Genomic DNA, 141016 nt, shown 5'->3' with positions numbered 1-141016 from the left:
CTGACCCTTGTTGTCTGTACCTGGCCCTCTGGTGATTAAGTCAGGTAGATTGTGGCTGAGGTGAGACCTTATTGAGAAGGTGGTTGTGGCAGGGGCTCTGGATTGGTTGGTTTGCACAGGAAAGACTTTTTTTTTTTTTTTTACAAGTCAGCCATTTCATATCTCCAGGAATTAGCTATCCTGGGGAGGAATGGTCCTCCAGGGCCACGATGTCAAAGCATCAGGAACACAGAATGAAATGATTTAATTAATACAGGAGGGCTTTCTTTATTTCTGTAGAACTGACTGATGAGATGAAGAATGGTTTCTGTAACCTTCTGGAAGGCAAGGAAACAGAAGGCCGCAAGGAAACTACTGAGCCCAAGAGAGTGAAGAAACCAAGAGTTGGATGCTCAACCGACTGAGCCACCCAGGTGCCCCCCAAAAGACAGACTCTTAAATACTGAGAACAAATTGGTGGCTGACAGAGGCGAGGTGGGTGAGGGGGTGGGTGAAATAGGTGAAGAGATCAAGAGTACATTTGTCATCATGAGCACTGAGTAATGTATAGAATCATATTTACGCCTGAAAGTATAATAGTGCATGCTAATTATACCTGAATAAAAAAATAAAAGTAAAGGGAAGATACACGAATAGACAAAAATTAAGGCCTATATTTTAAAAACCACATAAGGGAGGGGCACCTGGGTGGCTCAGTCGGTTAAGCGTCTGACTTCGGCTCAGGTCATGATCTCCTGCTTTGTGAGTTCGAGCCCCACGTCGGGGTCTGTGCTGACAGCTCGGATCCTGGAGCCTGCTTCGGATTCTGTGTCTCCTTCTTTCTCTGCCCCTCCCCGACTTGTGCTCTGTCTCTCTCTATCAAAAATAAATAAATGTAATAAAAATTTAAAAATCACATAAGGGAAAGAAATCAGAGTCTGATCCCATATACGTGATCACTCAGCAGTCTGACCCATATGCATGCAGTTTCTGTAAACAGAAACTTCTTATATAGATAGTTTCATGTTATAGGGTTTTAACCTGTTTTTCTTCACTCAGCAACATGCTGTAAACATTTTTCTAGGTCAAAAAAGACTTTATTACATTTTATGATATCTGCATGTAAATCCGTTATGTAGATGAACTACAATTTATTTAAACACTCCACATTCTCAGACATCATCTTAATTTGTGTTAGTATAAATACACTGTGATAAACATCACATGTTCTTAGAGTAAATTTTTAAGTTTTTTTTAACGTTTTCATTTTATTTTTGAGAGCGAGAGAGACAGAGTACGAGTTGGGGGAGGGGCAGAGAGAGAGAGGGAGACACAGAATCCGAAGCAGGCTCCAGGTTCCGAGCTGTCAGCAGAGAGCCCGATGCGGGGCTCGAACCCACGGATGGTGAGATCATGACCTGAGCGGAAGTCGGATGCCCAACCCACTGAGCCACCCAGGCACCCCTAGAGTAAATTTTTAATGACAATAAAATAACGAATATTTGTTGAGTGGTTAGTAAGAGCCAGTGACTGAGTCCTTCACAAACGTCTGGATTCAGGAACTCTCAGAGAACCCCAGAAGGCAAGTCCTATAATTAGTCTCATTTTACAGGTAAAGCAACTGGTGTTGGATATAGGAAACGACTTGCCTGGTAAACAGCTAGTAAATGATCGAGGCTGCCTAGGTTTATCTGATTCTCGTTAATAATTTCTGATGCCTAAACATACCAAATCAGTTCCTGTGTCTTTAATCCTTTCCATCCCTTTTGTTAAAGAGCCCTCAAGAAAATTCATGCTAATCTATACTCCCCACTAAAAATGCAGGAAAGTGCTCACAACCCCCATCCACACCTTGTGTTACAGCCCTTTGCAGTATGTGCGTTAATCTGATAGGCCAACAAATGGGCTCTTGTTTCAATTTGTAATTGTTTAAAGTTTATTTATTTACTTATTTATTTTTTGGGGGGGGGGTGGGGGACAGAGAGAGAGGGAGAGAGAGAGAATCCCAAGCAGGCTCCACACTCAGCACGGAGCCTGACACCAGGTTCTATCTCCCAATGGCAAGATCACGACCTGAGCTGAAATCAAGAGTCAGACGCTTAACCGACTGAGCCACCCAGGCGCCCTTCGAGTTGTCATTTGTAAGTTACTTGAGAGATTGTCTATTTTGATACTTATTGGCTGTATGTGTTTATTTTCTCAAGAATCGATTTTTCATGTGCCTTTGTTCTCTTTCAATGGGCCATTTATCTTCTTTGCATTGATTTGCTTAGCCATATCCCAGCTGTCATGTACTTTCCAAATGTTTTTCACACTGCATGCTTTTTTATTGACAATTCCATTGACAATTTCCATTATTTGTTCATTGAAATTCTAGGGTTGGACTTTGAAAGCAACCCCTTACTAACTCCTCTAGGCACGAGACGGGGGCAATAGCCCCACAGACCAGAAAGCCCACCCAGCCTCAGAGGCGCCTCCTGAAATGCTTTAAAATCCATCCCTGCTTTTACTTTCTCTGAGATCAAATCCAGAGTAAATATCCATATTCTCTGCCCTCTGTCACAGAAGGTCGGAAAACATGTCAGATGTAGAAGGCCAGTAACAAAAGTGCAATTTGGAGCTCAAATTTGGTGTAGAGAAAATAAATACTCTCTCTGCCTCTACCCCGCTAGTGTTCTCTCTCTCTCTCTCTCTCTCTCTCTCTCTCTCTCTCTCAAAAATGAAATTTGGAGCAGAATACAGCACACATCACAGCAGAGTCCTCCTCATTTATTTGCTAGCTGGTTTTTTTTCATTAAGATATTTCACATACTATAAAATTCACCATTTAGAAGTCTCAATTTCAGTGGTTTTCATTATATTCCCAAGGCTGTACCACCCTCCCCACTTTCTAGTTTCAGAAACTTCTCATGGCTCCAGAAACTCCATACCCATTCGTGGCCATTCCCCAAACCCCCCAGTCCAGCCCTGGCAACCACTAATCGACTATCTGTATGGATTAACCCATGCTGGACATTTCCTAGAAATGCAATCCTACATTATGTGGTCTTTGGATTTTGCTTCTTTCACTTAGCCTAATGTTTTTCAGGTTCATCCACCTGTGCCTGGCACATGTCAGTACATCATTTCTTTTTTGTGGCTGAATAATATTCCATCCTATGCAATGCTGTCTATCCATTTAATATGGATGGACATTTGGTAGTTTCCAAATTTTGGCTGTTATGGAGAATGCTGCTATGAAAATCCATGTACAAGTTTTATTTTTTTAATTTTTTTTTTTTTGAGAGAGAGAGACAAAGTGTGCGTGGGGGAGGGCCAGAGAGAGAGGGAGCCACAGAATCTGGAGCAGGCTCCAGGCTCTGAGCTGTCAGCACAGAGCCTGACGTGGGGCTTGAACTCACAGACTATGAGATCATGACCTGAACCGAAGTCAGACGCTTTAAACGACTGAACCACCCAGACACCCCAAAACAGATCTTTATTTCTCAGTGTCTTATCTGTTTATTTATTTTTGAGAGAGAGAGAGAGAGAGAGAGGGGCAGATGAGCAGAGGGAGAGAGAGACAGAGAGACAGAGAGACAGAGAGAGAGGGAATTGTAAGCAGTCTCCACACGTGGAGCCTGACATGGGGCTCAGTCTTATGACCTGAGCTGAAATCAAGAGTTTGACACTCGAACCAACTGAGCCATGCAGGTGCCCCTATTATTATTATTTTTTAATGTTCATTTATTTTTTTTGAGAGAGAGAGAGAGACAGAGCACGAGTAGGGGAGGGGGAGAGAGAGAGGGAGACACAGAATCCGAAGCAGGCTCCAGGCTCTGAGTTGTCAGCACAGAGCCCGACAAGGGGCTCGAACTCACGGACTATGAGATCATGACCCGAGCCGAAGTTGGAGGCTTCACTGACTAACCCACCCAGGTTTTCCCATGTACAAGTTTTTATGCAGACCCATGTTTTCATTTCTCTTGTGTAGACGGCCAGTAGAGTTGCTGCACCATTGGGTAACTCCGTGTTTCATGTTCTGGGCACCTGTTAGACTGTTTTCCCCAACACCTGCACTATTTTTCGTTCGCACCAGCAACGTGCGAGGGGTCCGATTTCCCCACATCTCTGCCAACACTTACTCCTAAGGTTTATTTATTTTTGTAACAGCCATCCTCGAGGGAGAGACTTCTCTACTGGATGAACTCGGAGTCAGTTTAAATAAAGACAATCCTTTTGAGTGGGTTTTCAAGGGAACCAGCAGTCAGGTCAAACAATGACACGCTTTTGGGAATGACATTTTGGGAGAATTCCAGCTCCCTTCTGCTCCATCCAATACGGGGAACATGGACTTACTTTTCAAGGCTACTGTTGAGCTGGAGAGTGGAGGATGGGACTGGAGGAAGTTAAAAACCAGAAACCACATGTTTAGGCAAAATTTTTGGATTTTTCAAACACCTTTTGACAGCTGCAACTGAAAACACTTGTAGATGAAAGCCAACTGTGGGCCCCAGTTAGAACCTTGGGCGTAGGCGGAGATGGGTTGGTGGAATAGAAACGTTTTCAATTGTTTCAAGGCAGTAGAAACGTTTTGTTAGATAGAGTTGCCTTCAGTACTGGGGCGCCTGGGTGGCTCAGTCCATTAAGTGTCCGATTTAGGCTCAGGTCATGGATCTCGTGTTTTGTGAGTTCGAGCCCTGCATGGGGCTCTGTGCTGACAGCTCAGAGCCTGGAGCCTGCTTTGGATTCTGTGTCTCCCTCTCTCTCTGCCCCTCCCCCTCTTGTGCTCTGTCTCTTCTGTCAAAAATAAATCAACATTAAAAATTTTTTTTAATATGGAATTTATTGTCAACTTGTTTTCCATACAACACCCGGTGCTCATTCCAACAGGTGCCCTTCTCAACACCCATCACCCACCCTCCCCTCCCTCCCACCCTTCCCCCCCCCCATCAACCCTCAGTTTATTCTCAGTTTTTAAGAGTCTCTTATGGTTTGGCTTGCTCCCTCTCTCTTTTTTTTTCCTTCCTCTCCCCCATGGTCTTCTGTTAAGTTTCTCAGGATCCACATAAGAGTGAAAACATATGGTATCTGTCTTTCTCTGTATGACTTATTTCACTTAGCATAACACCCTCCAGTTCCATCTATGTTGCTACAAAGGGCCAGATTTCATTCTTTCTCATTGCCACGTAGTATTCCATCATGTATATAAACCACAATGTCTTTATCCATTCATCAGTTGATGGACATTAGGCTCTTTCCATAATTTGGCTGTTGTTGGAAGTGCTGCTATAAACATTGGGGTACAAGTGCCCCTATGCATCAGTACTCCTGTATCCCTTGGGTAAATTCCTAGCAGTGCTACTGCTGGGTCATCGGGTAGATCTATCTTTAATTTTTTGAGGAACCTCCACAGTGTTTTCCAGAGCGGCTGCAACAGTTTGCATTCCCACCAACAATGCAAAAGAGGTCGTCTTTCTCCACATCTTCGCCAGCATCTATAGTCTCCTGATTTGCTCATTTTAGCCACTCTGACTGGCGTGAGGTGGTATCTGAGTGTGGTTTTGATTTGTATTTCCCTGATGAGGAGCGACGTTGAGCATCTTTTCGTGTGCCTGTTGGCCGTCTGGATGTCTTCTTTGGAGAAGTGTCTATTCATGTTTTCTGCCCATTTCTTCACTGGATTATTTGTTTTTCAGGTGCGGAGTTTGGTGAGTTCTTTATAGATTTTTGGACACTAGCCCTTTGTCCAATAGGTCATTTGCAAATATCTTTTCCCATTCCGTCGGTTGCCTTTTAGTGTTGTTGATTGTTTCCTTTGCAGTGCAGAAGCTTTTTATCTTCATGAGGTCCTGATAGTTCATTTTTGCTTTTAATTCCCTTGCCTTTGGAGATGTGTTGAGTAAGAAATTGCTTCGGCTGAGATCAGAGAGGTAAAAAAAAATTTATTTTAAAGAATTTCAATCAGTACCAAGGGTGATATGTGAAATATTTCACAAACCAAAGGCACGGGCACCCACTCATCAGAACAGACTCAGGCCTTAGCTGCGCCAGGTGCTGCTGCCCTTGAGTGGCTGGACTGCGGGGACGTGACAGGGGGTCCAGGAGGGGTCCCTCCAGGAGCAGCCCCCAGGGGAGATCTGCCTGCCACAGATTCTCAGATGAGACTCTTGTGCCTGGACGTCCTGCACCACCCTCACTTCCTACAGGGGAAGGGGGGACCCAGAGCTCTGGAGAAGAGTTTAAAACATCCTGCTAGAGGATAAAGAATTGCCACCAGCTCCTGGGTCTCCCTTGCTTTGATCTTTTGGGGATGTCCCTCTCACCCAATGGAGGGTGGGAAGGGAATTACTAGGGTGTCCCGGGGCGCGGGGGCTCGGCTCTGGCACAGGGGTGGGGGATCTCTGGGGACCCTCCCATTCCCCTCCGCAAGGGTGGCTACCCCTTCTCGGGAACCTGTAGACCTGCTGTCCCCACTACTCCTCTGGGAAGGTCGCGGGGTGCCCCAGGCAGGCTGCTGGGACAGAGGTGGGAACTGCCACCTGCCACCTTTGTTCCCGCATCCCCACCGCTTCCGTACCTCATGAGGGGGTGCTTCTGGGGAGGGGTGTCTCTGACATCACCACCTCTTCCAGCACTCCAGCCCCACCGGCAACTCCGCCCTCTTTGCGTGGGAGACGCTTTCTCCCCCCACCCCCCCCATTGTGTGGTCTATAGCCTGGTTTTGCTGGGTGCCCAGGTCTCCCGGGTGGGTCCCTCTGAACCAGGTTCAGTCTCCCTGCGGGACAGAGCTGGCCGAGTTCCACGCTTCTGCCCCGGAAGGAAACATGGTCAACGTGAGCATCGATCTTTCTTGAAAACAGCCACATCTCGCCTCCCTTAAGGAAGGCGTATCCGTCCACTGTGTGTGTTGGACCCCGAGCCTGGAGAAGCAAAAGCCTTGGCATTATTGAAGTTTTACTCAGGAACCTCTGACTCCTGGCTGAGCCCCGTTTATACTGGGAGTCTCCTCAGCTGGCGACAGGCTCCTTAACTGTCGTTCATGATCAGCACCAGGCCTGGCAGGATTGTTTTCTCTGCTGCCGTTTTTCATTCAGCCTCAAAGGCATGGTCTTCGGTGTCAGCCAAGGTGGTTTGACATTTCCACAGCTGCTGAGTGATCCTAGGGGCTCACGGGGTCTCTGTGGACCACAGACTCCTCAGTTATAAACCTGAGATAAGTCTTTCCTCTTTGCTGTGAGGCTCCAGACGGTGTGGGGCAAGTGCTCCGCCCTCTTGCAGGCCAACGCCTGCAAGAGTAGGTCATCAACAGAAGCGGGTTTCATTCTCTGCCCCCTTGGCTCCCTGTGCTCAACCAACTGATGTCCCTGCCATCTGGAGGGGCCCCTAGGAGGGTACGATGCTCTGACCGTCCGCTGCTCTGCTGGCCCTGTCTGCGCCGTGGACAGGACCGTGATCCAGCCGGCAAATATGGGCCCGGTGTGCGGAGATGCTACAGTTAGAGCCGAGTGGCACTGTGGGTCCCAGTGGGGTCTGGAGGCAGACTGCCCGGGTTCGAATCCTGCTTCTGCCTGCCCCTTACTGTGCTCCTTTGAACTTGCGTCTTCTCTGTAAGTCTGAGTCTCACCTGCTGGGACTAGGCTGCAACGGTAGCCAGTCAAAAAAATATGTGCAGCGTGAACGTCCCAGGGCTCTACTTTAGTAGATGTCCAGATGTGGTACAAAGCACCCACGAACCCAAACTGGCACTATAGGGCATAACCTCTCAGGGCTGCCCTGAACATCCCACGAGATAATGGCATGTGGGCTCCTGGGGAATTGTAAATGGCTATTTAAAAATAAAAGCTTGTTGCCTTTTGGTCAGAACAGGAGAAGAGGGAAAATGGCCAACTCCAGGATGAAACCCAGGGCTTGGGAGTCTGCCTTGCGAGTCTGGACCGAGTTCGTGAGTGCACAGAGAGAAGATTCTAATTCCCAGTTGGGATACTGTTTCCACACGGAGATGCAGCCTCGGCTTTTTGAATCGGGTCAGCAGCTTGCTAGGGGGGATGATCCTGCTGCCTAATTAAATAGTTGGAAGTAAAAGGACATGTGCAAAGTGGAGGAAAGTCTACTTCACTATCGGGTCATCTATGTTAAAGTGACAGCTAATTAATGCCATTTTAATTAGGGACTGACAGGAATTTAATTTGTAGTGGCAGTAGGGTGCTCTCTGCAGTGTTGTAGAGGGACGCAGGTCAGAGCTGCAGGTCAGAGACCTAATTTGGGTGGATCTTGTCTCCATCACCAGCCACATCTGAGCACCCAGGTCAGGCTCTCCAACCTTTGCTGGTCTTCTTTTTCCTACGCTGAAAAATGAGTACAATTAAACCTATTTAACCAATTAAACCATTAAACCAGGTAATTGATGGGAACCCACCGCAGAAAGTATTAAGTCCATCCCGTTGCCACCATTTCTCTCGTCACCAGTCCAGGGGAGCCCAGCGTTACCAGAGAGGGGTGACGTTTGTCTCTGTGTTCCTTCATTCTTTGTTGACCACCATTTTCCAACAAGGACTTGAAGCGGCACATAGAAACGGGGAGTACACACAGCATCATTCCAACAAATGCCCGAGTGGGTTTCAGGAGGCTGTTTCTTACAGGTGAGACAGTGCAGAAAAAGTGATTATTTGGGAATCTTCTTCCCACTTGCTGTGCTGAAGGAATGAATGAATGAATGAATGGAAAACAATGAGTTGAGATTAGCTTTCAGTAAGATTCCTTTGTACAGGGATATAGACATATTTCATAAAGACTGTGGGTTTCGTTCCAGACCGCTGCAGTAAAGTGAGTATCACAATAAAGCAAGTCAAACTATTATTATTTTTTTGGTTTCCCAATGCACACGAAAGTTCTATTTGCACTATACTGTAGTTTATTAGGCGTGCAATTGCATTACATCTAAAAAGTGTATATACCTTAATTCAAAAATATTTTATGGCTAAAAAATGCTAATATCCTCTGAGCTTTCAGTTAAGTCATAATCACATCACCATATCAAATACAGTCATGACGAAAACGTTTGAAATAGTGCAAGGACTACCAAAATGTGACACAGAGACACGAAGCGAGCAAACACTGTTGGAAGAATGGCGCTGATAGGCTTGCTCCAGGCAGAATTGCCACGAACCTGCAATTTGCAAAAAGACACAGTATCCGTGAAGCAAAGTGCAGTCGAGCGAGGTACGTCTGCTCATACTTTTGCAGTCCGTGATAACCAGTCGGATAACCTCTGCCTCCTAAGCGTAAGCCAGTCACAGAGGCATCATGGGAATGGCATCCCTTTTCTGTCTGCCATCATTGGCCATCACCTATATGATGAAGAAACTGACACTCCAAACGGACAGGAGCCAGGACTCTCAGGGTGAGTATCAGATCAAAGATCTGGTGAAGCCTTAGTCCAACAGAATGGGAAAGAATCACTGGTGAAAACAAAGATGCTTTATTTCTGAACACGAAGAAAACTGAGCAAAGCCCTTTCGGGGGGAAGGGAATTTGGTATCCAGTCTAGACAGCATGGGGATCACTTCGTACCCAGTTGCTGGGTCCTCGGCCCGCCGGGGCAACAACAGTGAGGGGCAGTGAGAGAGCGCTGAGCGCCACGTCCCAGAGGCCGGTGTGGTTCATCAGACGCTCTGGGCGCCGTGGCTCCCAGTGCTGCGGGTCCCATCGCGGGTGACACATGTTCTGGACGACACGGGGTTGTCCAAAGCCACTTGGGGAAACAGCCAGATGATGAGTTTAAAGAGGACTTCGGGGGAGCCTTTGTAATGACTGTACACTTGAAAAGACATTAAGAAAATGTATTTCACGTGAAAAAAATAACTCACCAAATGAGTTCCAACCTGAGTGCACCTGGAGAGCAGCCCTGAGCGGGGTCAGCCTGTTGTTAAAAGAAACGAGTCCTGGGAAGAAGGGCCGCCGGGCATCTGAGCATCCCTGCCCAGGGATAACCCTCTCTGTTATGGCCTGAATGTGTTCCTCTATCCCAAATTCATATGTCAAAATCCTACCCCCGAAGGTGGGGCCTTGGGGAGGTGATTAGATCATGAGGGTAGAGCCCCATGAACGGGATTAGTGCCTGGCTTCGTCGGGGTTCTCCAGAAAAAGAGAACCAGTAGGAGATACATAGTTACCGGAAGAGGAGGCCTACTCTGGGCTTTGGCTCACCTGGTAATGGAGGCCAGGAAGCCCCACAGTCTGGTCTGCGAGCTGGACAACCTGGGGAGCCGAGGGTATCATTCGGTCTGAGGCTGAGGCCGGAGGACTGAAGAAGTTGCTGGTTTTAAGTCCCCGAGGCTGAGGGCCCAAAAGAACCACGAGCTCCGGGCTCTGAGGGTGAGAGAAAACGGACACCGAAGCTCAAGGACAGAGAATTCACAGAGAATTCACCCTTCCTTCACTGTTTTGTCCCAGTTGGGTCCTGCGTGGATTAGGTGATGCCCATCCACATCTGTCCTCGGCCCACTGAATCAAACACTGATGGCTTCCAGAAAGGCCCTCACAGACACGCCAGAAATAATGTTTTCCCAGCTACCTGGGTCCCGGAGCCCAGCCAGGCTGACGAGTGAAATGGACCATCACAGTTCCCTTATCAGCAGGCAGCAGAGAACTTGCTTTCTCTCCCTCTGCACTCCACCATGCCAGGACACGAGAAGCCGGCCATCTGCAAACCAGGAAGAGGGTGCTCACCAGTTATCGGGCCTGCCTTGCTTGCTTGCGGCCTCCTGAACTCCAGTCTGTGGTGTTGATTATGGCGCCCGCACTAAGTCACTCCCTCAAGAGGCTCTCCTGGAGCCTGGCAGCCAAGGTCCTCTGTGGCAGGCAGGGCTCAACCAACTTTCCCAGCGAGCCTCCTTCCACACATCCCAGAGCTCAGCTGGCGTGGTGCCGGGCACACGCACGCTTTCCCTGCTCCGACCTCCTCTCTCTCACCGGGGCTCTCCCAGTCTTCACCTGCCTACACCCGGCCCACCTTTTAAGGTCTGAGGGTGACTGTTACATGTCTGCTTGATGTCTACCTCCCTCTTATCCTTTGCTAATAAGACCCTGACTTTGTTCAGGGCCAATATGTTCAGGCAGCTGAAGCTGTTGGGTCTAAGCCAGTGTTTTTCAAACTATGGGACACAATCTATGGCAAGATTATGGACTCAATTTAATATGTAATGACTAGCGTTTAAAAAATATAAATAGAACTACCCTACGACCCAGCAATTGCACTACTAGGCATTTATCCAAGGGATACAGGTGTGCTATTTTGAAGGGGCACATGCACCCCCATGTTTATAGCAGCACTTTCAACAATAGCGAAAGTATGGAAAGAGCCCTAATGTCCATCAACTAGTGAATGGATAAAGAAAATGTGATATATATATATATATATATATATATATACACAATGGAATACGATTCAGTGATCAAAAAGAATGAAATCTTGCCCTTTGCAGCAATGGAAGTAGGGTGTATTCTGCTAAATGAAATAAGTCAGTCAGAGAAAGACAGATATCATACGATTTCACTCATATGTGGAATTTAAGAAACACAACAGATGAACACAGAGGAAGGGAAGGAAAAATAAGATAAAAACAGAGAGGGAGGCAAACCATAAGAGACTTTTAAATATGGAGAACTGAGGGTTGCTAGAGGGGAGGCGGGTGGGGGGTGGGCTAAATGGGGGATGGGCGTTAAGGAGGGCGCTTGTTGGGATGAGCACTGGGTGTCATATCTAAGTGGGGAATCACTAAATTCTACTCTTGAAACTATTACTACATTGTATGTTAACTAACTTGAATTTAAATAAGTTAAAAAATAGATATAGAGAGACAATATTTGAAAAAATCAGAGTAAAGGTAGGCATTGTTTGGTAAAAGTTTACTTTTCAGGTATATATGTGTGTGTCCACTGGGTTTTGATGTAAAATATATTATGGGTCTCCTTCCTATTTGGGTCTTCCTACTATGGGTCTCTATCCAAAAGGTTGAAAAACGCGGGTCTAGGGCAATCAATAGGTTCTCAGGTCCCCATTTCTTTGTCCTATTTCCAGCTACCACTGAGAAGAAATATTAAAGATACAAATACGCACGTCACTAAAATGAAAAATATTTCATGAATATATTAAAAATATCTAATCAGACTCATAAAACTAGGTCCCCTTTTTAAGCCACTTGTCAAATTGGCCAGGGTGAGGACAGTCACCCGGCCCAGGGCTGGTGAGAGCATTCATACACTCTGTGCCTCTGGAAGGTGATTTTGGAGCAACACATCAAAGGTGGTTTGGAGCCTTTGCCCAATTCCAGCTCTAGGAATGTATCCCAAAGAAATAACCAGACAAATGTACAACAAGAAGGAATTGATCAGATCAACTGTCATATGGCCGTACGTGGAATTCTATGCACGCATTGAAAGTATTGCACGCTGTTGACACGGAAAAATTCCCACCACGTGTAAAGGAAATGAAGCGTGCCAAAAATCAGCACATAGAATGTCACTGACACATATTTACGTGTACAAACCCGTACCTGTGTGTATAGTCGCAGGAACAGTTGGAAAGAATATGCATCAAATTAAATGCTGAAATTCCTCCTTTCACCCCCACCTTTTTCTTAGCGGCTTTCTGATTTTCCAACAATGAACACGTATTACTTGAGGATCAAAACTAATAAAAGCTTCAAATGTGTGGCATTCGCCACTGTCCCAGCCAGGAAGGATATGCTCTCCCAATGCTCCCTCCTTAGTCTGGGGCCTGCAGTGCTAGGCGTGTTATGACCATGTGTTGAGTGACCTTGTGCCCTGTGTTGGGTGGGGAGTCCTCCAGTCTGGACCAGGCACTACATCCAAGCAGCTGGAAACTCAGGGCCCTGGTTTCCTGGTCGGCACATGGACATCTCGATCTCTGTTGTACCCACCTTGCGGGGGTGAATAAGAAGCCAAGGAGAGACTATTTGAAAAGTGCCAGGCGTCACATAAATCCGCGTTGTTATGCCTCGTCGATTCAGCAGGGAGAAAAAAGGTGATTCGCCAACAAACAGAACCAGAACAGTCCGTTCAGAATCCAAATTCTAAAAATAACACTCAGCCGTGCCAATCTGTGGAGCACTAGAATCATATGAGAGTCTGGGAAAGGTGAACCAAAGGAGGTCAGAGGGGGTGGAAAGTTCGTTAACTACGCATGCTTTTGTTAGAGAACTCCTGGATGCAAGGAAAAAAGATCGTGTGTGTGTTGGGCTCCGTGCCTTGGTGACAAGCTGACATTCTGCCGTCACAGGGGCCGGGCTTTAAATCTCGGTCCCGTTCCTCTCCAGCTGGGTGACTTGAGAAAAGAGCCTCGTAGCCTCGGTTTCCACATCTGCAGAATGGGAGACTTACTATAGGTATTTCCCATCCCAGCTAGATGACAACCTATCAGGGGTGCAGGAGAAACCCATTATACTCACAAGGGAAAGTCATGTTCTTTCCTGCTGTGTTTTGCAATTAAAGATGGACAGAATCTGAAAGTGCATGGCTTTATTTCACTTGCCAACGGCTTCTTCCCTGCCTGGGTCCAAGGCGGGAGGGCTGAGCCCAGTTCCCTGCTACTCAGCATGGGCCCTCGCTGCTTCCTTCCACTATCTTCAGGAAACGTGGTTTCTGTCGCGGGCCAGGGAGCAGCCCGGCCTGCCCCGGGGAATTATTTCTACAGAGCAGCACCTCCGGAGGCTGCTCGTCACCACGCCCATCCAACGAGAAAGTCAGACAAAAGCGGATTTTGTGTCCGCGTGGAAGAAACGAGGGGATCAGGTCTAGGTGGAGCCCTCTGTTCTGTGACTGCATTGCCAGTGGAGGTTTAGAGGTTCCTGCAGAGGCACCAATGGTTTGCCTTTCCCGGGTGCAGACGGGGCCAGGTCAGTCTGGGGGACTCCGGGCCCGGCCCTGGTGTGATTCCAGGCCGGCCTGAGCCCAGTGAAGTCCCTTCAAAACAGTCCCGTCACCGGTCTCCCTGATTCCGCTTGTTAGCTGCTCTGCGACCCAGTCTCCACAAAGTCAGAGAAAAGCAACATCCTAACTCCTTCCCTGGCCCTCGGACCAGCAATACCCTAACTCCTGTCCCTGGGCTTGGACGGCATGGACCCCACCCCCCCCGTGGCCTCCGACTCTGCCCAACTTCCTTCTGCTGGTAGAATACACGCTGCTTGCTCTGATGCCAGCAGCCTTGAACTTGTGGCTGTCTGCCTCCATGACATTCCTTCTCGCTCAGGCTGCAGCTGACACAGAGGTCTTCCCGGCCTGTCCAATTTCAAGAAAGCAAACCCACCTTTTCTTTTATTAAAAACATTTTTTTTAATGTTTATTTAGTTTTGAGAGAGAAAGGGAGACAGAGAACAAGCGGGGGAGGGGCAGAGAGAGAGGGAGACACAGAATCGGAAGCAGGCTCCGGGCTCTGAGCTGTCAGCACAGGACCCGACACCAGGCTCGAACTCACGAACCGTGAGATCATGACCTGAGCCGAAGCTTAACCGACTGAGCCACCCAGACGCCCCAAGAATCTGCATTTCTAACATGTCCCCAGGTGATGGATGCTGCAGGTTGGGGACCACACCTTGAGGGCCAATAATCTAGGCTACGAGGACTTGGGCGATGACAGTGAACAGCTTCGATTTGCACAGTGCTGCATCATTTACAAACCGAGTGTCAGACGCCCTCTCATTCCTCCCAACGACCCTGAGAAGTGCGTGTTATCAAGCCCGATCGACAGCTAAGCAGGTGTGCAGTGTCACAGAACAACCCTCTGACTCCAACCCCACGCAGTCGGTTGGCTCTCCCTGAACTTCCTGGAGGGGCAAACACCCCAGGCACCCAACATCCCAAAGGTCGCCACAGCCTACATCCTGTAGGTCCTGTTCCTCTGGCAGGAAGGACCGTGGTGGCCCCCTTAAGGGTCTCGTGGTTTCTGCTTCTCTCTTCCCTCACAAGCAGCAGAGAGCCCAGAGGTAGAGGGCACAGGCTTCTCCGGGAAGGGGTTTGGCTTTCTGCTCTGATATGTGCTACGCATGTGACCTTGGACAGGTTACCTCTTTACGGTTTACAAGTAGCTTTTTGTTCCCCATTTATCCTCTCATCTGAGAATTCCCACGATCCAGTGTAAGATCCCAAGTAAGCCCCGTTGCCTGTAGGATCAAGTCCAAGACTCTTTGTAAGGCATTCAAAGTTCTCCAGATCGAGCCCCTGCCTCCTTCTCCAACTGCCCCCTGGAGCGAAGCTGTTCCTTCTCGTATTCTGAGCGCGACAGTTGGCGCTCGACAGGCACTCAGACATGCACCCAGTGAGTGGACGCAGCCTGTGCTGTCATGGTGTGCTTTCCTCCTTCGTCCGTGTCTGGCTTGCCCTTCCTTTCCTATCCATCTAATTCCTTCTCTCTTTTTAAGATAGTCTCAGTGCACATTCTCCACGAAGAGTCCCATGTTTATTCATCCAATGTTTATTGGCCACCTGCACGTGCTGGGAACCATACAAGATAGACGCTAGGGCCCCAGCGGGACCCCATCTGAATGAGAAGCTCTGCGGCAGCCAGTCCCCATGTTTATGGTACCAGTTGACTCATGGGACTGTAACTGCCAAGTCAGTTCAACCATCTGTCTGCCCACTAGACCTTCGATGAGCTCAGTGACCAGTGCTTATCCACTTCTGTGCTTTCCACAGTGACTGTGCAATTAATACGTTAAATCAAGCCCTACGAGATATTTATGCATTTTTCTTCTATCTCACTTTATCTGGTTAATAACCTTGACATTACAGCAATTTCCCAGTGTTTACATTCTTACATAGACACATCTAAGACGAAATGAGAATATGCTTAACGGCAGTTTCAAAAACGATTGTAGGCAAGCCACCCTTCAAGAGCTTAGACATTCTAGAATTCCTGATCCAATCTTTTTTAAGAGGTGCCTCATGCAGTCCAGGACCCCCCTCCCCCCACCACCCTTACCTTCCCACTGCCAAAAAGAGAGTTGCAGGCTGACAGTGAAATATGTTGTGTGGATGCCTACCCCCCTTTTTTTTTCATTAAATATCGAACAACTTCAAATACAACCTTACTACACGACGTCAAAACATGAGTTTTAGTGACTTGTGCGTATGTGTTAATGATCTTTTCTTACTGAAATTTAGGACAGCAAGGCCCACTGCTGAATATCAGGTGTTCCCTATACGCAGACTTTTCAGATCACGAAAACTCCCTTCGAATGCCAATTTCTTTAACCCCTTCCGCCTCAACTGTAGACGTTTCTACCGGATCAGATTCGACATAAGCGAAACCGTCCCAGATGTCTCCGGCACTCATGAATGCCACACACATCATGCTGAAGCAGAACACAGGGATATTTTGAGCAATCACTTGCACGGAACCATTTGCCTCAAACTGGCCCCAGATGATCGTATTTTTGCCGCTCTCTTGATATATTCACTCCTTTGCCTCCACTTCTCCGTGCTGTTAGACTATACTCATCATCTACTCTTCCTGTACACTATTTCCTGAGAGATAAGGGACAACGCATATCCGTTTGGTAGAGTATATGAGCAAACAGGACTTCGCAATTGATGAGCAAATTTAAAGTTGAGTTCGAGATGGCCAAGGGTGCTGGGAGAGCCACCTCTGAATGAGGGGGACGTAGTCATCTTTATCTTTTCCCTACAAACAACAGAGTACATACGAGAATCCAGAGTGTTTTCCAAGTGTGTGTTTTCGAGGTCTTAGACCTCACTCCATTTGTGTAAAGATCTCTAAATAGACCCTTCCAGATTTCTTAGTGTGTTAATTTGGGCTGTGACATTGACCTTCTGGATTCAGTGGCTTAGGAACAAAGGCATTTATTTCTCTCTCATGTACAGTCTAAGCTGAGTGTTCCTAGTGGACAGGCGGCTCTACTCCACAGAGGCATTCAGGGGCCCGGAATCCGTCTCTCCCGTGGCTCTGTCGTCGTGTGGGCACCGTGTTGACCTGCTTGGTTGGGGCAAAGTCACACCTTCTCTGGGTTCCAGTCGGTGGGAAGGGAAGAGAAGGTGGAGGGGAGTCCATAATGGCTCATATCCCTTGACTTACATCCCTTGGTGAGAACGCCACTAGGCCCCAAGTAACAGCAAGAAGGACTTGGGATTGTAGTCCCCAACTGCCGCCAGCTACGTGCCCAGCTGTAACTCTGTGTCCATGGAGAACAGATTCTGATGGACAATTGGCAGTCTTCAGTATTAAAAAAAAAAAAAAAAAAAAAGAAGTATTTTCTTGTTTTATAGAAGTACTGTGAAACCGCTACATAATTCTCTTACTTTACACGAATACAATAGGAAAACAAGTCAGACTGCTATGAAGTGTTAAACAACTAGATTTGTTTTAGACCTGAGATAAACCTGAAAGATCCTCTCCCTGGTCACTAGACAGTGTGTCTCCAGCAGACGTTATCCCGCTGACGCGTTTGCTCTCACCCTTTCCCAGAAGAGCAAGAGCTTTGCTCAGGGCTGATCCCAGCATCTAGAACAGTCCCTGATACATAGAAGGTGTGGATAAATCTCTGTTGAAAGAATAGATAAATGAACCTGAAACATATCAAAATGTTGCCATTTTAAATTATTTTGTGAATCTATAGCCTCCTCTGCTGAGTTACCAGGGGTGCCAGAAACATTTTGGAGGATCTAATGAGAAGACATTTCTTCCAAGTACATGGATAATGGGTATGAGGTCTAAATGCTAGCCAAAGGACAGAGGTGCAAGGCACAAAGAAAATTTGGACAAGCTCCTGAATGTCCCTTGGTTGTTCCACTTCTGTTCTAAAGGTAAAGCTCATTAGAGTGACCTATGTTGTGTCTTAATTTAAAAAAAAAAAAAAAAGTACTGTCTTGAACTTTACTCCCAGATGTGAAAAACACATTGTGTGACATTCAAAACACCTGCAAAATGCAAGTATCTCCATCGGCTGAGAGATATTAAACAATCTATGATCAAGTACCAGCCTTTTTTTTTTTTTTCAGCATAAAAATCAAACATTTTGCCACCATTAAGACCAAAAGAAGAATTCAAATTAGACAGTCCTGTCACTTGTCAATTAGAAGTAAATTCTTATTACAGAGTGGGAAATTTATGCCAGCAAATATAGCAACAAATCTCATTAAAAAATAAATTCAGTGACCTTTTTAAAAAAGATTACAAAATTGAATTTATTGAGTTTCACACAAGATGCACTTATAAAATTAGTATTGAATGCCATTTTAGCAGAAGAAATGAACATCATTCCCAACTCCCAATATATCCTGCAAAGGAAATGAAATCTTCCGAAAATGACAGCACAATAATAACAGGCTAATTCAAGCTGAGTGGAAGGATATACCCAAATCATATTCTTGCACGGATCAGGGCTACATTTGGCAAAGTTCCCCCCCAAACTATTCCATTCACATGGACACTGTTCCTTTTGGTGGCGAAGAGGGGATAGAAAAAAAGTATAATTCTAAAATGGGGCTTCACTGAAACATAATACAAAAGTCTTTTCATTTTTAACTTAAAATACTTCCTGGTTTCACCGAAGTATTTCAGTAGGACTTTCTTTTCTACCCTATGTGAACATTAACCTTCAGATTTCCTTAGCTGATGCAAGACATTAAAATCCACTTCCATATTTCTCATGAAGAAGCCAAACGTTAAAGCTTGCTTTATATTTCACCCAGGAAATAGAGAAATCCCCTAAAATTACTTTCTGCAGGTCACATGCCTGAAATATCAGCACAACAGCTGAACTTCAAAATGAAAACGTCAAAGGAAATGATAGTGAACAGTAGAACATGTGGACATTTTGAAATGAGACGCTGTAAAATTTTTATAAAAATGCAGAAAGGTTCCTCGAGCTAAAACTGGTGGGGAATAACTTGTCCTCTGCTGTAGGTCACAAACCGGCAGCTAAACAGAAATGGAATCTTGATCTCAAACAAAACCAAGAAGCACCTTTGGCTGCTGTTCCCAGCGTCCAGACACAAAGGTCTCCCCACACAGACAGTGGCCCACAGGCCCCGAGCCCATGGGCACCCCCAGCTCGGGCACCCCCACGGACACTCCAGTCAGAAAGACTGACGCGTTTTTTAAGCCCAAGCAAGATGCTGCCCAAACCGCTTAGAATGTTTACTTTAAAACTGTCACTTTAAAAACTCAGTTCAAGTGGACACCTTAAAAACCTTCGGGTTTTATACAATGATAGTCCTGCAGCCCACTCGACATCCGATCCTTTTAACTGTAACAATTTGTGAAGCAATTAGTTTTAAAGCGAAACCGGTTAACTATACACGAAAGTTAACACTGCTCTGCTTTTTCAGTATAAAAAGTGCCTTTTCGTAAGGGTATTTCTATTCTCTCCATTGCAATTGAACAACACACAGCTCACATTTTGCTTTAAAGAGTAAACTGAAAAATCATGAAACGTTTTCTCTGTGATGCATAACTTTCATTAATGAATATTTTGTAAATAAACAAACTGGCTTAGGGTTTCTTCCTATAAAATGCTACTATTCACCATGAATTATTTTAGGTAGCCTTTTATTCTGATTAATTCAGATACATCTTCAAGGATTATTCTGGTGGTAAGAACATTTATCTTGACTTAAGTTTTAATCTTTTTTTTTTTTTTTTTTTTTTTTTAATGCTTTGGCAGATGAAGTCAAGTCTGAAACCTGTTTGTGAAAACAGTATGAGCTGGAAAGGTAATGTCATGGTAGAAGCTTCACAGTTTTCCAGGTGTATCCTTGTATGGAAGAGGCCTCGAGGGAGAATTCGAGGTTCTGGAAGCGTGGACGGATACGGCAAAGTGATTGGGAGGTGGCCCCCGTGAGGCCCAGAAGTGACTGCCCTCTGCCAAGCCGGGGGCTCCTCCTCACCTGTCAGGTTCCAGAGTCCAGGCTGGAGGTCGCTGCTGTTCTGTGACCTGACCTTCAGCCAGACCACGTCACCGGAAGAAAGATATTAAGATTCGCTTTCCATTAATAATTTAAGTTTTTAAATAAATATTTAAGTGCCAGTTTTCGCATCTGTCCATCCCAGTAGCAGAGCGTCTCCCGCCCCAGGACTTGGCCGCAGAGCTCAGTCGATTCGGTTTCCACAGATTGTGAACCTGTCTACCTCCAGCAAATCTTTCTTTGACGATCTGTGCTTTAATTCCGAGCTTTCCTGCGTTATGTCTTTCTCATCACCATCTGGAGTCGTCAGAAACTGATCAGAACTGCTTGTGACAAGTAAGGGTATGACGTTTTCTTTCGGATGAACAGGCTGGCTGGTGACCGAAGCAGACAAGTTTTCTTCTGTGGAAAAACAGATGCCGTTGGTTAGAAAAGGATTTCCCCTCAATTTATAATAAATACAAGCATACCAACAGAGCGGCAATGAGAAAAGGCGGCCCCGTTCATCTTCTAGGTAGAGCGAGTGACAACCGAATAGCACGTGGCATGTCAGCGGCCGTGGTTCATTACGAAACTCAGCGGCTATGCCATTTCTGTCTGCTCAATAAAATTCTACAGAAGGGCTATTATGTGGATCCTGAGAAACTCAACAGAAGACTAGCGGGGAGGAGAAGAGGGGGAAAAAAAGTTACAGAGAGGGAAGGAGGCAAACCCTAAGAGACTCTTAAATACTGAGAATAAACTGAGGGTTGATGGAGGGGTGGGGGGAGGGAAAGTGGGTGAGGGGCACTGAGGAGGGCACCTGTTGGGAGGAGCACTGGGTGTTGTATGGAAATCAATTTGACAATAAGTTCCCTATTAAAAAAAAATTCCACAGAGGGACATTATGTGGATAGCATCACACAAATAACACCACCACCTGACTTTGGTATCAGAGCTCCTCTCTGACAAACTCCCTCCTGCATAACCAGGTCCTAATATGATTGTTGCCTCAACAGTTACCACTGGCTCCTACGCTCAAGACGTCAAGGAGAAGCAGACTCTAACACATCCTACCTCTCCTGGGTACCGGCACCAGCCCTTTTTTTGTCCCCCCTGCCCAGGACAAAGATCAAACATTTTGCCACCATTAAGACCCAAAGAAGAATTCAAATTAGTCCTGTCACTTGTCAATTAGAAGTCAATTCTTATTACAGAGTGGGCAATTTGCGGAATGAGGCGCTGTAAAATTTCGCTCGACTCAGCAGTCCACCTGCGGGAAGTCCAAAACAGGGAGAAACAGACCGACAAGACCCAAATGTGTACTCTGGGTCACGGGAGTCCTGGAACCCGGCTTGCGGGACGGCTCGGTCAGGGCCTGCAGCCACCGATCTCTGCGTCACACATTCAGTCCTTAGGAGAGCAGCTTCATCAAGGTAAGAATGACAGCACGTGAGCTGAACATACTTAAGATGAATAATCTGATGGGTGTGGACACACGCATACACCTGTAGAAACCACCGCCACGATCGACCGTGAACACGGAGTCTATTTTCTTGCCCTCCCTGCCGCCCCCACCCCCACTGCTGTCCTTTGCTTCTTTAAGAACATGACGAACACGACGCTTGTTTCGAGAGCTGCCCCTCTTTTCATCCTTGAATTGAACCTGAGCCACCTGACTTACAACACCTTCCTCAACAGTGTCTGTCTGGCCTGTGGTCTCCTGACCTCCAAAAACACCCTACATGGACACTCACACTCTCGTCCCAAATGCACTTCTTAGTACGTGGCTCTGGAGCCAATGGCCTCGAACTGAGGTGTGCACTTAAAGGTTTCACCTCCTGCGTCCCCCATCAGACTGGAGTCCCGACTGCATGACCGACACTCATCTGTCAACGTGCGGAAGGTGCCTAGCAGGCACTGACCCGGTCGAAACACACGCAATCCCGTGTTACTAAGAGTATTTACATGCTCTCTGTTATGACGAACATTATTTTCCGGTTGTTGGACAAGATTTCACTTTCCTCCTGGCTCCCTAGAAAGCACGCATGAGCACGGCACTCCGTTCAGCCTGGACTCGGCCCCTTCCCACAGCAAACGTCACACCCGGAACACTGAGCTGCTAGTTCCTGGCTGCTTTTCAGGCCTCTAGACTCGGCTCAGGCCGGTAGGTTTCTGAAGTGCCCTCTCCACCCATCTTCGCCTGGGCCCACTTCTCATCCTTCGAAACTCAGCCCAGGCTTCACCACCTCCAGGAAGGGACCCCGTCCTGTCCCTTCCACACCTGTCTCCGACCCGCTCACGTGTCTGGATTATCCACTCTTACCATCTCCTCTGTCTGTGAGGCCCTGCGGCACGATTTATTTACCTGTGTATCTCCAGGATCCCATATCACCCGCACACAGTGGCTCCGTATATTTAAAGGTAAGTCAATGAACGCAAAGTCCTATGAACAGGTACCACGAGAACCGGGAACTGCCATCTAACGACAAATCTGACGGCAGGGCCCCGCTTCTTCCTCCAAACATTCCAGGCCAGCAGCCCTGCAATCCTCCACTTCTCTCCCACACTGTAAAACTCATCAGCAAATCCTGTGCTCTTCCAGACCTTTCCAGAATCTGGCCAGCTTTCCTGGCTCACACCACTCACCCCGGCTCTGAGCCAAGCAGTCTCCCTGCTGACCTCCGCCTCTGGGCTCACTCCTCCCGAGTCGACTTTCCACAAAGCTCACAGCTGGATCACGTCCCTCCTCTGCTCCAAACCCTGGAACGGCCCCTTCCCCACAGTAAAAGCCACGCTCTTCACAACAGGCAGCAGGGTGGCCTCTCTGATGCCTTCTCCAGTCCCTCACTCATGGCAGGGGTCCACTCCAGCCACCTGGCCTTTGCTGTCCCTCCGCACGCCCGGCAGGTTCCTGCCCGGGGCCCTCACACGCACCGGCTGCTGGCACTGAGCCCGGGAAGGCTCTGTCTCCTTGGCCGGGGGAGCTCCTGACTCCCGCTCACACTCCCCTCGGTGGACCCGCTGGAGTTTTCTCTGTAGCACTACCGCCCCTTGGCTCTCTCTGTCTCCCGGTCAGAACCAGTTCTGTCTTCCCCACCAATGTATCCCCTGAGCCTGTCATGTACCAGGTGCTCAAAAATCATCTACCGAATGATGAACACACGGAAAAACAGAGCACGGCATGGGGGTGTATCCGCGACGAGATCTAAAATAGAAGCATTGAAGACAACTCAGCAAAGTGAAATCAAATCTTGAAAGCAATGTCAAACATCAACTGAATAGGGATTTCTTCACTAGGGAGAATTCAGACCATTAACTCTGTAGAAAACGATTCACACAGTGATGAAAGGAACAGAACGTACCTTGAGAGGGTTTACATTTGTTCTGTGACTTATGGGGTGGTTTGCCTGATGTGCTGGCCGGAGGAGGAGTGAACAACTTTTCTTCCATTTTGGCCTCCTTCACATACTGACATGACTTCCCCAACAGCACGATGCTATTAAGGACTTTCAGGGAGATCAACCTAGAACCAGAAAGAAAGAAACAACCACAGCTGGAATTCATCTCAATGACCACAAACGCCATATCCCGCCACAGCTGCCGAGGAGGTGTGGGGCCTGGGTAGGAGCGTGGCCTGGGGGTCGGAGGCTCGCATCTGGGGTGGACGAGGTTCCCGTGAAAGCCCGAATTCCTGAGGCTGTTTTCCCATAAGGGAAAACACTTGGTGAATTCCTTAGTCCTCAGTACAAGAGAAAAACTGTACCACTTACAAGTTTTACCTGGTCCCGAGTTATTTAGCATTTACTCTCTTATGCAAAACCAGTACGTGTAGTAAATACAGATGAACCAAAAAGAACTTAGAATCCCATGCCCCAGGGCTACTCACTGGGACATTTGGTATATTATGTCCTGGTAGCGTTTGCTATGACTTTATACTAATTTTACCTTCCCACTGTTCAGAAATTGGGGCTATTTTACAAGGCAGAAGCGGATGGAGTTGGAGGCTGAGCTGATTCTGGGCATCAAGCGCTTGAGTTCAAACCTGATGCGCTGCTTAGAACCCGTGTGGACCTGAGTGAGTTTCTTACCCAGTAGTAAGAGATGATTCTAGTTAAGTGCTCAGAACAGTACTTGGCACACCGAAATGTCAACCAATGTTATTTCATTAGATGCTGGTGTTGTTTTACATAACAATATTCTTAGTATTATTATGAATATTTTCCCTACCAGTTAATGTTCCTCAGTGACATTATTTTAATGGCCTTAAAATATCACTGTTTAGGTTATCGTGTAACAAAGCCCCCAAAAGCCCTTAACTTTTGGATATTTGGATTATTTCCAATATTTTGTTTCTATTTAAAAGTTTCTAATTAGGAAAACTTAGGTGAAATCTGTATTTCCTTAAGATAAATTCCTAGATAGCTATAATTATTGAAGCAGAATTTCTGGGCCAAAAAACGTACATGGCATTTTCAGGTACTTGATACAAATCTGACAAAAAAAATCTGAAAACCTGCTCTTCGCGCTGATATGTGCTCACGTGACGTTCTTCAAATGACAAAGAAGCACAGATGTCACTGCCAGCGAGTGAAGAGGCAGCTGCTGTCTCTTATGGCTGAGGGGAGGTCGTGGCAATGACAGGAAGTGGCGAGTCAGTGGGGGTGACGCCAAGAAGGGGCCTGGCAGGGGGTCAGAGCAAGGGACAGACAGGTTTCCTTCTCCGTCCGCAGCCTCTCCAGTCCAGGAGCTAAGAATGCCACCACGAGGGAGGGCCTCACACAGATCCTTGGCCCCGAGGACTTACACGTGCGGAACACTCCCCAGCTCAGCCCCAGGCCCAACTTTGTCAGGAACTCCTTACTCCTACCTTCCACCGCTTCCCTGACACTGCCTTGGGGAAGTCTAACCGGATTCCGAACTTACTAAAGCCAAGCCAGAATTCTTGATTCCGATCCAACCCTCCAAAAAAACAAAGGAAAACAAAAAATCACACCCCCGTGTATCTCTTACAGGCTCCCTCGTCACAGTAATTCTACTACCCTGACTGCTGGGCCCCAAACTCTGGAATCACATCGGATTCCTTTTATTCCCTTACACCTCACATCCCATCACCGCTCAGCAAGTTCTGTCTGGCTCCACCGTCAAAACAAACACACGCCAGCGGACAAATCGTTACCACTCCGCCGCGACCACCTCAGTGGCAGCAGCCACGGTCACCTTGGGCCTAAGGTCTGCCTCTCTTGCCACGCACACTCCAGCCCATTCCCCACGTGGCAGCTGGATCTGGCACGCTGTTCTGCTTGGCAGCCTTCGGGGTCCCTCCCTCCCTCAGCTGGAAGCCCGGTGGGGCTGCCGGGTCCGCCGCTCAGTGCCCTGTCGGGACCGCCACACTCCCCGGCCGCTGCTGTCAGACTTGTCCCGCGTCCCCTCCGTGAGTCTGCCATCCTCCCGGGCATCTGCACGGCTCTTTCCCTCACTCCGGCTCTCTCTCCCTCTGTCCGGTCTCCACTGAAAAACACCAGCTCACCAGGGAGGCCCCCGCCTGCTCGTAGGCAGCCGTGTCCCTCATTCCGCATCTCCTCACGCTGCTCTTTCGTACTTCCTGATGCTGACCACCAACTGTCGTCTTACGGTAGTTTGCTTTTCTGGGTGCTATTTTTCCACTAGAGTTTCAGTGCCATGAAGGCAGGGCACCGGTCCCACCCCAGGACCAGTACCTGGCGCCTAGAGGGCTCTGACTGAGGCGTGCTGCCCAGATGAGGAGGGCAGAGGCTGCGAGCCTTCCCTCTGCAGCCTGGCCATAGCAAGCCTGGAGGGAAAGAGGCTGAAACTGAGGGGGTGGGGGTGGGGACACAGCACCGTGTGCCAGGAGGGTCAACTGAATTCTGACTGGTCTGTGCTCAAGGGAGAGTCCTGGGCTTGGTGGAGTTAAGGAATAAAGAAGGCTTCACGGACAAGGTGGTTTGGGAAAGACTTTGGAGGAGGAGAGGGTCATCCGGGCACTACCCTGATCCAAGGCGAATCAGGACACATCAGTCGAGGGGAAAGATCAGTGAGCAGGTATGCCTCTCTGGGCTATCGGGGGGAACAGTGACAAGACGGGGGAGAAACATGGGGGAAGGTCGTCACTTTTCAGTCATGTGGATTGAAGCGCGTCCACTTTGGTGAATTACGCACACACAACAGTCACTAAACGAAGGCTTTTAGGTGTAGTGTACACATGCTTCACTTCCTGGGTTGTGTCACAAGAAAAATACAAGAATATTCTGTTAAACAAACATGGGAGCAATGACAGCAACACCACTCGAGGAACGAGGCACAATGCCAAGAACTCTGGAGGGCTGCGTGAGCATGTGGACCAGAGGAGGAGCTCAGGGTTTTAATGTCAAAAAACTGAGAGAGGGGTGTGGTCCCCTGAGCTTCAGACTCTGGGAGTCAGTCCCTGCAGTATGAAGAAGGGGCAGGACCCGAGGGGAAATCCAGACCCCGGACCCCTTGCCTCAACGCAGTTTCTTACGTGCCTCGTGTGAGAGCAAAGCCACGAATCAAGGTGCTGACGATATGGCTTGGGACAATGCGGGGACAGAGGCCTGACAACCACGCGGAGGCGTCCGCCTCCTAGAACCTGAGCAAAGCCACGGTGCGGGGAGCCCCAGGGATTAACGGAGTTAAAGATGTTTTAACACAGGAGAATGTCTGACTGTGATGGCAGATTTTATCGTAAGAGGAAATACGTGTACAACTGAAATCCTAAGCAGAAAGAGCTTTAACAGACTCCTTTCGCCAAAGATTAAAATAAAATCTAAAGTGCTGTTCATACTAGCACCAAATAGCAGCGCATTTAACTGAGTCTCACTCAGCAAGTCACAGACACACCTGGAGGCAGGTGCTGCTAAGGGGACCCCGGGACAGTGAGAATGGCTACAGTGTGAGGTGGTTGATACTACTGTCCATTACACCCTGTATTTGTACTTTATAACCAAAAAACATGTTCCAGAACAGTTAATCTTACCCAAAATAGAAGAGTATGACGCAGGCATACGACAGGATTCCTTGCACTTTAATGGAGCTTGTGACGACTCTGATGAGCTAGTGAGAAACAAACCGAAACAACACACACACACACACACACACACACACAAAACACACAATCACAGAGTTATTAGTTAATATTTAAAGACCTGTTCACGCTGATTTTAACACTTTAGGTGCACCCCTGTGGCCCCTGTCTGAACCCAAGTATGTCGTTCCAGCTTTGACAATTCCTATACAATCTGGCTGCCTGTGACAACTCCTGCAGCTGATTTGGGTCTGTTCAGGCAAACCTAAGGTGCCACGTTCAGCTGCTGGTGAGTGCCAAGTCGGGCACTACGTCCAGGTTCATGAGTGACACATTTAGTTGTACCTCACAGAGATGCAAATCAGGTGATCTTTAAATGAAAAGTCACTCTGGGAAATGCAAATGGGTTCATCCTACTGCATGTATCCCCCCGACCAGAGCTAGAACCACTTGGTGGGCATTTCCCTTGTTCTTGCTTTGTCTCTCATGGACTCTTTTTAGGAACCCAAAGGGACCTACAGGGAGGAGAGAGAAAAGGGAGCCTTAGGAGTTTTGTACTGTTACCAAAAAAACTGAATAGTATTACAAAATTAATTATAAAGGATGGACATTTTCTGTCTCTTTTGGATAGTTATGGTTAAACACATGTTTTCTTCCTTATCTCAGAGAAATACGGGCTAAACAGCACTGTCCTTGGAAACGTGTAGAATAAATCTGGTGGGATCTGTCACCAAAAAATATTTACACATTCCAGGTCAGGCTTCATAATGTACCCACATATCAGGGTCTAGGGGGACTGCTACGTGGAAATGGAAAAGTCAGGGAAAATAACTGATATCCGCAATGTGAAGTTATCATCAAGTCTACTAGAGCGTCTTAAACAAGTATCCTAAGACACAGTTTAAACACTATTTACAAATGCTTTCAGTAAAAGAACAGCTGGGTGCAGACAGAAGGGACTGTAGTATGCCCACTGAAGGTCCCTTAGGAGAAAACAGATATGGAAGTCTCACACAGGCTGTGACGGGGAGACAACCCCTGGACACACACTTGGGATGGAAGTTAAGATGGCTCTAGGATTTGACTCATGAATATGGAAGGCAAGCCATCTGCCCCATTCAAGGCTTAAGTAATTTCATTTTTATTTAATATATTCTTAGGTAATTTTAAGATACATAGGTCTTATGTTTAATTTCCATAAGACCTTAATATAATATTACTTTGTCTATTTGGGGTCTTTTGTGGTTCCATACAAATTTTAGGATTGCTTGTTCTAGCTTCGAGAAGAATGCTGGTGCAATTGTGATTGGGATTGCATTGAATGTGTAGATAGCTTCGGGCAGTATTGACATTTGAACAATATTTATTCTTCCAGTCCATGAGCATGGAATGTTTTTCTGTTTCTTCACATCTTTTTCAATTTCCTTCATAAGCTTTCTATAGTTTCAGCATACAGATCTTTTACATGTTTGGTTAGGTTTATTCCTAGGTATTTTATGATTCTTGGTGCAATTGTGAATGGGATCAGTTTCTTTGCCTTTCTGTTGCTTCATTATTAGTGTATAAGAATGCAACTGATTTCTGTACATTGATTTTGTATCCTGCGACTTTGCTGAATTCACATAACAGTTCTAGCAGACTTTTGGTGTGGAGTATCGGGTTTTCCATGTATGTCATCTGCAAAAAGTGAAAGCTTGACTTCATCTTTGCCAATTTTGATGCCTTTGATTTCCTTTTGTTGTCTGATTTCTGATGCTAGAACTTCCAACACTATGTTAAACAACAGTGGTGAGAGTGGACATCCCTGTCATGTTCCTGATCTCAGGGGGAAAGCTCTCAGTGTTTCCCCACTGTGATATTATCACAATCCCAGACTTTAGCCTCTACTACAAAGCTGTAATCATCAAGACAGCATGGTATTGGCACAAAACAGACACATAGACCAATGGAATAGAATAGAGACTCCAGAACTGGACCCACAAAAGCATGGCCAACTAATCTTTGACAAATCAGGCAAGAATATCCAATGGAAAAAAGACAGGCTCTTTAACAAATGGTGCTGGGAGAACTGGACAGCAACATGCAGAAGGATGAAACTAGACCACTTTCTTACACCATTCACAAAAAAAAACCCTCAAAATGGAAAAAGGACCTGAATGTGAAACAGGAAACCATCAAAACCCTAGAGGAGAAAGCAGGAAAAAACCTCTCTGACCTCAGCCTCAGCAATTTCTTACTTGACACATCCCAAAGGCAAGGGAATTAAAAGCAAAAGTGAACTATTGGGACCTCATGAAGATAAAAAGCTTCTGCACTGCAAAGGAAACAATCAACAACACTAAAAGGCCACCAACGGAATGGGAAAAGATATTTGCAAATGACATATCGGACAAAGGGCTAGTATCCAAAATCTATAAAGAGCTCACCAAACTCCACACCCGAAAAACAAATAACCCAGTGAAGAAATGGGCAGAAAACATGAATAGATACTTCTCTAAAGAAGACATCCAGATGGCCAACAGGCACATGAAAAGATGCTCAACGTCGCTCCTCATCAGGGACATACAAATCAAAACCACACTCAGATACCACCTCACGCCAGTCAGAGTGGCCAAAATGAACAAATCAGGAGACTATAGATGCTGGCGGGGATGCGGAGAAACGGGAACCCTCTTGCACTGTTGGTGGGAATGCAGACTGGTGCAGCTGCTCTGGAAAACACTGTGGAAGTTCCTCAAAAAATTAAGGATAGATCTACCCGATGACCCAGCAGTAGCACTGCTAGGAATTTACCCAAGGGATACCGGAGTGCTAATGCATAGCGGCACTCGTACCCCAATGTTTATAGCAGCACTTTCAACAATAGCCAAATTAGGGAAAGAGCCTCAATGTCCATCAGCTGATGAATGGATAAAGAAATTGTGGTTCATATACACAATGGAATACTACGTGGCAATGAGAAAGAATGAAGTATGGCCTTTTGTAGCAACGTGGATGGAACTGGAGGGTGTTATGCTAAGTGAAATAAGTCATACAGAGAAAGATACCATATGTTTTCACTCTTATGTGGATCCTGAGAAACTTAACAGAAACCCATGGGGGAGGGGAAGGGAAAAAAAAAGGGAGGGAGGCAAACCATAAGAGACTCTTAAAAACTGAGAACAAGCTGAGGGTTGATGGGGCGTGGGAGGGAGGGGAGGGTGGGTGATGGGCATGGAGGAGGGCACCTGTTGGGATGAGCACTGGGTGTTGTGTGGAAACCAATTTGACAGTAAATTTCATATTAAAAAAAAATAATATGCACGAAGCCACACAGTGCCTAAATGAGACTTCAAAAGCAGTTACTATAAATAAAGAAATATACTTGCAAGAAAAAACAAAAAGACGTTAATAAATAATTTCTTTTTACTTCTCCTGGACACAAATGCATTTTAGGACATAAGGTAGCATTTAGAGAGAAATTTTGTCACTCGTGGGCCTCAGTTAAAGAATGTGTGGGATTGCTGAGGCCCTGGAATATTCCTCAAGGCTCCTAGCTATCTGCCAAAGCTACTGGCTCACTCTGGAGCTCTGTGAGAAAAGCGCTGGAGGAGAAAACCCTCTGGATTCCTGCGTAACAGCATAACCCCGTCTGAAAATAACCCCCCAAGCATTTCGTTGATCAATTAGTAGTTAAACTTAAATCTTTTGGTATAAATAACAACCATAAAAACTCATTTAAGGAATAAAATAAAGGCTGGAGAAAAATTTAAAAATACTAAAATAAAAAAATCTATATTAATTATGAATAGAGTTTTCTGGCAAATAAGTTACTAGATAGTCAATTATTATTTGCAAAGAAGGGCCACATTTAAATCCAATCACTTAACCAATCCTTAAAAGAAACAAAAAAATCAGGCAACCTAGGTTTATCCTTGTACTACATGTATCATGATTCCAGTTGTAGGAAATAAATGTAGAAAAATTTAGTATTTTATCAATCTCTTATACTTTAAAGAATTTTACTCTTTAAAATATCCTGTTTTTCCAAAATTCTAGGAGTTTCTCTTCCCAAACAAAATAAAGCTATATTATTATATAATAAACAAGTTACTAACAGAATTGAAAACATCTAGGATGTGGCTGTCTGGAGAGTTACAACGAAATATACATAACATTAAATTTATCAGTCTCCCATCCTCTAAAAAAAGGTCAGGCAAACTGGTCTAAAATAGTTGGTATCACTTACAATTGCTTTTTACATCTCTTAGCTGACTTCCATGACACTTTGCATCTACAGGAGAATTCTAGATGTCCTTTGGCAAAAAGATGGCTGCATTTGTTTTGATGTGAGACTAGGTAGCCAACAAGGAATATAATCAAATACAGGTGCAGCCAGCAAATCTTCTTAATTAATATTATTACAGCCCGATGTGGCTAGTAACTTTCTACAAGGCTGTTCTGAGCAATTCATTAAATTATTCAAGGTTGGTGACGTTATCTTGGATTGATCTAATACATTTCAGTGCTATTACTTAAAAAAAAAAGAAGAATTATATATATATATATGATATTTTCTGGGTATAACAGTAAAAATTTTCATTGTAAAAACTTTGGAAAAATTTTAAAAAGTAATGACTATAATGGATAAAGACTACTTCTTCATTTGAGCATACCATAATTTATTTAACCTATTTCATTTCTTTCCAAAATTTTACTACTATAAATGCCACTGCAATGCATAATCTTGCCTATAAACCATCATGTGCCTTTTACAACTACTTTCTTAGGATAGATTCCTAGAACTGGAATTGCTGCATCAAAGCATTATACTGTTAAACTGCCTTTTAGAAATGTTGGATCGACTTCTTATACTTCCGCTAATACATGCTACAGTGGCCATGCCAATGCCTACCACTAGGCATCTCCATTCAAAACGAAAAATCTTTGCCAAATGAGTAAGTGAAAATGAGTACTCCCATTGCTAGCAAAGCCATTACATAAAATGGTTTGTTAAAATTATCTACTGGACAGTTCAAAATCCAAAAACATAATGCCACAACTTAAAATTTCCTTCCCATTTTATATCATGTCCTTCTGAAATAAACCTGATGATAATCCACTTATTAGTATCCTGTAATGGTGGCTCTCTCATCCTAAAAAAAGGGAAAAAAGTATGAACTTACTAAAACAGCTAGTGGGAGAGGAATGAACCCCATCCTCCGTGCCACAGAGTCACTGTAATCAGTATACGCCTGGACAGAGAAAACAGAGAAGGATTATGGCATTTAAAAAGTTCGCTTCCACTCATCAACAGCAAATGTTCTCAACAGGCAAGACTATGCACAAAAACAGAAGCCGGCACCTATTATTGAGTAATTGAGTAAAATACTATGAACATTATCTAAATGTTCATAAGAAGTTTTAAATCCAAAGTTGTATAACGATTACAATACTACAGAAATCTTACCCTGCTTAATATTAAGGACTATTATTATTTTACTAAACACAGTGTAGAGAACAGAGATTAAGAGGAAGTTGAAATTTATGGACCTTTCCCTTAACCAATATTCCATGCTAAATTAAACCACTGTTAATTTCAGACTATGTCTCTGTTATAATGCTCACATTTTTCTGTCGGCTGCTAACAAGGTCAAAAGCAAGGCTGGCTCTATATTCACTGTAGACCTAAAGACAAATAAAAGTGATATATTAAGTAATATAGTGCAAATATACAATGTGCACAGATTCAGACTTTGTAGATGAAAATGTTTAATAATTAACCGGGAAAAAGGTACTGATCACCAAGCAGACATCTGGGTAGTGTTTCTCTATCTTCCTAGAGTAAGGGTAAAATAGTCCTAATTCCCCCATCTGTTATGTTTACGAGCCTTTCAAAGATTTCCCTTCAAAGAGCAATAGTCAATGATTATGACACTGAGAGTTTAGAATTGGGGGAAGAGGGGCTATTTTAAGTAGTATAATACATATATATAAAATTTGACATTTTAAATGAAAAGTTTAAAAAATTATTGACTGTCTATATATATATATATATACACACATACATAGACTGTCTATATATAACGATAATGATGCCTTCTTCAAAAAATGGATGCTCTGCAAGATATAAAACTGAGAGAACATAGAAGTTATGAAGGGACTGTAAACTGTCATTTCACTAAAAACTGCACTGAATCAAGTTTATTAATTTTGACCTCAGATGCTGAGAAGATGATTCCATTCTGTACTGAGGAAGCCAAGAGAGTAAACAGTGAAATGACTCGATCACTGCTTTACAAAAGAATACAAAATCTTATTTAAATATATATCAAATCATCACACAGTAGCAGTTGCAACCACATTAGATTTCTGAAATAGTACCTTCTGAGACAGTACTATAACAAGACAAAGTATAAACCAAATAAAATGTAGGAAACTGATGAAATTAATGTTTATTTTGGGCCTGAGGCAGGAATGGGGAAGATGCTAGGAACTCCCATGGTTTTGTACCCTGAGCCTACAGCACATGTCTATTTCTGGAAACTCCACAGAACAGCTGGCTGAAACACAAAACAAATCTCTCGAATGCTTTCACCAAAAAGTATAAGGCTCTTGTTTTCTAGAACTTTTCAGAAATCCATAATCACAGAAAAAAAATCTATTTTTAAATATAAAATACTTAAAAAAAAACCTAGCCAGAGGGAACAGTTTTGATAGTCTAATGCTTAAATAGAAACAATGGGATTTGTATAAGTTTAAGTAAACAAATTATGATGCTATTAACAGTTTATAATGATTCTGAGTCAGTGACACTCTACTCTGACCTGAACTATTGGCCGAACTATAGTCCCACCCAAAAGTATGGAACAGGACTGTTCAACATTGAAATAGTATACTTTCTGTACTATAATTTTTAGAAATTGAAAATTGTAATTCTAAATTTAAAGTAGTAGTACTCTTATCTTTATAAACGCAGTAAACCTGGACTCGTCATTTTACAACTTCATAATATTAAGCAGCAGCAGTCAACATTAAACACTGAATTGCTTATTAAAATACATACATCTGCAGTAATGTCATTGAACTTGGTGATAAAAGCATGTTTTACAATATCCACAGCAGTTTCTGATGCAATCACCATACAGACATCTGGAAACAACACCCAGAGGTGATCTAGAAAGTGCAGGGAAAAAGAGACAGTTGAATGTCTTCATAGGAAAGGGGTATCATGTACCATAATAGTATCACACAGGCAGCTACAGAAATCTGCAATCTCCACATGGCTCAACTATAATGCTGCCAATAAATGACAACCGAGGCAAAACTGCATTCAATTAATTATCAAAAAACCTCTATTTTATCAAGTTAAAGGATAATACACTCAATAGATAACCTATTTTGTATTTTCTCTGTGCCAAGCCCTTGACGGGCAGGTCACAGAGGTGAGTGGAGCCCCTGAATTCCTTCACACAGCTAACACACTGGAAGGACGACTAATTGAGCAGGCTTGTTATAAAACCCTTTAATTCTATAGCTGCTTAGTATGCTAGTAAATAGCTAGTTGGGACATGTGCTGGAGTCAATGGAACGATCTTCCTCTCTTTGCTCCCTAAGATGCAAAGATTTTGATCATTTATTTCAGTATCCCACAGATGCAGTCTGTCAAGTTTGCGCACCTTTACCATTATTTGTTAAGATGTCAATTCAGTACCAAGCACCTGATAAAAAAAAATGCAAACAAATAACCTCCTAAGACCCTGAAGAAGGATGTGAGAGTGTGACAGAGCAAGAAAAAGGTTAGAAATGTCAACAAGGTCCTAGGCCGTTTGGGATCTGGGCACTGGAGGGCAGGGTGGAGAGAATACAGCTCAGGCCATCCGAGCTGACGGTTTTAGTGGGTCTGGCATTGCGTTGAGGTTTTGGGAATCAGGAAACTTTTTTCCACGTCAAATTCTGCCACTAACTAGCTACATGACTTTTGGCAAGTTTCTTCATGACCTAAGTTTCAGTTTCCTAATCCACAAAATAAAAAGCATCTGTATTTCACCACTATGAGAATAAAGACGGACAGCGCAAAGTGCCTGGCACACAAAACAGCTAGCATTACTCTTATGTTATTCATGATCTTGCAGGCTTACAGGAAGCTTCCGTAAATGGCATTTTTTAAGAAAAGAAATTAAAAAAAAGAAACTAAAGAGAGAGTGAAGGAATGATGACTCACCAACATTAAGTGCTCCTTTCATCACACCGCCGTAGCAGTAATAAAGAAGACCCAAGCAATTTGCTGAAAGTGCCAGGACAAATGAGAATAGGACTTCAAACCTCCAGCTGTCAGCAGGCTTAGGACTACTGTCCTTTGGCACAACAGCTTGCCTCAAGACTTCTGATCCCATGTGGGCTCTGCTGAGACCAGCCACACATGCCCTCTACCCAGCCTCATGCAGACACCATATTAGCTGCTGTAGCTGTAAACCAAGAACGCAGCTACACAGAGAAAATCCCAGTGTGTGGAGCACGGCTTTGCTGCCACAACTCAGGCAGACTTTGGATCTATTCAGACAGGAACGCAAGCCACTGTAAGATATATTTCATCTTATGCTTTCCACAAGAAAATTACTTCTGGAAATGTATTTCCAAGATCATATATCTCACTTAACATCTGTTTCTGGTTTCTCACAGGTACCCAAAGACTAGACTAGCAATGAATCAAAATAAATTAACAAGAAGTTATTAAAAGCCTGGAAAGTGTATCGCATTGAAGGTAATGAATAAAATGCAAAAAATAAGCTTGTTCCTTAAGAACAAGGTTGTATAAAAATGTCAGAAATAAAAAAAACAAAAAACTCTTAATTACTTGAGACACCTGAGCACATGATCCTTTCCCCACCAAGCTCACTTCAGCATTACCAGACTGTGTTTAACTACCTATTTTCACTATTAGCCTGAGAGTCCTACACATATCTCAGTACTGTCTATGCGGGCCACAGTGCCCAGCCTTATGTAAATGTCTGCTTTATGAATGGATGATGAAAATCCATAGAATCTTATTTTATTTTAGAGAGACAGAGGGTGCATGTTACTGGGGGGAAAGGAGCAGAGGGAGAGAGTGAGGGAGAATTTTTTAAATTTATTTTTTTAAATTTACATCCAGGATAGTTAGCATATAGTGCAACAACGATTTCAGGAATAGATTCCTTAATGCCCGTTACCCATTTAGCCCATCGCCTCTCCCACAACGCCTCTAGTAATGCTCTATTTGTTCTCCATATTTAAGAGTCTCTTATGTTTTGTCCCCGTTTTTTATATTATTTTTGCTTCCCTTCCCTTATGTTCATCTGTTTTGTATCCTAAAGTCCTCGTATGAGTGAAGTCATATATTTGTCTTTCTCTAACTTCACTTAGCATGATACCCTCCAGTTCCACCCACGTAGTTGCAAATGGCAAGATTTCATTCTTTTTGATTGCTAATACTTCACTGTATATGTATACCACATCTTCTTTATCCATTCATCCATCGATGGACATTTGAGCTCTTTCCATACTTTGGCTATTGTTGATAGTGCTGCTATAAACATGGGGGTGCATGTGTCCCTTCGAAACAGCACACCTGTACCCCTTGGATGAATTACCTAGTAGTGCAATTGCTGGGTCGTAGGGTAGTTCTATTTTTCATTTTTTGAGGGACCTCCACACAGTTTTCCAGAGTGGCTGCAACAGTTTGCATTCCCACCAACAAGGGAAAAGAGATCCTCTTTCTCCACATCCTCGCCAACATCTGTTGTTGCCTGAGTTTTAAATGTTAGCCATTCTGACAGGTGTGAGGTGGTATCTCACTGTGGTTTTGATTTGTTTTTCCCTGATGATGAGTGATGTGGAGCATTTTTTCATGTGTCGGTTGGCCATCTGGATGTCTTCTTTGGAGAAGTGTCTATTCATGTCTTTTACCCATTTCTTCACTGGATTATTTGTTTTTTGGATGTTGAGTTTTATAAGTTCTTTAAAGAGTTTGGATACTAGCCCTTTATCTGATATGTCGTTTGCAAATATCTTCTCCCACTTCATCGGTTGCCTTTTATTTTTCCTGATTATTTCCTTCGCTGTGCAGAAGCTTTTTATTTTGAGGAGGTCCCAGTAGTTCATTTTTGCTTTTGTTTCCCTTGCCTCTGGAGATGTGTTGAGGAAGAAATTGCTGCGGCCAAGATCAAAGAGGTTTTTGCCTGCTGTCTCCTCAAGGATCTTGATGGCTTCCTGTCTTACATTGAGGTCTTTCATCCATTTTGAGTTTATTTTTGGGTATGGTGTAAGAAAGTGGTCCAGGTTCATTCTTCTGTATGTCGCTGTCCAGTTTTCCCAGAACCACTTGCTGAAGACACTGTCTTTATTCCATTGGATATTCTCTCCTGCTTTGTCAAAGATTAGTTGGCCATATGTTTGTGGGTCCATTTCTGGTTCTCTATTCTGTTCCATTGATCTGAGTGTCTGTTCTTGTGCCAGTACCATACTGTCTTGATGATTACAACTTTGTAGTACAGCTTGAAGTCTGGGTTGTGATGCCTCCTGCTCTGGTTTTCTTTTCCAAGCTTGCTTTGGCTATTTGGGGTCTTTTCTGGTTCCATACAAATTTTAGGATTGTTTGTTCTAGTTCTGTGAAGAATGCTGGTGTTATTTTGATAGGGATTGCATTGAATATGTAGATTGCTTTGGGTGGTATTGACATTTTAACAATATTTGTTCTTTCTATCCAGGAGCATGGAATATTTTTCCTTTGTGTGTGTGTGTGCATGTGTGAATGTGTGACTTATTTCTTTCATAAGCTTTCTATAATTTCAGAAGATTTTTCACCTCTTTGGTTAGATTTATTCCTAGGTATTTTATAGTTTTTGGTGCAATTGTAAATGGGATCAATTCCTTGATTTCTCTTTCTGTTGCTTCATTATTGGTATATAGGAATGCAACTGACTTCTGTGCATTGATTTTATATCCTGCAACTTTGCTGAATTCATGGATCAGTTCTAGCAGGTTTTTGGTGGAATCTTTTGGGTTTTCCATATAGAGTATCATGTCATCTGCGAAGAGTGAAAGTTTGACCTCCTCCTGGCCGATTTGAATGCCTTTTATTTCTTTGTGTTGTCTGATCGCAGAGGCTAAGACTTCCAATACGATGTTGAATAACAGTGGCAAGAGTGGACATCCCTGTCTTGTTCCTGACCTTAGTGGGAAAGCTCACAGTTTTTCCCCATTGAGGATGATTTTAGCATTAGGTCGTTCATATATGGCTTTTATGATCTCGAGGTATGATTCTTCTATCCCTACTTTCTTGAGGGTATTTATCAAGAAAGGATGCTGTGTTTTGTCAAATGCTTTCTCTGCATCTATTGAGAGTATCATGTGGTTCTTGTCCTTTCTTTTATTGATGTGATGAATCATGTTAATTGTTTTGTGGATATTGAACCAGCCCTGCATCCCAGGTATAAATCCCACTTGCTCATGGTGAATAATTTTTTAATGCATTGTTGGATCCGGCTGGCTAATATCTTGTTGAGGATTTTTGCATCCATGTTCATCCCGGAAATTGGTCTGTAGTTCTCCTTTTTAGTGTGGTCTCTGTCTGGTTTTGAAATCAAGGTAATGCTGGCTTCATAGTAAGAGTTGGGATGTTTTCCTTCCATTTCTATTTTTTGGAACAGTTTCAAGAGAATAGGTGCTAACTCTTGCTAAAATGTTTGGTAGAATTCCCCTGGAAAACCATGTGGCCCTGGACTCTTGTCTTTTGGGAGATTTTTGATTACTGATTTGATTTCTTTACTGGTTGTGGGTCTGTTCAAATTTTCTATTTCTTCCTGTTTCAGTTTTGATAGTGTATATGTTTCTACGAATTTGTCCATTTCTTCCAGATTGCCCATTTTATTGGCATATAATTGTTCATAATATTCTATTATTGTTTGTATTTCTGCTTTGTTGGTTGTGATCCCTCCTCTTTCATTCTTGATTTTATTTATTTGGGTCCTTTCCTTTCTCTTTTTGATCGAACTGGCTAGGGGTTTATCAATTTTGTTAACTCTTTCCAAGAACCAGATTCTGGTTTCCTTGATCTGTTCTACTGTTTGTTTGGTTTCGATAGCACTGATTTCTGCTCTAATCTTTATTATTTCCTGTCTTCTGCTGGTTTCAGGTTTTAATTGCTGTTCCTTTTCCAGTTCTTTAAGGTGTAAGGTAAGGTTGTGTATCTGAGATCTTTCTTCCTTCTTTAGGAAGGCCTAGATTGCATATACTTCCCTCTTATGACCTCTTATGCTGTGTCTCCGAGGTTTTGGGCTGTGGTGTTATCATTTTCATTGGCGTCCATGTACTTTTCAATTTCCTCTTCACTTCTTGGTTAGCCCATTCATTCTTCAGTAGGATGGTTTTTAGTCTACAAATATTTGTTATCTTGCCAAATTTTTTCTTGCAGTTGATTTTGAGTTTCATAGCATTGTGGTCTAAAACTATGCACGGTATGATCTTGATCTTTTTGTACTTGTTGAAGGCTGATTTGTGCCCCAGAATGCGACCTATTCTGGAGAATGTTCCAAGTGCACTGGAGAAGAATGTGAATTCTGCTGCTTTAGGATGAAATGTTCTCAATATATCTTGTTAAGTCCATCTGGTCCAGTGTGTCATTCAAAGCCATTGATTCCTTGTTGATTTTCTTTTCAGATGATCTGTCCATTACTGTGAGTGGGGTGTTGAAGTCCCCTACTATTATGGTATTACTATCGATGAGTTTCTTTATGTTTGTGATTACTTGATTTATATATTTGGGTGCTCTCACATTGTAAGCATAAATGCTTACAATTGTTAGGTCTTCTTGGTGGATAGACCTCTTAGTGATGATATAATGCCCTTCATCTCTTGATACAGTCTTTATTTTAAAGCCTGGATTGTCTCATATAACTATGGCTACTCCAGCTTTCTTTTGTTGACCATTAGCATGATGGCTCTCCATCCCCTTATTTTCAATCTGAAGGTGTATTTAGGTCTAAAGTGGGTCTCTTGTAAACAGCATATTGATGGATCTTGTTTTCTTATCCATTCTGTTACCCTATGTCTTTTGATTGGAGCATTTAGTCTACTGACGTTTAGAGTGAGTACTGAAAGATATGAATTTACTGCCATAATGTTGCCTGTAGAACGGAGTTTCTGGTAGAGTTCATTGGTCCTTTCTAGTCTTTGTTGCTTTTGGTCTTTTTTCTTTCTTTCTCTTTTTCGTCTCTTCTCCTCTCAGAGAGTCCCCCTTAAAATTTCTAGTAGGGCGGTTCAGTGGTCACAAACTCCTTTAATTTTTGTTTGTCTGGGAAACTTTTTATCTCTCCTTCTATTTTGAAAGACAGCCTTGCTGGATAAAGAATTCTTGGCTGATTTTTCTGATTCAGCACATTGAATATATTCCGCCACTCCTTTCTGGTCTGCCAAGTTTCTGTGGATAGGTCTGCTGCAAACCTGATCTGTCTTCCCTTGCATGATAAGGACTTTTTTTCCCTTGCTGCTTTCATGATTCTCTCCCTGCCTGAGTATTCTGTGAATTTGACTATGGTATGCCTTATTGATGGTCAGTTTTTGTTCAATCTAATGGGAGTCCTCTGTGCTTCCTGAGTTTTGATGTCTGTGTCTTTCCCCAGGTTAGGAAAGTTTTCCGCTATGATTTGCTCACATAACCGTTCTGCCCCTATTGCTCTCTCTTCCTCTTCTGGGACCCCTATGATTCTGATGTTGTTCCTTTTTAATGAATCACTGATTTCTCTAATTATTAAATTGTGCTCTTTTGCCTTAGTCTCCCTCTTTTTTTCTGCTTCATTTTTGTCCATAAATTTGTCCTCTATATTGCTGAGTCTCTGCTCTGCTTCATCCATCCTTGCCACCACGGAATCCATTCAAGATTGCCGCTCATTACAACATTTTTTATTTCATCCTGACTAGGTTTTACTTCTTTTATCTCCTCAGAAAGGGATTCTTATCTATTTTCAACCCCAGCTAGTATTCTTATTATCGTGATTCTAAATTCTGGTTCAGACATCTTGCTTATATCTGTGTTGATTAAGTCCCTGGTGGTCGTTTCTTCCTGCTATTTCTTTCAGGGTGAATTCCTTAATTTTGTCATTTTGGAGAAAGAAAAGGAATTAAGAAGGTAAAAAAAATTAAAATAAAAAAATTAAAAACAACACACACAAAAAATCAAATAAATGATGCTAGATCCTAGGTGTGTTTTGGTCTGGTTGTTGAAAAGAGCTTGATAGATTAAAGAAAAAAGGTAACAAAAAAAAAAAAAAAAAAGAAAGAAAAAAGGAAAACGTTTGAAAATTTGAAAAATGCATACAGTAAAACAGAATAAAATGAAATGATGGAAGTAAAATAGAATTTGAAAAATTTATAAATAATAAAAAATATAGAAAAAATTAAAGAAAAATATTTTAAAAACTTGAAAATAAATTTTTTCTCTCTGTATTCAAGAAGCAACAAAAAAGAAAAAAAGTAAATTGAATACTAGTGAACAGACTGCAATACGACTGAAATTACAACATTTTCCCCTAGAAGTCAAACTCTGAAGCACTTTACAGTTCATAAACTAAGCAGGTGGAGAGACTAATGGTGTTCCTGAAGAGCAAGGGTGGCTCAGTTGGGTGGGGCTTAGTGTAACGGCGCTGTAGATGGCGCTGCTTAGCCTACTGAGGTGGATGTCGTGGCACTTGTAGGTGTGTATGCGCATGTGCAGATGGGGTGAAAATGGCGTCACCCAGCTACCCAGTCTCTAGTATCGAAAGTCTGTTCTCCCCATCAGCAATCGCCCACCACTCCTTTGTCTCTGGCTTCTATCCACTCCCCGCTGAGAGTGAGAATTTTAGGCAGGCTCCACACCCAGTGCAGAGCCTGACATGAGGCTCCATCCACAACCCTGGGATCACGACCTGAGCCGAAATCAAGAGTCGGATGCTCAACCGACCGAGATACGCAGGTACCCCCAAAATTCATAGAATGTTCACAACTTCCTGTTAACCCTGATTTAAGGTGTGTAAGTAACCAAATTTACTGCCTTACATTATATTTCTTCAATTTATCCTTACTCAAAATGCCGATTAATAGGCAGTGAACGAGTAAGAGACAAATGTTAATAAAGAACAAAAGTTTTTCTGGTGAACCCTGTAAATGGAAAAGAGCTATGTTTAGATAACGCCAGCACGTTAAATAAATAAACAAAGAGGCTGCAGTGCCCAGCAGGGTCCGCCCAGCAGGGTCTGCTCACCACCGAGTCCACCGCCCTAGAGACGCCCTGAGATTCACAGGGAATGCCGGCCGAAGACTGCTTCCCATGACGCGGCATCCTGGCACACCTCAGAGAACATACTCAATCCCTCCTATTGAACCAGGTATTTTCAATACCCGAGGAGTTGAACGGCTGATGTTTTTGAAGCTCTCTGCAATATTCATCTTATTTCACGTAAAAGAATGATTTTTGGTTCAAGAGTAAAATTCGAAGGCACTATATTTGTTGAGTTACATACCTGGATTCCAAGAAAACTGCTCCATGTTTCTTAGACACACAATTAGCAAAAGCACATAATTCGTGAATCGTTCCTTAATATCTGAAAAAAATTAACATAAATACTGCACTGCATATAAATAATAGTAATATAGTGCATGTATAATTTTCTTTTAGTTGGAACATGATCAAAGTATTATTATGTACAAATGTCTGCAAAATAAATACACTATTTTATATATAGGATGATGCTACATTGGTAAGGCATTTACATCTTTCACTGACTTAATTCTAGTATGGAAATTCCAGTTTTGTATATGGTTGAACAGATCAGTGGTTTTTTTTCTTTTTAATACCTGAGGAAGGTTTCACAGAATGGCTCAACTACCGTTTGTTTATCTGCTTTCTTGCTGATGGACATTTGGGTTGTTTCCAGTCTCTGGCTGCTATGAATAAAGCCGCCATATTTCTGGTACAAGTCTTTTGTGAAAATGTGTCCTCACTGCTGAGTTGCACGACAGGCAAATACTTCAACGTGTCAGAAACTGCCAGAAGTTTTTGCAGAGCAATTGTAACGTCTTCTACTCACACTACCAAATCCTGAGAATGCCCATCACTCCATGTCCTGCCGACATTTGGCACTGTCACACCACAGGAGCAGCCACTCTGGGGTGTGTGCAGTGGCATCTCCTTAGGGCTTTTTCAACTCCATTTTTTACCACAGTGAAAATGTCAACGTGGTGAGAGATAAATCATATGTTCATATTTTGACGAGACAGTCTCGACTTGTGAACTCTCTTCCAGGGTCTCAGGAATACCCCTCCAGGGTTCCCTGGGCTATACTTTCATATCCAAGCCACTATGCTCCTTTGATTTTCATAACTATGAAAGATAATTCCAGGGATAGATGTTGTGCCTTCAGGCTTCTCAAGGTAGTAAGGAGGCAGTAAGGCATAACTGAAAAAGCTGAGAACAGAGAGACAATCTGAGGGCTACGTCGTAACTCTGCTCTTAGCGTCCGTGTGGGTGACCTTGGGGAAGTCAAATTACTTTCTGTGTTAGTTTCCACATCTATAAAAGGGAATATCATCTGTTACAAAGAAATTTCTGGATGAAGAGGAAACTCTGAAAGTATGGTAAGGTGCTATGCCATTCTTTACCCTTTATCATGTGAAATATCTTGAGATTACAATAACCTAGAGAATAGAAAACTCGGTGCAGATGTTGAGGGAGTAAGAGAAAGCAGAGCTTAAGTATAGGAAACCGTAACCTGGAGGCAATGTGACACCCCAGTTTCAGAATGAATTGCGAAACAATACTGCACACAGCTGCCTGTAGAAGCCAAGAGTACGTACCGCTATTAGACATTTGAAAAAGATTGTTCTTTTCAAACTTCTTGAAAACACTTCCTTTAATTTCAACAAACTGCAATAGTAAACAAAAACATGACTTTTATCATGATAATAGATGAAAAAATGGACATGCTACATATAAAACTTCCTGGAGAGTAGATAACGTGAAAAAAAATAACTTTGTCCCACCCAGAATATTACCACTAAAGTGCCGTATGACCTCAAAAACGTAAAATGAAACCTCATACTTACATTATTAGACATCATGATGGTGAGCAGTGACTTGTTGTGTGAGTTAAAAGCCACGTTGAGAGTGGTTGCTTGAACCATGATGAGAATTGCATGCAAAACTAGTGGGGAGTGACATCAAGGAAAAAGCCCGTGTTCATATCGTATCAATAGATACAACTATACAGTTTTGAAAGTGAACAATGTGGGAGGGGGGCATGGTTATGCTTTCTAAATCCAGTCTTGCGTTCATGCTTTGTTTTCTTATTAGCTATAGGTGATACGAATTTGACAGGTAAGACATACGGGACCCATGTGAAACGAAAGCAGAAATGAGCCTCTGCGCATCCATTCACTTGGACCGTTGAGTCCTGGAAGATGGTTGTCTGGTTCTTTCTGGATTTCTGGTATTTGGCACAAGGCCTGGCAAACAGGCCTTGAAAACAGTTTGTTAAATATATGGAATAAATTATGATAAATACTGAGAAAAGAGACTTAGCTAATTTGCCTTCTAAACAGAAAAGCACACAAAGTAAAAGTCTGGAAGCAACTCACCTCTGTAGTTCTGCAGGGGATGGGGACTGTAAGATAATAAGAAATGTCTAATAATGAAGTTTCTTTACATGTCATTTTTGAAAACATCCACAAGTTGCAGGCATGATATCTGTATGACACTTGGACTAGTTCGTTTACATGAAAAGAGTAGCTGTTTGACTTCCTATACTTGGAACAAACTTTTATGCTTACAGAAATCTTCCCACTTAGTCCCTACATTTTCCAAGTGTTAATCCAATCCTTTCAAGTCTCACTCTTTCAGAGACAGTACAACTCCCGTGAAGGAGCCCTGACCCCACGTGGAACTGAAGTGCAGCTACTCACGAGTGTGTACAAATGTACGTATGGGTAAACACGCACGCGCACACAAAGTTTATCTAGTAAAGCCTTTGCTCCTCAAAAGAAAAGCTTTAAGATGGGGTGTGGGGAACAGAGGAGATAAAACCTCCAAAATTCCTCTCAACCAATTTCAAATTCTACCTCTAGATGAGCCGTATACATTTTAAGCCCTAGGATTTAACAAAGAATTCACAGGCTTAAAGATAACTTCCACACAATTCCAGTGTGGGTATGAAAGTTATACAGATCACATAAAGTATGTATAAATATAAACCCTTCATTCTCAAGTTCTTCCATATAATCAGTTACACTGAGACGAGAGCTGCTTCTTCCCAGTTATAGGGAGCAAGCATACACAAGTCTCTTTAATTTATAATCACTACTACAGCCAATTTACCAAAAGAAAGCAGACATTTCACACTAATCTTCAGGATACACACTCCTCCCCCTTTAAATCTGAGAAGCAGCTAACCAAATAAAATGATGTACAATATGCACTGACTTGAAATTCCCGGTAAGTTTAAAGGATACAGACATAGAGAACGGCCATGAAAAAGTGAGGAATCACTCCGATATGGGCTCTTTTTCTTTCTTTAGGCTCTGTTGCTGTCCAGTAGAGAGCATCTAATATATCTTGTCCAAATGATGAAAACAGACGATCTGCTACCTGAGGAGAAAAATTACTGGCAAGGTGTTTCCTTTCCTTTTTTTTTTTTTTCCCTGCAACGTGTTTCTTAATATTCCACCGAAGTATGTTACCACAACTCAGATGCAACTCAATCCCAACTGAGTTGGGATTTTTAAATACCGCTGGAAGGCAAGCTATAAAAGAACAGAGATCTTTGTTTACTTATGCAGGGGTGTTTCTTTATTCTCTCACATACAGTGAGTGCTCAAATTCTTGTACACTTAGACTCATTATCTATATTTATAACAAGGAGTGTCTTACATGGGGGCAAAGATAAAAGGGAGAGGCACATGAAAATCATGGGTCCTCCAGTTTTAATTCTCTAAATTCGGATTCAGGGTCTGAACTTAAATCCTTTAGGCCAAATATATAATTTGACAAATATAATATTTGTAAACAATGGTAGCTGTAATTTGTTTTGGATTAATTACATAGTTTATAATATGCAGATTTACTTCCTAAAAACATTTTCAGGGACTGATCTCCATGAATATAGTATGATAAATAACCGGAAGCACGCTGAAATTAAAAACAAAAGAAACAAAAAAAGGAGGGCATAGGTCATTCAGGCTTCAGCTATCATGTGCATCCACACCCAGATCATCAGCCTTGGGCTCCCACAGTCTCTAACCCATCACTCTGTTCTTTTTCACCATGGTATTTATCATTTCCTAATATCTTCTTGTTTATGGTCTTTTTTCCACCTGCAGAATATAAGCTCCATGAGAACAGGCTTTGCTCACCTCTGGATTTTTAGAGTCTAAAGGCAGTGCCTGGCATGCAGAAATTGTTGATTAAATATTTGCTAAAGGAAGACATAAGAGCTACCCACCGTTCGGGGAGTCTCAACGCACGTGTGGCACCGTGCTAAGCCCTACGTACTGCCTCACTGAACGTTCCTAATTCCGCTAGCACCCGCGGTTCACTGGTGAGACAGTAAGAGTTACAGACACTCGGCAACCTGCAGCCAAGTTCAGGACAGCAAGGCAGTAAGTGAAGAAGCAGGGTTCGGTCAGAGACGGTTTATCTCTAGATGAGAGTCTGGACTCCTGTCCACTGTGCTGAAGCCACATCGTCAACCGTAGTCTGCAAAGCGAGTATGTGTTTCAGCCGTTCCGATCAGCAATTTACGGACCCTTTTCCTTAAGGCCTATTCGCGAATAATAGTACTGAGGCCACCCCGTAGAGGGCTTCGTATACTAGAGGGCGCATTACGTTTGGGGGTAGGTAGAAGCCCTCGGCACCTACAATCCCCTATGAGGGAAGGCAGGGAAGGGAACTAGTAGGCTACTGGCAGGAAGAGCCACTCACGCGGCAGAAGGAAGGAGGTGAGCCCGGGCTTTTCTGTAGATGAGAGGGAGGGGAGAGTGGGGCGGCTACTCTGCCTCAAAAACCCACTCCCACCATCTGCATCCTGCTTGGTGGGGCCGAAACAAGAGCACAGGCAACGAGCCTAGAATCAGGAAGCTGGGTGTGGTTTTAAGTCATGTTGGTCAACGAACTGAGGAGTAACCAGGGCCGGCCAGAGTTCCATGGCTTCCGTGACGATACGGAGAACCCTCCTCCACCACAGCAATGCAGTCTCAGAGCAGACAGGCCGGCAGTCCCCACACCACTCCACTGCCCCACTCAGTAGGGAAAGTCCTTTCTTGGCTCATTTAAAAGGTAAGGAGACTTTACTTGTGTCCCTGAAAAGTAGTATAGGAAAATGCATTTGAACCTCAAAAGTTTTACTGTATCACCTAGGGTAGCTTACTTACTATTTTAAGAATTTATTAAAGCAAAGCCTTTTTTTTTTTTTTTGCTTTGTGTAGCTGCTTATTTTTGTACGAAAGCAGATTTTCATATGTTGACTGCTTTAAAGTGAAATATATTGTATTAAAAATATTAAGTACTTGGAGGAATTGGGAGACTTCTGTTTGCTTGCTCTATGAAAAACTTCCAAAGCACTTTAAAATATACATCTATTATAGCAAACACATATAATCCTATCATTTTTCCATAATTTTTAAAGGTCCAGTGAAAAGTATACGTGGGTTTCCAATGAATTTGCAAACAAATTTCCCTAACAACTGACAACCTATATTCTCCCGGGGGTTCTGACTAAACTCCAGGCAGCAGGCACCCTTCTCTCCCACCTGAGGACAATACACGCCCTGGGGACCCAGGACCAGCAGTGGGCACCATCTCGCCAGGATGAGATTCTCCAGCCTCAGACCAGAACCACTTAATCAGAATCTGTATTTTTAACAAGGTCTCTAAGTGACTCTACAAACATCAAGGCCAACAACAGTCCTAATACTAGAGTCGGCGGGCAAGTATTCCATATCAGAAGGCCCCAAGTCTGTGCATCAGCCAAGCGTGTCACGGTCTGGGAAGCTAGACCGACCGTGCGAGTGCCCTAACTCACCTCGAGCATATTGTAGATGATGTACAGCTTGATGACTGACTGCCCCCTTATCAGGTGATACATCATGGAGTAGTCAACGTAGTGCATCATGAAATAGCAGATTACCAAAATGACACCCTTCAGGATGTCACACACCTGAGCAGGCTGAAGCAAACGTCTGTCCCTGAAATGCAGAAGAAGTAATAAAAACAGGAGTTTTATTTTATGTGTTCTCGAAATGATCTTTACCGAACATGCACTGGCATACAAAAATAAAAATGAGAATTACGTTGATATTTTAAGAACTAACGAATTCTACTGACTATTCAGCAGTGTGAACTTTTCTGTCGAGTACAAAATATAAAGATGTGAAACCAGAATTACTATTAGAAGTGGGCCCTCTTAACAAGCAAACGCAGAGGGCGGGCATCTGCTGATAAAGGACTTTGAAGCAATGGATTTCCATGATTTCGACACAAGACTTTCACCTCAAAGCCCTGCGGCCCGCTGGCTCAGCCCCTGCGGTAAGACGGTAGCCCTCGGCACTTTTTATTTATAGCATAGAAGGTTTCTCCTTGTCTCTTCACAAGGAGTTCATACTTCCATGATGGCGTCCTGGTCCACTGTGTGGATGTGCCGTAATTTACCGGACACCACTGGCAAATGTCCAGTCTTCTGCAACCACAAACCGTGACACCATGTACATGTCACGTCTCATATATTAACGTATATCTGCAGGATAAATTCCTAAAATTGGACTTGAAGGGCATGTTGCCTGGACAGAAGCAGCAGAACTGCCCTCTCTGATGGCTGTACCAATTTTCATATCCACTAGTGGCTTATGAGGAAGCCTGTAGCCCAAGCGCATCAATCCAGATATAGATCAACTTCCGGATCTCTGCCAATCCCACTGCTGAAAAATGGCATCTAGCGTAGTGGCCATTGATTTTTCCCAATGGAAAAGTGCATTTCTTTATATATTTAAGTTATTTACATTTCTGTGAATTCTCCGCTCGTATCTTTTTCTTACTCGCTTGACCCAAGTTGCAAATTGTTTTACTAATTAATATGGGCGGAATCATTGTTTACTTCAGATGGGGTTCAAGGCAATCCACCCCCAAGTATGCCAATGTGGCATATTATTTTGAATTAAAGTGACTGAGGAAACAGCTGATACAAGGACACTCTGACCTCTTCTGTCCCCTTGAAAACAGGAGATAAATTCCCCCATGAATGGCACCCTCCCTGCACCCGGAGTGACGTAGAAGGCATCCTGATCACCAGACATAAGAAATCCAGTGCTGAGAAGGCTGTATAAGCAACCCTTGTCACTTCTTCATTAACTTGCTACCCCAAGCCCGAACACCTGGATCTTGTTAATTCTTCACAAATTTACTTTCTTTGTCTTAAAGGCATAAAAGCTTCCTGCTTGGTCACTTCTTTGAGTCTCAAATATTTTTATAAGCTCCTGTACATATGAAATCAAATTTTTCTCCTGTTAGTCTGTTTTATGGCAGGTTAATTATTGGATCAGCCAAAGAGTCTAGAAAGGAAAAAAGAAAAAGTTTCCTCCCCTACACTTCTGAGATCACAGCATAAAGAGCTAAACCTAAATTGTGCATGGAATCATCTCACTAAATCACAAGGGAAAACACACACACATGCACACACACGCACATGCACACGCACACACACACACACACACACACACACAGAAAAGAGGAAATTTAAGATTTCTTTCAGTGGCTATGAAATTCCCGTGACAGGAACGGAAGCGGCTCTGTGTCTGCAGGCAAATTCCTCACGACAGGAAATGCTCCCCCTCCCGTTCGCACAGCTGTTCTGCCCAGTGTCATCAACAAAAGCCCTGAGTACTTTCTTCAGGAGTTACAGAATCTCTTCATTTCCGCCCCAGTGACAACATTCTAGCACCAGCCTAAGGGGTCGGCTCCTTTTCCAGCTGGCCCTCGACCTTCTAAGGTCTCCGTATATTCGGTGTTGTCTGCTGACCTATTCTGAGGCTCTTTCCCAACCACTGTCCCCACTCGGATCAGGGGCTCTTTTCTTTCACAGTCTTGCAGAGATCAGCAAGGAATCTGCAAGCCTTCCCAACTGTTACCCGAAACGCTGTTTTACACAAACAGCGAAACATCATTTTACAAACGAGGTTTGCGGTATCAGCTCCACGAGCAGTTGATACAGGACCTCATTCTTATTTCCTATAATGCACACCACACGTGTTTTCAGCCAGATATGAATTCGATCTGTTCATAGAACACAGGATACTGCAAAAGTCCTGAAAAGAGGCAAATTCTATGAGAACTAGGTCTACAAAGGTTTCCAAGTAGATGGGAAGACACCGAACTGAAGCAGGGAGTCTAACTGGGGAGACAGGTCAGAATGTGTCTGTGTCAGACCGTAGGTCTTGAGACCAGCGCTACCAACTGACACGCCAAGGGAAATTATTCTTAGCAGCTGAAGTTTGGGGCAAAATTGCTTCAAGGACAAAGCTGATGAAGATCTATCATTATTTCCCTCTCCCCCTGACTCTTTTCTCCAGTGCCGTTCCTCTCTCCCACGTGGAGTCTGGCTGTTTCTCACCGCGGCCCATCTCCCAAGCACCCAGCCCAGAACACAGGTCTCTGTCAAGGCCTATTCGATTATCAAGGCAATTCCCTGCCCCTACTTCCACAAGATTAAAAACAGAAGAGGCATTACATTTGTTGAGAGGTGGAACTAAACATATTTTTAATTCAAGCAATGAGAAGAGGAGAGTTTGAACAGGTGGCCTATGTGTGACTGCCTCCCCTGCGACAGCCAGGGGACAAACCGGCAATGGTACGGAGTTCACTTCCCAACGCTTCCCCAGAAGCGCACGTGCAGCTCTGCATACGCTATCACAAATCGCCAAGAGCCGTGGGTCTCTGTATTTAGAAACTACAGGTCATGTTTTATGAATTAAAGAAAATGATAGATACCAAAAGTAGGGCAGTATTAATTAATTTGCATTAATTACCAAGGTGATTTTGATTACTAATTAAACGAAGAAAACTATACTTAGAGCTTTCGGTAATAGATTGACATCTACTTAGTTAAGTGATCTCAGCCAAAGTAATTTTAAGAGACAAAGGGCTTTTACACACACACACACACACACACACACACACACACACAATTATGTGTCTTCATAAACATTTACAACAAAGGACCAATGTGTTGCTATATCTATGAAGGAATACTATCACTAATTACAAGTCATTGTCGGGAATCAGAGCTACCAAACATGGGAAAAATATATCCCAAAATAACACAATATGACACATTTTGAACAAAGATGATAATAACTCACAATTAAGCATAAACAACTTTAATTTAGCTTTATCTTGCCTAGGATTAAACCAGGTTGTAAAAACGACAGAAAAGTTGTAGAAACACCTTATATGACAGTTCCGTTACTATGCGCCAGGCACTGTTCTAGGCACTTGGAATATACTCATTCCCGTGTTCACAATAATCCTATGGGCAACGTACTATCACCATCTCAGTCTTACAAATGAGGCAAAGTACAGTCGAGAATGTGCCCACAGCTGGACAGTTACTACTAGTCAAGCAATGGAGGAGCAGGGATTTGAACCTTGGCAGTCTGGCTCCAGAAGGCGTGTTCTTTACTACCATGGTAGTCTCTATTACCATTCCAGACTTTTCTTTAAAAGAACTTATAAATCAACAAAATGGTACCCTTTCTCTTTCAGCATAATTATTTAATTCCATATTACTTATCACTGTACTGACATCTCATTTGGAAAAATTTTGTGCTAAACAGCAAATATAGCCATCATTTTTGTTATTTCTAAAAAGAGAAAAAAAACAGGACCATATTTTCCCGGACCCACTGCTTTCTGTGTGCTCTCTGCTCTGGTGAAAACATCCACTGCTAATATCATAAGTGGTTGCTCCAGAGAGAACTTTGATTTTCAAAATGAAGGAGTATCATTTAAATAAAGAATAAAAGTAACAGACCTCCTAAAAAACAGACTCTTATTTTCAGATAAATATCCCTGTTAGTAAAAAAGGAAAGTTGCAAAAATTAAAATTATTTCTAAGGTGGCATCTTAAAAGGTATCTTTATCTATCACAGCATCTCTGAGTAAGCAAAGACCTAACCTCAAAATAAGTTCACAGTATTAAAAGAACTTGAACCAGTCCCAATATAGGTTTCCTTCTCCATCAAGATATTTTTAGACGACTCTCTGATAAGCATTTCCAACTCCAAAAGCAGCTTATCCATAGCCTTGCCAATCAACTTGGAATGGGCTTTCAAACAATACTTTCAGGTTCATGTTCTCCCTTATAAATGTCTGTGAAGTGGTAGTTACTGGCAATTCATTTGGCAAATGCTAAAAATCCTACACGGACACATAAATAAGCGGAGGAAGCTGCTGGACAAAGTGAAAAACCCACTAAAGTCTAGGCTTGGTTGTGAGTTACTGCAAGACGGGTAACATTAAACAAGATACTCAACAGAACTTAAAATATTTTTAAAATTTTCATGTCAAGCCACTCATACAGAAACCACATTTTCTCATTTCTAAATTTCACCTTTTACTCATTCAGACGCTTCCCCTGGACGTGCGCAATTGTCTATGGAAGCACTGCCGTTGTTTCAAAGGGCTCAGAGATTCATGGGAACCCAACAAGGTAGTGGACAAAGATGCTCTAGGCAGGCTTCTTCCTTCCGCTCCATGGCAGAAGGGAACGTGCTGAGACTAAAGTAAAAACTGGTAGCATACAGAAAGATCAAGAAAAAAGAAAAGGTAACACAAATGAGTGAGAAAAATGGGATAATCCCTGCCTGGTTGATTTTCAAATTGGTGTAGAAAGGTGTCGAGCTATCAGCACGAGATATTTCATTATAAAATACATAGACTGAATCTTTCTTTCTTTCTCTCTGAACGCTTTAACTGTTTGTAGTATAACTAAAAGAATGCAAAATTTTTAAAAAATGTAAAATGTTATATGGTTCCCATTTTTAAAAAAGAAGTCCCTTTATAATTTAGAAGTAAATTCAAACACAGTATTGCGATTAAGATATTTTCCTTGGGGCGCCTGGGTGGCTCAGCTGGTTAAGCCTCCGACTTTGGTTCAGGTCATGATCTCGCAGTTCGTGGGTTCAAGCCTCACTTCGGGCTCTGTGCTGACAGCTCAGAGCCTGGAGCCTGCTTCGGATTCTGTGTTTCCCTCTCTCTCTCTCTCTGCCCCTCCTCTGCTCGCGTTCCGTGTCTCTCTCTCAAAAATAAATAAATATTAAAAAATTTTCTTGTATTTAAAAAAGATATTTTCCTTAATTAGGAAACAGTATTTTGGATCTTAAGTTCTGTTGACATACAGTAGGAAAATAATGACTACATGCTGAAATTGAATGATTATAAGTCTTTCCTTGGGTTTCAAAATACTTTCAAACTCCCCTAGGAGAAAACCCAACTCGTTTAATAAAGCTATGCTCACTATCTGGAATAACGCAAAATAAAAACTGTTTGGATGGCAGTGGCTAAGCAGCTCAGCTGACTCTGCTGTGGCATCAAGGAGAAAGTATTGCTGTCAAGTCTGAACAAGTGTAATTAAAGACCATTTTACTGGTGATTTTTCTATGTTGGCTGAGATCATGGTCAAAGCCTGCAAAAACGTGGACAGAGCTTTAGGACCAACAAAGGACAGGGAACCATGTTTTCTTCAGGTGGCCATCTTCAAACGTTTACGTCTGCCTATGCCGTTTTTGTCGTTTCCGTTATAATTAATATTCGTTTGCACTGATGTCAATTTGGCCAAGAGTAGAGAAGGAAAAATCAGGGTTTACTCACCACAAGGAGTCCCTGTGACACCACATTCCATTCTATAAAGGAAGTGAAAGTGCTCCTCCCTTGGGTCTGATTTACGAGAGAGAAAGAGAGAGAGAAGGTTGTCATGTCGCTACACTACTCAGAGTGCCATGGTGAGGAGACGGGACAACAAACCCGATTTAAGAGGACTCTCTAATTAAACAAGTACACTGCTCTCGACACATCAGCCACGCAGCTCAACCCTGATAAGAGGAAATCACAAACATACTTGTTTCCCCAGACAGAGCTACCAAGAGCTCTCCCTCCATGTGCTGTAGGGGGTAGATTAACCATTCAGGGCAAAATTGAGGCTCAGGCCTAAGAAGAGAAAAGTCGTGTGTGTGTGTGTGTGTGTGTGTGTGTGTGCAGTGAATTTGGGGTGAATTATCTTGAAGGAGGTAAGGCTTATAGAGGAAACCCAACAGCTGAAGAAACCCTCAAGCATTTGATATTCGTAATTCTTCTGAGAGACGAATGCCTTCCTAGGGGATAAACTCTCCGAGGAAAAAGACACTATTGCCTCTTAAAAACAAAAAGGTCCATGAAACCTCAAGTAAGAGTTCTGTCTAAAACCGAGGTGAGGCCGGGAAATTTGCTTGCACATATTTTATTAGCTCTGATAATACAAGAAAAACACTCTGGCATTTATCACCTAAGCCTACCCTATACTTACTGCCGTCTAAAATGGTTCAGCAAAGTTTTCAAAAATACCAATCAGTTCTTGGCACCAGAGAGCATGGTTTTTCTCTATCATCTCCCTCAACTTTAGCTCAAGTGTTATGGAGAATTCTAAAACACAAAATGAAGTCACAAGTTTGAGAAGGAAAGAGCATTCACAAAAATGTCAGGTAAATTAAAAACACTTCCACAATTGGTTATTCTATATTTACTCTAGAAGTAAATTTGGAAAAATGACGTCTGATACCTCTTTCGCACAATATAGAGCAGTCCACTTTTCTAAAAAATGAAATACTTCCATTCTTCCAAGAAACACAGATAGTTCACATAATCAATCAAAAGGGAAGAAACCTAGGAATCTGCTTTTAAATAATCTGGATGTCTGGGGCACCTGGGTGGCTCAGTCGGTTAACCGTCTGCCTCTGGCTCAGGTCACGATCTCATGCACGATTCAGGAGTTTGAGCCCCGTGTCGGGCTCTGTGCTGACAGCTCAGAGCCTGGAGCCTGCTTGGGATTCTGTGTCTCCCTCTCTCTCTGCCCCTCCCCAGCTCGTGCTCTTTCTCTCTCGCTCAAAAATAAATAAACATTAAAAAAATTTTTAAAAATAATCTAGATGTCTTTCTTTTATTTTAGTCTCCAACAAAACATTTGGGGGCAAAAAATTTTCAAGACTGTTAATTCATTAGCAAAAAGTTGTCAAGTAAGTATTCCTGAGATCACTATACTTTTTATGGAAGCAGTGCCTCCTTTGTAGGCAACACAAACACACCCACCACGTCAAGATAATTACCCTGCCAACTTCTCAAAATGAACAATGTTTAAACAGGGTCAAACGCTGGCAAAATGCCAGCCAGTGGGGCCATCGCAATGAAGGCTGGGTTTTCTTGAGGGCGTGGAGAATGGCCTTGGCCCTCAGCCGGAGTGAAGGGCAGAGTCCTCGTGTACTGAGATGTCAGTAGAGGCAAAAAGCAAACCCAAACCAAAAACCATGGGAGGTTTACAGAATATTTAGGACTCGGTTCAAAGAATAAATTTCTAAAGCAGAAAATCCGGGAGGCTGTCAGCTTTCAAAAGCATCTCACAAACGCTGCCGGAGATAAGCTCTGCAAGCGGAGGAGGCAAACACACTGATCTCCAATATGGAAAGAAGGCAACAACGTTACACAACTACTGACGTGATCTGGAAACAGTACTGGAGACCACAAAGTCACTGTGTTCATGTCAGCATCCTGATTACCCTGACAAATATCCTTCTCTCCGCTTTGTGGGGGAAGAATTCAACAGAACTAAGAGACTAGGAAGACAGCAACTTTCTTAGAGAAAAGAGACTGACATATAGGAATATAAGAATAAGGGAACAGAAAAAAAACCCCACAATCGAATTCTTTATTGGTCTTTTGAATTTCCTTTTATCCCTTTGAAAAATAAAGTCAGACTGAAGGAAAGAGCACTTTTTGCTTGCTGAAAAAGTTGGAACATAACACAGCTACTGGTGAAGACAAATCAACCTTTAATGGAAGTAGAGAATGTTGGAAGAAAAGGTATGAGAAGGCAGAATTTGGCTATTTCTAAATCGTAATTCTGTAAAAACAAATGTGTTTTTCTATTCTTCAAAAATTAAAGAGGTCTTAGGCATAATATTAACAATAGCTTTGTTAATATACTTTTCTTATCCTAGTTCAAGTTTTAAACACTTCAACTTTGGTGCTTTTAAAAATAATGCCCCAAAAGACACTGTTTTCTAAATTGTTCCAAGAAAATATAAATTGGAATGCACGCTAATGGAAGTACAAACTACTCAATTTGGATATGGCATACTTAAGGTACTAAGACAAAGTAAGGCAGTATTTTCATATTCTGTGTAATCTGGCCTACATTCACACAGAACACTGAAAGTTGCTGAAGTTCTATTACACAATTTTAACTGCATTTCACATTAGATACATATATATGTATACATGTATATAATATTTATTAGAGAGAGCATAAAATGTAATTTTTTAGTTGGTCCACATTGCAGAAATGGCAAGGGTTTGCACTGGGAAACTTAACGGAGTCCTGCATGTAGGGTAACGCGCTGCCCTCTAGTGTCATTTTAGCTCTAAAACCTTGAAAACAGAACACTTTTTATTTGATTTTGAAATGTTACTCAAATTAATTTACACTGAAAGTATGTTAAAGTAATATACAAAAGCAATCATCTCTACTTTATGTGCTAAGAAAAATCTTCAAATATCTCGTAAAGGTCGGCTCCAGGGACCATCAGCCACTCACAACAAAGCCAACGGGAGGAGAGGAACGAAAATGTGCCGGCTCTCTGCAACACCTCTTTTAGTTTTCAGAACACACACTGAAAGACTACTCTCATGCTATTTTGGTGTCCTGCTTCCCCCAAGTGACAAGAAACACTAGAAATGACACAGTTCTAGATGCCCGCACAATAACAAGATGGGTCTTCAAACAGAACCTAAAAAAGGCCTTCGGGAAAACACTGACCAATCTCCATTGCCACTCATTCTGTGAGCCTCCACTGTGTGCTAACATACCCGAGGAAGGACCCACTCTAGAAGGAAGAGAGTTTTTAAGTTGTATTTCCCTCTACTGTTTTATCTCATCACATGCCAACGGCCACACGGAACACACTATGTCTTTGAAAGCCATTCACTTAAAGATGGCTGGAACACGAACTTCCCTCACATTGCTGATCAGAGAAAAACTAAAAGGCTAATTCAGCTCACAGTGTAGACGTGAACATCTCTACACGGCATTAGTTATTTTATGTCAGGTAGCTTCACCTGGCTCTATCTGAATTTCTATGTGTCCATCCCGGCTATGCAGTCCATATGAAGACTTATATTCAGTAATGTTTCATTAGATACTTTTTTCTGGTCTTCTGAAAACTAAAATAACCATAATTTTACTGAGCCCCCAATAGTGATAAAAGGAAAAAAGCTATATGAGATTAGGCTTTGCTGATGTTAAAATACCATGCTATAAATGTCTTCAAAAAGGTTTGCTAACAAGAACGAAGCATTAAAAGTTCTCCCAAAGGTGTAAAGAATGAACCTGAATTCTGAAAGCTGATGATCAAATTTCTAAAAAGAATCTTCCATTTGTAACACAATTCTCTCGTTCTGGTAGGTAGGGTTACAGAATGTCAAGCATCACATATAACAGTGATGCGATCTTAATTTTTATCATTGTTTTACTCCACGTAATGTGGCAAAGAATTTTTACTCTTTCCACAACATGGTCATCATGACCAATAAATTCTTCCCATTTGTACTGGAATGACTTCTTCCTTATTGAAACTGACTAAGGTTCATTTCTAAACGGACTACATGTGTTATTCAGTGCTTACTAAGTATGAAGTATATGCCCATTTACTACTTTAAAAGAGAATCTTCCATGACTTTAGACATTAAAAAAAAAAAAAAATCAACACGTAATTCTGTATATCGACCATTAATTTTGTACCTCAGCTTCCATGGTTAAGTTGCTGATAATTTTATTAATCATATTTTTATATATCATGGAATCACTACCTAATTTATAGTTAAATGAAGTTTATTATTATTGTCCATTTCAGTGTCTTAAAACTTTTTCAGAATGAAATGTGTTTAGAAAAGGGATCCATGTGAGAAACGTCACTTGGGCAACTCTACTAAGAACCGTAAAATGATGTCATAGAGAATGACTCCATAGAGTGGAGACATGTTGGTGTATCTGTACAAAAAGAGAAACCTGTAAAACCCAAACTTCTAACCTCAATAAAGCATTAAGATCCATGTAAGCTTAACGTTTTCATCTGACTGTTCCTAGTTTTGGTAAAGAAGAAAGGAAGGAAACTAGTATTTGTTCTGATCTACTATGAACCAGGCATCGTGCTGGGTATTCTCTGTATGCCTCCCAATCTTTGTGGTAAAAGATGCTGGGCTCTCAACATCCCCTTTCTACCGTGATGTGGAAACAGGCTTAGAGAACAGAGAAGTTAGTTCCCCACATCTCACCAATTAATCAACGTTGGGCTGGGCTGCGCTTTCCCACTAGGACAATGCTCTCCGAGAGTTCCCCCCTCTCACAAATTGGAGGGAGAATCAACAGGAGTCAGTAACTAAGGCTCCACAGCCACTAAGACAGTGATCCTTAAACGAGAGGATGAGGAACCCCTGAAGTAAGAGCTCCTGAGGAGATCCTGGTAACTGCCAGCCCAGAACCCAGTTCTCACCCTACAAATGATGCCCAGGAGGTCAAGGGACTTCAAGAACCCAAAGGTACTGGGCAAGGTGGCAACAGTGGCCACAAGGTCCTTGGCTCTCAGCCCCCAGGCCTTCCCACTCTCCTACGTAGCCGTCTGCATTATTATTACTGCACGAGCCGAAGCAAACGTCTAGTTCAAAACCATTTGGAAAAAAAGCGTGCACGAAAAAAGTACAAATATTATATAAATACATTATATAATATTCATTAATAAGACAAACAGAATTAGTTAATGCATTAAGGGCCCAAGTATAAATGAAAACTGTATGAATTATCCCTATTCTGCAAAATCTATCCAAGTGATTATTTACTTTAACAACTACAAGTAGTAAAATACCACTTTTATAAGTAGCAAAAATAATTTAAACATTTAAAATAGCTCACAATCTTAAACTTACCTTAAGCCATAGCAAGGCAGAGTGAAGAGCCTGAATAGTGCCAGGAAAACTCTTAAAGGAAGCAGGGTGAACACATACAGAAATGCATCCAGGCACAGAAAGATTCCAAAAACCATGAGCTGGATTTTAAAAGGAGAGAAGAAAACAAAACAAAACAAAAAAAACAAAAAACAAAAACAAAACATAAATATTCTCTAAACAACTGTAGATGAAAATTTCAAATGAGGACTTTCTAAACTTGGTCGGAGATTCGGTACTCATAACTCAGCTACGCGAATAACAAGTTAATCATTGTACATGTGCCACATTTAATGATGAATCCCTTTTCAAAGTGCAGGTTTGTAGTTCTCCCCACAGAACCTTTGGTGTACCACCTGGAGAAGTCAATTACTCAAAAGACAATCTGCTCCGACCATGACTATGAAACACCTGATGTGCACCTCCTCACACTTTAAAGATACTGTTGAAAAGCTTTCAGATAAAGTCTTTAACTTTACTCTTTCTGATTTTGCTGTCTCCTGTTTATCAGAGTGCTTCGTGGATAGGGAAAGACTAGGACATATACTGGGCTCAAACACTGTCTTTTTTTTTTTTTTTTATGTTTATTTTTGAGGGAGATTGAGTGCAAGTGGGAGCAGGGCAGAGAGAGGGTGGGGACACAGGATCCGAGGTGGGCTCCATGCTGACAGCTCAAACTCACGGACTGTGAGATTATGACCTGAGCCGAAGTAGGACACTTCACCAACTGAGCCACCCAGGTGCCCCTAAAATACTGTCCTTACGTCACAAATGTGTAAAGGGATTACTAATTCTAACACAATTTCACATGCACTCAAACTTGTTGTACTTAGAAGGCATTATATTTTTAAGTTTTTTTAATTTATTTTGAGAGAGAGGGACTAACAGCACAAGAGGGGGAGGGGCACAGAGGTGGGGAGACAAAATCCCAAGCAGGCACCTCGATGCCAGCATAGAGCCCCACGTGGGGCTCGATCCCATGAACTGTAAGATCATGCCCTGAGCCTAGATCAAGAGTCAGATGCTTAACTGACTGAGCCACCACGTGTCCCAGAAGGCACTATTCTTTTTTTTTTTTTTTTTTTAACATTTATTTATTTTGAGAGACAGAGATAGAGCACGAGTGGGGGGAGGGGCAGAGAGAGAGAGGGAGACACAGAACCCGAAGCAGACTCCAGGCTCCGAGCTGTCAGCACGGAGCCCGACACAGGGCTCGAATTCACGAACCACAAGATCACGACCTGAGCCGAAGTCGGACACAACTGACTGAACCACCCAGGCGCCCTAGAAGGCATTATTCTTAACTGGAGGAGTAGCTGCTAACCTTTGCACCTCTTCCTCTTTCTTGTTCTCTTGCCACATCCTTCCTATTTTTTAGTAATGTTATGCATTTGTCCTGTTAAATGCATGACATATTTTGTAGGAAGGTGGAGTTTTTTGATGGCTTGGAGAAGTAGCCACACCTAGGAGACCAAACTCTGCTCTTGTAGGAGCGGTGACTTTCTGGGTCTGACACACAAGCACGGTGAGATCCCAATGTCCTCACACGTTAACACTCCATGAAACCTGAGGTAATGAACTATCCTATGTAAATACATTAAGTAGTTTAAAATTCACAATGTTATGGGCAGAACTGTGTCCTCCCCAAATGCCTATGTTGAACCCCTAACGCCCAGGACCTCAGAGGGTGACCATGTTTGGAGGCAGGTTCTTTATATTTAAAGAGGTAATTCAGTTAACATAAAGTCATTACAGTGAGTCCTGATCCAGTATGACTGGTGTCCTTATTAGATGCGGAAATGTGGACACAGACACAGACAGAGGAAAGATGATACAAATATACAGGGAGAAGACATCATCTTGTAAGCCAAGGACAGAGGCCTCAGAAGAAATGCACCCTGCGGACACACACCCTGATCTCGACTTCTAGCCTCTAGAATTGTGGGGAAATAAAATTCCTGTTGTTTAAGCTCCCCCCCCCCCCCCCCGCCCCACCCCGGTCTGTGGTGCTCTCGTAAAGAAGCCCTAGCAAACCTTTAAAAGAAGAAAGGACACATTAATGTTTTGCAAAATGTCTCAAAAGAATATATACATATACGGACAAGGTTTCTTCATCAGAATACAGACACCCTAACAGCTGTTCTGTTTTTTTTTAAAACAACGTAGGCTCACTACGAACACCAAGGGGAGGACCGAGTCATGTGCTGCGAACCACGTTCCAGGGTTCCCTCCGTGGCAGCTGGTCAGTCAGGTGTCCTGTCTGCCAGCACAGACCTGCATCTGCTTCCTTGTTTCGCGTGCAAAGGAGTGTTGTAAGAGACTGAGCATGGTCCACGTAAAGCTCGTGGCCCTTATTTACTGCTCTCTCGTCGCCAAGAAGCCTTCCTCTGTTTCCTGGTGGACCGTTGTTGGTTGCCCTCCAAAGGCAGAAACTACTAGAAGCCTGCATATCCCAGAAGGTAATTTCGGTGTGCATGCCAACTCAGGAGACGGCACACTGGGCAGGAGACTAAGTGGTCGTCTTTCTCGTGACCTTACACTGGGGAGGAGCACGTTACTCATTCATCCAACACCCCCTAAGCTGTGAATATGGGCCACCTAATGAGCTCAGCCCGCCAGGCGTGACACCAGGATACAATTTCTGCCCTCACTACACTTATTCAATTTTAGCACGCAGACACCCACAGAGACTGCTGCTACAACAGAACCAAGTTTACTAGGAACAGGGGAGCCCTGGAGAGAGAATGGCGGAACCAACTTGGGGAGATGTAGGAAACACTCCAGGGGAGACCCTTAAAGATGTGTGAGAAGATGAGGGCTACTGCCACACGGAGAGGATACACTGGGCAGGAGTCAGGGCGGGGAGGGGAGGGGAAAGAAGTTTCCAGAGGGAGAAAGCAGAGCAAGGGCACAGAGGAGGAAAGAAATTATGAAGACTGTAACTTTCTCTTGAAGAATAAAAGTGCAGTCACCTAGGGGCGCCTGGGTGGCTCAGTCGGTTGAGTGACCGACTTCAGCTCAGGTCTTGATCTCACAGTTTGTGAGTTCGGGCCCCGCCTCGGGCTCTGTGCTGCCAGCTCAGGGCCTGGAGCCTGCTTCGGATTCTGTGTCTCCCTCTCTCTCTGCCCCTCCCCCACATGCGCTCTGTCTCTCTCCCTCAGCGTCTCAAAAATAAAGAAAACTAATAAAAAAAAATTAAAAAATAAAAAAAGTGCAGCCACCTATCTCTGGCTTAGAGGAATTAGTATTCATAATCGTTCACGGTGAACAAGAGTAACAGATGTCTACTGGCCTTTCTCTTTGGACTTTATTTTGTTTTGTTTGTTTATATATTTTAATGTTTATTTATTTTTGAGAGAGAGAGCACGAGCAGAAGAGGGGCAGACAGAGAGGGAACACAGAATGTGAAGCAGGGTCCAGGCTCTGAGCTGTCAGCACAGAGCCTGACGTGGGGCTTGAACCCAGGAACTGCGAGATCGTGACCTGAGCTGAAGTCGGACCTTTAACCGGCTGAGCCACCCAGGTGCCCCTCTCTTTGCATTTTAAACCAGCCCAGCAAACCAAGCGGGCAAGCAATAATCTCACACAGTATGCTAACCGTGGACTGTCCAGAGCTGCCGACATAAACAGACTGCAACAGAAAAATGGAAGGAGGGCAAGTGGCTGCGGTCTAAGGAAATTTCAGCTGGGTGGGGAGAAAGCACTCATATGGTGAGAACACACAATGCACGAGAAAAGCAACACAAATGCCTTTCAGGGTTTGGAAATGTGGGAGAGGGGACTCAACTACTGTCCCTGCTGTTTGGAGGTTGCACTTTCTCAGAGAGCAAAGGTTCTTTTAAATTCCTTACGAGAAAACTTCCTAATAAACAGGATGTGATCCTAAAACCATTCATCCTCGAAGGAGGTAAAGCCAGCATGCGAGGCGCAGCGTGAGCCTGGAGCCCCGCGGGACACTCACCGCGTGGGTATTTCTCAGCTAATTCGCGCGGCCACTCCGGAGTTTGGGGGGGCTGGACAGCAACGTCACCCGTGCTCACACCGGCCAGCCACAGTGGTAAGAGCCTGCTACTTCATCCTCCTGACAGCTCTTTGAGGTAGTTATTACCATCCCTACTGGACACTTGAGGAAACCCCAGTTCTGGAAGCTGAATGCTCACCCACGGCTGCGGGTCAGAGTAAAGGAACTGGCGTTCAAGCCCGAGTCGTCCTGACCCAAGGCCCTACACGCTCGGTTCGAAGCAGTTTGAGCAGAGCCAAAAGAACTTCCGCCCTGTTTTTACTAGACCTACGGATTAACACGGTTTTCTCTGTGCTAACTTTTCTTCTGCTAATTTACCTAGTGTCATTAAAAAATGCAAATAAGACATTTAATGAATCGAACTTATAAAAGGCAAATAAATTTCACATATTGAGATTTATAGCTAACTTTGAAAACACGTTACTAAGAATTAAAAGCTGTGGGTGTGGTATATATTAGGAAGGGAATGATGTGTACTTTCACACCTTCAGTTACTTTGCATGGCATCTTGGTAAAATAGGCCCTTACGATTTCCTTTCTCTTTGGATCCAGAGTGATCAAGCAGTCTGAAGCAACGCCTAACGAAAATCCCTCCGAAATATCCAAGGTATGACTGTAATGGAATCGGTGTCATATACCACGCTCTGTTTCCCTTTTGAGAAACACAAAAGCCTCCTGCCCTCCTTTAAATGCCACTTGCAGACTCAAAACAAAACAAAACAAAACAAAACAAAACAAAACAAAAAAAACCCCACTAGGTTCTAACTGAAATTAAACAGCACAAGGCTTTCTGACTGTGCCTCTTTTTACAGCCCGGGTGCAAATCTGTCCCATCAGCTAGCAGTCATGCCTTGTGCACTGGACCCTCGCTGGGCTCACCCATTTCTCCATCGTCCTCACCCGCTGCAGCACCGCCATCCCAGGCTCAGCACGCTTTACCTTCTTGTGGATTTGGATCTCATTTCATACCCATCTCACCTTTACAGGCCAGCCCTTAGAATGAATACATCACCTATTCACGCTGACCACTACATAAATAACAAAGAGCAGAAAATGAAAATACGGCAAAGAACCAAACAAAGCATGATGAAAATATTCCGAGAAGAAATCAGACACTGGAATTTTTTTGTTTTTGTTTTTTTTTTTTTTTGGCTTTTGCTTTTCCATTCTGTGCATTTGCCCAGGGAAAGAAGACAAAACGCTATACACGGTCTTGTGTGAAACATTCTCAGGGCTGACATTCTTTGAGTTATTCCTCCTTTCCTCTTAATCAAACAAATATTGAACAGCTCTCATGTGGCAGAGACTGTGATAGCTGAACCAAATATATGACCACTATTTTAAGGTCGGTCTTAAAAAAAAAGTCAAGTCTTGGGGCGCCTGGGTGGCTCAGTCGGTTGGGCGTCCGACTACGGCTCAGGTCATGATCTCACGGTCCGTGGGTTTGAGCCCCGCGTCGGGCTCTGTGCTGACAACTCAGAGCCTGGAGCCTGCTTCCGATTCTGTGTCTCCCTCCCTCTCTGGCCCTCTCCCATTCATGCTCTGTCTCTCTCCGTCTCAAAAATAAATAAACATTATAAAAAAAAAGAAAAAAAAAAAGTCAAGTCTTGTAAAGGAGCAAATTGCCCAAAGAAGAGCAATCAAACTCTGACCAGGATCCACCAATAGAAACACTGTTATGATTCACTACACACATATTCATATAACGCAAAAACCCAAAAGAAAAGTTTTGCCAAAGTAAGATTCACTTTTATTCCATAAGATACAGGTTGATATCTTCTACTTCCCTTTTATAACGCAGTACTGGTCTCCCTGAATTCCCAACCCGCTGAAGGATGGTAATGCACTCTCTGAAACACAGGTACCTACAGGGATAGGCTGGTTGGAACTCAGTTCCCTTCATGGACAGACACAGGGGCAGTGAAGACAGTTCAAAGTGGCTACAGGTAGTTTGGCAGAGAGTTTCGGGGTAAGCTGGGAAGCTCTTTGTACAAAAATGAATGAAAAGCACTGAGACAAATTGCAGATATTCACTTTGAAAAGATCTTTTTTTTTAAAAGCTTACTTATTTGAGAGAGACAGACAGAGCAAGCAGGGGAAGGACAGAGAGAGAGAAGGAGAGAATCCCAAGCAGGCTCCGTGCTGTCAGCACGGAGCCCAACGTGGGGCTAGCACTCACAAACCGTGAGATCATGACCTGAGCTGAAACCAAGAGTCAGACACTGAACCGACTGAGCCACCCAGGTGCCCCAATTTGAAAATGTCTCTTAAAATTCATTCTCAAAGTAGACACTTATTAAAATTTACATGGAAATAGATTTTGAAATAATCTGCTTGATTATTTCAACCTACTACTATTGCCCTTCGTCGTTTGAAAAATACTCACCTCAAAAGAAGTAAATAGAAGTGCCAATCTCCATGGAGAATGCAGCACGGTTTCTTAACCTTTTTAGAATCTGTCCCCTTTTGACAAAAATCTCCTGCCTTCCTTTTTAAATTGCAAAGTAAATAAACTTCTATGGCTAAAACTAAAATAGCACATTCTGGAATACGCCTCTCTGAATGACACAAACCACCCTGTGGCAATTCGGAACACCATCTCCTCCACCACAACCACCGCTCGGCACCCGCAGGTGGAGGGTGGCTGGCCTGGAGTGTTAGCTGGAAAGGAGGAAAATGGGAAGCGGTGTTTCCCTTTTCTTCCCTGGTCTCACAATTTATAGAGCTCTGGGTCTCCTCCTGTAAGAGCGGAGACCGTATCTGGCTCAATTCTACACTGGGGATAGAAGGTCATTAGGAAGGACACGTTCCTCAGGGAATTCACAATCGAGTGAGCCGGACGCAGGCCAGGTAGTAAGTGCTGGTGAATGATGTGCTCTGGGAACACTGCAAAGAGATTAGGTCTGTGCAGGGTGGGCACGTGTGGGAGTGGCGCCGGGGAATGTACACCCAGGGGAGGGAGGAACAGAGTCAGCAAGGATCTCCCACAGGGGAGACACGATGGGCACTAGATTTTGGCAGGCACGGCAGGAAGGAACAGAATTTTGGAGAAAGAGAAGGGCACGCCCGGGTGCAGTGGGAGTAGGAGCCTGCATGGCCAGGATGTAATCACTCTACAAGAGGGACAGAACTCATCTCCAGTAATCACTAAGGAACACATACCTTTATCCTACATTCCAGAAGTTCTCAACGAACCCACATGCAGGGATCCATTATGAGAAGAGTGGATTATCATTCTTATGAGAATGAGTTGTCAATTGAAAAAGTTTACAAATGACTGACTTTGAAAGCAATTACTGCTCCAAGGTCATCCCTATAATAACTTTTATTCACCTGAATTAAAAAATTCACACCCCCCGGGAAGTCTGCACCCCAGGGGAAGGCCGACAATGGGATTACCACCATGAACCTGGGACCTTCATGTGAAGCAGCATTACATATACATATGTAACCATGGACAAAGTAATTTTGATGAAAGCCTTCATAATAATCAGAATCTACACCTGACATATATTTTAACACGAGGAATACATTTCTTAAGAGGTAAATGAACTGAAGGTTTTCATTTGTAAAAAGACTCTCTACGTGGAAAAGGTCTTGGATTTTCTTGCCTCTCTTTAAGTCACGTTGAATATTGTTACATTCTAAGCCCTCGACCCACATTAACTTGTTTACTCCTCGCAACAGCCCTTGAGGCGGGGACCATGACTTGGCATCTGCAAAAACAAACAAGGCTGCAACGCACAAGGGAGAGTCATGGTAAGGAAAGGTCTTAGCAGCTGCTGCCGGCTGGTGGTAACACCGTACCACGTCCTGGCTCCAATCTACTTTCTTAGGGAGGGATCGGCAGCGTTGCCGCAGGCTGAGAGAAGCCGAGGGGACAGGTAAGGAGAATAACAGTCTCAATGAGAGATCACAAGGCGTGATAAAACCCAAAGGAAAGAGACAGGAAGGGAGAGATTTCAAATTGTTTCCAGAAATAAGTTACTGATTCGAAAAGATCAACAGAGCCCCGCGGTGCCAACTTCACAAGTTGTCTTTTAACTACATCAGTGAACAGGGCAGAAGCGTGAAGTCTTTGGCTGGTTATCTAGAACTCTCGGATGCGTCCCCTATGCCCAATAGGTAGCAGGGCCTGAGAGGCCCTGGATGCCTGGTGCTCCCCCGCCTCCGAGCCCCACTTCTGGAGGGGCTGCTGGCGGTCCTCAAAGAGAGTCAAAAAAGGTAAGACCGTTGCAGAAGGAGTGAGGGACTGCCGTCATCACCACCCCAATCAGGGGCAACAAGCCTCAGACTGAACCAGAGGGGCACCAGCCTAGGCTGCTGAGGTGCTGGATTCTGACAACTGTGGATCCCGCGGCTTTCCTGCTTCTTAGCAGTCTCGTGGTGGGGCGTCTGAGTCAGGTCGTGTCACAAACGAGAGCTGCATCACGAGAAGAACTTAGCGGGGTGATTCCCCAAACACACTTCCATGAAATTAGAAACTGAGCAGGACGTCCAAGAAATCGCTGCCATAAACATGGGTCTGGGTAAGTACTCTCTATTCGTTTCACCATGAAACCCCAGGACTGTTCTGTTGACATAAAGGTGACACAAATGGCTGTGACATTTTCTTAATGTTTCTGAACACTCACACTGAGAAACAACGAAAAGGTTTTATGTGATATTTTGAGTAAGTTCGTAGTTTTGAAAACAACGTGTTAAATTATTTTTTCTAAATGTTACACCCCTGGACCCTCCAAAAAGCAGAACTAAGTTCCTCCATTAGATTAGTAAAATTTCCTTTTCTGCGAATCTTTCCATTTGCTCCTGTTTCCTCTGTTCCTCATATGCAAACCCATTCAGAGTCACGGACTCTCGGGACGCCCTAGTCCAACCCCCTGATCTTTGACAAAGAAAGTCAAAGTCAAAGGAGGTTCAACACCTTGATCAGGCCACTCGGCTGTCACCTGCAGATCTGAGAAGAAAAGTTAACATTACTGAATTCTGACCCCAAATTATCCCGTGTGACACTACTCTTTCTCACTTTCAATCACAGCAATAGCCTATGTGGAAAAACAACAATATTCTGTACCCACAGCTGACAAATTTAAAGCCTAGAAGAATTTACTAGATTCTTAAGACAACTAAGTAGTTCCATTCAAGACCAAGCAGTTGAGTTCAATTTTTTTTTAAAAAATGTTATTAAATAACTGTAACGTACAAAGGATGGTAACAATGAAATAAAGGACTGCCAAAAAGCATAGAATGGTCAAAAATACACTTTTATTTTAGTTCTACTTTTCATGACAGGCAAAGTCGCATAAACATACGTAGCCACAGGAGGAAGTAATTTTGGTAAAAGACTTTGTAATCATCACAACCTACACCTGAGGTGTATTCAACACAAGGACTACACTCCTTAAGAGGGAACACAAATAAATCAATCTATTTGGCTCTGAAGTAAGATGATGTACGTGGATCTTGGGCTCCTTTCGCTTCTCTCATTGCCAATCCACGTTGAACACCGCTCTCCGGTTTTCAGCCGCAGAGCTCTGGCCGGTGGCCACCCCAACCGCCATTCTCCATCCGCCTCTCCCTTCCTTGGAAGACTGTCGCCCCCCTCTCCTTTCGGAGGGTAATACAGAGGCAACGCCTGAGGCTGCGGCTGCCATCTTTCTATTAAAAGGCAACAAGCATGAGGACCAGAAGCCAATTTGCCAACGATGGCAGAATGGAGACAGAGAAAGGACCCGGGCTGGCTTCATTAGTCGGCTGGAGCCATTGAGATCTCTTTCCTCCAGACTCCTCAAAAGTTTTTTTAAAATGTGTCCAAGCCTCTGTTAGGTGGTCTACCACACATATAGGTAAAAGTATTCCTGGGAAACCCTCCCAAAGCTAGCTTCCACTGCTGAGTCTGACCACTCACAGTTTCCCGGGTCCGGCCTACCCTCCCACTGTCCCTCCTGTCCCTAATGACTTCCCACCTCTGGATCTTCCTACATACCCACCCATACCCCCCAGCCCTAAAACGCAGGTGCGAAATCCACCTCCTTTTCTCATCACCTTGCCATTACCTTCACAGGTCTGGGGTGGAGGGCTGTGCTTCTGCCGTCCGTGTGCCTGAACACAGCACTCAAAACACACTGAGAAAACCGATAAATCAGTGAACAAGTGACCTGTATCTCTTTAAATTAGCATTTAAATACTATTAAGGAATCTTAAAGAATACTTTCGTGAGCATTTCCTTATTCCTGCAGTTTGGGATTCACACAGATGAATCCTTGTCCCAGGGCTAATTTTGTATGTGCTACAGGATAAATTGTTCCCAGGGGGTCCAAGTGCAGCACAGACACCAGCAAGATCGTCATGTCAGGGCACACGAAGAAAATGGGACTTTATGAGAACATGTATCAAATGTGGCTGTGGGGGAGATTTAATGCTAATTCACTTAAAGTGCCTAGGACAGTACCTGGCGCCCAATTCTTATTTGATAACCACTATCTGCTTTATTATTTTAATTTTTTTTTAACGTTTATTTATTTTTGAGACAGAGAGAGACAGAGCATGAACAGGGGAGGGGCAGAGAGAGAGGGAGACACAGAATCTGAAACAGGCTCCAGGCTCTGAGCTGTCAGCACAGAGCCCGACGCGGGGCTCGAACTCACGGACAGCGAGATCATGACCTGAGCCGAAGTCGGACGCCTAACCGACCGAGCCACCCAGGCGCCCCTATCTGCTTTATTATTAACACAGAAACAGCTGCCAGAGGTGGGATGTAAGTGGCCAAGTCAAGGGGGGCTATGGAGCAGTGAGCACTTACCCACTAGGAATTTTCTAAGAAACTGGTGATGCTGCCCTGATTTCACAAGGCTTCTGGTTAAAGCGGTGTGGTCCGACCTAACCATAAACTCTAGTCATGTGCCTGCTGAGGCCAGACTCTAGAGGGCCTGACAGAAAATGTCAGGGTGATGGGATGTGTTACCTCTTTTGGCCATCAGCTAAATCCCTCATGAAAAAGACATGCTTTACTCTAAGACAGCCTGGTTACAAAGACAGAGGGAAGGAAACAGTTCTCTCCCACAGGCTCCTTCTGCCTGTGGTCAGCAATCCAAGAAGGCAGAGAGTCAGAAAATCATGCCTTTGCTGGGTCAGAAAAGTCAAATTTAGCAGCAAATGCAGTAGGAAGATTAAAAGTATCATATAAGATCAGAGTGGGACATGGGGAAACCATGGACACCAGACATCTCCCGGTATCTATATATACCCTACTGTACAGGGGGCCCCAAGTAGACAGCTACCCCTACTATGAGGCAACATCCATTGGAATGCAACCTGAAGACAAGAAAACTTTCAAAATGTCTCTTGTTCTCCTAAGGCAGGGCATTCCCCAACTTGCTGAAGTGAGGGCTGTAAACCAGTTTAAAACACTTACATAGGGGATACCACACAATTAATATACAGATGAGAAAACGGAGGCAAATGGACAGAAGTAAATTGGCCTCACAGCTAATAAATGGTGGAGTCAAGATGCAAATCCAGGCAGGCTGGCTTTAGAGTTCATGCCCTTGACCACTGCACTATCCTGCCTCTCAGTTCAGAACGCAGACGAAGTGTAGTTCAGTGTCCCCCACTGTAGAAAGAGAAAAACGCAGCCCCCACACAGACGTGCCTGTGGTAACAAAACCAGGACAAGAACCCAAGGGGTGTGTGGGCACAGGGGGAAGGAGTTTGTGGCAGAAAAAAAAAGAAACACTCCCCAAAGCCAACGAAACACTCTAAAATTTTATCCCCTTACATCAGAATGAGAAGTTCAAATGTGAAAAAAGTGCCAACCACTAGAAATACAATTTTACGTATATAAGCGATTCACCTTTTCTGAATATCAAGTGTAACGGGTTTATCCACTGATAAGATTACACAAAAATTCTGGGATTTTTTTTTTTTATATTAAGTAAAAAGGTTCAGTAAGAGATATTGAGTTGGCCTTTCTCTTGACTTGAAAGTATAAACATTAATTAAGTGTTTTATAGCATGTGCAACCCTTGTAGAAGCAAAATGCTCTTTAATTATCAAGTTTCTCATCCTGAAAAGGTTGGTGAAAATATCACAGCATTTACCAGAAAACAAGAAAAAAAAATGTATAAAGTGTTAACTATCAGAAGTGTTCTATATCAGGGAAAGGTATTACATATTAGGTAGCACATATCAGACAATGAATTTATTGACATGAATGTCTAGAAAGCCCCCCCCCCAACTCTTGTAATAAAAGCCTGAAGTGAAACCCTACCTATAAAATAAAGGCCTCTGAGACACCAGAGGGAACTCGCACTGTTACGAGAGATATTTATGCCGATGATTAAACTGAAATCGAATTCTGCTTCCCTCTACATTTCACTTACTCTGAGATGTTAAGAAGAAACTTCTCTAAACCGAAAAACGCACATCCTTTTGTACATCTGAGGCAATAAACCTTCTGAAGTGTTGTTCTAAGAGACTAAATCAAATTTTCCTAAATAGACCTCAAGCAAAAGTCTCTGTGATGGGAAACGGCTAGAAAATTTCTACAGTCGTGCATGAGCAGTGTTAATTCAACTTTCCAGATGTTACACATCCTACGTGCACACAAATAAAACCAAAGTTTCATGAGAAAACACCCTCCTATAGGCAACACACACTGATGCTTTTCTATCTTTTCTTTAGAAACAAGTCCTAATTGATTGCAACCTACCACGTGGGTTAGCCAACCCGTCAGTGGTCCCTTCATGCACCATGGTGTGAAAAACACTGGTTTATACTGAAGTCCTACCAAGACCTGCGGGCATTTGCCCCGGAAGACAATAGTCACAATAACAAACGTGAAATGCTTGCAAGTTTCTGCGAGAAATCTACTGAGAAACTGCTTGGCATTTCAACAGAGCTGGTAAAGGAGAGAGAAGGACGTGTGCATTGAACCTGCCTCTCATGAGCTAATAATCATGAGGGCTGTTACTGCTGCTCACCGTTTCTGCTACAAGAGGGGTAATAAAAGGGGTCAGACACACACTTCTTGCTTTGAAGCGACCCCCTGGGCGTGTCTACAGTTTGGCTGCGGATTGCAGGCAAATCTTTCCCCAGAGAAAAATGGGAATTCACAACCATTCAGACAGGTGGAAGAAGAACTTTCCCTCGAAGAGACCGGGTAGATAAACCTTGACCACGGCCGGCACTGTCCTGGACGAGGAAACAGGCACAGGCTGACCATCTCTCCAACTGCCTCTGCGGTGTCCTCACACTCCCCTGCCTTGGCTTATCGTTGGAAGGAAAAAGTGAGCTCAGAAAACAAAGACATAATAATAATGCCTACAATTATAATTATTATAAATATAATGGATATTTATATGTTTACATTTAATAATAATAATTACTAGTATTATTATTGGCAAGCAGAAGAAACATTACCCCCCATCCCTGGCCAAAATCTTAAACAAATTCCAATGTGCAAAATCAAGGTGCCATTGCCCTGGGGACGCAGTGGTGCGCAGCATGCCCCACCCTCCTCCGTCTCACCCACCGGGCCCTATGACTCCCTGGAAAAGCAGCCACACTATCATAACTGGGCATCAGGATCCCGACCACAGGCAACAACCGTCTCACTGTCTCGACTGCTCTCTCTCCGGTCTGCGCTCGCTCCCACCGCTCCCCGCCCGAACACAGAACTCCCTAAAACGTCAGCCTGCCACGCGCCACCAAGAACCCAGGTGAAGCAACGCTTCTCAAGCTGTCACGCGACATCTGACTCCCTTCCCCCTACCACACTGATGGACTGTCAGAAATAAAAGACCATCAGCCAAGCCAGAGGGGTCCTCACTTCTCACCGTCGACCGCACCCCATTATAGAACACTCTGGTCAAGCTAACCAACAAAACTCTTCTGAAAGCCACTCCGCCAGAAAATATGATTCTAAGGAAGTGATCAGACCATTGGTAAGTTCTACGTTACGATGAAAGTATGAAACTGTATTCCAATATAGCTGAAGCTGAATTATTTCTTAATCCTTTCTTTCTAGCAAGAAATCTTGGAAGTGCCCAGACTTACCAACTGAAGCAACACAGAGGAAAAAGAGCGGCCTTCCTGTCACATCTGACTGGTCTTCAGGGACTCGAGACACAATCAAGGGAAGGCGGTGTGCACCCATTCAGTGCTGTTGTGGCTGTGCCCACCCCAGGATGTGAGGTTTTGTGTGGCAATGATGAAATGAATCGTCTTTTTCTTTGAGGAGACTGGCATATGTGTTTTTAGATATGAGGGCTTTCTGAGAAACCGAAACCTTTAAAAGGGCTGAAATTAAGTAATTTCCCATGCCCAATGGGAAAAATACTGCTCCTACTACAATAAAACTGATGGGAGCTAAGGAGTGGGTGGAAATGAATTCCCCAGAAGTGATCCGGATGGGACACAAGTGGAAATATGGTTAAGTTGAATATGTAGCAAAGTAAAGAAACACTGGATCTTACTTACACTAAAAATATAAGTTTTAAAGCCTCTTCCTACATGGGAATTCCTACTCCCCAATATATTTAATTACCTATGATCGCATTATTCCCAATATTTAAAAAACTCAATTCAAGGTATTCACGGTTTATTTTCATATAATTAACATGTTGACATAACTTTCAAAATGATGTCTAGTAAAAGAAAAAAAAATAGTACCTTTTCCAATTCTCTTGGTATTCGCATACAAGTGTATACTCTTTCTCTTCTTTCTGTATACTTGGCCTCATTATGTTCAAGGAAGTAACCTCTTGTTAGTTCAGCACTGAGGAACCTCAACAATGAAAGCTCTACAGGAAAAGAAAATGACACAAAATAAAAAGAACAGTATTTATCAAGAAACATATGCTCGCTGGGGTCACAGATAATACATATATCAAACAAAAAGAGAATAAAAAAACTCTATAATTCTGTGCCCAGAACTGAACAGCTACATACAAACGATCAGTAAAAATTGTTGACAATTGCTACTCTGTGTGGTACAAAGGGAAAACGCCACAGACATATATAAGGAATGATTACTGTTAATCAGAATAGTTAGAAAAGTGTCTGTAAGAGCCCAGTCCTGGGTCTTATAGGTGATATAGGACCTGGAATGATGGACAGAAGGGAGGTAAAATGAGTCGAGAGCAAGTATATATAAAATGAATACTATATACATATATATACGTGTGTATGTATGTATGCACACACATACACACATATGACTCTACATATGCTATAAGGGAGTCAAGTCACCTAAACAGGCATGGATCCAGTGCAAAAACCATCCCCGGGGGAACTACACTGATATCAGTGCACCTTCTTCCTTCTTCTTCAGCCCTGGAGATCCTGCAAAAGTATCTACATAACGCCGTTTCCCTAGGTGAAGGCTTACTAACAGGATAATAATCACAGCAAGTCATACAAAGTAGAACCTCAAGCAGATCGGAACGACTTCCCTTTCTTTGATTGGTCCACCTGCTCCCTCTGTTCCTCCAAAAGAGATTCACCCAGAGTCATCCCGTCTCACGTGAAAGTAAGGCCAAAGGAGGTGGAGTCTTTCCCCTTGGCTGTGCCTGGAGACTTTGAGATGAGAAGCTAAGGTTCCCACCCCTTCCAACATGTTCCGCTTCCCTGACAACCCATCACCTCAATGACTTTTCAGTACCCCAACTCACATCACCTTCCTATTCTTACTCACCAGGAGGCCAAGCCCTCTGCCGGAAGTCAGGATAACAAAGATTTCAAATTGTCCTCTTTGCTCTGAACTGGCCCTTGTGGTCCTTTTACCAGACACAGTATTGGTGCCTCCAAAAAACAACGGAGAGGGAATGTGCACTTCATTTATGAGTACTGACTTAAGGAACTGCATCTTTTGTGAGGGCTAGGATTGAAAGTCTGGAGGTATGGGGAAGAGTATACAGTCACAAAACAGCGCTGCAAGGCCCTGAGAAAACCCAGAAGCAGTGGGTCTTCCCAGTGAGCCTAAAACAACTTGCTTCCTCCAGGACTGAACGGATGGCTAGTTCTCAGCATCAGGTCAATGGCCTATTCACGTAAAGAAGTTATATTGCACACAAAGGTATACACATGCGTGCACACACTTCTGGAAATTCCAGATTCGTCATCTCTCTGGAGAGGTGGTGATACCATGAGAGGTATCTGGGGACTGAAACAGACGGAGAGAAAAGCAGACTTCCGCCCACTCCAGCCCCACGCAGGGCAGGCCAAGTCATCAAATGTGCTGCGAGCCTCACGCTTTCAGTACACGTACAATGAGCCACGGACACCGGAGGTGAACAGTACTGTTCACGCATTAACAGGTGTTCAGATCAGAAGGCCTTAGTATCACCAAATCCATGTAGAGCACAACTTTTGATTAGGGACTTTCCAATATGTTGTAGGCTGGGTACATCCAGAACAAGATCGGCTGTTTGAAGGGGAGAAAAAGAAAGCCTTCTGAAGCGCACACAAGAACAGTCAAACCAGTGAAGGACAAAATTTGTACTCTTACTCAGTTCAGTTTTCCAATGAGAGAGCAGAGGATGTTTTGATTAGCTGATACTTACCAATAAACATACCATAACTATCAATCTTTTTGTGTGAACACTGAGAAGCAGCAGGCCTCTCGGAAGGCAGGAGAGACTGAACTTAACACGACTTTCCTCCGACACCAGCGAGCCCCAGGTCACTGCCCCAGGATCCCTGTCCCCATTCCGCCTGCCACCCTCCACACAGGTTCTCCTCTCTATGATCGCCCGACTCTTCTGACCTGGGCATCTTTCGCAGCTCGTCCTCCTCCTGACCCGTACAGGTCTGCCGTTCCGCGTTCTAGTCCCTGTGTCCTAACAAAGCACCGGCTACAGTAACAGTAATGCAAGGCTGTATTCCCTGACATGCCCTCGATCACCCTCTCTTCGCTCCTTTATTCCCTATATATACTCTCCTTGCACAGTCTAAGGTTAAAACCACCACCTGAGTCCTAAAGTCACCACATCTGATTCCCAGCTGCCTCCCGGTCAACTGCACCTGGAACCACTCTCCGCCCACCCCCACCACTTTAATCTGCAAACAGAGCTCAGGATCTCCCCGCTCAGCTCAGCCCGCCCTCCCCTGCAGCCCCGACTCTAGTTCCCGCACCACCAGTGACACACTCGTACGTTACAAGCTGGGGGCCAGCCCTCCCCCTCTCCAGGTCCCACTGATTCCTCCCCTGGAACATTTATGAACTTTCCCCTCTCTCTGTGTCACCTTCCTCTGGTCCTCCTCTCCCCCTCCAGTTCCCGCACAAGCTTCCTGACTGGCGCCCTCCCTCCAGTCTTGGCTCCCTTGCGTCCTAACCCCTGGCAGCCAGGCCCTGCGGGTCGCGTCCTACACCTCAGGAGTGGTGACACAGCTCCCTTAGGATGTGGCCCCCTGCTGTTTTCAGTTGTGCCTCACACCCACCTCCCCTGAATCTCTGGGCCCCTAGTTACTAGGCTGCTTCTCCCTTCTCGAAAACGGGAGGTGGGCTGGCGAAGATTCCCTTCCAGTGTCCCACAGGCAAGTGCACAGAGGCACAGACGCCCTCTCCGTGGGGACGGCTCCAGGTCCCTGAACACAAGGCAGCCTCTCCCCCCTGGGTTCGCACCCTTTCCTGCGCTTCCCATGCCACACTGTGCACTTTCTTGCCCAGGTCCCTCCCTCACCTTGCATCCCCCGTGCCGGATGGGACACACACCAGAGGTGCTCAGCAGGCGTGGATCGGAGGAGGAGGGGGCAAAATCACGGAGAGGAGCGTGGCAGAGAGAGGACAAAAACAGAATCAGAAACAGAAGTGGCAAAGGCAGAGAACACCAGATTCTCAAGAAAACAGCCCGTGACTGGAAAGAATTTTCTGAGGCTGGGAGGGTGAGCAGAGGAAGGGTGACAGGCCCCAGCACCCCGCTGGACGCAGCAGAACCAAAGATAAGGAGCCTCTATGCCGTGTGCGTGTCTAAGCGACTGTCAAAGGTCACCCACCAGGTATCAGAACCTCTACCCCAAAGGACGGGGTGCCATGGCGGCGGGCACAGCCAGCATGTGCCCTGGGGTCTGGGGTCTGGCAAGGATCTCACATCATCCACAGCAGGGGCAGGGAGGGCAGCTGGGCAGCCTGCCGGCATGTCGGCCGTGGTAAGGAAATACAGAAACAGGTCATTACAGAATCTTACATTTAAAACAGCAAATTAAAAGATTGAGACAGCTGTACCCTGTTTACTGAGAAAATTATCCTCTGCAGTGGCGTCTTCCCTGATGACTGCAGATGACCGAGTTTTACCATAATAAGAGTTTTGTTCAGATCCATGAGAAAAGCAGGGATTGGCGATCAGAAGTGGGTTCCAGCATCCTCTCTATCACATGTTAGTCCTGTGACCCTGCTCAAGTCATAGATGTAGTTTCACAGAAGAGAAAACCGAGGCCTGCAGCAGTTTTAGACCATCTGCTACCTGCGTCGTCCACACAGGACGGCCAAGGGGCCCAGTCAGGGTTTGCATGAAAGCACGTGACAGTGCGAAGCAGGACACGAGGTCTCGAGCTCCTTCTTACTGAAGGACCTGAGAGGTATTACTCAGTTCTGGTTTGGGGTTCCCTAGCGTTTACTGATGCTACTTCTGCAAGCTTGTTTTCATGGATAAAGGGCAATGCGGCAAATAGACATATTCAATGAACTATAGAACCTAATAACTAATTTTTTGTAAACAAGTCATATAATATAAACCCACAAGTGTCTTAACTATATTCTAAATATAAAACAGTGGTATGTCAGGATTCTACTTCTAGAAATGCAGGAATTTTAAACACTAATTTAAATTCCACAATGCACTTAAAAAAAATCACATGATAAAAACGTGTTTTTAGTGCACAGCTCTCAAAACTATGGAGCACAGTCTACTGTTACGTCCATTTTGCAGATGAAGAAACCAAGGGACAGAGAGGGTAAGGAGGTCTCCAAGATCACACAGGAAGCCAGAATTCAAAATCAAGCAGTCTATCCCCACAGCGTGGGCTTTGGGGCACTAGACTATTCTGCCTATCATTGTCTCAAGTGCGTATGTACTTTCTGGAAAACTGGGAGCCGTCCATTCTCTCCTTTTTCTGTCTGCACATACAGCACCCTGGGTTCACCTCTACGATGTTACACTGTTAACTGGTCGGCTCCCTAACCAGCTCACGAGCTGTTTGGAAGCAGGCACCGTGTACCCTGATCTTCCCGCTGTCTAGCCCCTAGTGAGTCCTGAATCTAAAGGAAGTGTCCGCTTACAATGACTGATGGCCTAGGGAATGGTTTTTAAAGATGCGTTAAAGCAATATTAACAAAGGAACCAAGCTTCATGGGGTGAAATATTCTGGAAGCTTTGTCTTACCTTCTCCCTCACTGCTCATAAATTGGCTCGGCTTAAGGGATTAGGATCCTCCCGCTCTGCCAAGAGGCAGTTTGCAAAGGTCTTGCACACGGTACTTCATAAAATTCTCACAACAAGCCTGAGAGCTACAGAGAGCAGATAATGTTCATGTTTTACAAATGAAGAAACAGAGGGTCGCGGAAGTTGAGACTTGTCCGAAGTCACTGAAAGGGTAAGAGGCAAATAGGGAATAGAATCTAGATCTCTGACCTCCAAGTCCAACGTGCTCTCTCCCTTACAGCACAATTAGCATCCACCTATCTGTCAATCACACAAGATAACCTCACCCTAACCTGGCTTCAGCTGGCCAGAAAGAGCCCTTTGATTCCTACCGAAGGAGAAGAGGCTTACGCTGGCCTGCAGCTGGGCAATTAAGTTAGGCTCCTGGTTTTGTGAGTCTGCTCCCGCCTTTCCGTAGCCATAGACATACTCAGCAGGATGCTCCCTAGTCTTCTGTTCCCAAGTATAGCTGCGTTTCACTGTTTTTCTTCTTGCTCTTTTAAATATTGTTCTCTAGCATTCTACAGATTTGCCTGAGCTTACTTGTCCCTTTCGAGTGGGCAGAGCTGCCTGGCTAATTCCTTAAGAAGCCTCTTGTTTCACCTGTGGGTGCCACCCCTCAAGAATTCTAAGTATACCTTAACTTTTTCCATACTGTGGTGGCATTTCATTCCTTCTTAGCCAACGTCGCTCTCGTTCGTTATGCCAAACATCTGTCTTTATAGTTTAAGAGCCAATTATTTTCCAAAATAAAATAATCCAAATGTTTATTTTCTGAACAGTGACTTAACTTTTTAGATGGCAACCAATTTTAGTTCATTTACCCAGTTCTCACCAGGAAGAAATTAATATACACAACCGCTTCTACATTGGAAAACTAAGTTTTGCCACTTGAAATATATGAATATTTCATATAAGGAGAATAATACCCATCATAAATGCAAATAAGTTCCTCCAGAGTATTTTTAATCAATATTCATCTTTCACGACAGAAATGTTCTGTGATCAGTATTTAATTTTTTTTTTATTACGTTTATTTACTTTTGAAAGGCAGAGACAGACAGAGTGTGAGTCAGGGAGGGGCAGAGAGAGAGGGAGACACAGAATGTGAAGCAAGCTCCAGGCTTTGAGCTGTCAGCACAGAGGTCGAGGTGGGGCTTGAACTCAGGAACTGCGAACCTCAAGATCATGACCTGAGCTTAACCGACTGAGACACCCAGGCGCCCCTGTGATCCAGTATTTAAAAAAAAAAAAAAAAAAAAAAAAATTAATGTTTATTTTTGAGCGAGAGAGAAAGAGCACGAGCTGGGGAGGGGCAGAGAGAGAGGGAGCCACAGAATCCCAAGCAGACTCCAGGCTCTGAACTGTCAGCACAGAGCCCAATGCAGGGCTCGAACTCACAGACCGTGAGATCATGACCTGAGCAGAAGCCAGACGCTTAATTGACTGAGCCACCCAGGCACCCGGATCTAGTATCTTAAATTGAGGAAAAGTATAGTATAAATTGCTCTCCTCATCCCTCAAAGATGACTATGTTTAATTATTTTCTGAGATAGCTTGTTTTAGAAATAAGAACCCAGGATACAAAAGTATTAATTAAAAGTAATGAGTAACCATAAATATATTTATATGTTAAGTAATATGTCCAAATATATCTTTCTTAAAATAGCACTGACCCCTAAAAAATTGGAAAGTAATATTGGTTAACTGTTAGGAAAATACTACAAAACATACAAATCTCCACAGTCTTAAATAATGTAAAACCGTAATAAACTTTACTAAGGTTATGTGAAAATATTATAGGTAATTTTATTACACAAATACAGAGTTACATCTTTGTACAAGGCCAACTAGAAATCAATACAACAGCAATTCTGTCTTCCTAAGTCAAATAGTAGTAAAAGTATCATTCAAGTTTTTAAGACCCTCATACTACTCATAAATAGTCTCATTTAGGAACGTTAAGAATAGGTAGAATTCTCATAAATTTATACATTTATAGATGGAAAATAGGGACACAGAGAAAAAAGGTCACAAGGTTACAGGGTTAAGGACTAAAAATGTCATTAATCTGACAGTCAATACTACTGTCTTTCCAAAGACTTGTTTCATGCAAACATTCCTCAAACCCGGCCACAAATAAGCAGCCAGGGCTGCATTTTGGAGGGTAAACTAGGATGAAATTAAACAGTTTAAAAAGTGAGGATACTGAGCTGGTCAAAGACCAAAATGAGTAATTTTTCATTGCTTGTTTAGTTGACACGTACTAGTTAAGTAAAGCAAGTGAGAGTTTTAAAAGCAGAGGAGTAGCTTGCCAGAGTGAAGAAGCTAATTTTATCTTACCTATCTCAGGGTTGTGGTTACTCCAAGTTACTTCCCAGTTTTACAGTTATTAATACTTCCTTTTGTAAATGAGAAATTAATTGCCCAGAGCACAATATCAGAATAACCGCCTTTAATCATCCGTGGAAGATGAGGTCCGGTTAAATGAAAAGGTATTTATTTATTTTTTTAATGTTTCTTTATTTTGAGAGAGCGTGTGAGTGTGCACACACGAGAGTGGGGGAGGGGAGGGGCCGAGAGGGAGGGAGAGAATCCCAAGCAGGCCCCACGCTCAGCTGGGAGCCCAGTGTGGGACTCAGTATCACAACTGTGAGATCATGACCTGAGCCGGAATCAAGAGTCTGACACTTAACCCAGTAAGCCGCTCAGGCATCCCATGAAAAGATATTTTAATAAAAATAAATTATTTGTAATAATTTATACAAATAATAGGGCGTAAAAAATATGAACAGTTAAAACCTTTGTCCCACTCGAAGGCCTCTGCGGGAACTGTGAAAAGGAGTTCAGCTGGCCTTTCTGGGTTGAGGCTTTCTTCCTGCCTCTGCTCATTCCCTCATGGAGGGAAAGCAAGAGGTCTAAAATGGGCAAAAGAAAGAGAAACACAGCAAAACAGATGGATAACAAGTGTGAGCTCTAGAAGTGGAGAGTCACCATTTGAACAAAAGGACAAACATGGGCCCCACGGCACTGTTGAAATCAGACACGATACTATTCAACCATAACCTTGCTTGAAGCTCTTCTGTTTTCCAGACAACACCCATCCCTGTGCATATTCCAGCACCTGCACTATATAGGTACTGTTTCCTCCTCACCAGTAGGTGAGGCTTATTTTACATCAAGTCTTCTACTGTTAAGTCTCCACGGGCACTAGAGCCAACTTAGGTGCTGCAGATACTAAACTATTTAGTAGTGGAGTCATGACACAGAGCCAAAGAATTAGGCAAACGGTCTAAGCAAGCACAGAGTCTACAAAGCAACTCAACAGCCAGAGCCAGCCAAGAACAGATTGCCTAATTCTTAGTCCAAAGTTGACTTGCTGGACCTAGATTCCTAAATGGGAACATGGCTGATACAGAAACTCTCCCGCCTAGAACTTCTACAGATGAGAGGCACCTGGGTGGCTCTGTCGGCGAAGCATCCGACTCTCGGTTTTGGCTCAGGTCATGATCTCGCGGTTCGTGGGATTGAACCCCACATCGGGCTCTGTGCTGATAATGGGGAGCCTGCTTGGGATTCTCTCTCTCCTCTCTCTCAAAATAAATAAATAAACTTAAAAAAAAAAACAACAAACAAAACTTTTACGGATGAGTCAAGTGGGGAATGAGTACAAAACTATGGTAACATGTACTTATTATCTGAGCTTATATCAGAAAGGACAATAGAAGTTGGTAGTATTTTTAAGAGTAGGAACAAAAGACAAAAGAGATGAATCTGCAGCTCCACACTATACCCGGAGTCTAAGAACAGTGACCACATAAGGCAATAGGGGAACATACGATGCACGTTTGAGACAGAGACAGAGAACAGGTATGGTGAGTGGCATATCCCTTGCACACTACATTACGGTAGAAGTTCTAGGACCAAACAAAAGTTTCAACCCACTGCCACGCCACGTATAAGTCAATGAAGGCATTCAGAAAATCAAGTGATTCCAAGAGTTTGAAATGAGGGAAAAAAAAAAAAAAAGAAAGCTTACACTTGATGTAGATACCTGTATGTGGTACAAATAGCTGCTCATACACAAACTAATATTCGTATATATTTTCTAAAGATATAAGTGAACCAAGACAGGTATAAAGCAAAAATATTAACCTCAAACACTAGGTTTGGAATTATTTTACTTGGACGGGGAGAGTGTGGATAAGCACCTCGTCTGTGTATTCATTCAGGAAATCCTAGGCTGTTAGGACAGGTCAACAAACATTGTAAGAGCTCTAAATTCCTTGGGAAAATAGTAAAAAGAATTTTGGGACTAACTGATGGTTGGGCCACCAGGACATTAAGATTGTGCCTTTCCAAAGGCAAAACAAAGATTGCCCTCCACTGGGGAGGAGGACGAGAGGATCAGAGGCAGAATCAGAATTCAAAAACAAAAACAAAAGCACAAAACAAAACAAAAAAGGATATGGTGACACACAGCAGCTATACTTGCGGCCAGCACAGCATAACCTATAGAGATGTTGAATCGCTATGCCGTCCACCTGAAACGAATGCAACCTTGTGTGTCAACTACACTCAAGAACAATTTTTTTCCAAAGGATGAGGAACACCTTAAGGGCAAGCAGCAAGACATCGAAGACATGTGATTCAGGGAGAAACGCTTCCCATATGACACCAGGTGGTGCCGCTCAAAGGCCCTCTGGCCCAGACCAGCCCCTGGGCAACAGGTCTCTAAGTTCTAGAGGAGACACAGGGAAAGGTTACAGAGCAGCAGAAAAGGGCGATGCTAGAAAAGCCAGGTGAAGCAGAAGCCGCTTCGCAGCCTGGCTGTCTAAGAATGGCTGTAAGTGTGCTAATCTCCAGAGAGTGGCTCCAAACAAAGTGGCATCCGACTCACAGGGTGGACACCAGCAGGGCAAGAGCTGTATGACTGGCAGAGAAGGGACAGACACCTGGGGGAAAAAATAAGGGGTCCACATGGTACAACGCTGGCTGGTGACCCCTGTTGAAATATTCCTGGGATTCTTACCGAAGTCTTGATCCCCACGGGTTTCCACTGTCTATCTCCCCTCACAACAAGACTGATGGAATTAGGGGGACAAGGAGGACTACCCCCACAGCTAAAGCTGGAAGTGTCCCTCAGATAGACTTTCTGCAACTATGGGTTAAAAGTCCAGCTTCCAACGTGTTAAGTAAGCCATGCTCAGAAACTCATGCCGATGAAGAATACGTGTGTCGGGTGTGAAGTCTCTGCAAGTTCATGGTACCAGGTATTCAGACCCGTCTTGGGAAGGGCTAAGGAAGGGATGCTAGGGGTTATTCCAAGAGCCTAATACATCTGTGCTCACCAAAAGGCTCCCGACAACCTCATTTTCCGTGTATGCAAACAATACCAAAAAAGGCTTTCATAATATCGGCTTGCCTGAAACTCCGAAATATTTCAAAGACATCGTAGTGAAACCTGGCCACACTCGCTGCCATTGGCACCAGAGTGTCTTTAAGGTTCAAGTCTAAGTCAGTAAACAGACAACTGAGACTTAATACTTTGTCTTACTTAGAGCCTGCCAATTCAGAAAGCAAATACTCTTGAAAGCAAGTATTTAACTGACAACTAAACCAAACACAGTGGAGAATTTTTAAGTGGTTAATTAAAAAAGACTGAACAAGGCACAGTCTGTACTTCATTTTTCAAAGACACGGATCTCTTCAAAACCTAACCTACGTCTAGTTCAGAGAATTAACAAATCAAACAGGATCTCACCTGATCAGCCTTCTGATATTTGAGTATTCCTACATTTTCAATATCCAAATACAGTCAGTGATGCCGTAAGCCTGAAGACTGAACATTTATTTGCAGGAATTGCAGGAAATGATGGCTAATGCAGCCCCTACTGCCCATGAGAAGCAATTTGGGGGGAAGAAATTCAATGGAGTTACGATTCAGTTGCCGTTCAAAACTTAAAATTACAAAAATAATTAAATGTTGTGATCACTGTATTCAGTGAAACATATACCTCAAAATTTTCTTCTTTTAAGCCTAATATACAACTACGCTATGAATACAAACGCAATTTAAAATTTAAAAAAAGAATCCTACAGTTTACAAAATATTATAACAATATGCTTGAAATTGGTCGTTCAAAGTAGGATTTACAAAGTCATCTTTTCCTATAGAGTCTTTTTTTTTTTTTTTTTTTTTTAAGAGGCTTAAGTTTCGATTTGGGAAAAGTTCACAGGTAACATTTTCAAGACAGCTAAATATTTCTGTTCTGGGGAAAAGTACTGAACTTCACGGTCATTGGTCACTACCACATTGCTAGCTGTGGCTGAGGAACACATATTTGGAGGGCAAGTTAACAGGTTTCTATGGCTCAAGTTCGCTTAAAATACACAACGAAAAAGTCACCTTGGCAGGAAAAGGATGAAGAAATCAGCCTTGAGCTGCTCAGTTTTGAGCTCCCTGAGACGTGGGAGACGCTCTCCAACGAGAACTGGGCGTGAGGATACCCCGGGGGTCTTTCTGAAAGACCTTGCAAAAGCGGCCAAGGCCCCCGGGACGGAACTTCCCGGGCCGCAGCGCGGTCTCTCGGCCACACCTGGCCGGGCGTGCGCCGCGGAGACCCCGGTGCCCCGCGCGCGGACCCCGCCCGACGAGCTGTCAGCGGCCGCGGAGCCCCGGCAGCCGCGGCGGCTCGCGCGCCCACAGCCCGGGCGGCCCCGGAGGCGGCGGCGGCCGCGGGACAAGGACCCGGGGTCGCACGACGCCCCCACCCCCACCCCGCGCCGCCCTCGGAGCCCTAGCCGCGGCCTAGCGCCGCCCGCCCGGCCGCCTCACCTGCGCGGCTGCGGCGCCGCTCCCGCCGCCGGTCGCTCTCGTAGAAGCCCAGCGTCTCCGTGTGCTGAGGCGCCGGCGGGGGCCCGTGGCCGCCGCCGCCGCCTCCGGGCTGCTCCGCCTCGCCGCGGCCGTCCCGCTGCGGGCCGTCCGCGCCGCCACCGCCGCCTTCTCCCGGGGCGGCCGCATCGCCGACGCCCGCCATGTTCCGAGCACAACAAACTGTCCCCGCCGCTTCCCTCCAGCCTCCGGCCCGGCCTCCGCCTCCGGCCGGCCCCCTCCCGGCCTCGCCCCGCCCCTCGCCGGAGCCCGGGCCGCCGCCGCCGCCACCGCCGCCGCCGCCATCCGCGGCTCGCCGGCCGGCGCGCGCCATTGGCGTCAGCGGCGCGTGGGAGGCCGCCGCCGCCGCCGCCGTCGCCGCCGCCACCGCCGCCGCCATCTTCTTCCTGCCCTCGGCGTGGCGCGCGGTGGCTTCTCGCGCCGCGGTGGGCTCGGCCGTCCGGGACCCCGCGCCAGGCTCCATGCAGCCGGGCCGCGCGGCCGGGGACAGCGGCCGCCTCCGAGGCTCGGGTCGGGCGCCCGGCGGCAGCGGGCCGAGCGCGGCGGCGGACGGAGGGTCGGCGGAGGAGCCCCGGGGCGGCGGTCTCTGCGACCGCTGCCTGCCGTCTGCGAGGTGTGCGGCGGCCCGCCCGGGGCCCCTTTTGCAGGCTCGGTGACCGGAGTGCGCCGGCGCCGCCTGCCCGGTCTTGGCACCGCCTGCGCGGCCGCGGCAGCGAGGGCCCGGCTCCAGATCCCCGACCCCCGCGAGCCCTGGCTCCATACGTCCGCTATTTGGGCTCCATCTCCTCTGCATATTTATGATCTCCCGTCACATTGTCTGGCCTCTGGGTTTCCGTTGACAGTTTCCAAAACACTCGAGCAAGAAGGAGCTCGGGGTTGCTGGCCTACAGGTGGGGGCGCGGAGGGGAAGCCCGAGGAGCCGGGTGCCGTGTGCGTTTCAAGCGCCCGCGGGCGTACTGCACTGTTTTTCGGGATGAGGGTTGGGGTACGGCTTTTGGCCGCCGCGGTGCCCTTGCTCCGTCACCTGGGCGTCCACTTTGCTTAAACGCACCGTCCTTGGCCGCTCTGGGGTGTGACTCCGCACCGAGCGCGGCGTCAAGACCACCAGGCTCAGGAATGGTGCAAGTGACGATGCTCCGTGAAGGGACCTAGGGAGGGCCTTTGCCACCTGCCTCCCACGTGGTTGCTGCGTGCTCCATTTAGGGTGACTGTGGCGAGTCCATTTGCCAACTTCAGAACTGACCTGTGTCTGTTGCCCTTTTGATTAGCACAAGGGAAACTGTGATTTTTCCCCTAACATTAACCTGTCTGGAATTTTCCCTAGATCTAAACTTGACAGCCAGCTATAAACAGGTATGAATAGAGCAAAATCGGGCTCATGTTGATTCATCAGAGAACCTTGAGGGTCCTGTTGTCACTAGCGAGGACCTGGTTCCAGACTCTGAGCAAATTTAACAGTGTACGGTCCGGGGCAGCATGCCGAGAGTAGCCACCTGCCAGTCTGACAGCAGGGTAAGAGCCCAGATGAGGGAACAAGATGGACTAAAAAGGCTCCAGAGCTGGCACCTGACCCTGCTTGGCCTCGGAAAAGGAGGAACCGATGCCTTTGGAACATCCTTACCCTTTTTCATAGAACAGTTCGCAGGTACACAATTCTAAATATTGCTGTGACCATTTTCATGAAATTCTGTTGTGTTATACTTCGTCAAAGCTGAGCCTTAATCAAAAACAAACGGTCTGGTCAAAACTTCAGAGTCCTTTTGAAAATCAAAAGGTAATGAAATGTTATGCCCTCTAAGATTCCTTATAGCTTAAATTCTATCATTCTCTGATCTTTTATAGTGTAAGAGCATCCCTATTCCATTGTTTACTGATCGTCAAGAAGGAGGTAGACTTGTATTGCTTGTTTGTGTCAGCTCTCATTTATTGCCTCACCACAATTAGTGGCGTATTGCCCCTGCCTTTAACTCAACAGGAGCTGGAAGGGAAGGAATCTGAAATCCTGTTTTCTAAGGCAGCCAGTTGTAGGGATGGATTTCTCTCATTTTCTGTATCAGGCCGGAGGAGAAACACTGTTCCAAAGTCTGTGCCTATCATTTAAAATAGTCAGCAGAGAGGAAAGGAGCACTGTGTCCAGACTAGGTATGAAGGTGTCACATGCTGAGGAGCAAAGTGAAGACGGGAAAACAGAGACTTGCAGCTTCTCATCAGCTGGGTCTTCCCTGGAGCTGGTTATTTTATTTAATGCTCTGTGAAACTGCCCAATTTCAAACCCATTATGAAGTCATACTAGAAAAACATTTTTAAACAGTATAAAACTTTCATTTCACACTATTCTTCCCTTGTATAGGTTTTGGTCATTAGACAATCAAATACCTTATTGCATACAAAAACTCGTTTTCTTTGGGTTAATTCAACTTACTGCAACTGAATCAGAATCCAGGAAAGGGTGTTTTCAAATACATATGCTAAGTCTTGGTAAGAAATAGTTACACAACATTGAAGCACCAGGTCTCTGAGGAAAATAATTAGGAGTTCAGAAACAACGTTTTTTATATCAGGTGTAAAAAGATACAGGCCTAGATTTATAATAGCACCATTAGGAAACAATAGGAATGTTTCAAAAACATGACAACTCTCACCATTAAAGAGACGTCAGATGGCATTCTGAGTTAAACTGTAAGAGAAAAACGATTTTGGGGTGCCTGGGTGGCTCAGCCGGTTGAGGGTCCGACTTCGGCTCAGGTCATGATCTCACGGTTTGTGAGTTCGAGCCCCGTGTCCGGCTCTGTGCTGAAAGCACGGAGCCTGGAACCTGCTTCGGATTCTGTGTCTCCCTCTCTCTCTGCCCCTCTCCTGCTCACAGTCTCTCTCTCTCTCTTACAAAATTAATTAAACATTAAAAAAAATTTTTAAAGAAAAACGATTTGGATGACAGCTACAGCAATTTAACTTAGTTCAACGAAGAGTGAGCTGGTGTGCTATTAATATGTCACTGTCCTAGCTGCTGATGTAAGAAATAACATTATTGATGGGAAATAGTTTTAATAGAGGAAAGTGAAGAGTAAGAACAAGAAGTTGGGAAGAATCTTATATGTAAACAGCAGAAAAGAGAAAAACTCAAGCTGAAAAACCTTTCTTAAGAAAGGGAATTCTATATTCAAAGTTACATTTTAATATACATGTGTAACAACTTTGATGATATAAATTTAAGAGTTTGTAAAATTGTTGCATGTATTTTTAATTGTGTATTCTTGTACCTTCTAATTGTAATGTCTATCATGTGGCTATTGTATTTTGAAAATAGCAAAGCACAAAATATCATTTTTTAAAATAATGGAAATTTGGAAAGAAGTATACACAGTTTAAAAAAATAAATTGTATAACTTCATATTTTAGTAATTAAAGATTTAACAGTTGTGATTTTATGGCTAAACAAAATAAATTGAATGCATTGTGCATGAATCATGGATTCAAGCTCCTGAAAACTGTCATGAAGTCTATAAACTGGTTCTCTGTGCCTTTTCATTGGTAAATGGGCAAAACCTATTCTACAATAGGAGCTGAAAAAAATACTATTTCTACTTTTCTTTCTCTTTTACAGATAATTTTGAATGTTTCCTTTCATTTAAACTTATAGTAGGTTTTACTTTTCAACTACAAAGCATTTTATCTCAATGGCACTTTATATATGTGCCGCTAAAATATGTTTGAAATTCGTTCTGTATACTTTTCCTGAGTAACAAAAACATCAAATACTTTATTTTTTTTTTAATGTTTATTTATTTTTGAGAGAGACAGAGCATGAGCAGGGGAGGGGCAGAGAGAAAGGTAGACACAGAATCCGAAGCAGGCTCCAGGCTCCGAGCTGTCAGCACAGAGCCCAACATGGGGCTTGAACTCACAGACTGTGAGATCATGACCTGAGCTGAAGTCGGACACTCAACTGACTGAGCCACCCAGGCACCCAAACTTCAAATACTTTAATGGCCTGTGAGGACTCTAAATCAAGAGAAGGCCTGGACGCTCTCTGACTCCAGTTAAAGAGTCTTTTGACCTAAGGTAACACATGTGACCACTCTATGCTTCATTTTCCTTTTCCCCCTATAACATATTGGACTAGATTACCCTCATGGCCTCTTCCAAAATTTGGGGATAAAATCCTTGCAAACCCTTTTTCAGATTCTTGGACTCGGGTTAAAAATAGCTCGCTATGCCTATATGATGAAGATGTGTAGAAAAGTATGAAATCCTTATTTATAGAATGACTTTGTAATTTGGTCTAAAGTCTGCATGCAGGGTATTAAAATGTGGTTACTTTATTGCCAAAGCATCAAAGACATGTAAGTCTTTAAAGTACCTCCTTTTTGGGGCGCCTGGGTGGCTCGGTCGGTTAAGCGTCCGACTTCGGCTCAGGTCACGATCTCACGGTTCGTGAGTTCGAGCCCCGCGTCGGGCTCTGTGCTGACAGCTCAGAACCTGGAGCCTGTTTCAGATTCTGTGTCTCCCTCTCTCTCTGACCCTCCCCCGTTCATGCTCTGTCTCTCTCTGTCTCAAAAATAAATAAACGTTAAAAAAAATTAAAATAAAATAAAATAAAGTACCTCCTTTCTGATCTATGGGTTAGTTTATCATCCCTTTATGAGAACTGATGGGCCCTTGGTGACCTTTCCAGGCCTCACCATAGGCCTCAGGGTTTATGCATTTTATTTTATTTTATTTTAATGTTTATTTCTGAGACAGAGAGAGACAGAACATGAATGGGGGAGGAGCAGGGAGAGAGGGAGACACAGAATCCGAAGCAGGCTCCAGGCTCTGTGCTGGGAGCACAGAGCCCGACGTGGGGCTCGAACCCACAGACCGCGAGATCATGACCTAAGCCGAAGCCAGTTGCTCAACCGACTGAGCCACCCAGGCGCCCCAGGGTTTATGCATTTTAAACAACTTTCCCATATTGTACCCAGGCATACCTAAGTCTGAGAACGCTGCTCTAAGGTGGCATTTAAGAGCAACTGAAATGGTATTTGAGACGATTACTGTTGTACAGTTACTTTTGGTAGTATAGCTTCAAGCACCGGACAGATCTGCAGTTTTAATTCTGTATTTCTTAGTCAAAAATTTACTTCAGTAATGCGTGGCTTTTTCTAAACCATAAATGCCACCTGTCGAATTTGTAAAATGTGTTGCTGAATTTAATTCGTCATTTTGTCTTCAAAGGGAAAAAAGTAAGAGTTGGTATTTTTTTAAAAATTGGGACAGCTTTGCAACTGATGTTCTAAAGAAATAAAATATAGTGCCGGGCCCAGAGCAAACCTTGCAGCAAACTAATGTGAGTTTATTGTATCTCTGAGTTTGAGTACTAATATTTTTTATCTTCGGTAGTCACTTTTGGACTGATACTCATTAAGTTTTATCCTGTCTGGGCTTTATTCCATGCATTTCTAAAGGATACCAGTGCAGTTTGTTTCTGGTAGATATAGCACAAATTGAATAATGTACCTCTGATTCCAATGTACCTGTTACAAGTTAACCAGAATAGTCATAAGCCAAATCTTATTTCTCAAAGCATTTCTGTGGCACGAGAATATAGGACTGAAACCATTTGTTTCAGACCCTACTGAAAAGTGTATTTTGTTAAAAGGGATATGCCATTAAAAATGCTCTGTTCTGACAACCTAAAGTAGGTTATGTTTATGTAATCAAAGCATATGAACACAAATCCGTATTTAGTAGGCAATAGGGCATTTTGTTCATGATTAGATAAAAGGTTTAGATTTTAAATTTCTGGAAAATTGCACAGTACTAGTGAAAGGGACCACGGTGATGACTTAGCAAGCTTTCCATTCCAGATTTCTCTCTTTGAAGAGAAAGAACATTGTTCATTTTTCATTATACCCATAAAAAAAAAGACATGCCATGTTAGAATGGTTTTAATCATTCAGTTAGCTAATTAACGAGCATCTGCAGAGTGAACTCAGACTTCCCAGTAAATTTTTTGATAACTGTCAAAATCCTTCTTTATAATTCCATCTAGCAAAGGCTTTAACTTCAGAATTCACCCAACACAGGGGATTTTAGCATTGAGTTCATGTTGGCTAGCCCTTTTGGATTTTGCCTTTCAGATTTTTTAAGGTCTTGTTTTCATTGTTCCCTGGTGGTGAGTTATTTATTGCTTCTTTTGGCCACTTATCAAATAGTCATTGGTAATCAGAGGATTTTACAAGATGTTTAGGATACATTTTTAATTCTCATGGATCAAGATAACAGAGTAATTTTTCTCTTTACTTCCATGCCCATTAAGTTCTTTTGGGCTGTGATCCCGCCCTTGTGATTTGCTCTCATTCTGCTCATTCATCACTGTTTCCATCTTAATTTTTTTTTTCTATTCCCTTATTTTTGTTTCTAAGATAGTGAAAAGTAAATGGACTTTCTGGGTTTTATAAACATCTATTTTGTCTCTTTGTACACAAACCTAAGTATTTATCCTTCTTTTTTGTCTTTGTTAGCAAAATGTATTACAAATGCATAGTAGATTTTCAGACTCTCAGAAAAGTCTCCTTTTAGGGTTTCTGTTTTCCAAATTTTAGAAATGTGTTTATCTGAGTTCAAGGCCTTGGATTTTCAATGTTCTAAGTTTATGTTTATGGGTAAAATCCTTCTGTTGTTTCTGACATTTTCTAATTAGGCATCAATTTCAAATAATGAACAACTTTTACCTCTTATAACTTAGTGAACAGTTATGTGGCTAATTTTTCAAAATAGCAATAAAAAGAAAACATGTATTGTGGCTTTAGCAACGATTATTTTCTTGGGACAGTTCTGTCTTCCTAATTATCTTTTGCCTAAGCTGACACTCACATTAATTCACATTCTCGTAAGCATATGCCCACTGATGACAGGTATATATGCTGCAGTTAAAAATCTGGCATGTATAATTCATACATAAATATTTGATTGCTAAGAAAACTGATCATTATTTGTCATCTCTTTATTTTCACTCTGATCTTTCATCCATATACTTAAGTATGTCATAATACCAATTGTATAAATAAAAATTCACTTCTGGTGCTGTGAACCATTTTGAAATAATCAATTTTAATGTTCATGATGCTGGAATTTATGATACGGTGTGGTTAGATACCCTTTTTCTAAACAATATTGAGTTTCATGCCATTTGATTTTGTTTTTACAAGATTTGTATGCTCTTTCACAGTTTCTAGTTTATCCTAATGCAGACAATAAAATCAATCTCGTATTAAGTAATTAAAGGTACAAAAATAAACCGATGCCATTGACTTTGGGCAACTTAATGTTCACTCTAAATATTCTACTTTTGTTTACCTCTAACATTTTAATAATGTTTTACAGAGAAAGCCTGATTGGTATGATATGATCTTTTCACTGATGTTTTATAGACAGTGTTCTGTTTTATATAGAGAGTATAAGTGGCTTCACCCAGCAAAGCAAATAAATTTCTTTGTATTAAAGGTATAGTTTTTAAAGTGACATATCAACAAGGATTTTTCTTCGGAGCCTAAAATTTTTTAAACCGAATTTTGAGATAGGCAGTGTCTGTTAATCCTTCAGGGGCCTATAGAAACACACAGGTGGATTCACCCATGCAAACATTTGTTTCTAGCTAACGGATGGTTTTCTCAAAATAATCTGGTGTGTGTGTGTGTGTGTGTGTCTGCACCAAAGTAGGTAGAACTTTTGTTTGAGACTAGACCCTAGAATTTAGTCTCCACTAAATTCTCAACTAAAGACTCACAAAGGTCTTTCAATGGAAACAGCAGAGTAAACAGGAAAAAACTACTAACTTGGAGTCCAGAGCCCTGAGTTAGGATTCTGTGCTGCTGCTCACTAGCATGAAACCTGGGATGAGATTCAGGTCTCAGTCTTTTGATCCATATAGCAGAGGGTGGGTGAGATGGTGTCGAAGTTCCCTCTCAGGTCTAAGATGATAAGATTTTAGGTACCTCGTTATTTTAAGCTGAAGTTAAATGTTGATTTGGCATTAATTTGTAATATTTTCTTCTGATGAACTCAAGCACCCGTGCTAAATTGTAATGTTCACCCTAAATCGCTTAACCTTTAATCAACACACTTTATTATTGCTTATCCAGCCAACATTTGTTGAATATTTTTTATGGGCCAGGGATGTGCAAAGCCCTAGAGTAGCAAAGATAAATGAGATGTGTTTCCTGCGCACAAGTAATGATGTTGTAGGGTAATAAGGACCACAGTAGACGATTGAAATGCCATGGTAGTCCAAAGAAGCGACCGAGTAATCCTGCCTTGCGGAGAGCCGGGAGAGCTTAGAAAGCAGTGGCAACAAATGGGTCTTGGAAGATGTGTTTGCCAAGTGGGAGATGGGGCCGAGGGAGGTAACAAAAGGGCCTTACAGACCAATGGAAGAGCATATACAGAGGGAAGAGGGAGGCCTGGTGTTTGAGTGGAACTTCTAGGTTGATTCCATTTCCAGGGCTAAATCCTGGGGAACAAATGGTGGGGGAGGCAGGGCACTGAATAGACAGAAGAACAGGCCAGGATGGTTGAAGGGGAATGAGGCGATAGGGGATTAGCAGGTTGATAACAGCACCTCTGGGCCTTCTTCCCAAGTTGAAGATTAACTCAAATCTTTTTGGAGCCTCAGATGTACTGAGATTTGCTTGTGCTACTCATAATTGTTGTCAGAATGTTAGCCCGAGCCTGGGGAGCATTTCCCATGCATTAAGTCTTATTCTTCAAGTCCCAACTCCAACATCTAGTTAAGAAATACCACAAACAACTTTTTTGTCCTGAAAATTTATCTTTGTGTGATATTTGTAGAGCAAACATTTTTTAAAAATTTGTTTGGCTGGGGCACCTGGGCAGCTCATTCGATTAAGCGTCTGGCTCTTGATTTCGGCTCAGGTCACAATCTCACGGTCGTGAGATTGAGCCCCGTGTCAAGCTCCAAGCTGGGCATGGAACCTGCTTAAGATTCTCTCTCTCTCTCCCTCTCTCTGCTCCTCTCCCCGCTTGCTATAAATAAGTAAATAAGTAAATAAATAAGTAAGTAAATAAATAAATAAATATTTGGCTATCGGGCAAAGGAAACTATTTTCTTTTTACAAAGAATTACAGATACATTATAATGATAAGGAATGTATTCTTCACATAGAGACTATCACATTTCACCTCAACATTCCAGATTAAGTCATTTCAGTGTATTGAAGGGATAAAATGGGATGAGGGCTTGGAAGCTACTTTTCATAGACTTTAAATTGTAGGTTGTTTGAATAATTATAAAGGTCACAAAGAATGCACTATTCATTAAATCTTATGTCTTGACTCTAATTCTTCTCCTCCCTTCCCCAACTATTACGGAGTAAGAACTGTATGTCAACTTGGAATCAGACTCTGTTTTGAGCCATTTAATTTAGACACTTATTATTTTAATGTAAGCGCTTTTACTTTGGCAGGCAGCATACAATTTTAATTAGCACTTGGAACACAGCAGAATAGGTTGATGAGGTATAAGACATGGAGAAATACGTTCATAATGGCCTGCCTGAGGACTCTGGCAGAGCCCAGAAGAGACACAGCATCCTGCTCGGTACTTCTGAGAAATCACCTCACTGGCACTTAGACTCTTACACATTCAATCACTTCAGTGTGTTTTGAAACGTTGAAATATTGGCATTAACAGCTTTGTCATCTACACTACACGCAGAGAGAATATTAATTTCTTAAGCTTATTCGATGCAGCAACTGATGTAGAAGAAAACTGAACTCATTTTCTACGTCTGCCGAGAAATCACTTCCCAGCTTTGCCAGTTAAGCTCTGACTCATCCTTTAAACCCTGGTTCTAATTCCCTCTCAGTCTTTCCTAGTCTCCTCTTCCCCACGGCCATTCTCTTTTTCTTTATATACATAAAAAGCCCATGTGTCTAAAATGGCATGGACACGCTGTGTTCCAGGGATTTTTTCAATGCATTATTCTCTCCTATTGACTCAATGCTGTGTGTGTAGGAACTGTGTCCCCATATCTCTATTTTGGTTGCATGCAATTAAAAAGCACCGCATTGTGGAATAAAAAGAACATGCACTCGATAGCTAAAGCCCTAGGTTAAATCTTGACTGCTTCTTTCTTGCTATAGGAACTTGGACAAGCTATTTAACTTCTTTGAGCTTCTTTAAATAAGGGGAGTAAGGCCTGCCATGCAGGATTGTCGTGAAGATTAAATAAGATCCATCCATCACTCTAGCAGATGCATAGAGAGATCCTATGAGACGTGAGCCACTGTACTTGGTACTAAGAATATAATGATGAATAAGGCATGATCCTGCCCCGAGAACTTTATAATTTAGTGGGAGAGACAGACACGAAAACAGATGATTGAAATTTAATTCTTAAAGGATGAATAGAAGTTCACTAGCACAGGGGTTCTAGGGGTTGTGGTGAAGGTAGCAAGATTGGGAGCGAAAGGGGAAACAGGCGTGTTGGGTTTGCGCCAGAGGGTGGTGCAATATAGTAGCGACTGAGGGGTTGAGGCTGGAGACATAAATACCATGAGGAGCCTTGCAAGCCAGGCACCTGGCAGAGAAACTGCAAAGAACGTCTACTCAGATTTGCCTTTCAGAAAGACCTCCTTCCTTGGCAGTGTGTGGTGTGGTTTGAGATGGTCAAGCAATTGACATGACCCCTTAACAGGCTGTTGCCTAGCCGTGAAGATGGCCTCCACTGCAGGAATTAAAGGGGGATAGGGAGGTGAGAGTATGTTGGGAGACATTCAGGAGCCAGAAGAGGCAGGATGTGGTCAGATGTGGTGGGAGACAGGTGGTAAGAAAGGGAGAGAAAACAAGAGAACTGATGGGGGGCGTATGGGGAAGGGAAAGCGACTCCAGTCTGGAAACTGGACTTTGAGTACCCATTTTGACTGCATCATTATGAGCTCCTATATATTTCTGACGCTGCTGGTTTTTTATTCTTGAGCATAAACATCTATGTTAGGATGATATCAACACTGATGAATTTTGTGGCAAAGATTTATTCCAGAGTGAATTCCATTAAGGCAATTTAATTCCTTGGTCCATTATATCATATTTAAACTGTTCCCATTTTTTTCCACTTTGATTTTTATTTTACCATGAGGATAAAATCTTACTTGTGTACATTTTACAAGGAAGTTTATTGATTTTTCACCTTCTTTTTCTTGCTCTTTGTGAAATTTGTACAGATTATAGCTTTTCCGTGATAGGTTTTCTTTTATTTCTAGTATTTTTACCATGTCAAATTTTACACATGCAAGCTTTTTAAAATTTAATTTATTTTTTAAATTTACATCCAAATTAGTTAGCATATAGTGCCACAATGATTTTAGGAGTAGATTCCTTAATGCCTCTTGCCCATTTAGCTCATCCCCGCCTCCCACAACCCCTCCAGTAACCCTCTGTTTGTTCTCCATTTTAAGAGTCTCTTACGTTTTGTCCCCCTCCCTGTTTTTATATTATTTTTGCTTCCTTCCCTCATGTTCATCTGTTTTGTATCTTAAAGTCCTCATACGAGTGAGGTCATATGATATTTGTCTTTCTCTGACTAATTTCGCTTAGCATAATATCCTCCAGTTCCATCCACATAGTTGCAAATGGCAAGATTTCATTCGTTTTGATTGCCGAGTAATACGCCATTGTATGTGTGTGTGTGTGTGTGTGTGTGTGTGTGTGTGTGTGTGTATCTATATCTATATCTATATCTATATCTATATCTATATCTATATATCTATATATATATATCTTCTTTATCCATTCATCCATCCATCGATGGACATTTGGGCTCTTTCCATACTTTGGCTATTGTTGATAGTGCTGCTATAAACATTGGGGTGCATGTGCCCCTTTGAAACAGCACACCTGTATCCCGTGGATAAGTCCCTAGTAGTGCAATTGCTGGGTCATAGGGTAGTTCTATTTTTAATTTTTTGAGGAACCTCCATACTGTTTTCCAGAGTGGCTGCACCAGCCTGCATTCCCACCAACAATGCAAAAGAGACCCTCTTTCTCCCCATCCTCACCAACACCTGTTGTTGCCTGAGTTGTTAATGTTAGCCATTCTGACAGGTGTCAGGTGGTATCTCATTGTGGTTTTGATTTGTATTTCCCTGACGATGAGCGATGTTGAGCATCTTTTCATGTGTCGGTTGGCCATCTGGATGTCTTCTTTGGAGAAATGTCTATCCATGTCTGTTTCCCATTTCTTCGCTGGATTCTTTGTTTTTTGGGTGTTGAGTTTGATAAGTTCTTTACAGAATTTTGGATACTAACCCTTTATCTGATATATCATATGCAAGTATCTTCTCCCATTCCATCGATTGCCTTTTAGTTTTGCTAATTGTTTCCTTCGCTGTGCAGAAGGTTTTTATTTTGAGGAGGTCCCAATAGTTCATTTTTGCTCTTGTTTCCCTTGCCTCTGGAGACGTGTTGAGTAAGAAGCTGCTGCAGCCAAGGTCAAAGAGGTTTTTGCCTGCTTTCTCCTCGAGGATTTTGATGGTTTCCTGTCTTACATTTAGGTCTTTCATCCATTTTGATTTTTTGTGTCTGGTGTAAGAAAGTGGTCCAGGTTCATTCTTCTGGATGTCGCTGTCCAGTTTTTCCAGCACCACTTGCTGAAGAGACTGTCTTTATTCCATTGGATATTCTTTCCTGCTTTGTCAGAGATTAGTTGGCCATACGTTTGTGGGTCCATTTATGGGTGCTCTATTCTGTTCCATTGATCTGAGTGTCTGTTCTTGTGCCAGTACCATACTGTCTTGATGATTACAGCTTTGTAGCACAGCTTGAAGTCTGGGATTGTGATGCCTCTTGCTTTGGTTTTCTTTTTCAAGACTGCTTTGGCTATTCGGGGTCTTTTCTGGTTCCATACAAATTTTAGGATTATTTGTTGTAGCTCTGTGAAGAATGCTGGTGTTATTTTGATAGGGATTGCATCGAATATGTAGATTGCTTTGGGTACTATCGACATTTTAACAATATTTGTTCTTCCTATCCAGGTGCATGGAATGTTTTTCCTTTTCTTTTTTACACATGTAAGCTTTTATAAAATATTTATAATTGTTCATTTGTGAGCAATAATAATTTTTACCATTTGCTGGGTTTGCTCTTCTCGGCTATAGTTTACTTTTTTTTTTTTTTTTTTTTAGCAAGCCCAGTATTTTCCCGAAGTAAATTTTGCGGTTTTCAGATTTACCAACAGTATGTGATTCTCAAGTAAGCTTTTTATCTATAACCAATTTTACTGTGTATCATTTTGGCCCTTGTCAGTTTCATTTTGGTGCTTAAGATCAAATTGACTCAAAATGACAGAATAGAAATGGCACGCTTCAGCCCATGGATAGCCAAGGGGAGGTGTCCAGGGCACAGGATATTTCTGGACAGCTAGGGGGAGTGTGGAGAGAAACCTGGGATCAAAAATAAATTTGAGAGTCATTTTCATCTGGGTGTTGAGGCCAAGGGAAGAGGTGATACCTCACAAGAGTGTGTGTAGACCATGAGAGAAGAGCACCCAGGAACATTAAGAGGAGCACCAACATTTGGGAAAGAAATGGCTAGAAGAGGAGAAAATGAGGGAGAGGCAGGAGGTAGGAAGAAGCCCGCAGGAGGCATTATCATGGAAGCCAGGTCAAGGAACGGAATGGTGGGTGACGATGGATGCTGCAGAGGTCATGTAGGACCCATACTGAAACACATCCTTTGGATTTAGCAACAACATCATCACTGTGCTCAGTGAGAGACATCTCAGGAGTGGAGAAAGAAATACCCAGCTGGATATATTCGTCAGAGGAGTGAAAAGGAACTGAAGGACGGAGACCATCGTACAGCCATTGTTGGCTGTAAGAAGGTAAGTATGTTTATTTATTAACTAGTTTATTTATTTCCTTTTAGTAGGAGAGAGCCTTGAGCGTGGTTATGCACTGATTGTTGGAGGGAGAGGATGAATGTACATGAGAATTGGAATGGGATCCCCAAAAGAGTGCGATGGAACGGTCCTGCTGTCTGGGGGTGGGATCTGACATCAGTCTTGCTGCCTTAAAGCTCCATATCCAGTGAGGCATCAGCGGCCATGTGCCCCAGAAGACATAACCATCATAAACCAGCCCATCCAACTGGGCTCCTAGTTTGGTGTCTCCCAAATAATCCTGAATCCTGACTGGACTCGGAGCTCTACCCTGAACTATTATCATTTGCTCGGCACTCACACACCTCAGTCGAGGGGATCTTAAGTATTGTCCTTAAACCCACGATACTATCAACTGCCCTGACCCTTGAAAATTACTGCTTCGAAAATGCCCTGTCGCCACATTCTGCCCACGGCATCAGATAATGCTGCAATATCCTCGCTCGACAGTTGTGAGCTGGGCATTTTACCACATCTACTCAGATCCACCACTGACAGGGCAGATAAAACAGAAAACAACACCACTTTGCCATGACCCCGCCCGTTCCCTGCTCCTTCCATTTGTCGTGGGACTACACAAGTTACGGCAAAACCTGGGTTGCCTCCCACATAATGGGGCAGTTGCCAAGGCACATGCCATCTGTCCATCTAGGAGCGCCCACCTAGCCATTCATCTGTCTCTTCACTTCATAATTGTTGGGCACTTAACAGCACCAGGCACGGTGGTAAGCCGTGGCAGTTAAACTATGAAGGGACGATGTCTCTGTGCTCTCAGAGCTCATGTCCTGGCAGGTGAGCAAATCTCTGTTGCAATATCATGTGACAGACGGGCAAGGGAAAGAACCAGTTCGTCTAGGTAAGCAGCGACTGGGAGGTTGCCTTAACTTAATTTTATTTTTTTTTTTAAATCTATAACAATTTTATGAGGTCAATTGAACATATGAAGTGTGGGCTTCTTATCCCAATGTAATTATTTCATGTGCCAGTTCACACAGTTCCAAAGGTTAACTTTATTTATGGAGGTGGATAGGTTCCAAGATGGTGATTCCCATAAAGAAAACCTGTCTCCATAGGTCATGACCAAGATCAGCTCCTGAACTTGCAGGACTCCAAAGAAAGGGCATTCTCTTTGAATATTTTTAGCTAGTATCCCCTTTCATCCTGTCCCTGTTCTCCTGTTATTGTCGATGTTAACCTTCGGGATGAAGTGCAGGACAATCCTGTTGGCTGTTCTGGAGCGAAGTGTGTTTATTTGACCTCTGTGGAATTTAGTTGTGGGCACATGAATAAAATAAAGGTGGACTGAGGGGTCAATCTGCATCTCTCCCTGACAAGTTCTCCAAGCTTCTGCCTTTGCGTGCTTTGCCGTTTCCTGACCCCAACTGACATGCCACTGCCTCCGGGTCCGAGCACTTGGCACCCTGCATGTGGATGGGACACTGAGGCAGGACAGCAAGCGGTTGGGGGAGCCCTGAGAAAGCCAGAGACACCCTGCTCGGTTTCTGTGCACCAAGCTGCTATTCTCCTGGGGGTCTAAGCATGTCTGATGAGGTGGAGAAAAAAATCAGAGGTCTTGGGCACACATTTCATCCCCCAGATGGAGATGTGTAATGAACACTACAGTAAAATCATCTCTAAACCAATTTAATACGAACTTTACACTCACATTAGAACAGAGCGTTGGAGAAAGAAAAGGGGAGGAAACCCTCACTCCGTCCGGGGTTTTTCTGCACTTTCTCTCTGACACATGTCACAGTTCCTGGATCTTGCGGCCTACCAAACAATGGGTGGGGACCCATTTAATCTTTGTTTCCAGTCCCCAAAGTTCCCTGTGCACAATGCTTTATATCTAATGGGTCTCGCCGTGTTTCCCTGTCTTGCCTGGAGCACAGGACTCTGGCTAGGCTGCCCCTGGAGCCCTCTGCCCAGAGGCTTCTGGGCCTATAACCATTTCTTCTTTTTTTTTCTAATGTTTACTTTTGAAAGAGAGAGAGCATGAGTGGGGGAGGGGCGGAGAGAGAGGGGGACAGAGGATCCTCAGTGGGCTCTCTGCGCTGACAGTCTGATGTAGGGCTCCAACTCACAAACTGTGAGATTGCCACCTGAGCCAAAGTCAGACGCTTAACCGACTGAACCGCGGAGGTGCCCCATGTAACCATTTCTGGCACGAGTGTTTCCCTCCCTGCCTGGAATGATAGATCGTGTTCTCAGAACCCCAGATGTCATTTCCCCCTTCTTCCTCATGGGTTCCCAGGGTGGGGGGTGGGGCAGTGAACGTTAGCCAGGCAGGCCCTTATCTTCTACCCTCCACGTCTGCTCCTCGAGGCAGTGAACCCACAGCTGCCTCCTGCTTCAGTCCAGCAGGGAGCTGGGAGAGAAGGAGGAACTCACCGGGAGAGGAAAGTCACCTATTAGTGTCATAAAACAGCACCCTGCCCCACAAGCACAACTGCTAATAGAGAGTCTTCTCTAAATATTTAGAAAAAAGTATTTTTAACTTAAAAAAAAGTAGCGGTGAGTGACAAAGATTTCAGGCAAGGCTGAGGGAGAGTTTGCAAACTGGTGGAGAGAAGGTTTGGCGAAGTGCTGTCTTGTCCCTGCTGTTCCTCCCTTCCTGTCCTCTTGTCCCTTCGTCTTGGCCGTTCTCTTCCTGAGCCATACTGTCTTTCTCTGTCCATTCCCCGTCGTCTTTCTGCCACAGTCCTTCACTCTCATCTGACACCGATCCTAGGAAAGCCATGCAGAGGCTTGACCAGGCACTCATGGGTTCCCCTACTTTGGGAATCTATTCAGGGGGCCGAACGCCACGGTTTGACTTCTCCATGGGAATCGCTTCTGTAAAATAGTCCTAATTTCTGCATGAAGTATTTTCATTGCTTTTTTTTTTTTCTTTACATTTAATTTTGCCTTTTGAGTATTTGTAACATTTATGTAACTCCAAAGTCAAAATCATGTAGTTAGACACAGGGCACTCTAGTTTCCGTCCTTTATACCCTCCACCCTGTTTGCTGCAGCTGTCTACAGGGAATTAATTTTGCTACTGCTTTATTCTTCCAGCGTCTCTTTTTGTGAATGTAAGAATATATATATGAAAGGTGGCATATGACTTAGCAGTTTGGACCTTGCTTTTTATGCATAACAATTTATCTTTCTATCCACAGATAGGTAGATAGGGAACTTCATTTTTCTTTAAGGCTCAATATACAGAGAATCGTGGGAACATATCATAGTTTATAAGTCCTCTGTTGATGAACGTTTGGATTATTTCTAACCTGCTATGATAAATAATGGCACAATGCATAGTCTTCTGTATCTGTCACTAACTTTCTTTTAATAAAAAAGAAAAATAGGAGGAGAGGTGGGAAGGCAGGAGGAGGTGAGAGGGAGACATGAAAAGAGAAGGAAAGAGATGCTTGAGTTTTTAAAAACTCAAGTCCCCTGAATAAGAATATGTTTTTAAATGTTTGTTTTTGAGAGAGAGTGAAAGAGAGAGAGAGAGAAGAAGAGGGGCAGAGAGAGAGAGAGACAGAAGATCTGAAGGAGACTCTGCATGACAGCAGAGAGCCCGATGTGGGGCTCCAACTCACAAACCATGAGATCATGACCTGAGCCGAAGTCGGACGCTTAAGCAACTGAGCCACCCAGGAGCTCCAAGAATATTTTTGAAAGAAGTCCTGGATGTCCTTTAGGGAGTTAACTGACATTCCAAAGTGTTCCCTATTCCTTATGCTTTTGTGCCCCATGAGAGGACTCCAAGAAATACCCCTGTTGGTCTACAGCCATTGGCTTACTTAATGGGAGACCCTGATCTGTGTGGCCATTTAGGTTTGTCTTGGTAGGTAGGGTTGACTTGCCCACGTAAGCAGGGTAGAGTCTCAAGATACCAGGAAGCCTCCTCTCCAGCATATTCTCTTGATTGTTACTGATTCCTTTGACAGAGGTAAGCCTTTCACTCAGAGCCACCAGTAGGAGAGCACGTGCTGACCTCAGTGTGTAAATGGCATCTTAGGATTTTGGGGTGTCAATTCCAATGTGTGGGTTCCCCCCCACCGCATATCAAGCAAACTTCTGACGCCAGCTGGGTGTTCTACAAATCACCTCAATTCTGACGCTGTCTACCCAGAGATGGAATCAGATTCCATAGGTTAAGGACTCAGTCCCACAGGGCTGTCCCCACTTCAGATGCCAGTTGTAAGTCCAGGCTGTCACCTGTGCTTCTGGCTGACTGGCTATAAATCAGAGGTTCCCAAGACTTCCTCTTGGGTTTGACTAAATTGCTAGGGCGGTTCACAGAGCCTAGGAAAGCAGTTTATTCACTAATCTACCAATTTATGAAAAGGCTATTAAAGGTTTCAAATCAATAGCCAGATGAAGGGATACATAGGACAAAGTCATAAACAAAGGAGCATCTGTTCCTGTAGAGTTTGGGGCCTGGTACAGTGACACATGGAAGCCTTCTAGTTCCCCAATCTCAAAGCTCTCTGAACCCTGTCCCTTCGGGTTTTTATGGAGGCTTAGTTACATAGACATTGTTGATTAAACCATTGGCCATTCGCGACCGACTCAACCTTTAGCCCCTCTCCCCTCCCTGGAAGTCAGAGGATGGGACTGAAAGTTCCAACCCTCTAATCATATGGTCTGTTCCCCTCCCAGCCAGCTCCCATCCTTAGCTACTTTCCAAAGACACCTCTTTTACATATAAAAGGCACCTTTAATATTCCCAACCCTTAGGAAATTCCAAGGGTTTTGGGAACTCTGCCAGGAACCAGGATGAAGAACAAATACATTTTTTCTTATACAATCACAATATTGCACACCTCTAGTGGGCACTTCCTTTCGAAGACATTTTGACAGAGCAGAGGACAGAGCAAGTGTGATGATGTCCAGTCGTGGAAGACGGAGAGGGTATCTTCGGACAGAGGAAGGAGAGACTGGGAGTATATCACACATTTCCCAGGGGTTCACCGGAAAGTCTCCCACGCTTTTCAAATGTAGCGCGCCTCATGCAATGATAGTATTTTCACCCCCGAAGCTGTTGCACCTTCTCGTGTGAATTCCGATCCCCTTTCCTTGGTTCACTGAAAACTAGAAACGTCAGTTATTTGTATTTACTTCTTTGCCTCACCTGTATCCACCCTGCAGACATTCTTGTTCTGTCCCCAGCTCTTCCATCCTCTGTTGCCCTAGGACACTTTTTCCATGGGTCTTGCCTGGACAATTTCAGCCGAGTGGAGCAGAAAGGCCTTCGGACTCTGGAGTCAGACTCCCTGGGTTTAATTCATCGCTCTGTATTCACTAGCGTTAACCCCCTGGCAACTCACTTAACCCCCCTGTGCTTCACTTTCCCCCTGTTATTTGCGCGCAACAGCATTTGTCACATTCAGTCATGGCGAGGATTAAGTGAAATCAAATGTGGAAAATGCTTGGAACAGTGCCTAGCGTGTCATAAATACCCAATAAGCTCTAGAGACATTTCAAAAGCCTCCTAACTGGTTTCACTACCTTCTCATTTCTCTTTCTCAATTTCTCTCTATCTCCAACATGCTAGGCAGATTGGCCTCTATAACATATATGAGCCAGGCACCACCCACAATTTCCAGGGAACAATTTCCGGGATGCTTTGGACCCTCGCAAGCTGGTTCTGCCCAGGGTCGTCTCCTGCCATGTCTCTGCAGGACTCTGTGCTCACCTGATCCCAGCACCGCCATCTGCGTTCACATCTCTGTACCTTGTGGGCTCTCTTGCTGGGATTTCCCTCTTGCTCCTTTCCTCCTTGGTAATCCACCTCATCTTTCCAGGCACAGAGCAGATGTCATATACTCTGTAAAAATGCTTCTGACCTCTCCCTCCTCCTCTTCAAGTAATGTTGGTTGCTTCCTTGTCTATGGGCCCCGGGGCACTTTATACATCCCACCAACTTAACCCAGCTGCCCTCGAAATGTGCGTGTTCACCCCACACCACCGGTGCCCCATGAAGGAGGAAATCACCCCATCCTGTGTATCTCAGTTCTCACAGGATTTCCTCATGATCGTATCCCTGTACACCCATTAGAGAAAGAGACAGGGGCACGTGATGACTCAGTCGGTTCAGCCTCTGACTCTTGATTTCCACTCAGTTCATGATTTCATGGTTCAAGGGATCCAGCCCCACGTTGGGCTCTGTGCTGACAGTGTGGAGCCTACTTGGGAATCCTCTCTCTCTCTCTCTCTCTCTCTGTCTCTGTCTCTCAAAAATAAATAAATAAACTTAAAAAAAAAAAAAAGAGGGGCACCTGGGTGGCTCAGTCGGTTAAGCGTCCGACTTCAGCTCAGGTCAAGATCTCGCGGTCCGTGAGTCCGTGAGTTCGAGCCCCGCATCGGGCTCTGGGCTGATGGCTCGGAGCCTGGAGCCTGCCTCTGATTCTGTGTCTCCCTCTCTCTCTCTGCCCCTCCCCTGTTCATGCTCTGTCTCTCTCTGTCTCAAAAATGAATAAACGTTAAAAAAAAAAATTTTTTAAAAAAAAAAGAAAGAAAAGAAAGAAAGAAAGAAAAGAGACAACAGGCCCCAAAAGGAGTTACTTAGGCTAAGCCCAACGTCAACAAACCAAGACTTAATACCTCCCCAATTTGCAGTTTCAGCTTCTCCCGGGAATGTGATGTTTACCCAGTCAACCTGGAATTACCCGATCAGCCCTAGTGAGGTGATCTGCATGATAGACCCCCGCCCTTCCCCCAAAAGAAGCCTGGCTGAAATAGTCCACTCTACTAAAACTTCCTTTTCTACCCCCATCTACCTGTAAAAGCTTTCCATTTTGTACACTTCCTCAGAGTTCCTTTTTACTTGCTAGAGGGGATGCTGCGTGATTTGTGAATTGTTGAATAAAGCCAATTCGATCTTCAAATTCACTCAGCATTTTGTTGTCGTTGTTGTTGTTATTTTTTTTAACATGCCTTCCCTCACAGCGTCACACATTCCACTTTGCAACACTTGCCACGGTCCCTAAACGCATTGAGGGAAAGGTTCTTTACTTTGTGGATAAAAGTGGCTGGGGAAGAAAATGGGAGAAATGAGTTTGGAGAAAGGCAGATTTTCAGGGGTCTAATGATCTCATCCCTGTGTTTTGTCTTTACTTCAAGAGCTTTTAGAGCGGCGCCTGGGTGGCTCAGTCAGTTAAGCATCCGACTTTGGCGCAAGTCATGATCTCACTGTTTACGAGAGTTCGAACCCCACATTGGGCTCTGTGCTGACAGCTCAGAGCCTGGAGCCTACTTCAGATTCCATGTCTCCCTCTCTCCCTACCCCTGTCTTGCTCATGCTCTGTCTCTCTCTCTCTCTCAAAAATGAATACATGTTAAAAACAAATTTAAAAAAAAAGCTTTTAGAAACATTTAAAATAATGCACCTGTCAAACTCTGGGAGGGCCCTGCACCAACGATTTTCTGTCCCTTTCTTTGAGTGCTCATTTCCTTCCCCAGGAAGCAGTTAAGAGAGGACAGAATAAAAGCCCCTCAAACTACAAAAGAGATATGACATCATCCTATTGTCCTACACAGAGAAGAGGGGGGCATGCCCTGTGGTTGTCCACTCTGGTAGTCCTTGTTTTACCAACGTGGCACTGAATTCAAATCTAAACGTTGCTGTTCTATGTTGGATCATCATCCTCCTTCAGGAAAAAATCTACTGAACACAACTGTGTCAGGTCGGGTTGCCCAGAAGCAGAGCCTGAGACAGGAATTGCCATGAACGTGATGTAGGGAAGGAATGGAGGTATTGAGTCCTCAGGAGAGAGGGATGAGAGAAGAAAGCCTGGCAGGGATATGGCTTCATCAGGGACTAACTTGGGGCCGATTCCACAGGGACGCTCCGGAGCGTGAATTGCACCATAGAGCCGGTCCCCACTTGAGGCAAGAGTTGTGGTTTTCTAAAACTTGTGTCTGTGAGTCATTGTCCCCTTCTCTGAAGGGGGGATGGGAGAAACTTAATCTCCTGGATGAAGTATCTCCCTTTTGATTGAGCACCCATAACATCCATGACACCAACAATCTTAGAGCAGAGGAGCAGGGAAAGGGGTAAGTCAGAGGTTGCGCTGAGCACTAGAAGCAAGCTCCCTGGGGTACCTTGGGGAGAGTGACGCAGGGATGGGAAAAGCGTGTGCCTGTGGTGCCTGTATGTGTGTGCCTGTGTCAGGGGAAGATGGCCGCAGGGTTTCCTGAAGTATATGGTACTGGGGCCCAGACAATGTTATTAGGATATTTAAGGAAACGATGACCTCAGAAGACACAAGTAAAGCAGCAGACATTCACTTTTGATAACCCAGGGACTATTTAAAAGGCCAGAGCTATTCTGTGTTTGTACCTTGATCTGGCAGCAATTGACTGAGGCTGCGTGTTATGCTTTCTGCCTCATTTGTCCACCTTACTTGGGATTTCCACCTGGTTTTGTAAAGTTTACTCCACATAAATAAGGCCATTCCAAAAGGGCAGTGGGGAGTTACTACAGGAAGCTCTGACTTGAGCTCTGCCCGCCCTGAGAGCTAGACAAAAATGGGGTGAGTGTTGGCCTATAAAGTTCTTATTATTTGAAAAAGAAAAAAAATGAACTATGATGTGAAGAAAGACACAAGGCTTTAATAACCCCTCCCAGTAATCTCAAGCCAAGTGGGCGGGACTCCTTGTGTAACGGGGAGCATTGTCCTTAGATGGCTCCAAACGTGACTCTTTGGTCCTCCTAGAGGTTCTAGAGCTGCCTAACATCCTTAAGTAAGTTCCTTTTAAGAATGAATGGCCCTAGAAAGCTGGGGGACTTGAAGACATACGTGTACCAACTTTGTAGTTTTATTTTGTTATTATTTTTTAATTTTTTAATGTTTAGTTATTTTTGAGACAGAGAAAGACAGAGCATGAATGGGGGAGGGGCAGAGAGACAGGGAGACACAGAACCGGAAGCAGGCTCCAGGCTCTGAGCCATCAGCCCAGAGCCCGACGCGGGGCTCGAACTCACAGACCGCGAGATCGTGACCTGAGCTGAAGTCGGACGCTTAACCGACTGAGACACCCAGGCGCCCCCCAACTTTGTAGTTTTATATATTTAAGGGTTTTTCAAATACCCTAGCTTGTTAGTTGACTGGATATCTGTGGGTCCTATAGATATTTTTACAGCCATCAGAAGGGCCAGCATTATGTTTCTAAGGTGTTCTTTATCTGGTCTTCAGTGGAAATTCTTATCTCTGCAGTCACCATTTTCCAGATGCCTGAGTAAGATCTTGCAAGAGGAGGGTTACACCTGGTGAAAGGGCCTACATGAGCCAAGTGGAGTCTTTAGATCTTAAGAACTAGATATTGTATTTTTATGTGTACACGTGTGGTTGAGGCCTATAGATTCAGAAGCTGTTTCAACAGCTCCTTAAAATAATCTCCCACAAGTCTGTAATTAGTAGCTTCTCTCCTTTTTTCTTTTAGAAGTCTGGTGCAGAAGAAATAACGGACAGTCACTTGTAGGGGTTCAGTCATTTGGGTTCTGGCTAAAGTCATAGAAGGCTCTAATGTTAGTTAGGAAATGATCTGTTAGGCCACCCAGAACACAGTAATAATATTATTTGAAAGTATTTCCAGAAAAAAATTATTTCGAGCAGAGATCTATTTAACATACATATGCGTGTGCTTCTATCTATAGTGAGGTGAATTTTACACAAATCCGATTATATGCGTGTGATAGGGTGCCTGGTGTGGTAGAACTTTTTATTTAAGAGTGAACGTTGAAAGCCATACTGAAGCTGCATCCCTTCATACAAATATAAGAGCTGAGGCACGTGTTGACTTTGGAAAATGGTATACAATAAACTTAAAAAAAAAATCTGCTGCAAAACCCTTCTTAGTTCATAGAGGTTTGGGAAGAGAACGGATGTATCTGCATAGGATCCTAAAAGCCCACTGGATGGGAAGAAAGGAAGTCAACAACCTATTCAACCGGGGTTAAAATTGGGTAAACCTGCCACAGTGGACTGTGGTCATCCTCACCTGGGTACAGTGACAAAAGAGGACACTAAGTTTTCCCAAAGGGGAATGCGTCACAGAGAAAGTGGGGTCTGGCAGTGATCTGAGTTCCACACAATAACCCCAAGTCAAAAGTAAAAGCTCAATCTGGCATACTGCGAAACTGAATTCAGAACATCCACAGGTGGAAACCAGGAAACCACTGATCTTGCGTGCTGTGACAATGAGCTGAAACATTCCATGTTGCTCTAAGGGCCACCGAAGAGTTTTAAGCAAGACAATGGCTTGGTTTTTGTATGAGAGAGCTCATTTCAGTGACCGATGTGGAGGACATATTTAAGAAAAGCAAGAATAGAGTTTGGGAGGCTGTTGACATGTTTCAGAGCAAAAGAACAGGGCCTGGGTGAACCAGTGATAAAAGGAAAAGATTCCAGCCAGAAGAGGTAAAGCTATCATGACTTGGTAATTGATTGGCTCAGGGGGACCAGTGCCTAATTTGTTTGCTATTTATGCTCTTTATTATTATTAGAAAAAGCGTGGATTGGAATAAATGGCCAATTATTCCCTTCCTGATCATTTGTTTCAGTTGTCGGTCTCTAAAAAGAAAATGATGAAGATGGGGCTTTGATTAGCTCCACTTACTTTCATAATGACTGTGGTTATCATTTCCAGTTTATTGAATGGAGTCATTGTTTTAATTTGCATAAGTGGCGTTTGGATATGCAAAAATCCAATTACGTTAAAAGCTAGGTATCAATTGATGTAGGAGAACAATTATCTAGATATGGTCGTGACATTAAAGGGAACAAATGTCTGACTCGAGAGTTTGCCAACATTTCCATTGAGTTAATGCTGGCTGCCAAAGATTGTTGGGAGGAAAACATAAAGAAAGTATAGATGATCTTAGCCAAGTAGTACCTCTGCAGATTAGAAGAATGAAGGGTATGCCTTTTTAAAAAAAAATGTTTAAATTAGAAAACCAACAAACTTTTTGTTGGAAAACGACAACAATGATAATAACCTAAAATAATATAATGGTGTATATTGCAAAAATTCAAAAGCATCCTCTCCCACAGCTTCCTACTGGCCAGGACTTGGGTGGGTAACTATTGTTAATAGGTAGGTGGCATTCTTCCTAGTAGAAAGTGTCCTTAAAGAGATTCTGGAGCCAAGAATATACAATGGAGAAAGAACAATCTCTGTAATAAATGGCGTTGGGAAAAGTGAACAAACACATGCAAAGGAATGAAACTAGACTACGGTCCTATACTACACACAAAAACTCAAAGTGGCTTAAAGACATGAATTAAGTCCTAAAACCGTAAAACTTAGAAGAACACACAGGTGGTAAGCTCCTTGCCATCAGTCTTGGTGACGATTTTTTGGCTCTGACTCCAAAAACAAAGGCAACAAAAGCAAAAATAAACATCCAACTAAAAAGCTTCTGCACAACGAAGGAGGTCATCAACAAAATGAAAAGTAACCTACTGAATGGAAGAAAATATTTGCAAATATCATATATATGATAAGGGGTCAATATCAAAAATATATTTTTTAAAAAAAATCATACAATTCAATAGCAAAAACCAAACAATTCAATTGAAAAGTGGGAAGAGGATCTGAATGGACATTTTTTTCAAAGAAGGCATACAGATGACCAACAGGTACATGACAAGATGCTCAACATCACTCATCATCAGGGAAATGCAAATCAAAACCATGAGATGTCACCTCACGCATGCGAAATGACTATCAAGAAGAGAAGAGATCACAAGAGCTGTTGACAATGTGGAGACAGGGCAGCCTTGTGCATGGCTGTGGCTATGTAAATTTGTGCAGCCATGTACTTGTGGAAAATGGCATGGAGGTTTCTCAAAGAATTAAAAATAGAACTATGATATGTTCCAGCAATTCCACTTGTGAGTATTTATCCAAAGAAAATGAAAACACTAATTTGAAAAGATAAACTCACTTCATGTTCACGTTAGCATTATTTACAATAGCCAAGATATGGAAACAACCTACATGTCTATCAGTGGATAAATGGATAAAAAATGGGGGGATATGCACGCACACATGCACACACACACACACACACACACACACACACACACGCTGGAATATATCCAACCATAAAAAAGAGTGAAATCTTGCCATTTGCAAAAACATGAACGGACCTTGAGGGCATTACACTGAGTGAAATGAGGAAGATAGAGAAAGACAAATACAGTATCATCTCATTTATAGGCAGAAATAAACAACACCAACAAAAACCCAAGCTCATAGATACAGAGAGCAGGGTGTGGTTGCTAGAGGCCAGAGTAGGGGGTGGGCAAAATGGGTCAAAAGGTATAGATTTCTAGTTCAGCATGGTGACTATAGTTAATAATACTGTTCATATTTGAAAACTGCTAAAAAAGTAGATCTTAAAAGTCTTCATTACAAGAAAAAAATATATTGGTAACTATATATAGTGATGAATGCTAACTAGACTTAAAATAGTTTTTAATCTGTATTGTTTTTGAGAGAGAGAGAGAGAGAGAGAGAGAGAGAAAATCTGAAGCAGACACCAGGCTCGCAGTTGTCAGCACAGAGCCTGACATGGGGCTCGAACTCACGGACCGCGAGATCATGACCTGAGCCCAAGTCTGACGCTTAACCGACTCAACTACCCATGCTCCCCTTAACTAGACTTTTTGTACTCATTTCACAATATACACAAATATGGAACCATTGTGTTGTACACCTGACATTAATATAAGGTTATAGGTTAATTATACCTCAATTTAAAATGTTTTAAGTAAATAAAAATCAAAAATTTAAATTGAGCAAATAAAGGGAAAAAATCACACAGTCATTCCAATAGATTCAGAAAAATCAGTGGACAACATCCATCACCCGCTCAGAACAAACAAGCAAACAAAAAGGGAAGAGAAATTCTGTTGGTTTTACAGAATCTATGACAGCATGTCTTTCATCAAGGTAACCTTTGACCTATTTCCTTATCTGATAAAGTGTATTTGATGATTCAGGTCATGGCTTGCCGGATGGCCAAAAGCTAGAACTGCCTCTGGCAAGAGGTGCCGTCACATTGGGACAGTTGACAGTGAGAATAACAGAGACAGGACAGAGAGCCAGGAGAAAAGGGTCAAGTGAAGGTTGAGTACAAAAGACAGATGCCAGGCATAAAAATAGGACAAGCTTGGGAACAGAGGTTTGCAAGTGCGCCTTTTCTGCCTTCATTCTTGCTGGGATCCTAGTCACCCTAAACCCCTGCTGCCAAGTTTTACCCCCAGCCTTCTATGTATTCTCCCAAAGGTCACCAAGGGACCATTTGGTCACCTCGTTTGATGACCTTCCCTCCAATTTCACCCTCCTTAACCTTGCTCAGCGTGTGACACTGCGAACCGCAGGGAACCTTCATGAACCTTCCCCCTTTCCTTGGCTACCATAACAATGTGTTCTTCCAGTTCTGAAATGTCCCTCACCTTTCTTGTCCTAACTTTCATCCTCACACCTCCTCCTCTTCCAGTCCTCAAACTGTGGGTTTTACCTACAACTTTTCTTCTCCTGCTTTTCCTTTTTCTTCATTTAAAAAAAATATTTATTTTTGAGAGAGAGGGAGCATGAGCAGTGAGATGCAGAGAGCGAGAGAGGGGAACGGAGGATCCAAAGTGGGCTCTGCCCTGAGAGCAGAGAGTCCCATGTGGGCTTTGAGCTCAGGAACTGTGACATCATGACCTGAGCTGAGTTGGATGCTCAACCAACTGAGCCACCCAGACACCCCTCTTTCTCTGCATTTTCTATTTCATGACTATTGAATCTGCATTTAGGGCTTCAATGATAACCCCCATGAAGGAGACTCTGAGATTTTATAGATATCTATATCCATATCTGTGTCTATATCTATCTATATCCATATCTCTGTTTTACATAAATAGATGTAAGAATATGAATCTGGCCCTGACCTTCCCTGGAGTTCCCATCTTCTGTTTTCTGTTACCCTCTAGACACACACCATTAGCATTTCAAGCTTGGCATCTCCAAAACAGAACTTGTCCTCTTTTCATCCAACCAGCCCCCTTAACATGGCCTAAAGGGGTCTTCAAGACCTGTCCCTGCCTACCTTTCCAGTCCATCTCCTGCCACTCTCCCACAAGCCCCCTCTTTTCTGGTCCTACCTACCTAAATGTTGTTGCACAGATGTGTTGTGCTCCCACGCATCTCTATGCTATTAACTATGCTCCGCCCACCTGAGATGCCCTTCTCTCCCAGTCTGATTTTTTCTCCCCAGACAACCCTTCTGCAACCCTCAAAACTTCTCTGAGGTGTCACCTTCTTTAGGAAAACTTGCTTGAATTCTTGGATCCAGTGCCCCACCACCAATCTCCCACAGTACCCCCTGGAAGCTGCTGCTATAGAACTCTTCCCACCACGGTGTATTTGGTTGTTTCCTTGCTTGTAAATGATGAGCCCTCTGAAGAGGAGAACTATGACTTTGGTATCCACACCCATTAGGGCCCGAAAAAGCATTTCACACATACTAAGTACTTAGTAAGTACTGGGTAAGTGTAAGAACCAGTTTCTCCCTCCTGGCTTTTGTATTTTTGATGACGGCAAAGCCCTCTCAAATGTATATCTCTAACCCTGACCCCTCCTCCTAACTCCAGAATTATATCTTTGCAACGTCTCTGGGTTTATCACAGACAAAGGCTCTAAGCAAAGCTCCTGTTTCCTTTGTCCATGATTCCCTATCTCAGTAGGGACACAGCTATTTATCAAACTGCTCAAGGCAAAAACCTTGGAAGCATTCTTAATTTTTTTTTTCTTCCACTCCAGATCAAATCCAATAAAGAATCTTATAAGCCTTGTCTTACCTACTGTAAACAGATTCTGGCTGTTTTTCATCTTCTCTAACAATATCACATTAGTCCAATGATCGTCAATCATCGGCATGTTCACACTTGCCCCTCTACAAATGACTCTCCACCATGGCCAGAGGTCCTTAGCCTGGCTTACAAAACCCTTTAGGATTTGACCTACCCCTCATTTGTCATTTATCACTCTATTATGATAGACTCATTTCCTACCACCCCCACCTTGTGGACTCTGCTTTGCCTGCACAGGCCTCCTGGGTGCTTCTTGAACATGCCAGACCATTGCCTGCTTTGAGGATTTCCCTTTACCGTTCTGACTGCCTCAAATACGCTTCTCTCAGAACTTTGTGTGGATCTCTGACTCCCTCCCGTCTGGTCTTTGCTCAGAAGTCACTTCCAGAAAAAGGACTTCTCTGATAGCATTATCTTAAAAAGCACCTGCCTGACCCTGAATTCACTTACTCTGATGTTCATCCCTTTCCTCCCAGGTATTTTAATTTTATGTTTCTTTACATATCTATGGATGATTTCTTTTCCCTAGTACATAAGCTCCCTGAGGATAAACGATTTGTCTATCAGGCTCTTTGTTATAGCCCAGCATCTGGAAGGATTCCTGGCATTGTAGTAGAAGCTCAATAAATATTTGACGATCAATTCACTTATCCTAGTTCTTGAGGGCTGTGGGTCATCTTTAATGCCCACTTGCCCTCCTTCCTGTTTATAGTCACCGAGTCCTTTCGAGTGTCCCTTGCTCTTATTCAATTAACAGTTATTGATAACTCAGGGTATGTCTATCCTTGAGTTACTTACTTTTCGCAGCTACCACATCACATGAGGTAATTAATGCAACAAGAACTGTAAACTCTAAAGCACGACGCAAGCCATTTGCCTTCCCATCACACTGTGATGATACAAATTAGCGTTCCTTCCACTTCCAACCTGTACGGGAGCCTCTGACTGATCTTCCTGCTTCCAAATGCTCTCTAGATAATACATTCTGAACCCTGCTGCCCACTTAATCTTCTTAAAGCATTGTTATAATTATGTTCCTCTCTTACTCAAAAACTTTGACTGCTTTCCAATTCCTGACCAAATAAAATACAAACTCCTTGGCCTGTAACCAAGATCCTCTCCAACCTGGCTCCAGATGGCCTCTTCACTGTCTGCCTCCGGTCCCCATCAAAGCCTTGGTTTTCACGTCAGTCTAGACCACCTACTTTCCCTAAGCACCCTTGCCTGTGCCCCCCGTCTTCACTCATGCTCTGCCTCTGACAGGAACGCTGCCTGTACCCCTTCCCCTGAAAAATGCACACCTTGTGGCCCCAGAGCAAACGAACATCATGACGTCCTCCTTGGGTGTCTCCACTTCCAGGTCATCTTTCTCTACCCCCTGCATGTGCACAGCATTTAGCTCTTTCATTTGCCTATTGAAGGGCCCTTCTTATCCCTCATCCTACCTTTCCTTCACGAAAGGAAAAAGGAAGGAACGAAAGGAAAAGACACAAGGAACGCTGTGGTATCTCTCTCCTCTCTTACCGTCCTGATTTGGAAGGCAGGGGAGTCCGATGTCTGCTTGTGCAAGCATCTGTGATTGTGTGTCCCTGCCTTCAAAAGAGGCCACCTGTTTGCCTCTCAGGGCTCTGCTGGCCAATGACAGGCGTGCAGTTCTGGCCCCTGATTGCATATGGTAGGGTTCTGAAGACAGGCTCTCATCTTGCCTTGCCGAATTGGGTGGGGTGGGGGGGAGTTGGGGAGCCTACATTTGCTATAGGATAAGCAACATTCTCCAATAGTCTTTCTGAATGATAAGGCTTATGTTTGGGTCTCCATGCATATGACTCCATTTCTTAATTAGTTCTGAACTCTGAGGAGAAGGAGCAATTAATTACCACCCTTCTTTAAAATCAAACATCACCCAGATGACCCTTTCTATGAACTGCTCTGTAGTACAGATATTTATAATGTCTTATGCAGATTTGTAACCAGTATCACAAGCATAAGAAAAGAAGAGACAATAATATATATACTGTTATTCTTCCTAAATCTTTCTCGGACTTTCAGGCCAGTATTTATTTGCCTGGAGGTCATAATGAGCTAATAAATCCGATCCTAAGAAAAAACTAAAAATAAAGTATAAATGATGAGAAATGGGATGTTTTCTGTTGGAATTTTGGCTGATGACCAAACTAGTTACATTGTATGACAAATTCATTATAAAGAGCAACGTTGGACACATTTGTGGGGGACTTTGAAATGAACAAACGGGTCCTCTGACTATCAATTCCATTAACCACCTTCAACTATGTAGGGAAAAGCTTGAGAAGATGCTTTAAATGGGATTCACGGATGTAAGAGCATAATGGCATTTCTCTGATCTTCCCAACTCTGGGGGAAGAGAGGAGGGCTTATTCCTGAAGCCAAGTTAGGATGGTCCTCAAAGCAAACCTAAAAAAGGGGACTCTCTGCCAGGAGGGAATATTGACACCTCACCCCCGAGACTGATGCCTTCTTATTGCCTAAAGAATTATGAACACGTGGGGGTGGCCAAAGCTGCCTGAGATGGCAGATGAAGATTAAGGGCAGCAAGGGCACTGACCGAGACTGCTAGAATTTGGTAGAGCAAGCATGTCCAAGTGACCCCATTGAAGGCATTCAGACTTGAGTTGTCTTAACGCAGTCATACCAAGAGCAAGTGTGAAGTCAGTTGTGGGAGAAAAATTACACTAACACTCATGGAGTGCTTATCCAGGACTAGGGAGGAAACATGGATTATTTTATTCATCTTCACAATGCCCCTAACAGTGGTACTTTCATTTCTGTTTTACAGATGAGAAATGGAGGCATGAAGAAGTCGTGTGTTTGCTCAGGATCATGGGATTAGCATTGTTTGTAACTGGTGTTTAAAGAGACAAATCCTTGTACATATCACTTTGGTTTTAATACCATCTATCTATTGGCGATACCCAAATTTATTACTTCCAGCTCTAATCTCTCTCTCTCCCTGGAACTCAAGTCTTGTATATCCAACTCCTTACTTGATAGCCCCATCTGGTTCTTTAATAGGTGAAGGAAAGCTCATATGTACAAAGCAAAAATTCTTGATTGTAACCTGTTCCTATTCCACTCTTTCCTATCTCAGTTGCTTAGGCCAGATTGTCCTTATCCAATACACCCAGTTCATGCTGGCCTTGAACCCATCAACCTCTTTCCATTTCTACTGCTAAGGCACCATCACTTCCTTCTCTTTATTTTCCCCTCTTCAGTCCTCTCTGCAGTAGACATAAAATTCTTTTCATTCCCCTCCATTGGCCTTTCATTTCTCTGAGAATAAAAGGCAAACTCAGTACCATGAAGTCTTGCAAGGTCTGCCTTCTCCTTCCTGCCCCTCCCCATTTCTCACTGGACTGGAGCAGCATCAGCCTCCTTTCTGTTTCTCAAGAGCCCAAGCACCTGTACGACTCTTCTCTCTGCTCACAATGCTCTTTCCCACCATTTTGCACGGTGACATAATCTTCATCCTTTAGATAGCCCAAGGTCATCTTCTCATTGCTACTCCTAGTTTCTCCATCTCTCCCCCTCATTTATTTTATTTTTCATAGCCCTTCATACAATTGATAAGTATATTGCGTATTACTTTCGGAGTTGTTTTCTGAATGCATTCATTTCCACCTCCTTCCCCCAACTAGAACATATGCTGCCTGAGGAAGTGACCTTGCTTACCTTCTCATGCGTCACTGTATTCCCAGAATTGAGCACGTTGCCTAGTGTATAACAGGTGCTCAACAAACACTTGTTAGATAAATGAATGATTATTTCAGTAAATGCTTGTTGAAATGAAAGAATGAAGAGAGAACCAGGTGTCAGATGTCGTATACTGGATATGGTGACTTTTTAACCCAAGGGACTTAGAAAATATATTGTGGGAAGTACGATAATTGTCATGACTGAAGGCACACCCTCTTTTGGAGACATTGATGTTATTTAAAATGTTTTTAAGTTTATTTATTTTGAGAGAGAGGGAGAGGGCAGGGGGAGGGGGAGAGAGAGAGAGAGAGAGAGAGAGGGAGAGAGAGAATCTCAAGCACCAGAGATTAGAGAGAATCTCTGTGCTGCTAGCACAAAGCCCAGCACAGGGCTCAACCTCATGAACTGTGAGATCATGACCTAAGCCAAAATCAAGATTCAGACACTTAACCCACGGAGCCACCCAGGCATCCCTATCATCCGTACTTATTCCTGTATTAAAACAACGTTTTCTATTTTCTCATGTTCTAGGCACGAGATTCGTGGCTGGGGATCCAATGAAATAGGCATAGGTCCTGTCCCAGAGCTTGTGGTGAAGCATTCCCCTCTGGATAGGAATAGGGAAAAGTGGGGTGGGAGCAGGAATCAGAGAAAATCTCCAGCAACTCCTCTGCTCTGCGATAGCCCCAGGAAGTCAAAGCCACAGTTTTTTTCACCTTAAATACGACGTATAATAAAAACACAGAAAGAGTCACTATGGTAAAATGCCCATCCTTTGGAGATGAGAATTGCCAATGAGCAACAGGAGCACAGTTGCATCTAGAGATCAGTTAGCTGTTGGAATGCTAACCTTTCTGCTGTGAAATGTAGAAGTTGCCGATGTTAAAGCTGAAAGCGAGAGCTTAATCCACTTTTAAGCCATTTAGAAATTGCGGTAGCCCTGTTACTCAATACTTCTGCCAACATCAACTTGTAAGGCAAGAACGGAGAATGCAGTGGGTGGGAAAACCTTGGTGAGTGCTCTTGCTCTGTTCCTAGAGGCTCTTTAGTGTTGAGGATGTTACTTAATTTTTTTGGTGCTAGTTGACTCATCTAGATATTGGGGATAAAAAAGAAAAGCCTGTATCTCATGACATCGTTGTAGATTAAATTAGAGAATCCATGTAGAATGCCCAGCATAGGGCCTGTCATCCAGCACAAAGAATGTTAGCTAATATTAATATGATTTTGAGGGGGGTGGGGGGATTATTATGGTACCACCTACATCGCAAGGTTGTCATGAGGAGTAAAGGATGTGTGTGTGTGTGTGTGTGTGAGAGAGAGAGAGAGAGAGAGAGAGAGAGAGAGAGAGAGAGAGAGAAGATTGATCGTGGTGCTTGGAATGACAGGAGCCAATATAGGTTAGTTAAAAACCTTTGTATGGGGAAAAAAAAATAAAAAGAATGTTCAAAACATTCCCTACCAGCCAGGTATGACACGTCACATGTTTACAGATCAGTAGCGCATGGATACTGGCCAATCAGAAGACATGCCAGCGATGGCTCCAAAATGGGCTTCCGAGGACCTCCACTCTGCCAAGCATGATCTTTTGGCTTGGAAATTGTGGGAAGGTCTTGGCGCAGTCCCAGGCAGGGTCTAGAGGAGAGGAAGAGATGGTATGGGGCTGGGGGGTTTGCATAGGGTAGCAGGTGTTTTCCAGCAAGGACAAGCAATTTTGTGATTTCAGAATCTGGGTTGACTGTGTTGGTGCCTATGATCGGAGGCAGCTCTGTCCCCCAAACTAAGCCCTCCATAAAGTAGATTCGAAAGGAGAGAGAATACAGCTTAGCTATGCTGTTCTCCATTTACTTCTCATCCTAACCCAGGGTTGTTTGCCTGAAAGTAAAGCTCTGTTAGTGAACTGGGTCAAAGAGAAGACCCAGAGAGTTCTCCATCAGAAGGCTGCTAGTATTACATCATGGATCTCAACGAGGCGGTCTGTTTTTGGAACTACGTGGGTGAGTTGCCAATTGCACCAGCCTTAGCTGCTGCTGCTCTTGATAATACATCATTAGTCATCTTTATTCCAACAGAATCCTCATCCTTCTCTCTAGATGTGCTGCTGAATTTCAAATCCACTTTGTAATAATATTTATGACTGATAGGTTAGAAACCCTGCATTATTTGAAGAAAAGCAGCTTATTCGAAGATCAGAGGGGAAGTTGGGGAAAAAACAAGCTCGTGGTCATTAATTATTGTGTGTTTGTTTGTTTTTTTTACAACTGCTACTAATGAATTGAGGCTTAGCCTACCTCTGTGTAACTCATATCAGATATGAGCATTCAGTAGCTGCTGTGGGCTTTGGCGTTTGAAAATTAGCAAAAAGAAATGGAGAAGGGATCACAAAAGTTTATATCCCTTTTCACGTGAAAGAATTTTGAAAAGCCCGTATAAGCTGATTGGCACAAATAACTTTCATAATGCACCTGCTGGGTAGCTTATGTGAAAACACTTTTCATAAAGTGTATTAGCCAGGACTCTCTGAAGAAATAGAACCGACATGATGTGTCTGTCTCTGTCTCTATCATTTGTATGTCTCTAATCTTCATATTTAACTGCATGTCTATCTAATCATGTATCTATAGATATATTTTAAGGATTGGCTCATGTAATTACGGAGGCTTGGCAAGCCCCAAGTCTGATGGGGTGGGCCAGCAGTCCGAAGACCCAGTGAACAGTTGCAATTAGAATCCAAGGGCATTCTTCTGACAGAATTCCTTCTTGCATGGGTGAAGTCAGTCCTTTTCTATGCAGGCCTTCAACGGCTTGGATGTGGCCCACCCACATTATGGAGAGCAAACTACTTTACCCAGAGTCCGCTGATGTAAATGTTAAACTTTCCCCCCAAAACACCTCCCAGAAACATCAAGAATAACGTTTGACCAAATATCTGGGCACTGTGGCCCAGCCAAGATGACACAAACTTAACCATCCCACAAGGTAACCTGAAGATGTACCAGTTCTCGTTGTGAGTTATCTTATTTCCAAGAGAAAGCTGCCAAGATGGCAGAATGAGTGTTAGTTGAGGAGCGGCTGCAGGTTGAGATGCTAAACTAGAGAGGAGAAGAGTTAGAGGCACAGAGTAACACAAAGTAACAATTCCCGGTCCTCACCACCTGCAGATCTAAAATATGTGTGTAAGATACACATCTTCCCAATGCTAGTATGTCTGCATATGAAAGGTGGAGAGCAGAACCAAGACTCTCAGAGGAGACAGATCTTGCCTCCAGACCCACTGGAAACATCAGGAACTGATGACTTCGCCCCACAGCTGGCCCTGAGCCGGCTTAGGACTGACTGCCATTCCGTGGTGAGCTGGTTTCCAATCCCTCACCATGGCCCACTGCAAAGTTTTTTCTCTCCCCTCAAGCCCCAACCCCGCCCTGTCCCCTTGACCTCCTGCTCTGCAGGGACAATAGGCCAGTTCTGCAGCACCCCCTTCAAAACACCTCTCTTTTTAGCCCTTCTTCCTCCCTATTTCTGTGAATTGGTTTCCTGGATTTTTCCCAAGTTTCCCCGCTTCCACGCTTGGCCCTATGCTTTCCACCTTCTCCAGGTCCTTGTTCATCTGGTGAAAATAAATAGGAGATGTCCCCTGCACTTAACTATTTTATGGCAATCGGCTTTTAAGTCCCAGTGTCTGCTATGCTAAGCTTATGGCTGACAGCATTTTTATGTAAATCAGATGATTGGTATCTATGTATTTATGAAAGCTATATTGGTACGTTTGGACTAGTGCAGCCATGAGGGTGGCAGGAAGATAAACAGATGAACAAAACTGAGAACAAAAGATTAAAATGTGAAGCATTTGTAAGGTGGAGGGACTGAGGATTCTTTGCTATTTGTGTTGAATCCATATATGTCATATATATTTTATTTATTATATATTCATATTTATTACGTATATTATATTTACTTACATGTAAAAATATATTTATAATTATATATATTTATTTATAGATACAAAATATTCTTATGTCTCTGGTACATGTATGTGTATATATATATTATATATATGCATATATAATATATTGTATAATATATAAAAATATAATATAAATATAATATTTCCATCAACTCTGTTCCCGGTATTCAATTGTTTCTGTATGGAAGAGTGGGTTTTCTTCCCCTGCTGAGCCCTCACCAGTACAGCATATTTGAAAGAGGCTTTTTGAAGGACGTTGGTTAGAGACTATGCCAATATCACCTTAAAAAAATTGATGTGTGTGTATAATTAATGCTGGAAGAGAATTTTACAATTTGTAAAGTACTAATACAAATTATATCGTGTAACCATCTCTCCCTATTTTCTCCCAGTGAGCCGCAGATTATAATACTGCATTTCAATGAAGACAGTGAACCTCAGAGAAGTTAAATAATTTGGCCCATGTCATGTATCTAGGAGACAGAGGAGTTGTAGTTTGAGCTCTAGTTTCTGGTACAATTTCTAACAACCCTTGTGGCCACTCGAGTGGCCACAGAGCATGGTATTTGAGAACAGACTGTGCGAATGCGGCCAAGTTATTTACATTATCTGTGCCTGGTTTGCATACCTATAAAATAACAGAATTCACTCATCAGCAGATTTTGAGGACCAAAGGAGATAATGTGAATAAAGTACGAGAAAAATACTTGACAGAGGCACATAATAATTCCACAAGAAAAGTTAGCTATCACAGCCATAGCGATATATGTAATTAGATACTACACAGGATTTGCACTGAAAATTTCTTTGATGAAAGTTCATCGTGAGCTTTGCGTGGTCAGTGCAGTGGTAGCTGTCCATGAGCCGTGGCTTACCAGCCTTTAGTGAGATAAAGTTTAGAAACTTTAATATCAATCTAATATTGCTCGAACATCCAAGAACATAAGCAGTAAGCGCATTCTATTTTCACCGCATTATTTCGATTTACAAAAGCATCCGTCTATGGTGGGTTGGGGGAAGAAAGTTCCTTTGCCGGAAGACAGTTTGAGAAGGACTGGAATAGGGAAACTCTCCATCTTGGTGAACCCGGGAGACTTAAGACACCAACGTCAAGAGGAAAGGGAGAAGTAGGAGCGAGGGGCCAAGAGTCCCATGGGGTGTGTTTTGAGAGGGACTCAGAGGGTTTTAGTAGCGATGGATGTCAGGAGATGCTTTAAATTAGAGGTCCCAGGCGGAAACCCCCAAAACAACCGGATGGTCCCGTAAATGAAACACGAGGCCTCAGTCTACAAATAGTCCTTTTTATTTTCATTAGAAACACGTAAGAATCTTTTCCTTGTTTTCTTGTGGAACTATGTGGCCTTTCCACTCATCATTTTCTCTTTCTTATCATTTAATAGAAATGTTTGCATAGGAATAGTTCCATTTCCTTTAAACTCTATTCTGAAAAAGGAAGAGTGTATGTTTCACAATAAATGACAAACTGACTCTTCGCCAAGTGCAGTAAATCGGATTCCGAGATCTGCCTCATGTCACAGTGGCATGTTCCATTATAATCTCTGTACAATCTCTGGAACTGTGATTGAGGGAGGACATCACTCTTATGACTAGCTTGTGTCCTCTAGCACACTGACTTTCGGTAAGGGAGAGAAACCTGGGTGGGCCTGAACTAACTAGCTGAGTTCTTAAAGGGGACCGGGCTACTTCTGCAGAGAGATTGGAGGCCTGAATGGGATTTAGTGCGTGGTAAGTTCTCCCTTGCTGGCTTTGAAGAGGGAGGCGATCACATGGTGAGGGACGCAGGCAGCTGATAGGAATTGCTGAGAACCAGGAAGGAAATGGGGAGCTCAGGCCCACGACCGCAAAGAACCGAATTCTGCCACAACCATAGGCTTGGAAGAGGATTCTAAGTTCCAGATGGGGTTGCAGTCTGGCCAACACACTGATGTTGGCTTTGCAAGCCCCTGGGCAGAAAACGCAGGCCTGGATTTCTGATCCACGGGACCTGTGAGCTAACGCGTGGGTGTCGTTTTAAGCTTCTAAGTTTGTGGCGATTTGTTACATAACAATAGAAAGCAAATATAGCTGGGGCACCCGGGCGGCTCAGTCGGTCAAGCTTCCGACTTCAGCTCAGGTCACAAATCTTGCGGTTCACGAGTTCGAGCCCCACGCTGAGCTCTGTGCTGACAGCTCAGAGCTTGGAGCCTGCCTCAGACTCTGTGTCTCCCTGTCTCTCTCTCTGCCCTTCCTGCACCTGCACTCTGTCTCTCTCCGTCTCTCTCAAAAATAAATAAACATTAAAAAAATATAGCTAGGAAATAGATAATAGAGCCAGAGGAAATGAGAAAAACTTAAGGGCTCTTGCTTGGTCAAAAAGGAGCAGCCACTGTTTGATTCCAGCCTCTTGTTGCGTGTGAAAATATGGGATCTTCTGTATGTTCCAGATAACCCAGGGATCTGGAGTTTTGTATGAAAGCGTGTGAATTCGAATATGGACTCTTCTTTTTTTTTTATTATTATTTTTTTTAACGTTTATTTATTTTTGAGACAGAGAGAGACAGAGTGTGAACAGGGGAGGGGCAGAGAGAGAGGGAGACAGAGAATCTGAAACAGGCTCCAGGCTCTGAGCTGTCAGCACAGAGCCTGACGCGGGGCTCGAACTCACAGACCGCGAGATCATGACCTGAGCCGAAGTCGGACACTTAACCGACCGAGCCACCCAGGCGCCCCTATGGACTCTTCTTAAAACACACACACACACACACACACACACACACACACACATACACACACACTTCAGGCCGAGCAAAACATGTTCATGCCCCGAATTTGTAGAATGACCTTTGGCCTTAAACTTCTCAGTTGGATTGGTATGTTTCCCTGAAATCTTGAGTTTCTTTTCTAGATCATTAATTGCCAAATAAAATTCAAGATCTGACTTTGAGAAAGGCTTTATTATAGCTGAGTCTTTAAATTTTTCTTTTAACGTTTTTATTTATTTTTGAGACAGAGAAAGACAGAGCATGAACGGGGGAGGGGCAGAGAGAGAGGGAGACACAGAATCTGAAACAGGCTCCAGGCTCCGAGCTGTCAGCACAGAGCCCGACGCGGGGCTCGAACTCACGGACAGAGAGATCATGACCTGAGCCGAAGTCGGACGCCTGACCGACCGAGCCACCCAGGCGCCCCTATCTGCTTTACTATTAACACAGAAACAGCTGCCAGAGGTGGGATGTAAGTGGCCAAGTCAAGGGGGGCTATGGAGCAGTGAGCACTTACCCACTAGGAAATTTCTAAGAAACTGGTGACCCTGCCCTGATTTCACAAGGCTTCTGGTTAAAGCGGTGTGGTCCGACCTAACCATAAACTCTAGTCATATGCCTGCTGAGGCCAGACTCTAGAACTCACGGACCGGGAGATCATGACCTGAGCTGAAGTCGGACGCTTAACCGACTGAGCCACTCAGGCACCCCAGCTGATTCTTGGTATCTGTTGAAAGCTGTCTTGGCTAGGAGATCGGTTTTCATTTCCTTTAGTTTAAATGTAAATGAAGAAAAGACGTGTCAGAGAATCCAACCCTTCTACCCATATCATACTTCAGTCTCAAGAGTTTGTACTTAAACTAGAAAGTGTGAATGTGTGGAGTAAAATAACGCCTCTAATAGATCCACAGGACTCTAAAGTTAAGCTGAAAGTTACTCAAGTTCTTTTATATTCTTTCAGAGTCTTTGTGGGACTGACATTTGTTATGAAAGTAGCTTTTCGCTTCATGCCCTTGTAGTACCATTATTCGTTATTATATGCTGCCCCCTAGTGGAACAGCCACGGAGCTGTGCTGGTGATTTCAGATTTTGTGCTTTCTGCACCTGAATTCTGGTTAAGTATTAGGATTCTCCTAAGTTTTATAAAGCTGGTATAGGAAAGATTTCCTACAAATAGAGGGTCTATATAACACATATCTTTCAGTCTTTTTTTTAAACAGATGAAGAGTTACTTTGTTAGATTTTTGGAGGACTAAAATAAAATTCGAAAGCATGTTGTATATTTTAAAATGTTTTATACTTACACAGAGCTTGCTTTGTCTTGAAAATTGCTATGTTTCATTTGCCAGAGAGGTGGAAGTTCAGAAAAAAGGGAATTTTCTGGGGGAAAAAAACGTCGTCATTGGTTTGAGCGTTTGAAGAAAAGTGTTCCTGCTCTGCCAAGCTCCACCTTAGAATTTCCTAATATCCATCCCCCTGCCATCATTTCCCTTCACTGCAACCTTCTTGTGTTCAGTTCTGAGGATTTGTTTGTTTAGTTTCTCAGCATAATTATAAGTTAATTTCTCAGCATAATTCGGATTTGAAATTCCCCGTACGAAGAGCAGGTCACCTATTGCAATAAGCATTTTCCTCAACTAGAAATGACCTCAGACTTTTAAAAAATGTACCTCCCTCACGTTATAGCGTAAATATACACCCAAATGGGTGCCGTGGTTTCCCCTGGTCTCAGGCTTTCTTCCAGACTGAGCTGAGCTGAGGTTGAAGTGCCTTGATGGCCATCCAGCATCCTGGACACTAGGACATGCTCCTTGTCCTTGATAAGGCTGAGCTGGGATGGGGAAGAGATGGAATGCTGACCCTGGTCAGAAGAAGGACCCTCAGCTCTTGCAGTGCCTGGAATGGTCTTTAGCCAATGAAGGTGTGTTTGTTAGCAATGTCTTATCCACCCAGCCTGTGGGCCCTGCCCTCGTCTCCACCTGGGCATGCAGGGAAGAAGAGAAATGACTGCAATTATAGGGCATGCATCCACTGTCCCTCACCAGAGTGGGTGGCCTAAGCAGGGGGATGCCGAGCTCATGGGCTGGCAGCTGGCTTGAACGGGGGTGAGCCCAAACCACCCTCCTTGGCTCCTGTAACACTCTTCTATACAAGCTAAAATTTTTTTTAAAAAGTAGTCATAGCAATATCAATATGAGCCCAGTCATTAGTAATTAGGAATTATTAATATTGTCTTAAAATACATTAATAATTAATATTAGCTTTTTCACGGCAATAAAATCATTGTAAGAGATAAAGTCATCACCGAACAATAAATTAAGCAATTCTCTGGGAAACTAAAATAGGTCTGAACTCGTCTGCATCTACCAGCTTTATTTTCAAAATATTTAAACCAACACTGAGAGAATTTCAGGGAGAAATGGGAATATTCTTACCAATCCTGGAGAGTCTAACATATCTTTTTAAGAATCTGATAAATAAGGCAGACAGCATCTTTAAAGAGTTTAGGAGGTTTGGACAATATAATAAAATAGGCATAATAAAACCACCCTGATCCCATTAATTAAAGAATAAACATGTATAAATCCACAAAAAGTCTTAGCAAACACCTGAAAACAAATACGCTATAGACTATGTTGTTCTACTAAAAGGCAATCAAACTAGCAATCAATACTATAGACAGTCCCCATAGTTTTAAAAATGAAAAAAAAACCACAGTAATCAATAATGTATATCGCAAGACCAAATTGTAATAAATATTATAAAATATTTAGAAAAACAGTACAAATAAGGGATAATGGGGTTTAGTGATTATAATACTTTACATTTATGGAGTTAATACATTTATTTGACAAAAAAAAAGATTTAAAAATTACAAATAAAGCTAGAAAACAAGTGGCAGAATAAACCCAAAACAAGAGAAAGGGGTAATATTAAAGATAAGAACAGAAAATAATTAAATATGAGACAAAAAATTATAGACAACCAATAAACATTAATTAAAACAACTTCTTTGAAAACACTAGCAGAATAAACTTCCAGCAATATTGATTGGCATTAATATCAGTGGTAAATGATAATTGCTGTTAAGAGGAAAAAGGAATCATGACTGCAGATACAGAAGGGATTACAAACAAATAAAGATACAAAGAAAGTATAGGAGAATATCATGAACAGCTTTATGCCAATAAAGTTCTTTAAGCTTGAGAAATGACTCAAGAGGACATAGAAAATCTGAAGAGTCCTATTAACATCAAAGAAATTGAATCAAGTTTCAAAAATAAACACACACACACACACACACACACACACATGCTCCCTCACTCCCATGTATCAGACAATTTTCAAGATTCAGTCTATCACATCATGAAGGAAGTTTTACTTATGCAGACTGTTCCAGTAATAGAGAAAGAAAGAAAGCTCTTAAATTCATTTTATGAGGATGGTATCCCTTCAAAACCAAAACAAGGAGAAAAAGAGAAACTCTAAACTTCTATAAGAATATATACTTTAAAATTTTGAAATAAAATTTTCATACATGTAATTCAGCATGTATTTAGGAATTAAGGAAGGAGACAGTGTCAAAAACTGGGAAACAAAAATTGTTAATTTATACCAGCTTAAATTTAGCAACATTGCTGAAAACATGATCACTAAGACTATTTGTTTTACTTTTTTCTTTTCCTTCCTCTCTTCTTACATTAAAAAATTTTTTTTAATGTTTATTTATTTTTGATTTTTTTTTTGTTTTAAAATTTTTTTTAACGTTTATTTATTTTTCAGACAGAGAGAGACAGAGTATGAACGGGGGAGGGGCAGAGAGAGAGGGAGACACAGAATCGGAAGCAGGCTCCAGGCTCTGAACCATCAGCCCAGAGCCCGACGCGGGGCTCAAACTCACAGACCATGAGATCGTGACCTGAGCTGAAGTCAGAGGCTCAACCAACTGAGCCACCCAGGTGCCCCTCTCCTCTTACATTGTTTAGGAAAATTTTTATTCATAAATTTTATTAATCCTGAATTTATCTCAATCCATTACTTGGTTACCACAGAGGATAAATCTCTCATTCATTCATTCATTCATTCATTTCACAAACATACCTTTTCTCCTAAGTGTCAGATAGCATGCCAGTTTCAAATAGCTTTCCCTATCCTCCCTACCTGTTAAAACCTATCCATGCTTTAAGGTTCTACTCAATCTCAAATTTTACCAGTTCTGAAGTAGATCAAAAGTGAATAAGATGCATTATTTTCCTTCCATGAACTTCCAAATTGTGGGAGGGAAGTCAAATTAAAAAAAAAAAAATTACAGTAAAAAGGGAAAGCAAAGAAATCCTATAAGAGAAACACAAACAATCCTTGAGGGCTGAGGGAATTTTTAGTTTTTACTCTATACATTTCTATACTGCTTTTATTTTTTTATATTGTTTAAAAAACCCAAAGCTAAAGCAGAAAGCAAACAAACAAACAAACAAACCCAAAACAACTAAACCAAACTGTACCATGGAGATTTGGTGAGTCAGATAAGAGGGAGATTTGGGGATGAAGAGGTGTAGGGAAAGGCTTGGCATTGGTCTTGTTTGAGATGGGCCTTTTTAGGTTGGGTACAGTGAAAATGGATGGAGAACCACCCTGGCCACATATTCTTGTTTACCTCTGGGCACAGCCATGTTTCTTTTCCACGGAGCTCACTGGACATTTAATTATGTTCTATTTGGTGTTGTTAGTTTTTAAACTACATTTTATCTCCTTGAAAAGATTAGAAAAAAATTAGGGGAAAAATGAAGGAGAAAAGGGATCATGACTGTCACTGTTTCAATTCAGAAGTAGATCGGGACTAGCAGGACTGAAAGAAGATGTCTTTCTATCTCTTAGAATCTCTCACTGAAGGCCTGGAAATTGTTTTTACAGAGAGGGACTGGTCCTGAACAAATATGTATTCAGCTCCTACTGGATGAGAGACACTGCCTTGGGTGCCGGAACTAATATGCTTAGTTAGAGACATTGCTCCTGTCTTAAAAGGAAAGGATAGTAGGTTGGCACTTTGCAACATCTAAATGTTCTCCTACTGCAGCCCCAAATTAAGCTCTGTCCCATCCTTACCCTATTTTCACGTCAATGTGTGGTTGGAGGTGGTGTTGGTGCTCATTCTGCTGAAGTGACCCTCCCTCAGTGAGTACTTTATGGAGATAAAGATAATTGCTCCCGACATCTGGCTCCCAGCTTAGAAATCAGAATGGCAGTTACTTGGCACCTTTTACTAGCCTGGTGTTAGGTGCTTTCTATAGGAGAGCCCCAACCATAGCCCCGCTTCTGAGTGGCTCTGGCTTTCGCGGAGAGGTTCAACCATGACTCTATTCCCAAGCCTCTTCTCACTCAGTGAGCCATACTTGTCACTGATGGCAGCTATTGTCAGAGACAACTTGTGCCTGAGGCTGTAGGGAACCAGGTGAGTGTTCTTCTAAGAGACTGGCCAGTGGAACTCAGAACCTTCCCAGGGACTGCAGCGCTGGTGAGCCAGCTGCTCACCACCAAGATGAGTTATCCTAGAAGATGATACCAACCGCTTGTGTCCTCTGCAGGGCTTGGTGACTAGACCACCACTTGGGATCAGAACATGACTGGGTGAGCTTCCGGTCGGCCACCACTGTTTCTCTGAATCAAACATGCATTGAAAGACGCCAGTGCCTTGACTATATCCTCCACTACCACACCTGACCCAAGACACCTGTGGGCACCGGGGAGTCCTGAATGCAAAGCACTGTGTGTGGTGGAGTCCAGGGGGGAGACCTGGGGACTCATTTCCTGCTGTTTTTGGCAGCTGGGAGGTCAAGTGTCTCACTCGGAGTACCGAGAGGGGCATTATCTTCACATTGAGAGCTGGGTAGAGGATTAAATTTCCCAAGATGCCAGTGAGCTCTCAAATTTTAGACCCATGGATCTGACACTTGGGAAGTGTTCAAGTTAACATGCATCAAACTCTGGCTACCTCTGGAGAGCCTGATAAGTGTTTTGGACAGGGCTAGGAGTGAAGGACCAAGAGGTAGCAGCAGCAGAAGCAGGTACTGATTGGTGCCTTCTAGGAGCAGGGGAGGCAGGAGTATGTCCCAGGCCCGGGCTTCCTTGCTGGTCATCTGAGACCCCATAAGGGGCAGCGAGGACACTTAAGGTTCTGGATTAGTGACTTTGCTGTCAGACGAGCAAATGCCGGCAGTTTTACCAAAAGACTTGGGTTCCCTGAGCCAGTAGGGCCCATGGGAGCAAAGAGGCGTGTATCCTCCCTTTCACAATTTTGGTTTTTGGCAGGGCTTGGGCGACCTTGGGAGTAGTGGTCACACACCGCCTACCTGCTCTAATAGTAACTTTCTCCTGGTATTTAGTAACTGAATCCTCTTCCAACTGGAAAAAGTGCACTACAATCTATGTACAGCAGCTGTAAACAAAGTTCTAAAAAAGAAATTTTGGAACCGGCAAATAAAACCAAAAACCAAAAAACCCCCCCCAACTCCCCCCAAACTTGAATAATGGCAGTATCATGGGATATCAGTAGCCCCAGGGGAACTACTATGGAAGCGGCATAAATCCTTGTACACAGATGTCAAGTAAGTGTATTGAGTCATTATGCTTTAAATCTTATTTTGCCTGCCCACATAGGCTATTTTTCGGAAATCTTAATAATCACATTTTACATGCTTACAATGCTTGCCAGTATCAGGCTCTGCTCTAGGAAATCCGCATGTATAACTCATTCATTCTCCCAGCAATCCTTGGAGGAATGTATTCTTGCTCTCTCCAGTTTCCTTGTAAGCAACTTGCCCAAGGCCACACAAGCTCTCAACTGGAGGAAGTGAGGTTCAAACCCACATGGTCTATGCTGAGAGCTTGGTTCTCAACCACTGCTTCCACTGCTTCTGATGGTATCATGTACTCACAGGATGTTTCCAAATGTCAAATGACCACAAGCAATCTCTAGAAACAGCACCAATTTACAAGATGATCATGACCTTCTTCTCATGCCCATCCACTGAATGCCATGTAGATCTAGCTTAAATTTCTCAGGAGAAGTGTATCAGTTATGGTTCCTTTTTGGAAATCCACAGAAACCAGTGCTGGTTAGGATCATCTAGAAGGGGAATTTGTTAGAAGGACGCTATGTGCATCAGGGAATGGGAGTGAAGCTAAAACACCTGGCCCAAAAATAGGATGAGAGGAGCCACAAACAGATGTCATGTTTGCTGTGGAGGCAGGGTCGGGGGAAGCTGCTGGACGGGCTCAAAATTTGGGCACTGCTGCTGGGATAATGGGCTCCATTTTGTAAGAGTCTTGGGGGAATGACTCTGATTATCCAAGCTCAGGTTCTGTGCCCTTCTGGTGGCTGTGCAGAATGGGGAGAGAAAAGTTTGATGAAGGAGGCTTTGGGTACTTCCCCCAGAGGTAAAATGTGTGGGACTCAGCAGTGGAAGGGAAGGACCTCATGAGCTGCCATAGCATGGCATGGTGGAGAGGTGAGCATGAATGGGGAGGAACAGGGACTCAGAAGAAACTGATTTGAAAGTGATCATAACAGAACAAGTGGGTGGTGATGTAGGACTTATACTTGGGTAACAGAAAAGAGACTGGGGGAAAAAAAAGGTTTCAAGTGGATGGCTGATCAGCAGTTTCCTTTTTCTTTGTCCTCCCCTGTTCTTCAGACTGAGCATTACCTCTTGCCCCAGGTCTATTTGGGCAACTCTGAGAATGAAAGCTTGTCTATTTCCATTCAGATCTTCTGGCCCAAAGACCCTCAACGGCTGACCCCCCTCTCAAATGCTAAATCTCATCTCGGTATCATTTTGTTCCCAGTGTCTCAACCCAAAGTCGTTTTACTTCTGAGGGAAGTAAAATGCCTACAGCAAGTATGGTTTATCTTTTTAATATACATGTAATTTCAGAAGCCAGACCATGCCTCTTGATTATAGGCAAAATCAAACCTAATATTAGTTTGGATTTATTTTACTGTTAATATTATTTACCTTCTCAAAACACACTAACCCCAATTAGCATTGTGAATTGTCTGCCCTGTAATGACCAGATATCCCATTCTATTACATTACTGAAATCATTTGCATAGTAATTATGGTTTCACTTTATGCATAATTGGAATTGTTTCCCTCCTGGTAATGTTGTGCAATGGTCTCTCATTAATCACATGGAAAACCTTGCCAGATGGCAGAATTAAGGAAGTACTCTCATACACTCCCAGCTAAAGTCATGGTCATTGTAGGTTGTAAACCAATGATTCAGTTTGCTTCATTGTCTTCCTTTTCATGTTTTTTTTTTTGGAGGGGGGTGGTTAAACCACTCATGCAACAGAAAAAACAGTTTAAACTGAAAATATGATACATCTAAGGAAATTTTACTTAAAAGTTTGAGTGTGAATTACCCATCTTGTTCCTCCCCTCTTCCAGATTTCTCCCTCCTCCAATATGACAGATGAAGCCTGAAAGCAAATATCATAGGCTATTAAGGCAATTGAGACATATTTATCCATTTGTGCGTGTGTGTGTGTGTGTGTGTGTGTGTGCATGTGATCTGTGTTAAGTAAGCTAAATGTAGTATAGGAAAACCCAAGCTTGAATAACAGAACAAAACTGGGGATGTGGCCTTCACTTCATAAAAGAATTCTTTTAAAAAATATCTTTGAAAAAAAATACCTTTGAATCCTAAGTGCCTTTGGTGCAATTAAAATATTATTTAATTGGTAACCTTTAATTTTTTTTTTAGAAATAGGAATTTAATAACACAATCTAAATTCATATATGTTCTTATACACGCCTATATGGCACACACTCTCCCCTATGCATATACCTCCCCTAAACATGATCTGAGGCAAGATGGCGTCATGGGAAAAACACAGGCGTGGAGCCAGGCAGGGCTGGTCCATCCATGGCCATGAGTGCATGTAAGGCATTCTGTCTGTCTGAGCACTAGTTTCCTCATCTGTGGAACAGCAAGAATAATAATCAATCTATCAGTGTTAGTTGGGATATGGTTTGACACTTGTAACGAAGAACTCAAAAAATTTTGTCTTAGGCAAGACAGAGGGTTGTCACGCCCCACACAAACAGCCTAAGTCAGAAGCTCACACTCTCTCTACCTTATTCCCTGTCTCTGGGTGGGGGCAGGAGGGTATTCTTGTTCACAAGATCCAAGATAGGCCACCACCACATCCACATTCCAGCCTGTAGGAAAGAGAAGGTAAGGGTGCACCCCCGGCTGTGAACAGCCTGCCTGGAAACTGCACGGACCACTTCTCTTCACAGCCATTGGAGAGAACTTGGTGAGGTAGTTACCTCCGGCTGCAAGGGGAGCTTAGCATCAGCAGCTTTCCTTTGTTGTCTCTCGTTTACTTTCTGCTCATTTGCTTTGTGCTGGTTTAAAACTAGAGGCCCCCGGATGGCTGGGTCGGTTGGCATCGCCTCTTGATGTCAGCTCAGGTCTTGATCTCAAGGCTGTGAGTTCGAGCCCTGCATTGGGCTCTACGCTGGGTGTGGAACCTCCTTAAAAATGATAAAAATTTTAAAAAAGCTAGAGAGGGTTCTACTACTAAGGAAGAAGGGGGAAATGGATGCTGGGGGATGCCTAACAGTCTGCCACCCCATGCTGCATGATGGTTGGGAGAACTAAATGAGATAATGATACCTGGCACAGCCTACGTTCAAAATAAGTCCCTTTGCACACCTATATTCATCACAGCACTATTCTCAATAGCCAACAGGTGAGAGTAACCCAAATGTCCATCGGTGGGTGAATGGACAAACAGAATGTGATAGGTACATAAGAGGGACTCATTCAGCCTTAAGACGGAAGGACCTTCTGACACAGGCTGCAATGGGAAGGAATATTTAGGACAGAATGCCAAGCCAAGTAAGCCAGTCACAAAAAGACAACTAGAATATGATTCCGCTTGTGCGAGGCATGTCGAGGAGCCAAAGTCACAGAGGCAGAACATAGAATGGTGGGTTTTGGGTGCCGGGGGAAGGTGAATGGGGAGTCAGCTATTGCTTAATGGGGACAGAATTTTAATTTTGCGAGAGTCTGCAGGTGGATGATGGAGATGCTTGCACGACAGTGCGAAGGGCCTCAGAACCTCTGAGTTATACACGTAAAGATGGGTATGATGCCAAATTTTATGTTATGCGTTTTTGACCACAATTTAAAAGAAACAAAGCCACAAGAGATAAATCCCGCTGGACACTGTGTCCCGCCCAGATCCCCTTGGGTCCATTTTACTGCGTCTGGGAGCCCCTCTCCCGATTTCAGAGCATTTTATTCCCAAACGCTATGCTTGGGACTCTTTTCTGAGCACTGCCCTTGGGCTCCTGGGGCCAGCCCGTGCTGAGTCCAGAGTGCATGCGGCTTGAACCTCCATGGAGCAGGGCTTAGATGATGACTGAAAGCCCAGATCCCAGATGTCCCAACTGTCAGCTCTAACACCTAATCATCTGTCTCCATGATATTTCAGTTGGTACTTATAGTATATATATGGAACTTCTTAGTGGCCTTTAAACATATCACTTGGTTTCTTTGAACCTCAGTTTTCTGCCTTAAAAAAGGAAGTAAAATACTACTTCCAACCTAGGGTCCCATAGGAAAGAGCTGTTGCCCAGGCATCCGGAGACCTTCCGCTCTAGGTTCGAGATGAGGCCTCTTCTCTCCTTCAGAATTCTCATCTTATGGAGGAATTCGATCTTGGGGGCAGTTGGGAAGAAACATGGCTCTCAAACACATCTGGATCCTCAAGGGGCTCCGCTGAGGACTAAGTTGGGGATGCTCTTTGGATTGGTGGCTCTGCCCTGGGTGTTGTGCTGCTGGGAGTAGCCATGCATGCAGGGCCTGTGAGGTCTGCAGTCCTTACGGCCCCTGGCCTTCTCCTCTGTGGCCTGGTCAGGGGCCACCGCTTTTTCTCAGCCCACTTGGCCTCGTCTCAGTTTTCATTTGCACCATAGAACTCTTGGGCCCCTGTCACGTCCATATGTAGCCTTTGGCCACGGGGGATCCATGGCAGGCAATTAGTTCTCAACCCAGCTCCCTACTGTGTCTTCTTACCCCATTCTTTCCACGTGGAAACTGAGGGCCTCTCCATCTCAGCAGCATCAAATCTATCCCCTTTGCTCCTCCTCCATATCTCGACTTTGATGACTGCCAAACATTTCGGTCCTTAACATGGACACCTGATCTGCCCCCCCACCCCCCACCCAGAGCGTCTCTGTTCGCATCTTTTCCACCTTGGGCACTGTCAGCTCCACCTTCCAGTTGCCTATGGCCAAGGACACTGGTGCCATCTATGCCTCTCCTATTTTTCTCCCATGTCCAAGTCCAGTGGGACAGGAACTCATGCCAGCTCCATCTTGAAATGTTTCCCAAATTCAATGACTTCTCCCCACATTACTGCAACACTCTGTTGGAGCCACTGGCGTCTTTTGCCTTAATTACCATGGTAGTTGTCAACACTTAGGCCCCCTTAGAGTCCATTCCTCCCATAGCAGCCAGAGTCATATTTCAAAACCCCGACTAAAGACAGTTCTCTATAATTCACTTAGGAATCACATTTACTATTTGTCTCTCTCCACTGGAACATAAGCCTCATGAGAGGAGGGAATGTGATTTTGTTCCCGATGTATTGGATCAGTGTCTCATGTGCCAGACGCACCCAGGGAATATTTTCTCAGCGGTGTTGCTGGGACATTCCGGGAGGTGATTGCTTTCCAGAGCCCCAAATGTAAGTGTGGCGTGCACCCTGTTCTTTTCTTATTCTCTCATTTCTTGGCTGCACCCTCTCCTCTCCCAGCCAGAGCCCAGGGAGGGTAAGTGAGGGCACATCTGTCTCTTTGGCTGCTGTTTACTGGACCAGAATGGGGAGGGGATATTCTATTCCTCTCTCTTCCTGTCTCTTGGGACATCCTTTCTCATGTCCAATCCAGACATGGCAGGTACGGATCCTTTAATCTTCCTACATCTTGTTCTCTTTCTTCTTAAGCTAGCCTCATGGCTAAATTTTAGTGATGAGCAGAATGAGTCACAAGCGTTCAGGCTTATGAAATTTGGGCTATTTACCTGGAATGGCATTGCTTTAAACTGGAAGAAATTTAGGGAACTTAACTTCATCCTACTTGGGTGAGGTTTTGTATCCATTTGGATGCAGAAGACCGGCATTAGACATAATAAAATTTTTTTTTCCTGCACATCGGAGTCCACACCAATGCCTGTGACCTCCCTTCACAGCCAGACAAGGAATGTAAATAAGCAAAGCAGGCAAAATATAAAGCAAAAGGCACTGATGACAGTATTTGGAAACTGGAAGACTCATGCCCCATCCACACCCAAGGGAAGAACCATTGTTCAAATCCAAAAAAATGTCCCATGTGAAAGGCAGAAATCTGGATTATTATGTAGAATTCTCCAGTAATTTAAAATACTGTCTGGACAACCCAAGAAGTAACCTTTGGGTTTCCAAATTTCACCCACTGCTGTAAACATTTTTAGAGGAACTTTGAGACCAACTAATAACTCTTTATACAAAAGTCACAGACTGTGACTTTATTAATGAATTGTTGTAGAATCTCCTTGTCTTAGTCTTGTATCCCAGCATTTAGCACAGCGTCTGACCTAGAGCATGTGCTCAACAATATTTTCTTAATGAGTGACTAAATTAGTGAATATCTCAAGTACTCAAAAATCAAGACATTGCTTTTATTTGTTTTTTTTCCCATTATTATTTGTTTTTTTTTTTTTTAGGGAGTTCGCAAAATAGCAGCATAGCAATATAACACCTAATATGTGTATGGTACTTTACTGTTTTCAACACTTCTGGATAATCTGTTTCAGTCAGAGGATGTGACTCTTGCAGGAAAAATTGTTTGCATCTTTTAAGCACAAAGGGAATAAGCATTAGGATGAAGAATTGGTTGCAATCTATAAAGTGGAGAGGTGCCAAGATCCCTGACCCTGAATGATGTCACTGAGTCTCCAAGTGTGCTATTGCAGAGGCCTTTGGCTGTCTGTGGGTTTCTGTGTATATTTCCTTCTTACTTAACACAGTTCTATTTAGTTCTATATTTCCTAATTATTTAAAGAAGTCCTCAGCTCCTTGACGCTAAACGCCTTCTAAGTGATGCAGCTATCATGTCTCAGAACTTTGTCAGGGGGACACTTTACCTCGGTGATTTACTGGAAGAAGCAGGGGATAGATGGTGAGCAGGTGAAAAGTTAGACCATCTCCTGGACACCGTTAGCAAAGAGTAAAAACGGTGTTAAGATCAATATATTCTGACTCCAGGTTCGAGTTCTTTCTACTGCCACAAGAATGGGCAAATGTTTGTTTCAAGTTCAAGAGGGTAAATATTTTAGGTGTTGCAGGCCTTAATATTTTGTGTCACAACTACTCAAGTCTGCTGTTGTAGTGACCGCAGCCACAATAATATGGAAATGAGTGTGTGGTAATCCCTACCTACGTTAAAAATGAAATAAGAATTCTGATTCTAAATCTCCCTGTTTTCTTTGGCCTATTATTCAATAATAATGTCGAAAATGATTTTTATATATTGGGAAACCATAACACTAGAAATTTAGAACCTTGGCTTCCTGTCCTGGATTTCTGGCAATCTGCCTGTGAGATGTTGGACAAGTCTTGTCACCTCTCAGGGCCTCATTTTCTTTACCTGCGAATTGAATGGATTGCAAGAGGAGATCTCAGATGCTCTTTGTGATTCCCAATACTGATTTATTTACATCTCTTCTTTGCTAGAGAGTAAGCTCATAGAGGGCAGACACCACATTTGTGTTGTTCACCATTTTTATCCCAACACTGATCAACAATGGAACATAGTAGGCTTCCAGCTCATTCTTGTAGGATGCATAAATGCACTTCAACTCTATCTGTTTAAGCTGCCATGTTTTCCTCCGTCACTTGTCTCTAAATTCCCTTCATTCTGTGATTTTCATGAGACAGCTATCAAATAATAATGGAGTGAGTTCTAGAACTGGTGTCAGGATTGACTCTTTCTACTTGTATCTTGAATAACTACTCTGAGCCTCAGTTTCCTTATCTCCAAATTGGTAAAACTATTCCCACCTCATGGAGTTGTCTTATTGAGTAAATTTCATAATAAATATGAAAATGTTTTGGTAAAAAGTTATACAAATATGAGTTATGGTTATAGTGGTCTTGACTATTGGAAAGTTCTTGGCATAAGCAGTAAGTTCTAGATTTAATTTAATTTTATATCTATTAATAATAAGCATCTTGAATTATTACTGAGAGATAATGATGACAACAGTCTTTCTTCCTTAAATAAAAAATGGTTCCTCCTTTGGGCAAAATGTGAGCACTGAAGACTATAAATAAATTATTTCTTTTTATTCTCCTAAAATATTAATGAGAATCACTAATATTATTTTTCATTCAGAACGATTGAAAGACAATGAAAAATTTTAGGCTGGGTTCTGGAAAATTAAAAAGAAAGAAAAATCATTTATGTTAGAACAAGTAGGAAATTGTAGAAATATGTAGAAAATTAAACATTATAAAAGACTGTATATTTTAGGGGCATCTGGGTGGCTCAGTCAGTTAAGCCTCCGACTGTTGGTTTCGGCTCAGGTCGTGAGCTCACAGTTCCTGAGTTTGAGCCCCATGTTGGGCTCTGCACTCTCAATGCTTAGGATTTCTCTCTCCTTCTCTCTCTCGCCCTCCCTGGCTTGCTCTCTCTCTCTCTCTCTCTCTCTCTCTCAAAAAGTAAATAAATAAAGATGAAAAATGTAAAAGACAGTATATATTAAAAGCCATTGGCAATAATTCAGTTTAAATAAATAAAGAACAGTGATGTTGGCGACAGGTCATACCACCCTTCATACTATGTCCTGCTAATGTGTCATACGTAAAAAAAATCTACCAAAAGTGTCTGAAGAGGGACTGGAATCTATTACTAACAAATTAAAAGACAGAGGACAATAATAGAGAAACTGAAAAATCTTTTATATAGGACGATGAACTTCAAAAAATGCAGAGATATTATCAAATTGGAAAATTCAAGTGTTTGAATACAGGTCTAAAAATTAAGCCTGTATCACAGAGATATGTGTTTAAACCAAAGTGGGGGAGAAAATGTCATGTGTCATTAAGATGACTTTTCCTATTTGTTGTCTTCATTATAAGGAAGATTGATATACAAGAATTTTATTTATATATAATCTCCAAAGGGAGGGGGCATCAAAATTGAATACATCCAAATTAACGAAATAGGTTTACCTCTGAGAAGTCCATAAAATAAATTTTCTTGTATTGAATGTCAACGTTCAGTGCTTTCCATTATCTGACTGGAGACTCATTTTGATTAAAGGTCGAAAATCCATCCAACAAATACTGATTTTTCCACGATTTGCTGGGAACAGCCTTAGATGTGAGGATACAACTGCAAATAAGATGGATGGAACTTACTTTCAAGAAGCATCTTGCTTTACTCACTCATTCCTTTGGCCAATTTGCATCGGGTACTTAGTTTTTGCCAGGGCCTGGAGTCAAAGGAAAAAATGTCAGAGCTGGTCCTAGTCCTCTTGGCACTTATAGATACATTAGTGGGAACAGTGACTGCCACCAACTGTCTTCACTGCTTGCCATGTGGCAGACACTAGGCTCAACAAATAACTTTTTAAAAAGTTTTTTTAATGTTTATTTTATTTTTGAGAGAGAGTGAGAGACAGAGCATAAGTGGGGGAGGTGCAGAGGGAGACACAGAATCCTAAGCAGGCTCCAGGCTCTGAGCTGTCAGCACAGAGCCTGACGTGGGGCTCGAACTTGTGATCCATGAGTTCATGACCTGAGCCAAAATCGGGAGTTGGATGCTTAACCGACTGAGGCGCCCAGGCGCCCCAACAAATAACTTTTTATACTGATTGCCACAACACTTTGATGTTAATATTATTTCATAGATGAGGAAACCAAGGCTCAGAAATGGTTAAACAACATGCCCAAGGTCAGATAGCTAGTAAGTTGCCACTGTGAGTGTTGAACTCACATCTCATTGACTTCAAACTCTATACCCGTATCCACTCTGCTGTCCCATTTCCTGCTGCTGGATCTGTTTCTGGGAAACAGCAAGAAGTGAGAACAATGGTGGCTGATGTATTTGTTGGCTAGGTACACTTCACTAAATCCACAGGGTA

The 141016-nt window shown here is 43.4% G+C and overlaps 1 protein-coding gene and 1 long non-coding RNA gene across 2 annotated transcripts; one reads left to right on the top strand and one right to left on the bottom strand.

Annotated features, from left to right (window-relative positions):
* Nucleotides 1-19623: 19623 nt before the first annotated feature.
* Nucleotides 19624-85714, bottom strand: TAPT1 (transmembrane anterior posterior transformation 1). Its single transcript, XM_042936840.1, has 14 exons — nucleotides 85501-85714; nucleotides 73915-74045; nucleotides 59205-59323; nucleotides 48013-48175; nucleotides 45446-45581; nucleotides 44045-44142; nucleotides 43796-43865; nucleotides 42463-42543; nucleotides 33990-34099; nucleotides 32552-32611; nucleotides 32110-32178; nucleotides 26897-26973; nucleotides 23247-23407; nucleotides 19624-20304 (listed from the first exon to the last, which is right to left on the bottom strand). The coding sequence occupies exons 1-14, from the start codon at nucleotides 85700-85702 to the stop codon at nucleotides 20087-20089; spliced, it is 1695 nt and encodes a 564-aa protein (XP_042792774.1). The 5' UTR covers nucleotides 85703-85714; the 3' UTR covers nucleotides 19624-20086.
* Nucleotides 85715-98740: 13026 nt separating this feature from the next.
* LOC122217237 lies at nucleotides 98741-106319 on the top strand. The gene is made up of 3 exons (XR_006201357.1): nucleotides 98741-98809; nucleotides 99303-99440; nucleotides 106110-106319. It is a non-coding gene; the product is annotated as an uncharacterized LOC122217237 (long non-coding RNA).
* The last annotated feature ends 34697 nt before the right edge of the window (nucleotides 106320-141016 follow it).

This window comes from Panthera leo, chromosome B1, assembly GCF_018350215.1.
Source record: "Panthera leo isolate Ple1 chromosome B1, P.leo_Ple1_pat1.1, whole genome shotgun sequence".
NCBI classification, from domain to species: Eukaryota; Metazoa; Chordata; class Mammalia; order Carnivora; family Felidae; genus Panthera; species Panthera leo.
This window is presented reverse-complemented; position numbering and strand designations above follow the sequence as displayed.

Bases quoted from the DNA above. Each gene is read 5' to 3' on its own strand.
- TAPT1 (XM_042936840.1), bottom strand. From the start codon at position 85,702: ATGGCGGGCGTCGGCGATGCGGCCGCCCCGGGAGAAGGCGGCGGTGGC. The intron at 74,046-85,500 runs GTGAGGCGGCCG...CTTTTCCTGTAG, and splicing joins GCGGCGCCGCAGCCGCGCAG to AGCTTTCATTGTTGAGGTTC. The intron at 20,305-23,246 runs GTACGTTCTGTT...GTTTTTCCACAG, and splicing joins CAAATGTAAACCCTCTCAAG to AAGAAAACTTGTCTGCTTCG.